The sequence below is a fragment of the Numenius arquata genome, chromosome 10 (genome assembly GCF_964106895.1).
Source record: "Numenius arquata chromosome 10, bNumArq3.hap1.1, whole genome shotgun sequence".
In the NCBI taxonomy this organism is placed as follows: Eukaryota; Metazoa; Chordata; class Aves; order Charadriiformes; family Scolopacidae; genus Numenius; species Numenius arquata.
The window spans coordinates 48,914,396-49,052,965 of NC_133585.1; the positions used below are offsets into that span (position 1 = coordinate 48,914,396).

General features: G+C 42.7%; 1 protein-coding gene across 5 annotated transcripts; it reads right to left on the bottom strand.

Moving 5' to 3' along the window:
• Positions 1 to 1,356: 1,356 nt before the first annotated feature.
• MTUS1 (microtubule associated scaffold protein 1) lies at positions 1,357 to 95,769 on the bottom strand. 5 transcript variants are annotated; one of them, XM_074155325.1, is made up of 16 exons: positions 93,522 to 95,573; positions 92,951 to 92,953; positions 91,108 to 91,303; positions 78,612 to 78,794; positions 74,263 to 74,397; positions 72,018 to 72,122; positions 70,713 to 70,757; positions 34,058 to 34,275; positions 19,685 to 19,751; positions 10,342 to 10,556; positions 9,736 to 9,841; positions 8,830 to 8,903; positions 8,629 to 8,724; positions 6,012 to 6,128; positions 4,474 to 4,571; positions 1,357 to 3,644 (listed from the first exon to the last, which is right to left on the bottom strand). In XM_074155325.1, exons 1-16 carry the CDS (start codon positions 95,571 to 95,573, stop codon positions 3,428 to 3,430), a joined length of 3,927 nt encoding a protein of 1,308 aa, XP_074011426.1. In that variant the 3' UTR covers positions 1,357 to 3,427. The 5 variants fall into 5 exon arrangements, with proteins under 5 accessions (XP_074011426.1, XP_074011427.1, XP_074011428.1 ...); XM_074155326.1 differs by lacking the exon at positions 92,951 to 92,953 and having other exon boundaries at positions 93,522 to 95,769; XM_074155327.1 differs by lacking the exon at positions 92,951 to 92,953 and having other exon boundaries at positions 78,618 to 78,794.
• Between the last annotated feature and the right edge of the window lie 42,801 nt (positions 95,770 to 138,570).

Here is a 138,570-nt window from a genome sequence, read left to right on the forward strand (position 1 = left end):
CCTAGAAGGAATTTCCTGCACGAATTCCATGATACCAGTTTACATGCAAGTGTCTTTGGTGTTTGTAATGAGAAACTTCAAGTCTTCAGTTACCATAAGGAAATGATTCACCTCAAATTCTACAGCAAATACAGTGCAACTCATAAAAAGACCTTTAGAGATAAGTACTGAAGGGAAGTGAACCATGTTATGGATAGTCTGAATGGCAACAAACTATTAGGTACAGATATAAATGTCACTAACTTCCTCTGAAACTCATCATTAGTATTGGAACTACTAGTTAAGGTTGAGTATCTGAAGACAGTCACTTGTTTAATTGCTTGACTAGCACTAGACCTTTGGCATGTGTTTTTATGGTGAGCAGGTTTCTAGCTTTTCCCGAAGGAAACTTTATGCTAAAGAAATTACCAAAAACATTGGTAAAAGTTACTGGATCAAAGCTTTTGCTAACACGAGGTATTAAGTTAAAGCTTGAAATATTAATACTGAAACAGAGAAAAATATTGAAACAGTGCTTACAGATGAACAGAATTACTAAATCCTTTCAGACAAACGGGGCAAACACTGAACAGGAATTTCTGTAGTCTGATTTCTATACACAAGGATTCTTCATTTCTTCATAAGAGCATTAAAGATTCTACATGCAAGAAGTTTAGAGGTGAGGAGTCTCCTGTATTGTGGAGGGAAACTTATTGACAAATTAATATCAGTCTTTGTATTATTTAATTTACTATACCATATTTACTTTTCCGTACTGGTAGCCTGGAAGAGCTTTCCCCTTCTCTGTTACACGCAGGAATATCCTATATTTGATCTTCAAACATTTGTATGTGCTCTTCTTGCATGTTTTACTTGAGGCAGTAACATTACAGCTAAGATAATGAAGTTCTTACCAGTGGCTGGACAAATGTTCTTATGACACGACCTGTTCAGTCGCTAAACTCTGTGGCTCGTCTCACACAAAAAAAAAGTTCCTGAATATGGTGAGCATTTTAATGCCTTTTACTGGGCATATGCACATCAGGTCCCTATTTTAAGCCAACTGTACTCAAGTATTTTATTATTGCTTAGTTCTGTAATGTTATCTCCATTCTCCTTTTTTTTTTTTTTGTTAAACAGCCAACTTGAATTGCTAATAATCACAAGCAATCCATGTGTAACTTCTGCCAACTTGAGAGTAGCAAAGGTAGAGTTAAAGTTTTTCTAAGGGTTAGCGGAACATTAATAATTTGTGCGGTGAAGCTTCACTGTTGCTGTTCTGCTGTGCTGAGCAGGTACCAAGAAATTTTAGTATTTGGAGGAAGGTTCCTCCTCTTAAAAGATCACTTGACTAATACAAGCAGGAGAAAAACCCTTCAATCAGTACAAAAAATTTATTTTTAAAGCATTCAGCTCAAATACATGTGATCAAATCTCTTTGACCATAGAAAATAAAAGTGTTTAAACATATACTTTAAGCCAAGCTTTAGCCCGCAAAGGATTTTCATAGTTAAATTTGAAACCCCTAGAAAACACATTAAGTACTGACACCACTAACAAGTGGTATGTATAGTGCCATAAAGAGGACTAAAAGAGAGCATAATGTTCCATAGAAATGGCACCCTTGACTTGTACATTGTGGAAAATTAAGTCAATTTAATGATGAAATAGTCAACCACAAGTTAAAGTATATTACAAGTTTACTTACTGCATGAGCACTGTTACCAGTCTTGTTTATGTCTGTCTTCCTCATTACTAGCCAAGATTGTTCAAGTCTTGGGCGAAATGGTTTGAAGTGGTTCTCCAGTTGAGTTCCCTAAATGCTTTCCACCCCCTTGATTCCTGTCCCCGAGCTACTGGAAAACACCGGGAAACTCAGCAGACAAAATTTCCCATAACAAGTTTCCTGTATAACTAGTTAAGAGCATTAGCTAAATAGTAGTATCACAATCGCCCTGGCAGTGGGACTGTAAACCCCAAGCTATTGTGAGCACAGATGGTGTTCTGTAACGCTAATTTGAAGTTAAACCTGTGTTTAGTAGGTACAATGTAGAGATATTAAACAGGTCTGACGGAGGGTATAGCAAGGCTAGGCGATTCTCTTGTTGAAGCTGGAGCTCAGCACACGACATTTCCAGAAACGCTGACACCCTCGGCCTCCAGTTCCAGCAGCCAGGACAATTTTCCCCCTGCTTTACACAATCTCTCATACAGGATCTTTTTGCCCAATGAACTGGCAAAACACCGATATCCTGCAGTCTCGGAGGGAAGGTATGGCAGAATTAGCAAGATTAATGCACAGCTACCACCTTCCCCCTCTTCCTCAGGTGAGTTTAGCCTGAAGAATGTTAATACAAATGCTCACGCTTAAAAAAAGGCAAGTGTCACCAGCTACACTGGAATTCACAAATTACTTAAGATTCTTCTTGAGAACTGAGTTAAGAATGCACCTAGTGACAATTACTGCATTTTTCTCTTTGGTTTTCAAATCTACATCTAGTTTATCCTCAGCAGTGGGCATGCTGCTTGGGGGAAATAAGTAGTCCTTTTCAGCAGGTAAGGTCGAGGTTCCTAAACCTGCAACTCAACTAGTAACTTCTGACCTTGAGGGATACTGTGGTTCTGACCCTGTTGACTTGAAAGCCAAAATCCACTGTATCCTGCAGAAAACATTTCCTCAAATGGCAGAGTTGTGCATGGATATTAAACCAAAAATCCACGCAAAATATGGCTGCAATTCAGGTTGTTTTTAAAATTAAATCAACGTTGCATACTCAGGACGGACGAGACACTGCTGAGTCAGCTGACAAAGCTTTCCTTGCCATTCTTTACCTGAACAGAAGGCAGAAAGATGAAGGAAACTAACCTATATAGTCCTAGTGGCAGTTTCTCCTCATTCCCAGGGGAGGGTCCTCTGCTAAAAGCACGCAGGCTGACAGCATTATCAAGGAAGTACGTGTCGATGTATAGTCTTCAGCTTTTATCCTTTATTATGTACACAGCAAAGAAGGCAGCATTTAGACACACGCATGGTGTGTTCCATCCATTCCATTCCATCCACAGCACACGCACGCACACACACAGCCTTAAAAAACAAAAAGTGTCGGTGATAAGGAACATATTATAAAGGTTGTGATCTTTATCTCTAAGCCCCTGAGCTTTTCCTTATAGTTAGGTGAAAAGGCAATGAACAAGTCTTTCCTTGCTCCGTAAGTGCTTTGTGCAACAATGTCCGTAGAGGTCATAAACAAGTCTTTCTGGGAGAAGCAACATGAGTGTCTTTTCTCCCACCTTCTCAGTCTCTTATCGCCATTTTTGCACCAAATAGTTTCCAGTTATGTTCAGTCGTCACAGTCAGCTAATATAGCTCTTGCTCCGGTGATTAAAAGTTAGGATCGGTTCTGCAGATTGCAAATGAAATGCAATCCCCGCTTTCTCTCAAGAGATGTCATCTCGGTGATCCTGCGGGACTAGAGAAGTTACCCGAATTCCGTGGGGACTGAAGAGGCACGGATGGAGAACTGGGGGACAGTTTTCTGGGGCTGCAGAGGTCGCCGTTGTGCAACTTCCACAGAAGTTCTTCATTTTCCATTGACAGGCGCTTGTTTACTTTTGACTCTTTCTCTAGCGACTCCTGTAGCACCGCTTGCTCCGTAGAAAGTTGCCTGCAAACGTGAGATTCACATCAGCACACACAGCCCAAGCTGGAGGCTACAGCACTGAACTGCATTGATAAAGAAAGGTTTGAAACTGCATAAACCCCTGCTGGGCTTATAACAATTAATTCCTTAAAAGGAGGATTTAGCATTTTCTCGTCCTTGCTGTATTTGAACTGGGAGCTTGCAGAAAGCAGGAGAAAGTCCCAATAAGAAATATTCCTAGAGACCAGAAAAAGCATCCGAAAAGCGAGACTTGTCCTACTTACAGTGGCAGATGCTTTTAAATGGCCACGCTGGAGCTCTTGGGCCTTGTTGCAGGCTCAGAAACTGCATTTCTTTTAGTTTCCTTCAGACTGGGAGAGTTTGCCCATCCATTTAAGCAACAGTGGAAGTTAGGAGAACCTCATACCCATTTTGTTCATGTTAAATATTGCTAAATAAAACACACTGGTCTTTTCACTGATCTAAACTGGGGACAAATCACTCGACTGAAGTGGTCATAAGTAAAACCAGGTTTAGCTCACAAGGCAGTAACACTTAAAGAGCCAATCTACAATAAGATGATATTTCCGAGTTGCTTTTTCTTTCCTGAAATACTGTTTTGGAGCACTGAAGAACAAACTGAGCCTTTACCCCCTTACAATCTGCTCCTGCTGCCTCTTCTACATAGGAGTGCACATTTGTAGAGATACAAGTGGGGAAGAAAGGGGCGAGTTCTTTTACGGAGTACCACAAAATCCCAGTCACTAATATTTACTCAGAATTTTCTTTCTTGTCACAGGAACACCTCCCCCTGGTTCATAAGAACACCTGAAAGTCAAGAGATATTATTTACCTTGAAAGCTCCATGTGTTTGTCCATCCGAGCTTTTAATTCTTCATTTTCTTGCTGAACCTTCTTCAGTTTATCCATTAAGATGGTGTTGTTCTCCAGCTTAGAAAGAAAGGTCACAGATTAAAATGAAACCCATACATGCAATCATCAAGATACTGACTACGCCATCAGACTTTCATAATCTGGAGTTTGCAGACCTCGTTGCGATAAGTGCAAAACCCAGAGTATTGTGAGACTGACTTGATATTGTGGCTTAATAATCCGTAATAGTCAAATAGATCCTACGTACCTTCCCCTTGCATAACGCTGGCATTTTGCCACTTGTGCCGATTAGATGCCAGCGAAGGAGGACTGGTTAAGGGACCTACTGGTTAACCAGCACGTTCTAGTAACTTCTGCCAGTGACAGGCAGCAGAAGACAGAGAAGACTGTCTAGAAATAACACGCTAGTGTGACAAACGCAAGAGCTCCCCTGCTTAAACAGCTCTCTCTGATTCCACTTCATTGCTGCAAGACGTCGCCAAAATTTAAGGAAAAACAGTGATTAAATGGTGGGATGGTCCAAGGGCTTCTACGCTGTGGCCAACGTCTGTCTGAGAAGACGAAGGTTTACTAGTAATTTACTCCTAATTGTAGACCAGGGCAACATACGCTGCTGTACGACACTGAACAACTGGCACAAATGTAGTCCTGTGTATCCAAACCTCATTCTGTACTTCCTCGTTAAAATCTTGCTTAAGCGAGTATTACAACAGCCATCAAAGGCCCCGCCCAGGATAAGGGCCCTGTCCTGCCACAAATAAGAGCACGCCATGTAATTACAAGTTCCGTCCCCAAAATTGCTTTTTCATGTGGAATTATGCAGAGATCAGGAGCAAATCCACACAGCTAAACAAGTAGCTTAAAGATAATAGCTGAAGTGATTGACCTAAGTTAATCAACTCTAGAGGAAAACAATTACTCCATCTCATATTCAAGCCCTTCTTGTTTAATTGGGATCATTTCCATGTTAATGTTTTCCTGACAGTGCAATTTGTCTTCCATAACACTCAAGTAAATGTAGCAGGTCAGGATTTTTTCTTTGGGGGGTGGAGGAGAAGAGAGGGAAGAGGAAAGGAAACACGGAAGAGGCTCCCAGATAACCCTGTACTAACTTCGCAACAGTTTATGCAAACCAGTAGCTGCCTTCAGAGGTTAAAAGGTCGTTCACAGTATCTGGTGATTCCTTCAACACCAGGCTGGATGGGGCTTTGAGCAACCTGGTCTGGCGGGAGGTGTCCCTGTCCATGGCAGGGGGTTGGAACTGGATGACCTTTAAGGTCCCTTCCAACCCAAACCGTTCCATGATTCCCCCTCCTTACGTTACAGCCCAATGCGGACAATTGTACCCACAACGTCAGCGTTTCCCATCATCATTTCATGTTTCCTTTTAAACCAAAAAAATTAATCCTTACCCATAAGACTGACCAGCCCGAGTTCATTATCAGAACAGAACTCGGACACACATTCCAAACCTGCCAGACCCCAGGGAAAACTCACCAGTTTTTCCATCTTCATTAGCTTTATATCCTGCTGATGGAGTTTCTCATTCTTGATCTCCAGCACCGCTTTCAAACTTTCCAGCTCCTGTTCCAGATACATAATATGCGGGTTTTTCTGAAAGATTTTCAACAGAGTTTGCTTAGTACCCGGAATTTCAGGAACAATTTAAGTGTTTCTTTGCTATTTAGGAAGAGCAAGAAAATAAATGCAGTAATGAAAGTTACTTGTTCTAAGTGAAATCAAATTGAACAGTTTAGAATAAATTTAAAAAAAAAAATAATCTGCTGCCACTTTCTCCTCTGCTTTTGTTTGCCCTGAGGTGTAGGTGGACAGTTGGAGTTTTCCTTAGAAGCTGTTGAGAAAACAGTGTATTCACAAACGTGAAAAACCCTTGTTGAGCCAAAGGAAGGCACTAAAGCTGTCACATCCAAACTTGTTTTGCGGGAGTGCCCAAAGCCTCCCTTTAAGGCTAGGAGTTCCAAAATTTATTTCATATTACTCATAACCCATCCCAAGAGGTAATTAGAGTAAACATCTGAAGCGTTTTCAGATGCTGGAGCAGTTCAAAAACCACCCAAAATTTAAAGCCATGAACTTGACTGTAGCTGATTTTCCCTGTTTTGAGTCTGAAGCTGTTTTTTCTGAAAAAGTTTTGGTTTTACATCCTTCTTAAAGCCCAGCAATGCAATTACACAAAATCTTGCGCTGCTGTACATCCATGACGTAGCTACCATACAGCAAGTTTGAACTTTATTTTTCCTTTTTTTTTTTTTGTTTTTTTCCAGGAGGTGGAGGGGAGAGGGGACAGGGCAGGGTGGGACCTGGTTTCCTCAGGGACGTCTTTTCCACAGTAAGGAACTGTTCAAACACCGCGGGGTACAACATATTCTCTGCATTTCAAAGGCAAAGTCACAGGCAAAAATAAGGAGAAATAAAGCAAGTCTCAGCCCATTTCCAGGTAGCCCAAGTGGAACACAAACAGAAATCAACCAATGATTAAGCCTGTTGTGTAACTAAGTTTATCTTTAAAAACAAACAAAACTTGTTTTAGCATATTTAGCAAGAATCCCGATGTACCGCGGTGAGGAGCGGCTTCGCTGCCGCACCAGAAACCCCGGTTTGTGTCCCACAGGGACAGAGCCAGTACATGTCTCAGGTAACCTCCGCATTTCACGCTCCTGCCTGCTGGTACCGACTGTGGCATTAGTGATTCTCCTTTAATTTCTACTTTTGAACAGAAGCCCACGTGAGAGCAGGGTGTGCTGTGCTGCCTCAGAGGAGGCAGCAGGCAATTTGAGCTTCATTCCCCCCTTTTGTGGCTTTACATGGAATCTGGGATCTAGCCAGAAAAGTGACCCTGAAAAGCCAAAGTGCAGCTTACAGTTTGTTCAAAATTTAATCTTTTTTTTCTTTTCCCTCCTCTGCCCCAGTGGTCTTAAAATGTCTTTATAAAGTTGAATCTGAGTCACTACATAGTAGAGCACAGAGCCAAATAAAAAGACCGAGAGGCCTAGATAAGGTTTTAGCCAAAAAGCTGGGAATATCAAGTGACGCTATCTAAACAGTACTGGAGAGTTGGAAATATGTGTCTGTGTTCAAAGGGCCAGTGGGAATTCTGATAGTGCGGAGGAATATACTGGGTCAAATCAGCATTAGAGAAGCCTCAAGCTTATGATGTCTCTTATGCTGTCAGGATCCAAAGTGCATTTGCAGCTACGTAAAGGCACTTGACTATTGCTCCTTTAAATTAAGCAACGTCTGAGCACGCCTGAGGAATACAGTTCGAGCTCCCAGTGCAGTGCACAGCACGTTCTCCTTGGTACCGTCTCTCCCAACCACAGCAACGCGCTGCGGGCGCAGATTCTTTTCGTGGCAGCTCTGTCCCGCCACAAGAATAAGCAGTAAGAGAGGAAAAAAACCACAAATTAAATTCCAGGGAAAACTAGGGCAACTTCTACTAGAAGGATCCTAAGTGAGTCTTTAAGCGTGGAATTTCTCCTTGTGGGATAAAGCAATACTCCTGGTATTCCAGTTATTTCCAGGTAAGCAGAAAGATAAGCATGCTTGTGTCTAACCCTCCCAGTGCATGAGAAACCTCTCTCAGAGGACGTTTCTAACCCAGGAGCGTCACTGATAGCAGCCTTGGGAGGAAAGGCAGGATGATTCTATGATTCTATGATATATCCGAAGGATAAATCAGCAATGAACATGCATCCATGTTTGAATAAACGCATTAAAGACTCAAGTAGGAGGGAGCTCCGTAGCAGCGAGGTGAGCCCACACTGATCATAGCGCCGTTAGAGCTTTTATCGACCCTCTAGAAGAAAGCTACGGTACAACTTCTGCGTACACAGAGGTCTTCAATTTAACTTTGGCTATAACTTGCGCCACTGGCTTAGATATTCAACGGCTTTATGGATTTGTAATGGTGAGGTTAATAAACAACATTGTAGAGATTGAGAAAATCTTCTGATAGGCGGGTCATTTACATGAAATATTAATAAGCCTGGGAGCCCTATCAGGCCTGACTGCAAACCTGTCTTATTATGCAATGAAACAAACCCAGGCTTACACCATCTGCTCATCTGCATTACTTTTGAGGATCAAGACTTACAAGATTGGCTTTTTCTTTGGCTATTTGTTTTTGCTCTTCTAACTTCAACTTCTCACTCAGAGAGTCGTTTTCATATTTCAATTCATTGATTTTTTTCTGAAATGAGAAGATACGGTGTAGTTAGGCCAAGACTTCAGTGCATGTCTCCAAACCGCCTCTGACGTTTTAGGCTGTTGCAGTGACCCCCAACCCTTAACAAACCTCCAGCAACTCCTGCTTCTCTTTGAAGGAATCTTCAAGCGACTTCCTCTCAGATTCATGGGCACTCTTGAGCTCTGCAAGAAATTATTTTTGCAGATTTTTAATACCGTGTAAGACATGAAACCTCTTTCTGAAAAGCAGCAGCAGCGCACAAAGCCAACCAATACACATACGCACAGACGCGGAGCCAATGAAACACGGAAAGAACATTTATCGTCAACTGATCCAAAGCATGTACAAGGCATCTGATTTATTGCTGCTTCAGATTTGTTGATTGCCCCCTCACATCCAGTTAGTTGGCATGTCAATTTTGAAAGCATTTGTCTACATGCAACAAATAGAAGAATTGAGCACAAGTGCCACGGCTGACAAAAGCTGGGTTTCCGAAGGGAAACACAGCAAAAATTCAAATTGTGGCTTCCAAAAACTTCCAGAAAATATTTCCTTTCCTACTTTGGAGATGCTGCGCAAAGGAGTTCACTCTGACTGCTGTGAAAGCGTCACCAGTTTTAACGATGGAAAAGTATCACTGGAAACTCGGCTGTCAGGTGGAGTCGGAGGGAGGATGGAAATCATCATCACTTAAATCAATGAGATGCAATGCCACTTACAACTGAGCGCACTCACCACCCCCTCCCTGAAAAACACCCTTTGCCCCACTCCCCTGTGAGCAGTGGGTGATATTTCTCAACGTTCCCCTTTCAGTCTGGAAAGCACACAACCCTGCTTATCCCCAATTTCAATTTTGAGGTGCTCCTTATAGGAAAAGGAAGGAATTCAGCCAACGTTTTTAAAAACAGCTGAGCACCAAGAAAAACGAAGTGGACATACTGATGAAAAAGTTTGAATATTTTCGTTTGCGACTGGCAGTAATACAGCGTGTGCAGCTGAATACAAAATACTTGCCTGAAAAAGAGGATTCATACTCCTTTTTCAGCTCCTTTACTTTTTCTGAGTGGCTGTTTTCAAGTTCCAGCTTAAAGTTTTCATGTGTGACATTTAAGTTGTCCACCTGCAATATAACAACATGATTATTTCTCCCCCTTACGTGTCAGCTTAACCCTCGTTTACAGTACCGTCCCAATGGCCTTACGCGGTACCTTGAGTACATTTTCAGTGGTCTAGGCACCACTGAACAGATGGCCACAGGAGAAGCTGCGCCACATCCAACGCTTCATAGATGCGAACGTGGCGAGCTGCAAGGCATCGTATGTGTCTGTGGCACACACGGAGCTGCTGCAGAGCAGGGTCAGTGGCCAGTGGTGGTTCTGTAAATCTTAAAACTGCCTCAAATATCCAGGGGAGCTCTAAAAGTCATTGAAGTTTGCAGAGCATGAGGAACCTCCGCCACATTTAAATACAAGCTTAACATCTGGGCAGCTTAGGGTAGTAATATTGTTATAGTGGAGTTTCACATTAACGGCATTATTAGCAAACCCCAGGATTCTCTGAAGGCTCGTTTGTAGCAGAAAGCAATTGCTAGAGAATTTTTCTACTCCAAACGTTACAAACCTGCTCCTGGAGCTGCGCTTTGTACTTTTCAGCTTCTTCAATGCAGGTACTTTGGAGTTTCTCACATTCCGCCGTGTAGAACTGTTTCAGCCTCTCCTCCAGCTCAGCTAAATCATTGCGATGCTGCTGGTGTAACTTCTGCAAAAACCCTTCATAAGCAGCCTGCAGTTCGTTCCTGTCTCTCTCCAACTTCTCACAAGCTGCAGAAGTGCTTACTGAAGGGGTCAAAAGAAAAAAAAAGAAAAAAAAAGTAATTGGTGAAATTAGTGTTCAACTTGAACCATCTTCGTTACAAGGATTAAGGACAGTGAACACTCTGCACAGCAACATGGTTATACAAAAGCAAATATAATTTATCCATGAAATAAGCACAATGTGTCCAAGGACACGTGAAAAGATCTTTGTAAAAATATCAGATTCAGTGTTTCTTACGCTGAGGATTAAGCCAGGAACCCATATAGAAAGCACAAACGTGACAGTTTGTCATGACACAGAAGAATGAATGTCTCACCGGAGACACTGGAGTGCTCCAATAAAAAAAATTAATTGGATTTGCTACTTCACCTAATTTGATCCCATTCCAGCAGCGTATTTCTCAGAGTGCTTCACTTTTTGATATATAAACCACTTAGCTAAATTTGAAAGTCTTAACATGCTGAAGACCACACTCAGCCGTGCAGCAGAGAAGCAATTCCAGCCTGACACCGACTGCCCGACGCAGAACCGCCCATCTCCCGACGTACGGCTAATTGGCATGTGCCCAAGATACTTAAATACGCAAGATAAAGAGTAGTTTCAGGCAGAAAGTGCAAAATATTACGAAAACTGAAAGAATTGCTATGTAATACTTCTTATATTAACACAGGTCAGCTAAGAAGACTGCCTAGGTTTGTCTCCTCAGATTTACAGCAGATTAAAAGGCAAAGCAGGAGTTAGTAACTGGTACCGTTGAGTCTGAAATTGAGCATTCCCAGCTCCGGCCAGACAGGCCCCAACAGGAGGGGTCATTTCCCACTGTCCATACGAGCGGAGCAAGCGCCTTCCGCAGCTCCAGCTGCACCCGGAGCCTGGGAGCAGGTGGAACGGGACCTCTCACACAGGCCTGCGGTCACTGACCTTCAGCAAAGCTGCTTCCCTACAGACTCCAGTGCTTTGGTTTAAAATACTCTTAGTCAGGTGAGCGTCTACTTAAGAGAATAATCAACTAAAAGGTTAACTTTTGGATCGTCAATCAAATACAGAAGAGTCCTGTGTACACCTTATGGCAGCTTGGCACACTGCCCAAACAGTATAAATATAAACTCGATGTAAAAGCAGGGGAAAATTTGAGGATTTTTGTACAGGAAATTCTCATCACAGCTGTGTTTGAGCCCTAAGATACACAAATTACAGTGTCTTCGGGGACGGATTCCCAGAGCAGCGCTTGGGCTGGGCTCTGGGGCGGGATCCCTCTGTGCTGCAGCTCATGGAGAGCAAGCGAGGAACTCCACGGATGATAAAAGAGAGCGCAGGTAAGGGAACTAAAGAAGTCCTGGCCCTGCTGCCATCGCTTGGGACCTGCAGCTGAACTAGAAAGTGCCAGAGAGAGCGCGGTACTGCGCGGAAATCAATCTGTGTCTACCTGAATTAGTGTTAATTAACTGAGCTTCGCCCCGCGCTAGGTCTGTGTGAAGGATCTGCTGATCGGGACAGGTTTAAGCTGAGATGTCCCAGGACCGGCAATGATGCAGCCAACAGTTTAACTAACACGTACCCCAGCATTCTCTGCAACCCAAGCAGGTTTCGCCGTTTTCTACACTTTCTATGCCGCTAGCAAGAAAGATTTTTATTTCCCTATCTTTATTCCTTCCACAGACTTCTGTAACCGCTTCCTTTGGAAAGGAAACGGAAAACTGGCATTCACACTTCTATCACATCACACTGGCGCAAAGTTATTGAATACATACGCTCGTGTTATCACGTTTTTGGGGAAGAGGAACCATCACAGGTAGGGGACATCATTTTGTAACGCAAAGACCCCGGCAACGAGGCAACGGGAGACATTACACAGCCAACGGCACGCGGAACGGATCTGAGCACCTAGAGCAGAGTAAGGGGGTACAGCTGAGAGGCAGGCAACTCCCACGCCTCATTTGAGATAACCGCAGCAAAATGCTTCAAATGATCCACTTCCTTTAGAACCAGCCATCCAATTCTTTATTTGTAAGGCCGGAGCCATTCGTTTGCCTCCGTTTAGCTGCAGGAATGTGCTGCCTGTCATTGTCTTATCTTTAAATGTCAGCACGCACGGCTTCAGATGATGCAGAACGCCGCAGAAAGGAAAAAAAGCAAATAGCAAACCACGCCTTTGTCAAAGAAAACAAGACACATCAGCTCTCGTCCAGCCAGTTTGCAGTTCAGATTTATGAGAAGACTAACGTTACAACGGCAAACACAGACTTTTTAAACTCGCACTGGCAGTTGAAGGTTGTGTTGCCTTGAAGGCAACGTCTGGCCTCTGCGAAGCTGGAGGCTGTGACGCTTCCTCGCAGGTGGCAGGCCTGACTTGAATCCCTGCCATCCAAACCGGGAGCAGAACCACCACACCACCAGCGAGCTCCCGGTATCACGGTGGTGCAAGAACCTGCGCGGGTGAAGCTTCAGCAAAAGCACTGACTGAAGAACTGTTGATTTGAAATTACGAGAAGCCCCGTAAACCAAAGTTTGGCTCCATATTCAAGATTCAAGTGACTGCAGCAGTGTCAAGTATTTTGCACAGCCCTATCCATCTCCAGAACGAATCATCTAATTTATGACTGTACACTGCCTTGTTTTAAGAAAGGGACAAGCCACGAAAAAGGCAACTAATTCCTTAATTTTGCCACTCGTCCACTGCAAGGGGCTGCTGCAGAACTCCTCACTGACCAAACCTGATGATTACTCAAGGGTTTTCTCATTGAGATGGTGCTTAATTTCCAAGAAAAATTTCTAACTGGAACATGAGCTCTTCCAGCAGCACCCACAAAACCTCTATTTTGACCCCTCATCCACTTCAGAGACACCTGAAGGTCATGCTTCAGAGTTTTAGTACACAACTCTGCGCTTCCTCTCCCTTCTTACAGTGCTTCCCTCTGCAATCCCACGCCTTCGTTATGCCACGCGCTATGAGCACAGACCTTGGGGCAAGAAAACAGCAGGAGACAAGAAGTCCAACAGCATCTGAGAGAAAAATCAAGCCATAGAGATGAAAAGATGCGCTATCATCTGTCCCTTCAGCTTGTTCAATCTCACCTGTAACACTACACAGTTTCAGGACAGAGCACACGGGATGGTGTATTTGGCCACCAGAAGCAAGATTTGCTTCTTTATTCAAATAGCAAAGCCATTAATAGTTGTCCCCCACTTGGTTGTCCCGGCCTCTCCTCCCAATCATACAACACTCTCTCTCTGGGTTATTACAACAGGGAGCAAGATTAATCTGTATTTTTAAGCTTCTTAACACCTGTTTCTAATAAACTAAGAGCTCGGTTTATTGGGCAGAACCATGACCTCTGGCTATCACAGGAAGCTTCTGGGATTTGGTAAGAGCGTATCTTCAGATCAGAAATGCTGGTTTTGACATGTAAAATTAACATCCATATGTAGTCGTTAACGATGGCCACTTGCATCTTGGGTATTTCGCTGCAAAGCTTTGTACGTGCCAAAACCGTAAAACAAATCTCTGCAGAGCAGAAGCGTGGAGAATGGGGCACGAGGCAACTCCCTGCACTACTGCCAACGGCAGGAGATCCAAACCACGTCAACAGCAGTGCCAGCCGAGGGAGAGGACCACAGAAGTTGCCTCAGCATCCCCAAGAAATCTATTTCATATTTCTCAAGTAGCCAAGAGATAAGACCTTACAATTGTGCAACATCTTCTTACAAAATTTAGTTTTTAGTTCTTCTAATTATAAAACAATTCATCATCCAATTCAGTCCTGGCTGAACTGCTTACATAAAAACAGTTTGCATTTACAGTACCCTAAAAGTCACCATAACCATAGCTCTAAGAAGATAAAACAATAGATTTTTGGTTGGTGGGTTTTTTGGTTTGTTTTTTTTTTTTGTTTGGGTTTGTTTGTTCTTTGTTTTTTGTTTTTTTTTTTTTTTTTTTTTTAATCCTGAATTAAATTGTTTTGAAACAACAATTATCTTCATAGAATTGTCCAAATCACTCCCTGGTCTAGTTATGATTTACGAAAAGCCGTCAGACTGTCTGAAATTTTGAAACAGAGGTCACTAGGACAGAAAACCAGCAGCATTTCGAGAGATGGGGGGGATGTGAAAAGGGGACAATTACCAGAAAACATCAAATATTTAGCACGGTGTTATGTCACAGCTCGTAACACTTCATTGCTCTAACTTTGTATTTCACACTGCAAGATCCACTCTGTATGTTCTGGTGATCACTAAGTCTGCTGGAGACACAAAGGCTCGTTTCCTTCTCCATGGAATTTTTTCTTTAAAAAAAACCCTGTTATCTAATAATTAATTCCTGGTTTTGGCAGATTCTCAGTATCGGAAATTCTTCCACCCAAACATGCTTTCAAGTTTATGACCAACTTGGTGGTGCTTCTGTAACGAGACTAATGGTACAGGATGTGGAGCCACATTTCATATTTTTGTTCTTGGGCAAGTTGTAACGAGGTGGGTAGACCAAAAAAGGATGCTCTGAGCTGCACTGAAGTGGGTCTGGCTGAACACCTGAATGCTTCACACGTGTATCTGCCAGGACGTAAGTTCCTGTCCTCTACTGCTGCCAACACCACAGCGTCAGCAGGCAGGCAAGCGTTCCACTCGTGGCAAGTCAGGCCCTGCCCCAAATAATTCACAGAATCATAGAATGGTTTGGGTTGGAAGGGACCTTTAAGATCATCCAGTTCCAACCCCCCTGCCATGGGGCAGGGACACCTCCCACCAGACCAGGTTGCTCAAAGCCCCGTCCAGCCTGGCCTTGAACCCCTCCAGGGATGGGGCAGCCACAGCTTCTCTGGGCAACCTGTTCCTGTGTCTCACCACCCTCACAGGAAAGAATTTCTTCCTGAGATCTAATCTAAATCTCCCCTCCTTCAGTTTAAAACCATTACCCCTCATCCTATGGCTCCACTCCCTGATCAAGAGTCCCTCCCCATCTCTCCTGTAGCCCCTTTAGGGACTGAAAGGTGCTCTAAGGTCTCCCTGGAGCCTTCTCTTCTCCAGGCTGAACAACCCCAACTCTCTCAGCCTGTCCTCATAACTGATAGAAACATCTACCTACTATTCAGTATTTTTTAAAGACCACCAACACCTGAAAACCAATTCACATTCACTCCATCTCTCCCGAAAACACAATAGTCTTTTTTTTATCCCAACCTCCGCAATATTTTAAAGGTCACTTTATTAATAAAAAAATAGCATGAAGGTATTTTGAAGAAAATATCAGCTGCAACGCAGCAAGCGGAGGGGAGAGAGAAGGGCCCAGGTTTGGCTGTGCAGGACACAGGAAGCCTCTCCATCCCACTGAAACCAGCTCAGGAGCGGGGATTTTCTGAGCCAGCCCCACGCCTGCTGGTCTGCAGCCGGGCTGAGCTGCATCACCTCCAGCGTGGCCATAAAAAGAGACTCCCAAACGATCTGGAACGAAATTAACTCGGAGGAGCAGTTTCGTACCTCTGAAGAAATATGCAGCTCTTGCAATTTCTACTTACATAATTAAACAGGAAACTAGGAATAATTTACACGCTGGCTTGCATCTTAATAAGAAGGGAAACTGGTGACAGACAGGGCAATCCCTACCTGCTCCAGGCTCCCAGAAACGAGGACTCTACATTCAAACCACGAAGTTTAGCCTTTGTGGTTGGAGATCTTAAGGAAACCCGAGTTCAGAACCTGACCGTTAATGAATTTGAACTCCTCTGGAAAAGCCCATCCCCAAACACACCATCCCCACCAATCCTGGCAGGCACTTCCAGCAGAAAGTGGTGTCTGGGACCCATCCTCTCCACACTCTGCACAGCCAGAGACAGGTTCTGGGACCTTTAACGCATATTTAAATCATAAGCTGTTTTGGTAGGAAGGGCCATAACAGAATAACCCAGCAAAACAGACGATTTGACAGCGAGGCAGCTGGTTTTTGCAAGGTAAATCAAGGAGCTCAGGATTAAACTTCAAAGCGAGAAATGGAGGAGTCCAAGCTGCACAGGCTGGGAGCTGCAGGAGACTCCACCTTCCTCTCAAAGTCACCAACACGCGGGGACCAGACCGCACCGAGCTGGGCTCACCCGGGTCCCCCTCCTGGGCTGTCCCTTCCCAGACTGCAAACCCACCGGCTAAAAGCACGGCAGCTGGGACCCCACAGAACACGTGCACGCGTCCACAGGGCCAAGGTAAGAGTCAAACTGTACTTAACTTCCCGAGCCTAGATCATACCGTGAATCAGGACTCCCAGTCCTTGCGTCAAAATAGCCTATGGAAATCTTAAGTTCAGCTATATCCATTTAGCAGCGGCAACAGAAAGCTGATTAGCAGGTGTGTATTTAAACAGATTATTTTCAGCTGAGGCTACTGTTGATTTTCTCACACCTTGTCAACAGATGAGGTCTGGCTGCTTTATTTTAATTATTTTTTTAACTTTTCTTTTAAAAAAAATAATCGTTTTAAAGCCAGGTAGAATTGCAGACCTGAGTAGTTATTAATTTCTGTGATTAAATCCCCTCCCTTTGCAGGCTGAGGAGAGCAGCACAGAGAGGCCAGAGGCGTGACGTGGGCGACACAAAGGAGCCGCGTGAAGATAAATGCTTCAGTGAAACCACGGCCTGGAAACCTCACAAAGGGGAGCGAGCCCGAGGCTGCCGTTCGGATGCTCCTGCGGAGGGAAGGGCTGACGGCCTCATCCCGCAGCACGCCGGCCACCGTCCCCTCTGACAGCTCTGAGCACTGGGGCATCACGGATCCATCAGGTTCGGTCACGTTTGAAGTTGGTTTTTCTTTTCTAGTTATCAACCTACCGAATGGCGTACTCTTGCAACGGGAGTCCCTCATATGAGCTCAGCAGGGTGTTAGTCAAAGCAGGGGGGTAACAAGTTTACGGGAAGCTCATTTAAGAGTGAGGCACTTAAGAAGACCTAAGCTTTCAACAAAACAAAACCAAACCCCCCCCAAAAAAACCCACCAAACTACCACCACAAAGTAGTAATGGGCAAAAGTGCCAGCCAGCTTTTGGTCTGCCCGTCTGAGATGAGTTTTGCCTTTCCTGAGGAGCGACAAACAGAACCTAGGTTGATAAAGGAAAAATAACATCGAAGATGCAGGCACAGGGAAGAACAGAGACTGCTTTGCTCTGACAGCAGCTCTTCTTAAGTCATTTCCACGATAAGGTAAACAAATGGGTTTGCCCACGTCACACGTATGTACATAAAAAAATAGATAAGTCTCATTTATATTATTTATAACACAACTTTCTAAGAATGCCAGAAACTCATTCCCCACTGAAACTCTAATCTTGTTGCTGTCGCTACAGGGTGACAGAAGTGCCGCTGCAGCTGATGGGGGACACAACCTTCCACCCTTCTGCTCCTTCCCCTTTCTCTGCTCCTTCTGCCACAGGCTGAGCCAGGCCCTGTGGCTTTGGCAAAACAGCACTTGGAGCCACTAGTCTTCAGCTGGCAGAGGTCCCCGGGCACAGAGCAGTGCCAGCACAGGGCAGGACAGGGGGACTGAGGAAGGACAGGCTCTCTCAAAGCCAGCCCCTACTCAGACCTGCCCAAAACAACTGCAAAACCATAACCCAGGCGCTGCATCAGGAAGAAGGTGAAAAGCGGCAGCTCCACAGATGCCAGACTGCACCACGCTCGAGAAAAGCCTCAGCTTTCCGGTACTACGCTTCCAAGAAAGAAAATGCCACATGTTTCTGTAGTGTCTTTGGTGCTCTCTCTGTCTAGTTACGCTGCGAGGCTGTCTCTGCCTGCCATACTCCCCATTCACACGTTTGCAGTTTTATGCATCGTCAAGTAAAGCTCCCAGAAAGCTGCATTCTAACATGGGATCATACAATGGTTCGGGTTGGAAGGGACCTTAAAGACCATCTAGTTCCAACCCCCCTGCTATGGGCAGGGACACCTCCCACCAGACCAGGTTGCTCAAAGCCCCATCCAGCCTGGCCTTGAACCCCTCCAGGGATGGGGCAACCACAGCTTCTCCGGGCAACCTGTTCCAGTGCCTCGCAGGAAAGAATTTCTTCCTTCTACCTAATCTAAACCTCCCCTCTTTCAGTTTAACACCGTTACTCCTCATCCTATCACTACGTGCCCTTGTAACCCCTCTCAGTCGGACGTCAGTAACAGTGACAGAGCTGTGCTCTGCTGCCTCAGCCGGGGGGACGGGGAGACCCCTCCCTCCCCACCATGCTTCCAGCTCTGAGTCGTTGCCAGGGAATGCCCGCCTTGACTAATCAGCGCTAAAAAATAAATCTGAACATTAAATGCACCACCTGCACGTAACAAGACCTACATTCACACTCCATCTTGGCTCTGACAATGCCCAGCTTCCAAAGCATGTAAAAAAAAACAATTCCAACTTTTCAATAATAAGTGACGTATCTGAAACTGCTCCACATGCTTTACTTCTGCTTTCAAAGCCTTTTTTTTTTCCTTCTTTTTTAAAGGGGCTTCATCATACGAGCAGTGTGCTTTTATGAAATGCTAGCTTCGCTTTCAAGTGCCATCATTTTCAATCCGATGACTTTTTGCACTCCACAAGACGATTCTGCTTCGAGTTCAAATAAGTTACATGAAGTTACCATTAAATGCAATTAAATCGAGCTTCAAAGTTGGCAAAACCAGCCCTTGCACATTATAGCTGTCCACTAGGATGAGTTCAAAGACTTAATCCCGTTAGCCTGATAGCTTTTCCTCCTGTTAATTTTACACTCGCTCACCTACAAGCCACTAAGGCAAAAACGCAGATTTTTGCGCAGTGTATTTTACAGGTTGATGGATTTTTGTCAGCAAGTCTCTAGGAGACAGCGTGCAAATGAATTAGGGATCAAACAGAAGTATACGTGCCCTGATAGGCGCCCTCCCATTTTTAAGAAAGTGAGTGTTTTTGGTCACCGGGCGCATGTTTTGCCAGGAGGCCCCGCTGGGCGCAGGCAGATCGATGCCAGGAATTCGGTGAAGCCGGGGTCACGCTGTCAGGGCTCCAGAGAAACGCAGTGACTAAAGCATCCGAGCAGAATCCAGCCGGGGAATTGAATGACTGCCATTACAACACCGGGGCATCTGGCCTTCTGCAGATCTGTTTTGCTGCATTTCTGTTCTCATGAAGAATACAGAAATAAAATACTTACCTAGTTCTCCTCGAAGGTTAACTAGTTCTTGAGATAACTCTTTCCGGTGTTTCAGCGCTTCCTCCCTCTGCAGAGAGAAAAACAAACAAACACACACAAACATTTGGTTACTAGTGATCCGAGCAGGGCACCTTCCAATAATTAACTTACATGTGTTCTGTAGGAAAACAAGAGGCAGAAGCAAGAAGCCAAGATATGAATCATGTAGGATAACAGTTCTGCTGTTACAAAATACACAGATGTTCTTCTGTTGTTAAGGAAGTTGTACTTTAAAACAAAGAACATTTTTTTTCCAGGATAACACTGCAATTGAAATCCTAGTTTGCAGCAATTAATTATATATTTTATGATGGGTGTAGCAACATAAGCCTCCAGAACAAATCAGCCGATAGCTGTCAAGGGCACAAAAGTGTGGTATATACATGAAAGAGGCAAGCATTAAATATTTATCTTAAGCTTACTCAAACACAAACCCGAAGACTTTGCTAAATCCTCAATCCTCCACGCAGGAAAGGCACAGCCCTGTACTAAGTTGAACACAACCCACCCCACCGCCCGCCGTTCTTAAAATTGAGAGAGAAGATGGTCCTTACACCAAGAGAACCGCAACCCATCTGTGCTCAGAAGGAGCAGAAGCGCCCACTTCCCAGCTCTGCCCAGGCGCTGGCCCCTCCGTCCCCAGCCCCGCACCCTGGGGACAGCCACGGCCGAGCCGCTCCGGGGCTCGGCGACCGTCACCTCGCACCCACGGCCACGGCACCGAGGGGACAAGGTCCAGGCTTCCCGCTGCCAAGGTGCTCCCGGCGAAAGAAATCCTAATTACCCTTGCTGCAGCACACTGAGAATAGAGGCAGAGTTTGCTGCTGGAGCAGCCCATCTTCCAGCTCCGGCGGCCCCCCCGGCGCTCATGGGTGACACGCAGGTGGTGGCAACCGCCAGCCAAGGCCGGGGTGGTCCGGTGGCGGCGGCCGAGCGGCAACGCTGGACCTTGCCTCTCCCCAGGTTATCCGACTTCCGCGCCGATGGCTCCCGACAGCGGCAGATACTGCGGCTTCTGCAATTGGCACAAGCAGCCAGCGATCGCTTAAAGCCACAGCCCTTCTTTTATCACAGGCCAGACCCAGACCTTAGACCCATCCGTCTCGCTCCCACGGCAGCCGGCACGGCCGAAGGCAGCGCTCCCCTTCTCCCCGGAAAACGGAGCTTATTTTTTAGCCAGGCGCTTGCTTTCACACTTAATTTGTTGATGCAAAAATAAGTCACGGGAGGCCTGAGCTGAATGGGAGAGACACAGATACGGCAGCTTGTGTTCCCAGCGTAGTTTTGCATCCTTTTGCTTCAGCCAGGACACAGAGAGGACAAAAAAAAAAAAAAAAAACAAAAAAACCCAAAAATACCACTTAGAATTTTTCCATTAGCTACTGCACGCCTGAGCACGGTCCATCGGTTCCCACGCTGGCAGGGCCACACCTGCACCTGGTTCTTCCCAGGGAAAACCTCACCTTTAGAGCCTGTTCTGCCTCCCCCCCCCCCCCCCCCCGATCACTAACACCAGCACTCGCTCACCGGGTCGCCTGCTTTAAGAGGTGGGGAATACTGACTGCATGCCTGCGGAACCAATAAAGCAGCAAAATGCTCCATTCTTAAGAAAAAATAAAATAGAGGGAATGAGCACCCAGAAACCAGTCGTGTATTGCGGTCTGACGCAAGACTCATCAAAATGAGTAATTTTTATGCTACGCACTCTCATCTGCTGCAAGTTACAGGGAATTATTCTGCAGCTGAAAAGGCAGGTTAGAAGAAAAGGCCAGCCCTTTCCTAGAAATATTGGTATTTTTGACCTTGGATGGGGAAAGCTGCCCCTTTTAAGCGCTACGTTTGAAGCGGTGTTACCAGTCATCGGGACACTGACACGCTGGGATTAAGTAGCCGCGTTGCAGTTTCACACTAAGCACTTAGAGGCTTTTTACGGTGAGGGTGGGCAGAGATCGAAGCCCACACCTCGTCCTCCACGGGAAATTCCCAGGAGATCAGAGCGCTCGGTTATTGAAGGACTCTCTTCCCTGCGGGGGGAGGAGATGAGTCAGCTCCCCACCACCCCCCCCACCCCAGCCCAGCACCGGTCCCCGTACGGACACAGGATGAAAACGTGATGCTGCAGCGAGTTGTGCGAGCTGCATCCCAGCGCTGAGGCACAACCGCCCAGTGGGTTTGCAGAGCCAGTTAAACGGCCAAAGCACTTTTATTTACGTGCTGCAGGATCCTGATGGGATTTTCCAAAGCTTTTCCAGTAACCTTACCCATTACTAAATTAGCAGACAAACTCAGGAGATTTTTTTTGTTGTTGGTTTGTTTGGGGTTTTGTTTTTGTTTTTGTTTTTAAATAATGTGTCCCCTCCCCTGGGTTTGCATATTTAGTCTTTATTCTAATTCTCAAAAAGTCATTTTTGAACCTGATTTCTTCCAGCCCACTCTGTCAGTAAAACATCTCAAATTCTGCCCCCTCAGCCTCCCGGCTGGCCCGCGCTGCTGACCCTTTGGAATGGCTAACATTTTTGGTCGGTGTTCCCAGAAGGCCTGCTTCATCATCCACACATTTTGCATTTGTTTTTAGCTGCAGCAATTTGAGAAAAGGGCATTTGAGATCAGAATATACTAAGGACTGACAGAGGCTAGGACTAAAAAACCAAAATAAAATAGAATAACACTGCCTTACTATTTTTTTTTTTTTTTAAATGTTTATTGCTTTCTGCTGCTCTAAAGCCCTTTTCCTTTTTACCGGTGCTGTTTAATCCCACGCCTCAACCTCCAGCTTGTCCATTCATAGTTTCACAACTCAAGAAATCCAGACAGAGGAGACTTGTATCACCACCTCCTGTTAAAGAATATATTCAGAAAAAGCCATCTATGGAGACTGCCAGCCTACAATCAGAGGAGTAAGTTGCTCGTAAGGTTAAGCGGCCACACGAAGCAGTCAGACCAACGAGCAGCTCATCGAGCCCACTTTTACCTAAGTTCTGAGAGAACCGAGGCTCCAGGTACAGCGGTCTCCCCAAGAAAACACGGAAGCTTCCAAGACCTGAAATCTAAGTGCAGTGAAATACCAAACACCGCTTGGATAAGCCAGTAAAGGCCACCTTCAGTATTGTATTTGAAGACAGGTAGGCACGTGCTTTGGGCTGGAATATCGAACAACCTTCTATTTTATGCTTCACAAGCTTCTTGTTGAAAAATCAGTATCAGATATTGAAAAAGCAGAACCAAGCGGGAACATACAGGATTGAGCAATTTTGCCAGATTTATCTGGATAAATAAACAAAGCCAGCGGAGATCATTCTCACTTGGTTGTCAAGGAGAGTATTCACACCAATTTAAAGCTGTTTCTGGCACAATATACGAGTTTATGCCAACATCACGAAGGATGACTGGGTATAACTATTTTTCTTATTTCCAAAGAATCACCTTAGGTGCACAAGAAATCCAGCTGAGCCAAAATGTTCCCCCTTACCATAAACACGGAAGCTGTAGGAAGGAACAAGAACAGAGATTGGGGATAAAAGCTTTGCCACAGGCAGTATCAGGGCGGTGCACCTCTGCTAGCGGATGCTATAAAAAAATAGCATAAAGAAGGAGACTTGGACATTTCTTGTCCTGTGAAAGATTAAAAATCCTTCCCATGTTCTGGAAATTTGACAAGCGAGTTGAGGGGGACGTGTGACCCATGGCAAGGACACTTGGGAAGGTGAGGTACCACCCCACCACAACCGGATGGAAAAAGAAGAGGTCCAAGGTAGGTCTCCAGCCAAGAGGCTGGAGAACAGCACAGTTTCAAGATGACAAAAATGACCAAGTCAGGAATGGAATAAGTGACAAAGTCTGCCATTCATGTTTGTGTTACGGGCAGTTGCACAGCCCAGTTACAGGCTTAACAGCATATTTCCGGGCAACGAGCTATTTTTTCGCTACAGCTTGAGATTCAAACAGACCAGCTTAGGATCATTTTAGATACAAATGAGGGTGAAGACTCACCAATGTCTGGAACAGTTTCCATCGCTCTGCTTTAAAAGCGGGAAGCTCAATGGAAGTCCACATTCCAGAATGCACAAAAAAGGTATTTATTCCAAGCACACAAGCAACCAACCTTCCTGGCTACATACCTATACCAAATCTTCACCTGAGAAAGACAGAAGATCCCTCCAAGAGCTCAGGTTATGAGCACTTCTCAAGCTGGAACGGGTGGGCATTCCTCAAGCATCCTACAACTCCTTCCGCAAATCCCAAATCCAGAAACATGCAGTTTTATGGCAAACTGGCAACTCTTTATCCCCTTCAGAGGATGCGCACGTAGCCGGAATAACCATTTCAGGTTTCCCAGCACAGTCCTGCTGCTGGCCAGTGAGGTGGCCCTGGTGTGGCAGCCCCATGCTCTGCCTGCGAGCCCAGGCTTCGAGAGCCACAGCAACTCTGCAAGTTTTTCCTCCATGTTAAGAGTTATAAGTCCTTCAACAGCTACTTGATGTAAAAGACAAAACCATGGCAGAAAGCAGGTTTCCAATATGCGTGTCCAAATAAGCTAACACCGCCCATCTGGTAGCAATTATCCACACATCACAGTTCACATTTTAAACAACCGCACTCCTTCTGGAAACAGAAACGCATTCTCTTTCGGAGTTGTACTGAAGAAAGAAGAATTCACAAGAACCAATACTGAAAATTTTCCATTTATATACCAAAATATGGAGGGGTTGTTTGGTTTTTTATTTCAAGCAGCTGTGTCACGCCAATGTCTATGTGATAAGCCACCGATCACAGCTGCCTAGTCCACCCCATGCAACGTACCAGCTCCTCCAGGAGCTCTGTGGCTTTTCAAACTTCTTAGCAAGCTCCCGTCATTTAGCAAAACCCTCTCACTCAATTTTGCATCCTCAGTTCATCTGTTTCCAGACCTTCCTTAAAATTGCACTCGTGTGAAGCCCTGTACCTTCTGTCCGTTATCAGGTTCCGAAGAAGCATTATGCATTGCCCAAACCAAAAACCGCAAAGCTCATTGCGAAGGAGCAGACACAACCCACTTCCAAATCCTGAAACATCCCAGGGAATTGGATTGTCGTGGGACTTCACCCATGACAAACATATAGAATCATAGACTGGTTTGGGTTGGAAGGGACCTTAAAGATCGAGGTCCAACCCCTCTGCCATTGGCAGGGACACCTCCCACCAGACCAGGTTGCTCAAAGCCCCATCCAGCCTGGCCTTGAACCCTCCAGGGATGGGGCATCCACAGCTTCTCTGAGCAACTTGTTCCAGTGTCTCACCACCCTCACAGGAAAGAATTTCTTCCCGAGATTTAATCTAAATCTCCCTTCTTTCAGTTTAAAGAGGTTCCCCCTTGTTCTGTCACTACACTCCCTGATAAAGAGTCCCTCCCCACCACCTCCTGCTGAGGACCACAGTGACCACACTGGACCGTTCCCCTCTTAATGCTGGGATGTGACCTGGTCCCTGCCCAGAGGAGGTGGAGCAAGGCCGAGAAGATGCTGGTACCAGACACTCGGACAGGCAGCAACTCTACCGGTCACAGGCAGAACGGGCTGGTGGAAATGTCTCCGAGCTGGAAAGCTATACATCAGCCTTCTAGATTTATCAGCACCACACTTTGATAACAAGTCATTCCAAGAGTCAAAACTTATAAGAGGAGAACACTAAGCGTTAAATATAAAAACATTACGATGCTTTTTTAAAAAGCATTTTATTAGACCTGACTAAATAAAACGTGTTCAGAGCACATAAAACAGAAATTCATCAGCGCAGCAAAGAACGGAAGCACTTAAATGTGTTTTACTGTCATACACAGGGCCAAATTAATTTTATTCTGGGAAAGGAAAGCCTGATTTTTGAAAGCCATTTGCTGTCAAACCACACGCACTTACTCCTAAGAATCAAACTTAGAGAGAAATACTGAGCACCTTAAAAACATAATAATAAATTATCGTTATTTGCAACTACTTCTATAACAAGTGTGCTTAGACCTTACAGGAGATGAACTTAGTTTGTATGGACGAATAGGGCATAATTTAAATGCTTTTTCATACTGGTACAGTCTCAGTTGTCAACAGATTTCAATATAGGATGAGTCTTTCTCATCCGAGGAGATATTCCTCTTATGGAAAAAGCATTAGAAATTGGAGCCTACTCCCTCCCTGTGCCGCACCAGCCATGAGAAGATGAGCATCACCACTGCCTGCGATGTAGAAACTGAGTCACATCTCTGCACTAACTCCAGTCACTCCTGTGTCACCAGCTCCAGCCTGGAGGTAGTTACGAAGGGGTAACAAAAAGGCCATTCACATCCACTTTGCAGTATGCCATTTGCTTTATGTTGGTCCTTATACTACAGTATTTCTGCCAGTCCCTGGTTCCTCCTTTGCTGACAACACCCAATCCTCCAAATAAATTTTCTAATTCAGCAATCTTCTAAATTAGCGATTTTAGAAATTAATTCTTTTTTTAAGCTCACCTGTCCCTCACCCCCACAAAAAACCCTTGAAATGTTATTTCTTTCACATCACTCAGATGCACAAGCCAGCTAAAGAAATAAGCCAAGGAAGTGGCACAACAAACCGGATTTACACCCTCTGCTCCATGTTTATTTTTGCAAGGAGCAGGAGACTATTACTGCAATAAAGTGAAAATGTCACCTCAAATCAATATACAGGACAATGACTACTTCCGAATTAGTCTTGGCCTTGTTAGTGTTATGCATTGCCTTCTTACCAAATGAAATAAAGCAATCAGTTTTCACCTTGACTTATTACTTCAAGCAGAATTCAATTAAGCCTCAGAATACACCACTTAACGTGATTAGCTGACACAGACTCGCTGTAACTTCTCATATTCTACTTCTCCCATTTGCCAGGTATGTTCATGGACAATCACATGTTTATTCCCTGACGTTTAGTGAGTGAATCAGGACAGCAGAGAACCAGCCGGACAGGATTCCTATGAGTCACTATCTATTTAACACGGATCGTACACTTGCGGGCTCTTTATGCTGTAACGAGCTTTACACGGGATCTCAGGCTCACCCGGGATCTTCGTTTTCCCATCTAGAAGCGATGCCCACCTTCGTGCAGTAGCTTCACAAAGTTAGGTCCAGACGCAGTAACACAGGCTATTGAACTTCACTTCTCTGTAACAGCCTGTTTTCTATTACCCAGGTTTTCTGAACTTCACTGGTCACACAGAATGACTCCTTCCTTCCCTGTAAAAATTCCCATCTCATAAAAAATAAGTCTACCCTACCTAAACACACACTTATTTCTCAGATTTTCTAAAGTTTTTGTCCCAGTTCATTTCACCTGAGCATGATACGGTCTCCATCAGGTACCACACAGCTTGGACAAGTTATAGTGCCACAACTTAAGTTCTCACGTCTATAAAATGATAATTATCTCTATAAAAGTTCATTGAAATGTTAGAATATGAGATCCTATGCTTGAGCACAATATTACAGTATTTTCTTTACATCATTGCATTTTTAAGGCTGATTAGAATTTAATCTGAAAAGGCAGCACAAAAGAGAGAAACAAAGCACAAAGATGTTTATCTCTTTCTTCCACTAACTGCTCCCTTTAATTTTGATTTTGTAATAGATACATCTACTGTGCTACTGTCATTAATTTGGCATCTTCTTTGGGGGGGGAGGTGGCGGGGGGAGAAGAAGAAATAACAAGGTAGTCATAAGAATTTCACTGAATTTCACTGAGTTTTTAGAGTTGGAAGGGACCATAAAGATCATCCAGTCCAACTCCCCTGCCGAAGCAGGATTGCCCAGAGCATGTCAGAGCATGTTACTCAGGACTGCAGCCAGGCGGGTCTTGAAAATCTCCAAAGAAGGGGACTCCACAACCTCCCTGGGCACCCTGTTCCAGGGCTCTGTCACCCTCACCGGAAAGAAGTTTCTTCTCATATTTGAGTGGAACCTCCCATGTTCCAGCTTGTGCCCGTTGCCCCTCGTCCTCTCTCTGGCAACCACTGAAAAGAGTCTGGCTCCCTCCTCCTTCAACCCACCCTTCAGATACTTATAAGCATTGATAAGGTCTCCCCTCAGCCTTCTCTTCTCCAGGCTAAAGAGTCCCAGCTCTCTCAGCCTGTCTTCATAAGGGAGATGCTCCAATCCTTGAATCATCCTCGTTGCCCTTCGCTGGACTCTTTCCAGTAGTTCCCTATCCCTCTTGAATTGGGGAGCCCAGAACTGGATGCAGTATTCCAGTTGTGGCCTCACCAGTGCAGAGTAGAGGGGGAGAATGACTTCCCTCGACCTACTGGCCACACTCTTCCCTATGCAGCCCAGGATTCCATTGGCCCTCATGGCCACAAGAGCACACTGCTTGCTCATTGTCATTTTGCTGTCTACCAGGACCCCCAGATCTTTCTCTTCAGAACTTGACTCCAGCAGGTCCACACCTAACCTGTAGTGGTGCCTAACATTCTTCTTCCCCAGGTGCAGGACCCTACACTTTTCCCTGTTGAACCTCATGAGGTTCTTCCTTGCCCAGCTCTCCAGCCTGTCCAGGTCTCGCTGGATGGCAGCACGGCCCTCCGGGGTTTCAGCCACCCCTCCCAGTTTGGTATCATCAGCAAACTTAGATTTGCTTCCTCAGATCAGCTTCCTCATGGAAAGCAACAGTGGTTGCCTGAAACACCAAGTCTCTTTCAGCCAAAGGTGTCTTCTCTCAAGATCCCTTTTGCTAGGGCTGGTCTCCCGACTCCCTCCAGCTGTAACCCATTCTGAATACCCAGACGTACCCAATAAATTGCTTAACTGAGGCATCTTTCCAAAGAGTTATTTCCACCAGAACCTAGTTTCACAGTAATTAATGGATTAAAATCTTTCTCTGGGTGTTCGAGCTCACAAATCTTCAACCTGTTGCCAAAAAGATTCTTGTCCAACAGCAACCGCGTGTTACTGGGACCTGGAGAATCACTGAAGCTTCCCTGCTTTCCAACAGCTACCTGTCAGGTACGACTGCTAGAGCCCAGGTTTGCTTTACTCGGGGGTGCTACTGTGTTATTACTCAACTACTCTCCTTTATGATCAGAAACTATTCAATTCCTCAAATTCCAGACACTATTCTTTTGTCTTCTGTTCTGATTTTTTTTTTTTAAATCTAAACCACAAAAATTATCTAAATTAAATATCCTTGTTCTATTTTGTAAGAAGAATATGTCTGTATTTTGGGAAGCCAGATTTAAAGAGCTGAATTACACTTTGGATGAAAATCCTAATGAGAACCGGCCAAGTTTGATGTTAGGTTCTAGAAAATCAAAACTATAAATTTAACTCAAAAGATAGCTTCTCTAAAGAATAGGCTGCCAATATATTTTGGATATATATGTCAAAAATATGACCCTTACCAAACTCTTCCTTTTACTATGAATGATTTTGGGTTTGGTGATGCTATGTGTAGTTCTGCTCCTTAAGCTAGACGTGCACTTCTCATTTGATAAAACATTTTCTGCTGAACTTCCACAAAGGCCAGGACAAATTTTTCTGATCCATGTGTCCGTGTATTCCAAGATGGAACATTTAAAGTGCTAAGAAGTTTCCAAGAAAACTAGTATCTCGACCCTTACAGTCATTTGCATGTCAGGAAATGCCAGTTATAGCAGCTCATATACTAATGGTTATTTTCTATTTCCACCTAGAAATACCGAAGCCTGTTTCAGCCACAGAATTTCTAGCACGTTACGTTGCTTCCCCTGTCACATGCACAATTAGTGGTACCCACATATTGTCGAGGCTCTATAGACTCTCAAATGGCATTTCCCCCCTGTGAAGGGAACTTCTTGAAGGTGTCACCACAGCCATGCCCAAATAAAAGTTTGAACTGTAAATCCCAGTCTTCCCGTAACCGTGCCGAGAGAAGCACAGCAGTGGAATTTAGCTTCTGTTCATCCCTGTAGCACCCTGTGCCACAGACACAAATCTGAAGCTCGTTTCTACAGCAGAATCTGTAGAGAGCTCTCAAAACACTTAGATTTACTTATTAAACTAGAAGAACAGAAATGAGTGTTTATAGGTAAACATTTTAACATCTAAAGTTTTTTTTAAACAGCCTGAATGTGGCAATTTCTGCATTAAAATGAGAGGATGAAAACGTAACATTTGTCAATTCACACTTTCCAGTCCCAAAGCTGATCAAGTCACTCTGACAATACATTGCCTTTTCACTCAAAAGCTAGTTCTCCCCTAAACAGTCAAAACCAGATTTAAAGCCAAGCTGGTACCGTGCTGCTCAGAGAAACGCCCTCCACCCCCAACACGCAAGAGTTTATACTTGGCAGCGAGTTAGAGGCCCAACCTCCCCAGCTCACGCCGGAGTCCCCACGGCCTCAGCCTCCTCAGCTGGTGATCTACTTTTGCAGGACATCATAAAAGCAACCAAAGTTTGGGATTTTTCTTTGGGATCTCCTACCCGCAGCTGTGGACCTCTCGGGCACACGTTCCCACCCCACCCCAGCACCGGTGGTTCTTCACTCCCAACCCTTCCCACAGCGCGGGACGTACCCATAACACTGTGGGTATGGACAGACCTATAAAACTAGACCCATAATCATGTTGTTTTTTTCGTTTTCCTTCCTGACTGGATGCCTGAACTGGCTCCTCAAGGCCAGGCGAGCACCAGCCTGGGCAGACAGGAGGGCAGGGCCGCAGGAGTGGCAGCCACGGCCTGACTTACCGCAGACATGGATAAACCACGTATTAAAAGCCTCTGTGAATGCCTCTGTTACAGAAGGGACGAGAAATAAATTCAAAATTTGACACGCGAAATGAATACCAAGGGAAGTGAAAAGACCAACTCAAATGCAGCGGTGTGAATTTCAGAGGTTAGTGCAGTAAAAGGTTAACGGAAGATGGCTTTCCTTGGCACTTCACGCACTTATTGTCACAGGCTGATTTCACCGTTTCCTCTGTACTGCCACTTGTCCTTTCTCCTTTCAACTTAAAAACAGGAAAATAGTTATGAAGTCACTGGAACTACCAGGGGAGCAGGGGTAGGGCAGTAGTCTAGAAAGACTAAACTTGCTTTTGTGATTAGCCCACAGTCTGACCCGAGTTTCTAGCACCGCTGGTGCACACACAGCTGTCTGACAACAGGAAAACTCAGTACAGCGGGGTGTTCTCGCCAGCCTCACCGTTCACTGCCATCAAGCATTGTGGATCATAGAAGTTGAGTTAGAGTTGGGAGGGAACTTGATCATCTAGTTCCATCCCGCCTGCCGTAGGCAGGGACACTTCCCACCAGACCAGGTTGCTCAAAGCCCCATCCAGCCTGGCCTTGAACACCTCCAGGGATGGGGCAGCCACAGCTTCTCTGGGCAACCTGTTCCTGGATGCCAAGAGGGTTTCCATCTGGCATTAATCCAGCGCAACAGTTGCTCCCACCAGGTAGAAATTGGCTTCCTAGGATTTTTAAATTCAGAAAACTCTTGGTAAAGGCAGTTACAAGCACAGAAATTCCCTGTACGAACCCCGACAGCTCAAGCGTGAAGGTATTATCAGAGCCAGATATTAATATTGACAGCTCCGAGATAACGCTCGCAACAAACAGGTTTGAGCTCAGGCAAGAGTTTTGCGAGAGATTCCTGCCAGGCTAGAAACAGCACAGCAGCATTGCTCAATCTCCTTTAACCCTTCCACCGCAGCCTCTCGACTCCACGCCACGTGGGCCCGCTGCGTTTCGGACAGAAGTCATCGCCAGCGAGCCCTGGTCTCGTTCTCGGCTCTCCCATTTCAAACCAGCTCGCAAGAAGCAACTTTAAGCATTTGTGCAGATATGCACTGGGACCTCTCGAGGGAAAAAAGATAAGATAAAAACATTTAAAAAGGGAAAGCAAACCAAAAGCAACCCAACAGCTGAATCACCTCCCAGTAACTCCAGCTTTGCCAGACTGCAGGAGAGGCTGGGGCTGGGCTCCAAGCGACCCAAGGGCTCGCTCCAGTTCTTGGTCTCCATTTGGCCTGGCAGCTTGTCCTCAACCCCATCTCACCATCGTGTTGGCTCTGCCCACACATTAGGACAGTTCACATCGCTGATGGGGCAGAGAAATGCCCTCTCTCCAGCTGGGTGAGCTTTCTGGTAGCTGGAAGCTGAACCAGCCTCCTGTGGAGAGACCATCACCAGGACCTTCCTCTCGTTACAGCAAGCTGTTCCATCAGCTTACGCTGCATCGTGTCACTTCACACTCGCTCTGCTGTGAGGAATGGAAGCTTTGTTCTTCATGTCATCAGCTAAGCACTATTTATCTTATTATTATTTTTTAATTAGAAAAGCTGAAGCTGCTTTCAGTTGACTCTGTAGTAGTTAAGCCCCTGCCTTTTGAGCTAAAGCCTAACTTCAAGTTTCTCCCCAAGATGACCCAAAGAGTTTGAAAACTAAGTCAAAGGGGTCCCCAAGAGACACTTCAGAAAAATAAACCTATGGCCAGTTGAGATTAAAGTTAGCTATAACAGACTCCATACCTCACCAGAATGTAAAAAACCCCAAACCAAAGAACAAAACCAAAACAAACCACAAAACCAAAACAACTCCTCACAGTGTTCCCTAAACCACAGAAATCCTATAGGATGTTTCCCCCAGCAAACTACCAGGATCTGAGTGTTCCTCACACCACCATGGTCCTTCTCACCCCTATGGTAACTACACAAGAACTCTTCAGCAAGTGTTGTATTATCCTGGGAAAGGACAGAACAACCTCAATACCTATAACTGTTACGAAACTACGTCAATATGCCATATTTAGCCCAAGTATCACGTGCTTAGAGTTAACTCTCCAAGATTACCAATTTTATACAATTTGATTGAAATAAAATTTCTTTTTTCTTCCCATCTACAAAAGAATAGTGAAGAAGAAGAAGGAGCAAAATTCCTAGTGTCTTCCATGCAGTTCTCTTCCCTCTAACACCTTTTTTTTTTTAATAACTATTTCCATTATTCTAAAAACAAAACAAGCAAAAAAAAAATCATATTTAGACTAAACGACCTGTAACACAGCCTGGAAGAAGCAAATAGGTATAAAAGGCTTCTCATTAAATATGACGTTGATAAAGTATTCCTGAATTTTAAAAAGTTGCAATACAAAACATTTGAGAGAAGCATCTTGGCCAAGACAATTATAAAAGTTACCAAAAAATCAAGGTGCTTATTATACAGTAATTAGAAGATTGCACAGAAGTTTAGCAGTAAGAATTTCACATATAAATTTCACAATTTCACACTAGATGACAGGCATTCAGAAATCCCGTATCAAATTGCTTTGAAGATCTCAAAGCAGTTCCTTAGCAGAGAAAGGTGTTCCAATCAAGAGTTTAAAAAACCCCAACCAAAGCAAACCCACAAAACTGGCTCAGAGCCACTGCTCTTACGGAGATGAGCCAGGCTTGGACTTAAATGCAGTATTTTTAGATGAAATGAGAGTGAGCAGATATTATCCCACAAGAAGAGAACATTACGTTTCTGGCAGCACACCGAGACACCTCAGTGCTTTTTTTGTATACCGGACTATAAAATCACCGCATACCAGAACAGCTGAAATATGTTCCAAGATTGGTATCAATTTTGAGTTATAAATGCAAGAGAAACTGCTATTAAAGACTGCATCAACACTTGCAGCGTAAGTCCAAAACTGTTATAATCTCCTCGACTTCAGATTTTTCTTCTCTCCGATGTTTTCAAAGCAGCCCCAAAGTTTCTAGTGTAATATCAAACTGATTAGGTCATCACATATGTCAAATGGACCAGGAAAGACAAGCGTTAAAAGACACCGGGTTAATTCCACTCTAAATTCCAGATGGATTTCTAAATATATTTTTAAATGAAATGTTGCTAATTTTAAGTCACCACCAATAATGCAGGATTCAATAAATACAACCGTTACAACTCATACTTTATTCTGAATAGCTCAAAACCGTATCTACCCCCTCTATACTCTTCTGTCCAATGTCAGATAACAAGGCAAGGTCGCACAGATTATCTGTTGGAACTAATCTTTCCTACAAGGGCAGAGCTTGAAGTATATACTTGGAAAACTACTCAACCCTGAAGGGCCCTTTGACTACAAACGTTTAAAAACTTCTCTTCTAAAAAGGATGGGAAGCTGCAAAGAGGCCGTAAAACTCAGTATCAGGGTTTTTAGTTGTTCCCATCCAACTGATGCCCGGAGCAGGTTTGCTGCTACCTCCCCAGGAAACCAGATATCATCGTAACGGAAACACAGATGTTATGTACCAGTATATTAATATTTCAAGAAGCCCTTGCTGAGAAGATTTCAACAAATTGAAGTCAAAATTGATCAGCTGTGAGTTTTTACCTCGGACTGCAGGTGCTGGATCACAACCGTTAACGCTTCGAACTTCTGGTTACTGCACGTCAGGAACTTCTTCAGCTGCAGGATGATTCCACTTTGGGCCTCACATTTTGTTTTGTACTGTGTCAGCTCGGCCGGTTTTGTGCCAGGCGAATGTGCGTCTGTCAGGGCTTGGGCCTGAATGCACGAGCTCTTGGGACTCCGCTGCTTGCCCTTGTCAACTGAAAGAACAAGAACAACAATTAATCAACGTGCACTTTGAAGTCTTTAAAAGACAGATGCAAAAGAAAGTAGTTAAACATCCTTATAAACGCTTCCTGAAACACTAACTAGGAGAAAGTTCTTTCAGTAGCTCTGCAGAGAAGACCCTCTCCTCTGCCAGGAGGAGCATTTCGCACTTCATCCTCACCTTCGTGTCTTCTGTGGCTTACTTTCCAGCATACTCTTCACACCATGCTTTAAATAAACATTTTCATAACATGCAAGATGTCTCTTATCCTACCTGGTAACTAATTTCTAACATAAGAGTTGTTATCCAGTTTGCAACATGGATTTCATATTTCCTGCGCTCTAAAGCAGCGCTGAACACAAACCCATTTTCCCCGTGTTTACTTGGTCTTTTCCTTCCTTTCGAAACTTTCATTGCAAACCCCCCCCCTCTCTGCAGCTCAGATTTCAGCTTTATAAACTAGAGGTCTTGCAGCATTTCTAAGTGTCAGCAATTTCAGTCACAAGGATGAGACTTATAAAAAAAAAAATGCTCCAAAATTTAATATATTTCCACTGTTCACGGTCCAAGAATTACATCGTTGATTTAATATTCCCAGTTATGTTGCAACCTCAGTCCCTTCACAGTACACAATCACCTCCTGTCAGAGGAAACCACGTTACGCATCCGCAGCGCTTGACTCGTAAATGCCGCGGAGGTTACGGGCGTCTCCGCTGCCTTCGGAGTGGAAAAGGAGCCCCAGCAGATAGGGCCAGTCTTCCCCGTTTGATCCCACGGGGAGCGAGCAAACGCTTTTGCAATAAAAGGGCTGGTGCGATACACAAACATCCCGTGGCAATTTAATGAAGACATCGGAGCGGATTGCTTTGTACAGTTTCAACTTAACAAGATTTCTTCAAGATAAAGCAAAAAAAAAAAAAATAAAAAAATCAAACCTGAGAGGTGAGATTTGGAGAAAAGTAGGAACATACAATAAAATGCAGGGGATTAAACTAACCAACTAGAAGCAGCTGCTTATGAAGCAGCTCAGAAGTAGCTTTCTGAAGCCCAACCACCTGGTTTGCAGGTTATCAAGTGATTCTGGAATAGTCCCAGAGGTGTCAAGTTCAATCACACAACTGGGGACAGTATTAATAACAAGCTTTGACTCTCAGGTAGTGTTACTCTGACTGACACATCAGCTATTGCGGTAACACATCAGTCTTTCACAGCCTTCGCTTGTTTCCAAAGCATTTAAAAACAACTTCCCTGTTCAAAATACCCATGTCTTCTGTGCCTCTCTGACTGACCCAGGTACAAAGTGCCTCCCGAGCCTAATAATTTTCCAAATAAATCCTCTCTAAGCAAGATTTTTCTGTCATCCCTCACAGTTAAGAGAGCTGTCAGCGTAGCACGTTGAGATGCTCCTGTGTTCTAGGAGATGTCAGTACACTGCTGCTCAGAGATGCTGACTGTTCAAGGGTATATTTTTAATTAGAAACATACTGTCTTGCAGTTTAATAGTGGAGCTATTAAAAGCTATATGAACATGATAAGCCAAATCAAAATACAAACCTGTAAGGGAAAAAAGATCAAGCTTGGCTGCCAGTTCCAGTTCGCTTATTTTTACCACCGTTTTAACTAATGTGACCACTTCTTTTCTCACAGTGCGGACACAATGATGCCCTTTGAGTAGACCTCTCTAAACGAATGACAGTTCACATTTTGAGAGCAACCATGTCAGATTCCAGCAGACTTGCTTAGGAAAATACTGGTTACTTTCTGAAGCTCCTTCAAAAATCACAAGAGATGATAATCGGGGAAGAGAGGGGAAGAAAAAAGAGCAGGGACTGGGGAATAAACACATACAGTCAGTCCTTCCCTGCCCTCCTGGCTCACATACTCCTGCTCTCTCACATATTCCACCTCCCTTCCTGAATGCTCCACTTACAATAAATAGAGAACTAGAGCACTCTTCTCGATTTAAGGCCACTGGGTAAAGTCACTGATACAGATGCTAATGTCATCATTTAATTAACTATATGAAATGACTTCTACCTCCACTTGCAGGACCCTGAGAGAGCTGCGTTAAATCTGAACAAATGTTTGCAGGAAAGTTTTATTCTGGAAAAAAAAATTACATCACATACTGTTACCTAATGATACCTAATGAAGTTATTTCATTTAAATACAGTGACGGAGCAGCTAACCACAAATGACACAACATTCCAGGTACCCACTGTTTCCAGAGCTCAGCCAGCCTGACACCATTGCTTTTATCGTGGCACCCAAAATACCACATCTTTTCCTAGAAGCTCATTCAAACATCCAACCGACCCAACACTGGATACTACACTGAAACAAGCTGAACAAAACCCACGCACTGGAGAAATTCAGTGACATTCCTGTTGGCAATTTTAGCACAGGTCTCCGATATCCACAGCCACTTCAAATGTTGAAAAGCATTTCTCTGCTAGCGTGAACCCTCCGTGGCACGAGCTGCCTCTACAGATTAACACCAGTGACACTCCGGTGCTTATTTATGGCCTACGTACCTCTGGGCAATGACAGATTGTTTCCAGATTTGTACAGCGGGCAGGCTGCGACGGCAAAACAAAAGCCATGCTTTCATTAAAACAAGAGCATCATGAGTCTAATTACTGATGGGCTCTACGTTGAAGAGAGTATTGGTTACCAGCCCAAGTCCTCCTCACTTTGGCTTTTTTACTTGCACCCCCCACAGTCATGGCTTGTAAAGCAGAACAATTCCCACCCTTCAGTTCTGGACTCTTCTCCAACAGGCTCAAAACCACCGTACCCAATCTACTTGAAATGCTCAGTTTCTCAAGACTAGAAATCAGATTCTCAAGTACCACGCGTAGCGCAGTAGCCAGACAGACACACCATCATCTAAAGTCCTATCCTTCTTCAGAGCAATAAAAAATTAAAAATAAATTAGCAGTGATTTGGCAAAGACTAAGCCTTTTGATCGCTGAATCATTCACAGAAGATTCGATATTCTTGGTGGCAAAACCAATACCCCATGACCTTGGAAACGCTCCAAAAATCCTCCCACTCCCTCTACAGTCACTACACACGTGACAGCAGCCAACTCCAGTTCTTTGGGGAGAACACTGGACCCATCCCAGGCTTTTCCGTAAAACAAACTGTTTCCCATAAATCACTTCTCTAGTTAACGGAGAGTTAATAGGCGTTCAAAAGCAAGAACTACACAACTTTCTGTACAGCAGGGCGTGTTCCATAAAGTTATGTTTAAGTGCTGGGGTATTGCCCAGTACTTGACATTGTACTTGGCCGGATATCTCAGAACTTGCTGGTGCCACTGGTTTGCTGAACCTCTCTATCTTGTGCACTGCTGCAGGATTACCAGATGAATCATCTATCACCCGCTTTTTGCCTTGCAGAGCCAAATCAAAGCCTTCCTTTGCTTGTCATGTACAAGGAAGGTCTGTGTAGGAACGTCTATGCTAGCGAGAAATTAATTTTCTTTAAGCAAGAGATTCAATTCCTAAGAAATATTACATTTCTTAAAAGCATTCCAAATAGCTTAAACAAATTACTTGACAAGTGCAAGTAGGAACAACCTCACTTCTCTCCCCACACCTTTGCAGTCACCATTCTCTTACCCCTAAGCACCTTCTTTTCACATTCCTCATCCAAACTGTTAGCTTCCACAGGTCTCTCAAAACCCGTGTGTGTCTTGTGTAAGCATTTTTCAAAGAAAAAGCCTTGCTCAACATTTTCTCTTGTAGGAAGATGCAGGCTGGTAAAAACTCTCTGCCTCTCCTCCATTTTCTGGAAAGCCTTGTCTACACACGTTAAATTGGTGCTCACTTCTTTGATCAGCAAGACCAGATCGGCCTGAGTATTTAATCGAGCTTCCATTTCTTCTCTTACTCGCTGGATTTCCTCAAGCACAGTCCTTATATCCAAGTGACTGGACTTCACCTCCTCTTTGAGATCTTCTTTCACCTGCTGCTGGCTCCTCTGCAGCGCTAACACTGTTCTGATTTCCTTCTGAGATGTTTCCACGTCATGCTTTAGCTCCTTCTGTCCAGCCTGCATGGCCTCCTGGCTGGCTTTGAGTTCTGCCAACAGAGCAGCGAGGCACTCCATCCCGATCCCACGGGAGTCACAGCACCTCTTCCTGCGTCACAGCTTCCAAGCTGTCAGGGACATTTGTCAGGTGGGTAAGAGTCTCATACGAGGCAAGGCGAAGGCACTAAATAAAATTCTTCAATAAGCAGGCCTGGAGAGCCAGAGCTCCTTCTCAGGGCTCAACCAGAGCACTAATCAGTTTAACTGGCAGATTATGCCACACCTGAATTCTTTAAAATCTTTTGCTGACATCACTGTAGGTGGGACGTCACCACGAAAGCCACTCCCAGCAGTCACTTGATCTGTGCATCAATCAAAGAATGCCTGGGCATCAGGAACCGGGTTTGTTGCGAGGCAGCCAAAGGCTCTGCGGGAACACGGTGGCCCTTCCTGCCTTTCCAACACGCAGAGGCTCAGAAGGAGCCCCAGTTGCCTGCAGGAGCTGAAAGCCAAACACTTCAACAGCGCCTCGTTATTCAACGAGGTGATTACGCACCTGTCCTTCTGCTAATGTTTGCAGCCAGGGCTCAGGAGTACACAGGGGTGAGCACCTTGGACGTTGGCCTGCTCCCACTGAGTGCCCTCTCCTCATTCCCACGGTGAGCAATGCTCTGCTCGCAGTCTTTGGACAAACCCAGATCCTGAGGAAGCCCTTCTAGTCCACAAACAACAAGCAGTTACCAGAGCAATACGGGAAAACTGACTAATCAGCTATTTTTGGCAGGTTAAGGAGGCTAAACCTTTTATTGTCCAAGTCCGAGTGTGAACTTTTCTCCATAAAAGCTGAGGCTTCTTACTTTTTTAAGCACAGAACTCACCATAGATCTCGGCTCCATGTAGAAACAGGTAGATTAATGACACCAGGCTGTTAGCTGTTGTGTTACACAGCTATTTAATTACCCAGTCAACGGACACAGTTTGGAAAAAGCAACCAACACAATGTAGATCTTCGTCTGCAGAAGGCGCCAGCCTCTGCCTTCAAAGAGGTGAGCTGGCATTCAGCACAACACCCGGCATATTCAGAGCGGGACTCGGAGCAGCGCACAACCTGGAGCTCAGGAGAGCTTTGGCACCACACCTTTGGTCCTGTCACAGCTCCAGGATGGTTGTGGAGACAGTGATGATCCCACAGTAACCTCAGAGCGGAGGACCTGTGCTACCCAGCCAAACCCACAGTAATCCCCGTCAGCACCGTTTTGGGCTGGACGTGTTACAGAGAGTGCCAACAGTCCATGCATGCACAGGCGCAGGATTTCCATCTCACCACAGTGCTACTGGCCAGAGAACCAATCTGGGGAGTCCTGCTTGCAATGAAATTTTACTGCTCGCTTTCCAGTTCACCTCCTACACTAGTCCAGGCATACTCGCGGGACCAGGAAGGTATCAGAGACACGTCCTCCTCACAGAGCACCTCACGGTTTGCAGGCATCCCCCGACTGTCCTGCTGTCGCAGTGGTACCACAGCCACTGGTGGACACAACGATGATGATGGAGCTTTTTTCCAAGACACTGTATCACCTCCCAGACAGTCAGACATGGGCTTTCTGATGGAACTTCCCCAGCACAGCTACAGGCCCCAGGTGCAGTTTCTTCCCCCATTTCTAGCTGGACAGCTATCCTGAGAGCTCCTGAGCATTATTAGTCACATACAGTCACCACTAAGGACCAGCACATGAAACAGGCTGCAGAAGCACAATGCGAAGTTTGAATCAGAGTAATACCTTTGACAAAAAAAATGTAGGTAGGTGAAGAAAGCCAGGTATGAGCAACCACAGTATTGCTGCATCCCTAGAGCAACACCGGCAGTAATTCAGCTCACTGTGACACAGCATTCCAACCTTCACCACGCCTTAGTGCTTCCCAAAAATCCCACGAACGGAGATGAAGGAGTTGCAAAGACCTTGTCAGATATTTCCTGGCAGCAAATGAGAATCCAGCAGAATTGATTTCCACTGGTTCAGGTATGATACAGGTAGAGAATAGGTCTCTCTGTCAGAGGGAGGGTATTCTCCAGGCTCATCCATGTAACCACCCAAGATCTAACTCTCCCTGACAGCCCAAAGGCTGCAGGCTCCTTTCTACATGTGTGCGCACCCAATCCCAAGTGCTCTCTGCTATAATACACCGCAGAAAAAAGCTCTCCTTGAAAATCAGTCTCTTGCTCTATATGGAAACATTCATTCCATCCATAATGCAGTCGATGTGTTTGAGTGAGGAATGTACCAAACTTAGAGGTCTGATCACTAAGAACTCTGGGGATTTCTAAAGATCGCCTTCTTCACACAGCTTCCAGGCAGGTTGCTTTTCTCCACTCTTTTTTGATGATGCTCTTCAAAAACTTATCTAAAATTCAATGCACAAGTAGATACTACAAAGCAAACCGAAATCTACAGAGGTTGCTGGTACTTTGAATTTTACAACCTCTCTGAGAAAAGCACCACGCATAGTTGTGAAGTCAACACAAACACACTAGACAACAGTAACAGCTATCATTTACAGTGTTAGGTAATACAGCGCAACTGAAATATTAAACAAAAGAGTTTACACAAAGCTTACAGTGAACCATGCAAAAAAATCCACTACTTTGACCTTCAGGGTGGTTTCACGTTCTGTACAGCTGACCAGTTTGTACAACTAGGATTGGGGTGAGACTTAAAACAGCAACCAGATATTTTCACTTCCCAAACGTGAAAGAGGAAGCATCTAGTCGCCTCTATATACTGACTTTTCCCTTTTTCAAGAAGTCTGGTTTACACCTAATTATAATTGGTAACTGAGTGCACTCCCCCACTGCAAAAAAGACACCCAAACCCAAAAACAAAAATCCCACCCTTGGACTTCTTGGCATTAGGCTGGCAAAGAGTTTGAGAACTAACGAGAAAGACCAAATTAAAAAACGAAAAAAGGGAGTAAGGACTAGAGAGGGCTACAGAAAGAGTACTTGCTACATGTAATAGGAGGGAACACTTGGACAAGAATATATCCTTGAAAACTGGGTATATATCCATATTTATATACATTTACAACCAAAATACTGAAATACAGGTAAGGAAATGCTGCCAACACATCCCAGAGCACACACTGAACTGGGTTACGGAAAGCATTACAAAACGTGTCTCCTGTACAATATTAACATCCACGAAGCACTTCTAGCTAACTGTGTTCAGTGGAGTTTTGAGCTGGATCAAATTTCTCCAAATACGCTGACAAACACTAAAGTAAACTTGAAGGTCCACCTGTTTTTATTATTTCTGAAGAACGCAGACCTACACTGCTGACCTCCACTCTAGATGCTTTATCTTTTCCTCCTGTGAGCGAGCTACTCCCACCGGCGCAGTACTGCATAACCCACGGATCTCATTCCAGGGCTTTTCCCTTCAAGGAGCTATCAAATCTCAGTCTCACATCTGAACCAGCCCATCAACTTCACCTTTTATATTTATCTTTACACAGCTAGTTCTGAAGCTTCAAAAAAAAATAAATCTCTACAATTCTCCCTCTACCTAACCCCCCGCCGCAATGCGTACAAGCTATTCGAGCAATGCAACAGAAAAGACCGATCAACCATTTCATCTCACGGCTTTGATTTTAAAGTTTGCCTTGTGACAAGCTACGGCACTTCAGGAAGGAGACTTGAGAACTTCCATACAAATAAGGAAGCCACTGGGTTGAATCTGCAGCAGTACATTCATTATCTTTGAGAGGACCTGGAAATCTGGCTAGCTGTAAATTACCACCCTAAATTCTTTCAAAACTCCTGCTCTGGGCTATGAACCCAGGAAGCAGTTTCAGGCAAATATACAGGGAAAGCAGTCACAAAACTAAATTAACGGTGTCTACGGAGGCCCTTACAGGCTATACTTGGATGGAAGCCTTCCAACCCCCCCAGCCGCTCCACAGCTTGGTCAACCGTAATTTTCACCTGCATCCAGCTTCACATCCCGCTGTGACTCTCGGAGTACAGGCTGGTGACTGTACAAACACAGACTCCTGAAGAAGTGATGTTCTGATCCTACCCTCTGCCCCAGGCCTGTCTGTATAAGCCGGCAAAGACAGCCCCAACTTGCCCAACACACATCAAGCACATCAGTCATAAGCCAGTTCCAGTCCATAGGAAAGTGACTTCATTTTTCAGAATTGTGCCTGAATAATTTGCCCAACTGAAATGCCAAAGAAGACTCCATACCTCAGAAACTCTTCTAGCTATACTTATTCAGATGGTCTTGCCTCAAGAAGCTGGGGGAAGAGAAACAGCACTTCTCATCTTGCATCTCCTCCCTACATCAACACAGCCTGAAGCCCAAGACAACAACTAAATGCTCCAGATACTAGAGCGGAACCACAGCTCTCCCATCCCTTTACTCTCAGAATAGTCTGGGTTGGAAGGGACCTTGAAAGGTCAGCTAGTCCAACCCCCCTGCAATGAGCAGGGACATCTTCAACCAGATCAGGTTGCTCAAAGCCCCGTCCAACCTGACCTTGAATGTTTCCAGGGATAGGGCATCTACCACCTCTCTGGGCAACCTGGGCCAGTGTCTCACCACCCTCAGTGTAAAACACTTCTTCCTTACATCTAGTCTAAATCTTCCCTCTTTTAGTTTAAAGCCATTACCCCTTATCCTATTGCAACAGGCCCTGCTAAAAAGTTTGTCCCCATCTTTCTCATGAGCCCCCTTTAGGTACTGGAAGGGGCTATAAGGTCTCCCTGGAGCCTTCTCTTCTCCAGGCTGAACCACCCCAACTCTCTCATTCTGTCCTCACAGCAGAGGTGCTCCAGCCCTCTGAGCATCTCCATGGCCCTCCTCCAACAGGTCCGTATCACCTTCTTGAGTTTCCCTTCTTTAGGGTCAGCCACTAGCCCATGTTCAGGAACATCAGCTTATTTTAGCTGTCATCAAATTCTTTTCAACTTGTCCTGAACAAAAGAATCAGTAACCATCACAGAGGCTTTTAAAAGGGTTGCAGGAACTAAACAAAATTTTAACTGCAGGCAGGTAAAGCCTGACCTAGATGCTTAAACTGACTCAGCAGGATTAAAACACACACAGCAGAAATCCCTCTGCCTCTCTTTGCGGGGGTACAAAAGTTTTTCAGCATATTTTCCCTTAAATGCTGGTACAGCCTGGAGGGGGAGTACAGAACCATCACACATTATTCCAGGCACTCAGTCTGAAGTACTGCTTCAGGAGTCCGTGTCTGTCCTCTCACGCCAACTCATCCATTGACTTCCAGTACTATAGCACTGACTTCTAGCCTCAGTACAGCTTTCTAAACCCATCCCTTTTCACTCCTCGCTTCCAGCCATGGAAATGGATATTCCCTTTATGCACTCGGCAGCGAAAAGGAAAGGGTCATCTCCGATGTATTTACGTCCTTCAAAGAGCTCTCTGCCTGTTTAATGTTTTAATCGCATGCTTAGCACACACGTATCTCACAGCACTGGCCACACGGGGTTTCACGCTGCAGGAGCGAGTCTCTTCTGAAGCAGAACCTATTAGCGTGTCAAACGCTTCCCCGTCCGTTACAACCCTGGCTATTAGGTAACAAACCAAGTGCTTACGGACCACACCAGAGTCCTGCAGCCTAAAGCTGTTCCCTAGAAACCATAATATACCACATGCAGCTCTTCATTAGCTTCCTGCTTGTTGACACAACAAACGGACCATGAACCAGGGGCACCGTTTCGTTACAGCGTACTTTACACAGAAACAGGGGTGGCAAGAGGAAACCCGTAAATACAGGCGACTGAGAAGAAACCAAGAGATGGCAAAGCAAGACCAGTTTTCCAACAGCACACCTTCCTAAGCGAGTTTTTGCACGATCTCCACAAAAGGTTCAGCGCCCTCAAGCAGTCCTGAACTACTTCTGCACAAGGGTCCTTCTGAAGGCAGATAGAATTGCAGAGTGGTTGGAGTTGGAAAGGACCTTAAAAGATCATCCAGTTCCAACCCCCTGCCATAGGCAGGGACACCTCCAACTAGACCAGGTTGCTCAAAGCCCCATCCAGCCTGGCCTTGAACACCTCCAGGGATGCCATTTGACTTCTTGCCAGTTAATCTGACACATACTTCATACTCTGCTAGGCCCTGAAGTGATAACCTGCAGTGCGTAGCAATCCCTCTGCCCTGCAGTGTGATGGTCTGGACCTCTTCTGTTGGGTTATAAGCATGCCCCTGCCATCTTCTCATCAGGGAGAGAACTCTCCCTGCAATCAGGAGCCGTTGGAGGCAGCCATGGATCCAAGGCTAGCAAAATACCAACACTGCAAGTGTGACATCACACCAAGGCTCCGAGATAAGCCTCAGCACATCATCTTTCCAGTTCCTACCCCAAAGACTTACCCACACGGCAGCCTTTGAACTGGCTTCCCTGTGTGTATAAGCCTATTAAAATTAACCATCCATTAAGCCCTCAGTATTTCTCAACCAAAAAAATGCTTTCATCCAAGTGATGAACACATCTGTCTTTCTTCCCCTAAAATGCCACCTGTCCTTTGGAATATGGCTCTCCACCTTGTACAACTGTTTTAGATCGTCAAATACACTACTGATTGCTGGGAACACAGTGCTAGAGGAAACGTTAATGACAATCATCTTTGTTTGCCAGTAATTGAGTATGATCAGTTACTGTACTGATTAAGCATACAGAATTCTCCATGTTGCATTAGCCTTACTCACTTTTCCGGAGATTGTAATTTATGTTTTAAAACCTACGTTAACCTTATACTGAGGTATAGCTTTGCAAGGAGCTATATTATGATCCAATGCATCTTAAAAAAAAAACATTACCTTCCCAATTGCTGGTGACTTCCAAAACAAAAGCCTGAAGACAAGCATTAGGTCAACTCACTTCACCGCTGCAACCGCCCGATCAACCAGCCTGTCCGTTTTTTAAAGAGCAGGTTTTGAAGGCAAGTCCAGTGATCAAGACTCTTGCACTGTGCCCTATGCTGTCTTAGTGTTACATGTTTCTTTCTCATTTCACCAGTAGCTGTTTCTTTTCCAGTCTTGACGATGTCAAAAGTTAGTATCGGGTGAGATGTTAAATTTTGCCACGCATTTTGTCAAGCCCAGTAGCCCTGCACTGATAAAGTCAGTGATGACGGCAGGAAAGAATTTAAAAACCACTTCAGAACAGCAACGTCCAAATTTTCTAACAGCTTGGAAGATTGAAAGGGATAATCTTTACAAGTCACATTTTACAAAGGATTTAAAGGAGTCCCAGACTGGAACATTAAGTGTGTAATTAATGCATCAGACAGATGTCTGCCTGTTAAATGCACAGTACGCGTGGAAGCCTGACTAATACTCTGAAATCTCAGCATTGTGCCCATGACACTTTTTACCTTATGTACCATAGGCACGTCTCGCAGAGACACCAGTTGAGTTTTGAATGCTTAATATACAGAGTGATTTTGTCTTAATATTGCATTCACAATATATATTTTGTCAAGTTTACTGGAACTATAACATCTAGACTTGAATTAGGTTTTCATCTAGCCAATACACATCAAACATGAGTATGAGCCACACATCAGCTACGAATAAAAATATTAGTAAGTCCACCACATATTCAGAACTGCCTGCAAACTAAATCAATTTGAAATGTTATGCAATTTACAGAAGACAACTCTAACATGCACCACCCAGACTCCCAGTGGACCAGGGTGGTTCTGGTTATTTTCTAAATAGCTAAGAGCAATATTGATGCTTGATTTCTGAACTAGGACAAAGCCTGACACGCGCTAGTTCACCACACAGTGCTACGTATCACCCTCTGAGGGAAAAGAAAAGGAGGGGGAAGATGGTAGAACTAGTTTATTGTACTAATAGTGCAAACAAGCCTACAGCACGGATGTTTGGATACGAAAGGGACTGGCTGTATGTACACCAATGAAATAACTCTTAATCCACCTCAGAAAAAAACCAAGACACTGCAGCGAGTCATCCATTTTTAAGGACAAAGATGACAACAGGATGGAGAACAATTGCATGAGGATGTGCTACAGTGTGCTGATGCCTTGGCCAGCAGGGACTGAGTTAAAGTCTGTGAACTATATCTCAATCTATTAGCCGTGTCTTAGGCATTTGACCTTTGCTACCTCAGTTCCTCCTACACGCCACGGGCAACTTTAAATCCTGGAATTCCTGAGCTTTTCAAGGAGAAAAAAAAATGCTATATTGGAAGCTAGCAATTATGTTTACATAAGGGGTTTATATTTAAAGTAAGTTTGTAGTTCACTTATTGCTCTGAGTAGGCAGAGAGACATCTGAAGCAGGTCCTCTGTTCCCCCGCATACCTTCTTATAGTTCCAGCTGTGCCTTGTCATCCCCAAAAGGCACAGCTGCCCAGAGAACCAGGCACAGAGCCATGTTGAAGACCGATGTCCCTCACTCCTCTCTGCTCCTGTTTCCACCTCCTGCACATGAAGTTGCTCCTTACTGTCTGGTGCCCTCTACTGCTTTATCACAAGTACAGGACATGGCACGTTTTTGCACTTTGTTCATTCTGCAGCCTCTGTCTACAAAGTCAGGACTCAGAGTCAACCGGGACAGGGAATCCCACTGTGGTTAGTTCATACCATCTATAAGCCCTTCCCAGATCCCATTAATTGCTTCCCTGGTGCAAATCCTGATCCTTTCTTCTTACCTCCACATGCTTAATTTTTTGCATCATAATTTTATTCTAGACCTATGTATCAAACTTGCCTCCAACATCCCTAGGCTTTAACAGCTAATGGTAGAAAGAACTCCAAAGAAATCTAAACAGGATTCTTGTAGCATATAGAATTAAGATTTTAAGTTTGAAAGTCACTTTTTGCTTATAGACTATGGAGGTCCATTTTGTTGCAAAAAAACCCCTCGCAACCCAACCCAGAACTAATTTGGAACTCTAACTGAATCGCTCAGCTTCATTTCATCAATTGTGCCTGCCCCTAGTTCAATGTAGGAATTCATCCTTCACAACCAACACACGGTTAGTTAACTGCCGGTATATTTACTAGCTCAGCTTAATGTGAGGTTCAAGAATCTGGTATTTCTATTTATTTATTTTTTTAACTACTCAAAGTAGTTTTTCAGAGTAAGAGCCTATTTACATAGGCTCAGTAACTTGCAAGGAACCATAATCTTTCCTTGAAAACAACTGTTCAAGAGACAAGTAAAAGACATTTTGACCACAAGACCAGCACATTAATATGCGACATCATTTCTTGCACAGTATCTGCAGCCACCTTGGACGGAGAGGACAGAGTGGCTTTTCGTTTGAACTCAGAAGCTATTTATTCAATCACACTAGTTTGAGCTGATGTTATATGACTGCAACAAATGCCACTGGACTTAAGCGTGGCGCTGAAATGCTGCCCAAAGGATATTATGGAAGAAAAAGCAGGGCAGGCAGTGGGAATTTAAAGAGCCTCGGTTATATTTTGTATTATTGCCTTCGTGCCGAAACTGTTTCTGAATGTATCCAGCTAGAGCTTCTTGTGTTAATGAAACCCTTCATCTGTTTGAAGACAAAAATCTAGATTAGACTCAAATTCACCGATGTTGCTCTTTAAAGAGTAAGGTGATAGCACTTCTAAGCGTGTAGGAAGCACTATAATCAGTGCAAAGTTATTCATAACAACCATACTTTATCTACCAAAAGATCACAAGAAAATTCAATTCTAACATTTTCCTCATAAAATAGATGACCGTAGTTTGCAATTTCAAGTTACAAAATAAATAGCTAACATCCAAATTCTCCTTTTGGTACATACAGATTCACCTTTTAGAGAAGTCAAAAATTTCTGACTATAAAATAAAGTATAAAACAATTCAGAGACCAAGGTAGGAGATGAATTTTGCCCATGGCTTTAAAAAAAAAAAAAAATTCAGTGATGATATAGGTATGATTAAACTTACAGGTTGGAAACAAACTGAGAAAAATAAAGTTTACAGTAACTGATTTCACAAATCCCTCCAAGAATCAGTCCTAGAGCTTTTAGGGCCTATGTAGAAAACACTAATGTAGCATTTTCAACAGTGTTCATTATGGTATCACCCAGTGACCTTATTTTAATCAATATCTCAATTTATTTTAATTACAGCCCAAAATGGCATCCCAACAGGCTGCTCCTCCCCAGCTACACTGACTCCATTTGACAAGTTCCAAATCAGGCGTTTTCCCATAACTAAAAAATAACCAAGCACTTACTCTGTGAAAAGTATTAATCTGTACCATCATTTCCACACAGAGGCATACATTTACCCTATTTGCAGAGGACTACCCTGGCACGTCCAGAAGATCACGTAAGGGAAGTTCCATTAAACTTTTTCTATATCTAACTAGAGGATTATCTATTTCTACAACTGTTTCATAGCTCGATTAAGACTCCGAGTTACTCTAGATCAGCACTGTTTTTCCTGAGGTGCTAGAAATGGTATTTGCACATATTCACCTCCTCTAGGAGGTTAGTCCATGTAGTGCAAGTTATTTTTATTTTTTTATATATATATCTTACTACTCCAATTTACAGTTCAAGCACCTGTGCTATTCATCCTCTTAATTACACATATCAACACAGTTAACACAAAGTACAGTCTCTGCAGAATGAAAGAATATTTAAGCAGCCACCAAAATTAGAGGTAAGCTCACAACTTTAGAAAAGTGTATTTTAGGAGGCAGCAGCACCACCACGTTTTAAGGAATATCAGCACAGTTGAACATGTGTCTAAAATAAACCCCAAAATGGTACTTTAAAGCTACCCTAGCTGTGCAACACAATTTGCTGGCAAATGGAATAAAACAGCATCATAACAGAACCACTTCAGCTGCTGCTGGTTAAAATCATCCACGTGAACTCAATCTTCCGTGCCTTGGTGCAAGTGGAAGACAGAAAATACGGCATCTCGAGTGCCCCATACCAGGTCTAAGTGCTGCTGGAACATCCCCATGTCATAGTTAAGGACCTATTTGTGTATTTCCTGTTATGTTAAAGTTTTCCTGTTATTAAGCAGCGAAGATGTCTCCCCGGAGACATGCCTAGAACATTGCACACCATTGTTTGAGGAACAGCCTGAGCACAACCCAACAGAGTCCCCATGGAAACCTCTTGCCAAGCTGAGAACAAAACAGAGGACAGGGCAGCACCCAGCGCTTTTATTAGCCACAAGATGTGTGTCCCCACCCTTTGAGAGGAGCACAGTCCTTCCGCTTCTTGCTGATTGCCCCTCGAAGTCAAGGGACTTCTCTCCCCAGTGACTCCTGACCAAACTGTGCAACTAGAGATCGCGTTGGCAAAGGCTGCCCAACGGGTACCAGGGCTCCCCTCACGCAGGGATCGCTTGCCGTGGCTGCGCTGGAGTCCAAGTGGCTGCTGTGGAGGAAGTTTAAACATTCATGGCATCTTTCTTTGCACTTAATGTTCCCCTGGGTCTCTTCTGCTTAAGCTAACAAGCAGCTATGAAGATGGAAGACTCATTTTTTGCCTAATTGGGTGGTGGGCAGAGAGGGAAAGACGACTGCAGAAACTTTCTTGAGGAGCCTCAGGTAACTGCAGGGGGATACCCATAACTTCCCACAAAGACCAAAACCCACAGCCGAGGTTAATCTTTATGAAAGATCTGTAACTACAAACACCTCTACTTGTGCCACTAAAATGCAGCAAGAAAAGAAATTTAACTTCACGTTACACATGCATCTCCTCTCCCCTGACCCTAACTCCTAGCTGAGAGGTCCTTCCCGAGACACAGGAATACAGGTTTAATAGGGTTACGCTATTCATTTCATATTAGGACTTTTTTTTAAGTGGCAACATGTCTCAATTTGCTAAGTGAGTTAAGCAAGTAGTAGATTGTACAGAAATATGTGTGGAAATAAGTGAACCTTGATTTTATATTGGTTATACAACAAGTGGCCCGTGCTTATGGCTAAGAAAGGCAAAGTTTTCTTGCCATCTGTTTTATTTGGAGTAGAATAATTTGCAACTGACTTTTTAAGTTCACTCATTCTTCTGCTGGAAGCATTTCCAATATTCCTGTTTTACTACTTCAAATCTTTGAAAAAGCTCAGCAGAAAGTCTATTTCTGTTGTAAGTATAAACATAACATTTTAAATAATTTATGTGTTTCTGACAGTAGTGATATTCACACACAGATAAAAATTAAAGGCCACCAAAATATCTTAAGTCTAAAAACAGTATTAAACAAGTCGTTAATGAGTAATTATTTGTAACACTTTCCCAACTTTCCTAAAAAAGGATTGCTAGTTCTCTTTAAGAAAAGGATGAGCTTTCACGAAAAGAATTTCACCACAGATGTTCCCGGCTGCACCGTTTCCTGCCTAACTAGAAGAATTTCCGTAACATCACATACAAACTGTTTACATGAGCATCTTGAAGAACCACCTTTACTTGCTATCAAATGTATAAGCAACATATTACCATGACAAGTAGCAGCAAAATTAAACTTAACCAGGAGCTGAACACAGGACTCAGGGTTATTAACACCCTTGCTACAACCACTAGAGATCAGTAAAGATGATACCAATGGAAGGTTCATAAATAGCAACCACGAAGAAACATCTCAGCCAGATACAAGCCAGGTTATTTAAGGTGGGTTATTTATACACTTCAGTATGTGGACAGCTAAATTGAGGGTTTTTTTAAAAAAGAAGATTTAAAGATGTAAATTATACTGCTGATGCATTCATTTTTGTATTTTATTTTTAATACTCCATGACCAAGAAACAGTAAGAGGGAAGAGCACTGTTGGTGGACATGGTTGGAAAGGTGCTGGTGACAGCACTAACTGTAATATAAATCCTTAATTAGTAATTCCACAGCACTAGTTTACCATATTATCATGGTAAAAATAATTGCTTAACCTCCTCTTAAAATAAGATTTAATTCAATTCAATCTTTCTGACACCACCACTACTCCATTGGACCACAGACAGCAGAAACATCTAGAGAAGAACAACTGGAGGCACAGGTGGACTCAGCCAGCTTGACCAACGCAGCCTTCACTGGATTTTGTTCTGGGGGAAGACAAGCCAAAACAGATGGCATCTGTTTGCAAATAATTCTACAAATAAATTAGCTTCTGGTATGATACTTGGTGAAACAGTTCAGCCGTTTGAAACACCCGCGCATTTCCTAGAGGCATCAAATTATCAGCTTTGGACCTAGGCTCTTCCTATGCATCGTGCCACTCCGGGATTAGAATGTTTTAAATAACAGAAACAGTGGAGACACTGCTTCATTATGTGACAGTAAATTAACAGCCAGTCTATAAACAGAAATTGTCATCTCTTGCCATTGATTGCAATGAGAGTGGTAAGTGTGGTTCCAATCTACTCAGTGCCGCCTCCACAGTACTTCACATATAATTATATTTAATTAATTGAAGATGCAAGAAACTTTTTCTGCCTTCCACCCCCCTCCTATATCAAAGTTTTCTGTGCCAACAAAGAAAGCAGAGTAACACAGAACAGTCGGCCAACTGGCTGCAAATACTCAAGACGTTGCATTCTAGCATGGAAATTTCATGGTATCATTTTCCTCAAAAAAGCTATTGCTTTATGACTTCGAAAGTTCAAATTAAAAGGACTGAATAGGTAGCGATGCTTTATTTAGTGATGCTATATAACTCTGCAAGCCATTTCTACTATGGAAACAGATTCATTTGCACAAGCTGCAAAACTGGTAGAGGCAGCTTTTAAAAGTTTAAGTCCAGTTTTACCGCACTGGAAATCCCCTGAAGTAATTTAAAAGTTATTCAGGTTTTTAAGTGTAATTGTAGCTGCCTGTCACTTCCAAACCCCAACCTACTTCACAGCAATAGAAGCTGCAGCCAGGCCCTGTCCACCTATGAGACACATCAAGTGGGAACAAATGCACACTTAGAATATGAAACGATCTTAGCAGAGATAATTTTCTAGGTCTTTTATGTTTACTCTTCAATTAACTATTATTCTATGAAGTTGAGCTTGAAGAAGCAATTCTACTTATTTCATGTTGACAAATACGTGAGGCATCCTTCACATGTAATTAATCCCTTTAAGTGAAGGGGTAACAAAATCCAACATCACTCACTACAGTGGAGCCAGAGAGCAGAAGCTGCCACGCATCTGCTCTTCACAGCAATCCAGTGCTTCTTTCTCCAAAGGTGGTTTTTTTTTTGAGCAAAGCTCATTTACATTCACTTCCATGCACGCTTTAAGCGTTAACATCACATATAAGTTTGTTTTGGTTTTTTTTTTTTACTTTGATGTGGCTTTTGTTGGTTTGTGATTTTTTTTGGTAGGGTTTTGGTGGGGGTTTTTTTGGGGGTTTTTTTTTGTTTGTTTGTTTGTTTTTAGTAGCTCCTTTCTGCTATCCAGGCTTCCTTTGAAGAGACCTATAGCTATCTTCAGTTTATAACGGTCATAAACGCATCAGTTGGATGAGACTTGTATAGAACACAACCTATACTTACAAACTCCAAACACAGTGCCCTAGCACCTGAAAATAAGAACCTCCATTTAGCCATCACCTCAATGCCTACTGAAGCTCTGACCTACGAAGAATGAAATCAAGCACATCAGGCAGGTCATTTAGTAGCCAGTCTTGAATAGTTTAAGTCAGGAGCAAAGAGTCTCATTGACTTCAACAGGAACATGATTAAATCCCAAAATCCCTCATAACAAATGGTTTCCAGCTACTCAACTTTAGCTCAGAATAGATGAAGCTGGCTCTACTTCTGAACTATATTTTTCCTTGGTAGGTGACACAAATATTCAACACACTCATCTTGTATCAAACCTCTCCAGCAGACTTTTAGATTTAGAATACTTTGCAGGGTTGAGTGTGTTGGGTATCTTTCTACAGTTCTATATTAAACTGCAGTGTCAGACATTAATCAGTACTTCAGTTATTCTTCGGGGGGGGGAGGCACGTGAACAGTTCACCAACTCGGGACACTTGAGGCTTTCAGAATCCTCCTTTAAGAACACTGCTTTGCGATGCGCAGAAGTAATTTCTTGGTTCCCAACGTGATCCGAAGCAGGATTTAGGGAAGAAATCACATTGGAAAAGGATGTCATCTGCTCAAATAAACAGGTCTGTGATGTTTGCTCGTTGCTACCAAGGCAAACAGGACGTTTTTAAAATTGATATTGCTGAAGGTTGACATCGGCTACTGTTTGGCCTCCGAGACACCTCTTATTCCCAAGGTGGTAAGAGAGTAACTAGGTTTAGCAAGCAATGGAAGTCACCAGAGAGATAAGAGCACTAAGTACAGCTTGCTATGGGGAAGAAGAGGAAGAGGAAGAGCAGCAAAAAGGTCTGGATGAAAACATTTTGAGGCACAACAGTTTACCACAAAAGCAGCAATACAGTGCAGCATATAATCCTTGAAAAACTCTGAACAAAGGCACAAGAGCTTTGACCTCCATTTGCAAAACTAGTTCCTCGGATAGAAGTTTATCTTCGTGCAAGAGACAACATAAGTAACTCAAAATGACTATTTTGAATCATTCATACAAGAATGTCTTTCCCTGGCATTTTATACAGAATCAGAGAGAGATGATGATTTACTCTGTCACACCACTGATGCATGAAGAGCCCAAGAGCACTTTAGTCGCTCTTTGGTAAAAATCCTTAACGGTTTGATAAAAGAAGCAAATGTTATAGTTCGTCACTGAAAGACACTAGTTCATATTTAACTCATATCTCTCATGTTTATGCAGTTCTGAAGCACTGAGATTTTTGTTGCAGTTACTTGCTACAAATAAGTTTTATAAGCCACAGGATGGGTAAATAAAGCGTTTCCTGAAGCATTTTAGTGGTTTTGTTTTGCTGAATAGGACACATTATATACAGCTAACGGTGCAGGTGTGCTATACTTCCAGTAGCTGAGAAAAAAATGCCACTTCGATGTCTGCCTGCACTTAAAGGGAGAAGAAAATTCTGGATATGATGATCTTGAAGCAGTGTAGAGCACACAGCCATGGAAGTCAGACACAAGGCAACAAGCTAAAAAGCGCTTCAAATTTTACAGCAAGTTTCCTCTGGATTTACTCCATTCCTAGAAAAAAAATTCCCATTTTATTTGGTTTTCCCTGAATGGGCTGCTTGCTTATGCCGCAAGATATTTTAACTACTCCAGTTACTTTGACACCTCCACACAGACAAGAAGTAAGCAATGCAAACACACTCCAGCCCAAGGATCCATTTCACTATAAATGGAATGACTAATCCAGACTAACTTAACACCAGTGGAAACAACTGTATGTTTCCATGCAGTACTGGAGTCATACTACGTACTGTGAGGAAACCATAGCAGGCTGCTGCAAAATATCCTCAAGCCAGAATGAAAACCCAAGAAGGAGTTCCATCTTCTTCCTCCCAGTAGTGCTCCATCCTAACTTCCCCAAATAACCACACCACAGACTGGCAGCCAGGAGGTGGTAACGGAAGAATCCAGCTTGGCCCACGCTCTATGCTACTTTAAAACTCTACATTTCAACAATTGCCGTCGGTACCTCAAGGATGCTCTACAGTGGTACAAGGCAGTCGGTCTATGCTGTTACGAAAAGGAGCAAAGGATGAAATCCATGATAACGCTTATTAGAAGTGAATCTACACCAAAACTGGAACTGAATGGTCCTTGCATAACACTCATACATATTCACATTCCTGCGGGGACCCTGAAATTCCTTTTTTCACTTGCTCCCTCCTTTATTTGCTGATACGATCCCTAGTATATTCTATTTCTCACTGCTTATGTGACCTTGGAAAGAAGCCACATGTCATTTTAATCCAATTAAACCACTACAAGGAAAGATACTCATACTGGCACTGCAAAAACAAATATGGCTCCTCCCAGCACGTAACAAAAAAAGAACCTTTTATGCTTGTGATATACATTGTCACAGCCTGATCTACTGTTCCTGAATTTTATGAACCTGAAATAATCACTAATAAGCTTCAATGCATTCTACTGTTTCTAAAACCACCGTATATCTATACATACTTGCGCTCTCCACTATAGAGTATGACCTGGTTTTCAGATGCCCTACTTCTTTTGGTATATTCAAGCTCTAGCAAAACACTGGTCAGCTTTCTGCTAACACACCGGCTTCCTACAAGACACAGGGACAGAAAAGCAGAAGGAGGAGACCAGGGAAAAACCTCTCTGAGCTTCCCGAGCCATACCATCAGCCTGTACGTGCTGCACATGGAGAAAACACACAGAAGGTCCATTCAGCGCTTCCGATTTAGTGAGGTGCTGCTTAACTGGAACAGGGGGCTTAGCAATCTATTTTACATGCTGTATTTAACAGAGGCATCCCGCAGGCAGGTTTTGCTTCCACATCCACTCAAACGAAGTAAAACCACAAATGGATTCACATCGCTGTAAAATTCCTGTGACACCATGCAGCACTAACATTTATTTTTATTTTCCAAATTATATACATTTCAGTAAATGAACTTTTGGCAGATTGACCGTTATCTCCCCCCCCTTCTCTTTTACAATTTTTGTCCCCGGAATATGTGCTGTGTGGAAATTTCACACTCTAGCAACATCAGGGATGTATGTATATGCACTGAGACTCCCTTACATAAGAACTTTTAGCATCAAGGTATTTTAATCCCAGCTTAAAGCCCTGCAAGCAAGCTGTGAAAAGAAGCCTATATTACGTTTGAAGAGTCAGCCTGTATTATGTTTGTAACTGAATTTATCATCCAGGAGGGACTCAGAAACCGGATTTACTTTGCCAGGGATAAGTAATGACAAGGCGAATGGTTTAAGCTGCTGTGTGAAATGCCAGGACAGGAAGGAAAGCCGACGGGTAGAACTGAACTCCAAAAAAATATAAAAGCAAAGAGGGCGGTGTTCAAGAGAGAAAGGAAATCCCTGAGAGGAAGAGCTTCTGCAAAACTAGTTTTGTGTAGCTGCTTGCTCCTCCCTGACTAAAATGCAAGAAAATTACAAGTAGTGCAGTGGAGAAAAAAACTTATGTAATATGCAGGCTGCCATCATTTGCTCTCTCTGTCATGTATCTTAGTCAAAACAAACAAACGAACAACAAACAACTGCCACTCTCCACCAAAATGACACATTTATGCCCTGGAACAAAGCTCCGCTTCCATAACCTTGTTCCCATTCCAAGTACCGGCTTTATTTGCTTTACCTGCCACCAAAGATGAAAATCAGGTCAGATGCAGCTGAGAATTTTGTGGTGGTTTTTTTGCTTGTTTGTTTTCTTTGTTGTTTTGGGATTTATAGGTTTTGAGGGGTTTTTTTTGGGGGTGGGCACTGGTGGTTTTTTTTTTTTTTTTAAACACAGACTTGTCTTGAATGTCTCTAAAACTTCATACTTTTAAGGTTTGGATTGACGTAAGTAAGCTTAAAAGTTTGCTTGTCCTACTTGCAAATAAGATGTATTTAGCATGACACGTACGATAACAGATACCTACATCTAAGTATTCAAATATTTTTCATTAGAAAGCCACATTGTGACAGCCTGTATTCATTCCACTACCCTCCCCGTTTTGCACACATACCCCCCTCCCTCCATCAAGGTATAGAAAAGACGTTGCCCCCAGCAGATAAAAATTTAAATGATGAGATAAATATTTAATAGTGCAGACTTCCCGATGCTATTTTTGGATCCGTGGGAGGAAAGAGCAAATTCCAATTTGCATTTCATAAACAGAACTAACCATCTTCCAAACGAACGGCTCAGCCCGGGTGCACGCACACACACAGACCCAGAATAGGAAAGTACTTTCCTCCGAAGTCAGACTTCTGTATGAAATTCAAAAACTTTCATGCCCAGCACGGTTTTTATCTGCTAAAAAACAAGCTGCTGTAGAAGTAAACAAGATAGTCCCTTCAAATGCATGCTCTAATCGTCATATTAAAAAGCCCACAAACCTGTATGAAATATAACAGTGCTTTTCTTGTAGCCAGAAGGGAGACGGATGTTTCGGAGCAACCCCTTTGCTGTCAGCCGTACCCGCATGTTGGATAAGGAAAATTTCGGGGACCATAACATGTCTTCAGCGCAATTGGAAAACAAACAAGCAAGAAACAGCCTCCATGTACTGTCACATACTATGTTTTTAAAAAAATCGCTCCTGGCAGAAATAAAGCGATTCTTGCTAAAGAAAACAGGCTTGAAGAAATAATCAAGTCTCCATTCCTTCGCTCTTATTCCTTATGCACAGACAAGCAGAAAAAAAAAATAATAAAACATTCAGTAAAAGCAGATATCCACGGCGTAAATGCTGCTGGCAGCTTCTCCTCACCAGATGTTGTGGAAACAAAGCTTGTCCTCAGAATAAAACCGACTTAGTGATTCGGAAAACCAACAGCCTCTGAATTGCATCACAGTGTTGATGCCTAATCTGCTACGGGACTCCGTGGGGCTGGGAGCTGGAAAAGGAGAAAAGGGAGGAGGAGGATGAGGAGGGAGGAGGAAGAGGAGGAGGAAGTGGGTGGTCTCCCCAGCTGAATATATCATCCAGCAATGTCACAGACCATGTAATTGTTCTTTGGAGACTGTTAGGGAGATTATTTTAATATTTCTGGAGGCATATTTCAGCTCTCCTTTCCAAGAATCCTTTCAAGGTGCATTTTTTTTAAACAGTTTCTTTCAATTGACGTGAATTTATCAAAACAGATATATCAGCTAACATTTTCTCCCAGCGTTTCTTTTGGCATTAAATATTATGTCAACATTTATAGTCTTAACAAACCCACAAACTCGTCTATTCTCTAAGAACAATTCAGTGTTTGAGATCTGCTGCAGGGAAATAGTATTTAGCTTGGCAGCTCAACACTGCAGATGCTTCCATTTATCAGAAGAGGAGCAAGGCATCAATTCCACATTAAAACAGATCTCTGCCAGCTGGGTTTTGAAGGCACACAAACATTATAGCAAACAAGCAGTGTTGCAGGAGTTCCCTCAAAATAGATGCTGTCTCCATATTTAATTAGCCCTCTTAAAAAAAAAATATTTTTTTTTTCTCTTACTATTTAATGAGCTCAAAAGTTTTGCTTATAACTTCGTCCCTTTCAGTTGCCACTAGCAAAAAATAAAATGAAAAATAAGAGTTAGAAACTAGAAAATAGAGGAGTAACTGTCTTACAGAGATCAGAAAATGTCACATTTTTCACCTACAACCATGACTATAAATAGCATGCTGCCAAGGCACTACAGACTGGCACTGGCCCCCTTTCTGTGTAAAGGCCAACATTTCACTATTTTGCCTCCATCAGTAGCTGCCTTGTCAGGCAGCCAAAGGAGCAGGGACCACCCAAGGATCCCACATCCAGGAGACAAGGCAATAACATGCCTTCTTTCGGGGCGCTTGAAGAGCTGCCCTCCACAGCTTTTTTTTTTTTTTATCCCTCTGACAGGTTTTCTAGTTCCAGAAACCATTAACCCAAGTTGTTCTGAAGTGGGTATAACCCAAAGCAAACAATGTCACTGACAGGTCTCATCCCTGTGGTTCCTCACCAGTTATCTCCTTACCATAAATCTATTATATTTTAATAGCATGTCCCACTCAAGTCACATAAGCAGCAGAGGATTTAAAATGTTATTTACCACATCAGCTAGAACTAAAAATAGCATTTTGCTGCTTTATCCTGGGCTCCGGGCATTTCTAACGTCACACGGGCCAGCGCAGTGACAATAAAGCAGCTCATTTTAAGTAGAGCAAAAGAGCCGCAGCCCAGCATCGTGACCGTCAGACCCATCCAACCAACCTCCCGCGGGAGAATCCTGCTGAATGTTTTATGATCGGGTACCAAACATATTTATTCCCCAGCTCAGTGACGTACCACCAACTCTGAAGTACTATAATACATCTTCAAAACCATTCAAAATAAGTACAAAGAGAATAAATTAGCTTTTTTTTTTTTTTGGTTGGTTCCTTGGGCAGCCTCTGCACACAGCAGGGCATGCATGTCATTACTGCTATAAAATCCTCATCTATTCCTTCTAGTCTGAAGAGCTTTGGCACTAGCAGTGTGCATTCACCTATCTTCCCAACTGCCTGCAGATCCAGGCCCTTTCCTAATCCAACACCGTCATCAAAGACATCACCTCCTTTCTGCACTGGAAGATTATTATGCTTGGAAACCATGCTCAGCAGAAAGCCAGAAGGCTTGTTATCATAGAATCGTAGAATTGTCTAGGTTGGGAGGGACCTTTAAGATCATCTAGTCCAACCATCAGTCTAACTCTGATAAAAAAACATCGCGAAACCATGTCTCCAAGCTGTATGTCAACCCGTCTCTTAAATACCTCCAGGGATGGTGCCTCAACCACTTCCCTGGGCAGCACATTCCAAGGCTTAATAACCCTTTCAGCGTAAAATTTTTTCCTAATATACAATCTGAACCTCCCCTGGTGCAACTTGAGGCCATTTCCAAGAGGAAATCACCAAGTCCTATCACCTGTGACTTGGGAGAAGAGACCAGCCCCTGCCTCTCTACACCCTCCTTTCAGGTAGCTGTAGAGAGCGAGAAGGTCTCCCCTCAGCCTCCTTTTCTCCAGGCTGAACAACCCCAGCTCCTTCAGCTTCTCCTCACCAGACTTGTGCTCCAGACCCCTCACCAGCTTCGTTGCCCTTCTCTGGACCCGCTCCAGCGCCTCAATGTCTTTTTTGTGGTAAGGGGCCTAAAACCAGACACAGTACTCGAGGTGGGGCCTTATGGCACATTACAGTAACCTTGCGTATTCAGCCTCTCTTCAAATATTAGATCAGTATTGTCAAATTCTCTCTTACCGAAGGAATCTTCAGACTTTGACCAGGCCTACAGCCAGCCTTCAAACATCACTCAACACCAGCCGTATCAGGTTGTACCCTTCTGCCAGGACACCCTCAGGAACCTCCTTTTGATCTCCTCCTGCTCTCCTTGGCTCCCCAAGGGGGGAAGTGTATGTTCTCTCACCATCCCAATTCGCTGCTCACAAAGATGGAAACCACCCAATCATATAAAAAAAACCAAAACAACAAAAAACAAAACAAAAAAAAAACAAAACACCAAAAACCCCACGCCCAAAAACCAACCCACTGCTTCTCCCCATCCATACAATGGTGCCTGGGAGACAGGTGAAGAACTTCTCATCAGCCTGTAAAACCGGAGAGGCTGAAGTGCCCCACTGAAACCCTAACTTCCTTCCTAGGAACAGGAGCTAAAACAAAGAATCTCCAGAGGGCAAAGCGCGATGTAACAAACCACTCTGGAGACTGAGGAAGGAATGAATCATCAGGCAAAATTTAAGCAGATGAAAGCTCTATAGGGACATAAAAGCCCTTGTAGCAGAGGCCAAAACTCCTCTTACAGAGATACACAAACAGTATTTCCACTGCCTCTTCTTTCCCACCCTGAATCTGAGTGGAAATAGGCCGTGAAGAAACAGATATATTGTAGTATCAATTTTTCAAGAAAACTTCCAATTTGAGGAATATGCCTTTTTAGCTTCTGGGGTTGGAGTCCCACTAACCACACAAAGCTAAAAAAAAAAAAAAAAAAGTCTGCTTTATGCAGAAGTAGGACCTGACAACACCAATAAAAAGCAAGAGAGACGTGTCAATCCCATCTAGCACCCAGCACTCAGCTCTGACAGCAGCCAACGTGAAGAGTATGGCTGCCCATCCGTACACAAACGGCTCCCAGGAGACATTTAACTCATGGAGAGGTTCCTCCAATGCAGTGCTGCCAGAGCTCTGCGTCACACCACGGTACGGTCCACCACGGAGGTGGCTATGTGTCCACCAGCTCTGTGTCCACCAGTGTTCTTCCCTTGGCTCAGGAAAACAGCTCCTCCAGGTCTGGGGCTGTTCTCCTACGATCATCTCGTGCCTGATGCCGGCAGGGTACAAGCCAGGACGTAATCCATGGGATCCCAACACAGAACGCCAGGAACTTGCACTGTCTACATTTCACACATAACATGAGGATCACAGAGGTCTTTTTCTAACTTGACATTGGATAAGGGCGGTGGAAAATAACTCAAGAAAACAGCAGAATAAAATAGGAAGTGATATACAGCCCAGAGAGAGGACAAAAGGACTAACAGATTTTATTTACTAGCACCTTACTGCTGGCTTCCCGCCAACCCCAAGGGCAAAATGGGTGATCGACATGGACAAAGGGCCTCTATCCTGTCATGACCACGCAATTCAGTCCGGGTTGGTTAAGTGCATCAATGTCTGATGACACAATCAGATTGATGGTGTGGCTAGACCTATTTTAACCCCAACAGATTTAGCACATCTGCCGCTCCCTGGGAACGTCAGACACGTGACAAGAAAGGAGCAAAGGGCACTGGCATCAGCAGGCTCCTCAGCTCAGCCTCATGAGGCCACATTTGCAGTATCTGTATGTGATTCTACTGTCCCTGTCCTTCTTTCCACATCCAATAATCACTAAGAAAGCCATTGGTGTACAGTAAGTGTCCCGTGGCAAAGAGGTTAAATCAGAGGCTAGATCTTTAGATCTGAGGTCCATGTAGAGGACAACTGGCTCTGTGTCATAAGACAGCATGGACCATGAGGAGCAGATGGATTTTACTGGCATGCTTTCCTTCAGGAAGGACTGAGAGGTGACTGCTTATGCAAGGAGAGATGAGAAGAGCCAAAGGGTCATCTGTGTCCTCATTTTTATTTCTGGAAAATGACTGCCCCTCTCCACTTCCCGGTGCCCACCTTGCTGGAGCCACTGCTCCGGTGTGAAAGACCAACCTTCCTGCAGGCAACGATACCCGCTGCCATGCCAAATGCAGCTTCAGGACTCATTTTAAACTCCAATCCTCACCTGAAGAAAAAAAGCAAACTTCTTCCTGCCTCAGAGCAGGACTTAAATTCCTAAATAATTTAGGTTTCTTCTAGTACACAGCAGCTTTTAATCATTATAAATTCAGCAGGCTGTCAAACAGAACGTGATGCTGCAGCGGATTCCCAGGCAAACAGCTACAGGAATCGGGCTGATCTGTGCCTCTCACACAACAGTGGTGGCATTACAGTGTCTGCACTCTTTCAGAATTGAGAACGGCTGCAAAACACTGCAAGAATCATTTCATTTTTAACTTCTGACTTAAAGGAGCAGCAAGTTATTTTCCATGTGCAGGACTATCCCTTCCAAAAGGGCATTTTTGTTAGACTGCCTCAGTCAAAATCCTACAGCGCTTTGAAACAATAACTGCTACTCTACAACAGTGAACAATGTCATGAACGTTAGGATAACATGCCTTAAAATACGAAGCTAGCTAGCCAAACGCATCAGTAAAACCAGCTACCTCTGTGCTAGGGACTTCTGCTGCTCAGCAACACGTCTACATGCAAGCTCAGGCCTCAAGGAACAGAGAAAAAAAATAGCAGTTTTAATTAATAGATCTGTAAGCTGTGACCTTAAGTGTTTATTCTCATGATACTGATTTATATGGACTGTGCAACTGTTCTTCATCTATGTGGCCTCACAACACCACCTAGACAGCCTCTGCTGAAAAGCAACATTGCAAATAAGGACAATGTAGGCAAGTATATGAGCTGAGACATGGCAGCAGTTTATCAGGAGATCCCACAGCAAATTAAGGACAACTCAAAACGTGCATTTCATTTATCTCCATGGGCTTTGTATGTTCCTCATAGCCCCAGAGGTACAAACAAAAAATGCAGATGTACATTCAGTTTACAAGCTGTTTAACCATCTCTGACACAAGGTCCATGAGTTTCAGGTCTCTGGGACAGTTCCAAGGTCTTTCAAGTATTATGTCAACTTATCTTTCTAAGAGGGGTCAATGACAACAATATGGGCAGCTACTGTATCTGCTGAAGATGTCTTAAGAAATGAGGAAAGGACTTAAAGAAATCAAGAAGGAAAAAGAATATTTCAAACTAACATAAAAAATTGTAAGAGTATCAAGAGTCAGCTTTGGGATACCTCCTACACCTTAGCTCAAACTTAAGGAAGAAATTCAGTACAACGACACCCAACTCTTCAGTGTTTAGTGCAAACACATAAAACAACGTGCACAATCTAAGGAACTCCAGAGAGTCAAAGGGAAAAAAACCCACAAGTCTGAGAACACAAGAAGAAATCCATACCTAGGTTTAACTGGAGAGGGAAGGGACAAGGAGATAGCAGAGAAAGAACCAAGTTCTAGGATGGCAGTTCCAGGAAGGTGATATAATTCAGCACTGCACATGGCAACTCTGTCAGGAATAACAAAATGAAAACGGTTTGTACTGGTACGTGACCCTGATGGTCAGTCAAAGCTCTAAAGTCTCCTAACAAAATGAAATTTATTGTCCTCTTAATTACTGAAAAAATTACTGAGAATTTAGATGTTTTAATATTAATTCACATGGAACAGTAATAAAAGCACCATCTCTCGCTAATCCTAACAATGAGGTCTAGAATTTAAAGCCTTTAGGACAGACTTCCATGCTAGAAAAGCCTTGAACTCCAGCTCTCAACACTGGGAAGTTTTCTTTAAGCATCCCTTTGAGCCGACACAATCTGTGGACCACCTTTTCAGCTGCCCCCTCTACTCATGCAGGGGCTGGACTACTCGATATTTAGGCAAGCATGAGGAAACCGCAGCTCTGTGTTCTTTGCTTGTGTGGCTTGTTATTGTGAAACATCAAAATAAATACCATGGAAGAGAACTACAGACATTCCTCCCAACATCAGAATAAACACCACAGAAGTGAACTACAAACATTCCCTCCGTAGAAAGTCTGCATACTTCTGTGAAGCATGACTGTGCAGAGCTGGAGAGCAAGTTTCTCACAGAAGTTTGGAATTAAATAATAATAAACATCTCTGAAATATCTAACTTACAATCCAGAACACAGGTCCTTCCTTAAAAGCGTTAATAGAATAAACAGACCTTGCAGTGTGAAAACCACTTGGGTTATGCTACAAAAGGCCTTAATGAATGATGCTCCGTCACTATAGGAAAACTGATAGGACTCACATCAAATCCTCATTGCTGAGGTTGTAATAATAATCCCAGCATTTCCAGTCCACTGATTTGAGAAATTCCCAGGAGAATATCACCATCTGAACAGAGCTGGCCCATAAGTTACTCGTGTTTCCGAAGTCATTGTTTTTTGTAAAGATAACTGTCAGAGGCACAGGGAGCAGTACTGATTTTCAGCATGGAACAAGAAAAAGTGTTAATTTTCAGAAGACCAAGTTTGGGAAGAACACCAGGAACATGCATGCAAATACACTGATATAGTTACTTGACAGCTGAAGGACCAATTTGGAAGATATTAAGACTGTGTTGTCATATGTCTCAGTTTTTTGCATCCTATTCTCTACTGCAACAAACATACTACCTCAGAAAAACACCAAGTATTTATAAATATCCCAAAACATTCAAAACAGATGACTTCAGAGTTTAGGGTGGCATTCTCTGAACCTCAGCCCCAGCCATTTCACTGTGAAGACTTCTGGAGAATAGTAGTTCTGACCCAAGGAATTAAATCCTTAGATCCAGCTCTCATACTATACTTTATTTAGTAACACTGGAAAAGTCCGGCCAAGAAAGTAACAACTACTGAGTTTACAGATATTCCCTCAAGTCTTTAAGATAAAAATCATTATGAACACATTTAATAAGAAACTCAAATTCATACAGATTTAGATTAATTCTACATTTATTTAGAGGTAGCATAACAAAATCCTGCTGGTTTATAGTCTGTTCACATTAATAGTTACACCACTTAAGCAGCTTTGCTGCCTGTTCATAAGAACATTCTCTGTTAGCCTGAAGGCATTCTAAAGCTTGATCACATGAGACAATTAAGTCATTCAAATAGTCCTCATAGTTCACATGGATGAAAAACCGTCTAAAAAAAGACTATAGCTGGCTTTATATCACAGCTAGAAAGGCAACAAAATAGTCCAGTGCACAGTACCAATATCTGAAAAATAAGCATGAGCTTGATCTTTTTTGTTCTTTTTCAAGGGACAAAGGAAAAAATTAACTTATGCTATTCAACTCCTGGAAGTTCCAATCTGTACAATATTAACTATTTTCATTCAACATATAATGAATGTAATCTTATTTCTTCTTCATCCCACAGAGTTTATGAACAGTTAAAGTTTTTCTGCAGGATTTTCAGCCTTTCCTTTTGGAGAGAGGTGTCAAGGAAGAAAGACTAACCCAACTTATTTACAAGAGCTGAAGCTCTTCACTCAAGAGCCGGAGAATTCAGCCTCAACATACCTATATTCAAAGTCATGATCAGAACCAGTCAGAGATGCTACTTCTGCAACATGGAAGACCTGGACCAAAACCTTCCCTCCTTCAACAAATACTTAAAAAACTGGATTTTTCTATGCCTGGAATGCTTTAAGCACAGTACAAACTACTAGCTGTTAAAAAGGAGAGTCTTCCTCCTGGTTCTAACTTCACTGCAGTTAGTTTATTCCAGCACAGAACAGGAAAGAGCTTTAAACCGTTTAAGATATTTACCCATCAAACTGTTTCCTGTATGATTCTCAAGGGAACTTATTTCCCATGAGCTGCAGGGCACAGTATTAGAAGATGCCAAAAGAAAAGCAGAGTTGGTTCAACAACCGGAGAAGTTTTACTTCATGGAAAATTTCCACATATTACCATAGAAAGTTGGGGGGGGGGGTTTAATGGATACATGAAACTTAAAATTACTATTTAGACAATACTGAAATACAGTTTGTTTGGAAATTGCCACATAGAGAGTACGTGTTGCAGAGCTCCATCAGAATTGTTGGGGGGGGGGAGGTTGGGGGATTTTGTTTCTTTTTTTAACAACAGTTTAAGACTTCTGGAACATTTTTTTTAATATGCATGGACATTCTTCCGAACTGAAGGAAATTAATTTTGCACTTAACCTTGTATCTGCAAAGTTGGGTACTCAAGAGAAACAATATGTGTCTATATTCTCTTAATAACAATCTTAATGATGACGTTTATGTTATACAGCAAGAAAAGTGTATTAGAAGTGAATTCTAAGATAAAGCCATCAAAAGAGAAAGCCCAGAGTGCTGAGATAGAAGCAGTCTGCTCTGTTGTCTGCATGTTGCCAGCACCATGATCTATGCTAGTCCAAAAGGACTCTTTCCTGCCTTGTTTTTAACTCAGGAGAGTTGCCCAATCCTACCTGCTCTATGACCAACCATCTGAGTACTGACGTTCACATATGCATGAGGGTCTTCTCAAGTCTCCACACAAGAACACTGCTTGCACAGTTTCTTCTACAACTTGCAAAAAGCTTCTGCAAACAACCAGAACATCACCACCCCACCCCCCCCAAAAAAAAACACCAAAACCCTTTTGAGCAGATATGAAAGGAGGAACAGAACTAATAAGCCACTTGACCATATGTTCCTCATCATCAGGATAACTTGCCATACCATGCTGAAGACTACTGATGGCCAACCAGATGAAAGAATTCACTGAAGACCTGAGATTTGACACTCATAATGATATTCATCAGCTCTCAAATTATAATCTTCCCAATTTTAAAAGAAATTTACACATTTTCGTTACAGATTTTACAACATCAATGATTTTTTGTTGTTAAAAAGGACAAGCACAGAGAGATGTACATTAATCTCTTGTTTTCCAGACTTTGAAAGTGCAAGTATTTTGAGGGTAACCTATTCCACCAGTGAATCTACAACATAAGAAGAGATGTTTCTGCTCTGTTTCCCCTGATTTTCAACAGTGATGAATGAGGGTGTGAAAGAAAGGTACCTGAACCTTAAAGTATTCCTCAAAAAACTTTTGTTTGAACCAGAGTATTGTGTTAGTAAAAGCATTCTATCCCAACGTAAGAGTTTGAGTGAGAAGCCAGCATCCACCTTTAACAACTGTTCCAAGAGAGCTTCATGGACTGTTACAATTATACCTTATTTCTCCGTTTGAGCTTGATCAGCACTACTGCTCCCTTTTGCAATAAGCCACCTGACTGAAGTTATTCCTTTCCCCAGCGTTACATTTTTCTCACAGATGATTAAAACAAGCAGACTTCTAACCTCTTTAAAAGGCTAAGACAACAGAAAACCATCTGTCATGATGGAGCATGTGCTGGTTTTAGATGAAGCTTCTTTGATTTTTATGGCTTCTACAGCCGTTAGTAACTGACTCCACTATGTAAGCTCCATCATAGAACCAAGAGAGATGACGTAAATCATGTTAGTCTTGTTTGATAGGACTTTATGGGTATAACCAGCAGTTACCCTAGCTTTCCTGACAGCACTGTTGTGTCACAAGCTTAAGTGTAACTGGTTATCCATAATACACCATACGTCCCTTTCAGGGTCGCTGAACAACAGGATAAAGGTTTCCGATAAATATTTGCATCCTTTATTCCCAAAATAATATCTGTACCTTTGGAAGTGCCAAAAAGGATATTGGTTTTTGCTTGGCTTACGTAGCACCAGGGATTATTGTATTGTAACTTGTCCTTAACCTTCAGTCAATAATGGAGACACGAGACGTGAATTACCCACCGCACATACACCCTGCACTTTAACAGCCTGCACAGGTATTAGAAGTAGGTCACTGTTTCTACAGGGAGGGCTGGAGAAACAAGGGAAAGAGCACTAAATTTACACATTTTTAAAGGCAGTTTTGCACCCAATTCAAAAATTCCAGGGTCAACCTTTTTAGTCATCTTTACATTAAGACATTGCAGTAAGTGCACAAGTACACTCTTCCTTTCAGTTAGCAAGTTAAGAAGTGTAATAAAACATATTATGCCCAAGAAGGTAATTTTGCCTAAACAGTAAAGCCAGTGCTAAAGCAATATGCCACAGAACTTGCAGAAATTGTTTGATCCACTGGAATATCACCCATGAAAAAAACCCATAGAATTCACACAAAGGAGTCTTATGAATGTTTTAACAGGAGGGAGGAATGAACACCTGCAAATACACAAGTCTCTCCAGTTTTACAGGCACACTAACAGCATGTTGTGTCTGGCTTGGCATCACGGCTGTAAATGAATGGAAAATGAATAAAAAGCACAAGCAGTCAGAGAACAGAGATCATATCCTAGAAATGCCTGCTATTTTTCCATCCTTGAATTAATGCTAAAAGCAACATTAACAACTCACCGAGACACTTAATACATTACTATGGTAATCAATTTATTACCAGAGTCCTGCCTCGAGAAACTAGTCCTGACTCTTCAGACAGAGCACACGGGCAATAAATAGAAGTGGAATTGAAACTCCTCACGGAACGAGGCTAAAAGCTGTAGAGTTAACTATGGCACTGAAATAAAAGAACAGAAGCTTCAGCTAGCTAAAAATCACTAGAACAAAGCTTCACTATAGTATCAAGGCCACTAAAGGGAAAAAAAAAATAGCGGGCTCCATTCTGCATGGTACCAGCTGGCATTATTTCAGTTGATTTCAGAAAAGATCATTTGTCTTTTCTTAAAATGTAAGACATTGTACTGCAGAACATCCAAGCAGCTACACAATATTTTTATTCTGTTGTAAGAACTATCTGCAACTATGAAGATGGGAAAAAAATAAATTACTGCATCAGAAAGCTTTGCATGCGTAAATGGAAAATTATACTAATGCTCTGGACACGTTTGAAATGTATTAACTTGAAAGTCTAATATGTCATCCAGTTTTGGAATCTTTGGCACGGAAAACAGTTCAGGTACGAACGCTGAAATAGAGCTATTCAACTGGTGAAAGCAGGATGCTAAAGAGCATTTGCTAAAGAATCACTAAATATTACAGCCAGTTTGGAGTTTGTAGCCATGTTTTTATGGCATAATACATAATACTTCAAGGCTACGTGGCTACATTCTTTATTAGGTTGGAAAAGATGAATCACAAGAAAAGTTATATTAAGCTAGTAAAAAAAGGGGAGGGAGCGCTAATTACTTTTCTTCATGGAAAATACAGAGAAAGTGCCATGCTAAATTTAGGGAAAAAGCCTTAAAATATAACTTGATATCATAAGCAAGTGGAAGAGGAATTTAATTTTCTGTTTCCAGTCCAGAAATGGACTTTGTTCCTTATCATGAATTTCCTCAACTGAGGTAATCAAGACATTATGTTGCTAGCTTTATCACCCTGTATGCTCCTATATAAAGGACCACATGTGAGGTCATGAAACTCAGCGTCAGGCTATACCTAAACTGAACCGGTAGTTTGGCAAATTATCAATAAAAGCAACAAACAGATAAGAACTTGATGCAGAGTCTTCTGCTTGCTGTACGACAGAACCCCTGACTTCTAACAGGGGATATTGAGCAAGGTACTTGGTCACAATTAATATGCAGACATTTGACAGCCAAGAGAGTAAAAGGCAAGCATTTGACTCACATTATGACTACAGTGAATTAAAACCATACTGCCACAGCACCAGAGTTACAGGTCAGAAACGACTGACCCAGTAATTCCAGACTCAAATTTATAACATCTGCTTGGCTGCAGCACCTCTTTCAGAACGACATCTGCTATTCACTCAGGGGACATGGGGCTTTCCAGTGATCTTCAGTATCTTTTAAAAAGGGCTTTTCAATGAGCTATTAATTACAAGCAGCTTTTAATTCAGCAAATACACACTCTGGTGCTGGAGAAACTAATTTAGACTGCCAACTCTCTTGAAAAGACCTGGAAATTGCTGCAAGTAGAAACATCCTCTGAAGACTTTTCTGTCTCCTGGCACATAGAAACTAGCACCAGGTGTCCTGACCGGCATAAACACTAAAAACAAACCCAATATGAAGTCCTTAAAACTCTGCCAGATTTTGGAACGCCATCTGCCACTTAATCAGCTGTCATTCCTCCCCTTGCCGTACAAGCAGACATACACATCAACACGCTCAGATAATTCCAACTTCTTATTCAAGTGACACAGAGACAGCTGACACCGAAAGGGGACCTACCACGAACCTTCCAGAAAAACCTGTTATTCTGCATGAGTCTTCTACTTATTTTTTTTTTTTAAAGCCACAACACATGAGCTTTAATCATTACTTACCTCGCTGTGACTAAATAACAAAAACTATATCCAAGTTTCTTCTTCTTTTTTTTTTTTTTTTGTCACAGTAAAAACCTCCTTTGGCTTTGCTGGAAACAGAGAATGACCAATAGCACAGGCTGCATTCTAAGAGCTGGGGAGCCAGAAGGCAGTAAGTAGGAAAAAACCCCAAGACTTTTCTCCATATCCCTTGAAACTGGAATCAGTGATGGTTACAGAATTATCTGTTGCAAAACTATTCTTACAAGAAAAAAAACCAAAATACTATCATAATGTGTAAAGTTAAATTTAAGTTGAACACACAAAATGTAAAAATGCATTCTGAAAACTCACCAGAACCCAAAGATAGGCTTTGGCATCCATTTCTTCCAGGAGTGCCTACGATGTTCAGAAAAAGAAGAAAAAAAAGAAGAATTACACTTCAAGCCAGTAAGGGGCAGCAGGGGTGCCTTTTTATAGATTCTTTCTATATAAGCTCCTCAAACTTCACAACTTCATTTTCTTTCTTGTGATGGCTGATGGCACAGCCAGCTAACTCTCAGCCAGTGAGAGTTAGAATTATAAGGTTAAACTATTTGGAAAATTCATGATGAATTCTTAATAAGCCAAACTTTTTTTTTTTAATTACAATTATCATACTTCATTTAAGCCAGGTCTCTCTGTTCTAGTTTACTCAGTCATAGAGGACCACAGACAATAAAACCCAATCATCTATACTGGCATCATAGTAATTTTTTTCCACCTATATACCTCCTTTTATACAAATAACTGGAGTGTAAGTTAAAAGCACCCTCAAATGTGCTAGCAATTAAGTTAGATATAAATGAAAGTATTGAGAAGGTTTACCTACCCTAATTTTTTTTAGATTCATGTGAAAACTCACCTAAGAACCTCATTATTTTGAAGTATATTAATTAAATGAAAGCACTCTCTTGGACTGCTAAGCGTAAGTACAAAAGTCATGTAGAGAACTTTATAAAAGGTCTGTTGACAACACCTATCAGCTTTCTTCAGGCTTCACAAATAGCATGTGATCCAGTGGCAGGTCTTTCGATAGGAAACAATTTGCTTGTACCGTTACTGTACTTGTGTCCCTCACAGCCGTGCAAATGGAACTTCGCTCCCAAAGGGAAAATTTTGTCTTACAGAGCTTGCCTGAGGATTCTATTCTATTGATTCACTCTGGTAAAAATTAACTAATTTCAATTAAAAGTTAAAGATAAAACAAATATCTGAAATAGAAACGCGAAGTGGAGTAAATATCCTCAACGGCCAAAGCTGGTCAGCACACTCTCACAAGAATCTTGCTTAATTTAAACATAAGCCTGGGAAAGTTAGTCTGAGTTGTGTCTTGCAAGCATACCATCTTATAAGCAGGTGACAGAACATCATTTCACAGACAGTATCAAGTATTCTGAGTCCTTGTGGGACACAAGTTTCAAGCAGATAGTGAATGCTCCGATTTTTCCCCCCCAGATAAATACATAAGGAACACTTCGCAGCGCCAGTCTCCGATACTATGAACTACAAGGAAAAAGAGCAGACTGACCACCTCAATTACTTTGAAGTCATTAAGCACAGCTGCTCTCTTTCTCGAGACAGAGAAATTCAAGAATTTAAGTGAAAAATTGACTTTACCCAACAGCTGATTTCCTCTGGCCTCATTGACTCTCCTTGCCGAGTGCAGTGGCCCGCATGACTTTGGTATGCACTGGTTCAGTGAAGCAGACTTGGCCTTGGCTCCTAGAAGTAGAAGCTTAAATTAGTTTTTAAGGCACAACTTCGGCAGCAATTAAAGACACGCCTAACGTTACATATCTACAGTTAAGCATAAGACAAACAAATCTACTCAAACACAAGAAGAGACACCTAGAAAATTTAAGCTATATTTGAAGATAACTTTGCTTTACCAGAACTCTCACTGGAAGAAATAAAAGATAGTTTTAATAAAGCAGAAGAAAACCTCTATAAGGATTTCACTTTCACACTAAGATCGAATTACTTAAGTCTCAAAATGGCAGCAAACACAGCTATGGAAACACTGGCTGGAAGGGACCTCTGGAGACCAGCTGTCCAGCCTCCCCTCAGAGCAGGGCCACCACCAAGGCAAGATCAGTTGACCGTGCCTCTGTCTAGCCAAGCCTCACAAGCCTCCAGGAAGGGAGGCTCTATGGCCCTGCTGGGCAACACTCCATCTCCCACTCAACAATTCACAACCATTTCCTATTGCCACACCATCTGAGAAGACTTTGGCACCATCACCTTCATAGCTGTGTTTTTCAAGTTACTGCAAACTGTTACTAATTTCCCCTCACTCTCCTTTTTGCCTGACTACACAAGCTCAACTCCCTCAACCTCTCCTCACGGGTCACGTGGTCAGAGACCATGACCATCTTTTCTAAGTCTCCAGTTGACCTTTCCAGTTTCAAAACAACCCTCTTGAACTGGGAAGGCCCCAGAACATAACAGAGTAGTCTGAGTAACACTGAGCCAAGGAGGAATATCAGCTTCTTCTGGCCACACGGCTCCCGCAGACACCAAGGCACACTTCTAGCGCCCAGGTCACTGAAGATGTTGAGCAACGCATATCTGAATTTCACTGAATTTCACTGAATTTTTAGAGTTGGAAGGGACCATAAAGATCATCTAGTCCAACTCCCCTGCCGAAGCAGGATTGCCCAGAGCATGTCACATGCATAGCTGTGTCACATGTGATGGACCCCAAAAGAAAGCATCAGCTTGTCAAACAGACATATAATTTGTGTTTGTTTCAAAGTGATTTACAGTTTGTGGCAAGTTCTGTTTCTTTTCACTGTTTACCATTTTAAAGCGTGTCATTATAGCATGACACTTGGCAAGCATCTCTTCTATTTATTCTCAATTATGTCAGATACCAGCTTATAACTTACTTAAGCCTAAAGCAGGAGCATAGTATTTAGTTAGGTTTATCCAATTACAATAACCAGTTCACCACAAAGATGGTCAGAAGCAAGCTGATTATAACTAGGATTTAGGAGAGAGACACAGCAAGCTTATTTATCCGCTCCCATCATGTCTTTAATTGTGGCCAGAGAATGACTTGTCAACTGCTGTTTGTGGCTTGAGTGGAGAAACCCTGTCAGTCGATCGAGTGGTCCTGCCTCAGAGACTAAGAGGAACCAGAACAGTGCTTAATACAAAGCCAGAAATTACATTGAAATTAATGTTTCCTTTAACACCAGATGATGAAGCACAATCATCTTATCCCCATTAAAAATTAGAGCAAACCTCTGCTTCCACTTCTGCCAGTAAGAAGAGTATCAAGAAAAAGCAGCATGAATAAAGACATAAGCTGTTTCTGGGACTCTTCCCTTGGAAAGACGGGACAATGTCATTCATCTACGAAAGGATATACTTCAGCTAGTAATACCTTATTCAAAAAAGTATTCCCATCCCCCAAGATCCTTTCTGTCCTGAAAGGGGTGATAATGCAAAGTCTGCATGAGGACAAGGACAACTAGGATAAATTCAGGGTAAGTCTACCCTGCAGATCACCAGCAGCCACAGAGTCTGTGCCTGAGCTTTATGACAAAAAAGAACCCATTAAAACGACATAAACACCTGCCATGTAGCAAAGTGGATTTAATTCTTGTGCCAAGTAAACCTTAGCCATATCAGAGCACAGACCTCCTCCTCATTTGCCTGAAATATCCCAGTCAATTATGACAATATAAAGGACATCTAGCCTTCTTATGAAATCTTACAGAACTTGGAGCACCACTGATACGATTTTACTTCCTTGGGCTATTTTCCATGACCACTGCTTAATAAACACTGCTTCAGGAGGCAGGTACGGTTCCATAACAGTAATAACTATAGTTTATCTACAAACAAACTTATATACCTTTTGGAGTTGACTTCAACGAGTGTATTCTAGGTCTCGGTCCTGCTTTCACAGGGGCAGATCCCAGAGTACCATTCTGGCAGGCTGGTTTCAAAGGCCATTCTCCATTCTTGATGATGACCGTGGCATTTGCAGCTGCAACACAGAACGACAAAGAATTTGCTCTAGGCAGTATCTAGTTTGGGGAAAATTAAATCCTAAAACAAGCCTGTTTTACCCAAGGCTAAAGTCAGGAGAAACAAGTGGGAATAAAAATATTATGACCACCTCTGATATCTTCAGTACCACCTCTGCACCCTTCCATCCTCCCTGTGGGACACTAAACATATGTGAGCCCAACTGCATTCACCAGCTACCAAACAAGTTTTAAGGCTCCTGTAGTCTCCGTTCATAACAGCGACCTCCTCAGTAACAGCAGACCTCGGAAGACATCCAACCTCCCCAAAGAGAGAGATGAAGTCATACAGCAAAATACTCCCTGCGAAAAGGGGCAGACAGACCCAAATTGGGAGAGGCAGGACAATAAGCAATTTTATCTCGCGTCTAAATCAGGTTTCCAACTGATTTAAGGCAGGGCAGTTGCTACAGAAGACCTTTTGTTCCATTTCAAAAGAACTTGAAAGAACTTATTTGGCTTATTGTCACAATGGAAATTTTTCCTTGGAAAAAAAGGAAAACTGAAATTTCAGGAAAGCATTGTTTTACTTTTCCAGAAAAAATAGGAAAATAATTCTAAAGTAAGTATAGATTGATTACATGTTGGTTCAGCTACTAAAAAATTATGTATACTGACACATTAAAGAATAAGAAATTGACATTGCATTTACCAGAGACAAGCAAAAACTAAGTCACACTGGAATAGTTTGTCACACTGTTGCTTTTTTCTCTCTAGTCATTTAAAGCAAAAAAAAAAGGGGGGTTCATATAATATCAAGTTTGTCTCAGATTACCTTTAAAAAAAAAATCAGCCTCGTTAAAACACTAATGTGAATTACATATCTAATATTGTTCACCAAAAGACAAAACATATAGTCTTGAGACTAATTTAGTGTCTTTAAACGCAATAACATAAGCCGTAAATTAACTGCTTAAAAAAAAGATGCTTTTTGGCCCCTAATCAATACATTTTCAACAACAGAAAGAGGGACAGAACTGCTTTCTCTTTTAGAACCACATGCAACTAAAGTCCTCTTTTTTAAAAACCTGGAGCCTCTCTAAAGGCACAAAAGCTAAATATTTGCAAAAAAAAAAATCTATACATGAGGAACAACTTGCATAACTCATCAATAACATGATTAGGCTGCAGGAATCTGACCCTGATCAGCATCAGATGATTCCAATCAATTTTAGTAAAGCAAGAGGCCTGACGCAGTCCTTGAATTTTTCCATAAATCACTAAATTAAGGATTTTTGCTCAGCGTTCACTGTACACAGCTATCAAGTGCCTACAAACTGCTGAGTGACCTTCTTCTAAATCAGGAGCGTGCCACAGAAGAAATAGTTTGGGTAAGTGAGCACACTTCTGCCGTGGGACTGGTCAGAGCACTGTTTCTTCCCATTAGAAGCTGTGGAGTCAGGTAACTGGGCTGCGTGCAGAAAAAAAAAAGGCAAGTTTGCCAAGTTTGGTCAATATACAATTCAAAGATGGTTATTCATAGAATTAGGAACAGGTACTGCAATCTTGACCAAAGACGGACAGGTATGAAGCGATCTCACCCCAGCTAAGAACTAAAGGGTTTAACAACTCAACTCATTAAAAGAATTTTAGTGAAGTATCGACTGAAGGAAAAGGCAGCTCCAAGCCAATTGCCCGGCTCAGCTTTCTAACTTCTGAAACACTATTTCCATTGTATGCAATTATTCTAATGCAATTCAAATTTGGATTCTTGCTTTTAACCTCAGAGTTTAAACACTTCAGTATGTTCAAATGATATATTTTCAGTTCAGCACTGAAATGAAGATTACTGTTAAAAAAATCAATTTTTCAATGCTCAAGCTGACAGCTTGCATCCAAAACATGATTTTAACAACAACATTTCAAACTTCATTATTTCCAAACTGTGTAGTAAGTCTTTTTAGAGAAAAGAATCATAAAATTTAAGTGCTCATCACACAAACCCTCCCCTAATGCTGCCACAGGCAATTAATTACCAGTCCAAGGATACCCCATAACAAAGGGCTGAGCTGACACAGTGGGAGAAACGCTCTTTTGTAATTTTTTTTTTCCCTCCCCTAACACAAGGCAAACTCCTTAAGCAAAACAAGCCAAGTGACTTCGTCCGTTTAATACTGTTGACAGGACCACAATAGCTCGTCATGAATTTTATAACATTCACAGCGGAAGCCTCCCATCCTGATCTCTGTGTGTCCCACCAATCTAAAAAAACATTTTAGGTTTCCAAGGATGGATTTTTTCCTGACGTTATTGTATAGTAGACTTTATGAAAGAAAAACAAACAAGAACAGCACTGTACTTAAAACATTAGAGTACAAAGTAGATTCATTAGTTCTTTCCAATTTGATATGAAGTCATTAAAACTTCACTACACTAACAAGTGAATCATATGTAACCTCATTTCATTATACTCACAAGACCTGACCATCAGACTTAAATCACTCTCATCAAGTATAACAATTTAACTAAAGAAAAATCATCTCACGGCAAAGTCAGCAAATCAGAACATTGCATACATCTACCAACCTCCACAGAACAAAATACACGCTTAAAAAAAAAAAAAGAAATAATAAAGGAATACAACCTACTTCTTTTCCCAGTAAACGTGGCTAACAAAGGAACAATACAAAAGCTGTAGGATCCCACTACCAGCAGTGTCAGTAAGGTAATATCGTAGTGGCTTCCTGAGTCAGTCGGTGGTGTTAGTGTAGAATTGATGAAAATAATAGGAGAAAAATTCGTTTCTGTGCAACTGCGGAGTCCTCCTGGTATAGTCATTTAAAAAGGATCAAAGCAGGCTGAAAGCCAAAGATACTGCAGCCATATTCAACCTCTCATATTGCTCCCGCTTGCTCTTCGTGAATCGGAGTGGAAAAAAATTGTTAAGCTTCAAGGCAGTGGACAAAACAGATTAAACCAGCTAGCAAATCAGGCTAAATAAGGAGTCATCTGTTTGGATACTTAATCTGAATACACTTCTTTGTTATGAAGCGATGACCCTTTCCTTTGTTACATGAGGGAGTATAATGAAGAGAGGACAAAGCTGCTTAGGAATTCCAGATACATCCTAAACCTGAACAGCAAAAGTCAACATGGCTGTCACGGTAACAGAACCGACCCGGCTACCCAGGAAGAGACACTGCATATTTTATTGCACGTACTCTTATTCCTTTGAGGAATATATTAGGTCTTAGGTTTGGTTTGTTTTTTTTTTTTTAATGAAGGCACTACAGAGAAGAAAAAAGAGCAAGAGAAAATTTAGTTGTATATGAATGCATGCATATGCGCATACATAAACTACAAACGTATGTTAAATCACAGTTCTCTTTTCCCGTCCATTGAAGGCAGCTTTAAATGACATCTGGCACAAAGGAAAGGCCTCTGCCCAGTCTCCAAGATGTAACAAATGACGGGATGGTAACAGAATATTTGAATATCCTCATTTGAATAGGTATAGCTGGGAACACTGATACGTCTGACAGTCACTCGTGTGTTACTTCCTTCATATTTTTGCCACTAGAACTCCCACAACTGCTGGTACAGACCCTTTTGTAGAGCTTCAAATCAAAGCTAGTTCTGCAATGGTTCTCCCTAGTTTAATCAAGGTGGATTTGGTTCAAGTTAAAGACAGTTTTGGTTAAAGTTAGCTTACACGTTACAGAGGTCTACCCGTGTAAAGTTTAACTTCCTAAAAGCAGTTTCACTTACCTGCTTTTGGTCTCATCTACACATTTTGCCTTAAAATTCTGAAAACATATATAATCTAGTTCAAAAAGAGCAGCTTGTATCAAAAACCTGTAATGTCCTGGTCCAAATATTATGACACATTATCCGTTCACATCTTTCAGACATTTCTTATTAGATTATAAGTAAACAAAAGGAAACTTTTGCTCAAGAAGACCCACTGGTTTTGTGATGTTTCAGGATGGAAGAGGAGCTGTACCGAAACCTCTACTCATCAAACCACAATCCAAGGCTTAAAGCTCGTTCAGGTGGCATGTCTCAAGAAGGTAAGTTGTAAGTTAAGAGGCAAAAAGCCCTAGAACTAATACTAAGTTGTACAATGAGAATTAACACGGGCCTTTGTCAGACAGGACTCCCTCCAAGGGGAATTTTCCAACAAGCAGTCGATGCTGGCTGTCAGCTAAAACCCGTAACCCTGGCGGGTACTTACAATTACTGCTGAGAAGACTTCGCTCGCTCTGGGTGCTGCTGACCGACGAGATGCTAGGGGTCCTCTCAAGCCCTAATCTTTTGACAGGCACTTCGGATTTGCCGAGCGATTTACCGGAGCTAGCCCAGGAGGCTGGAAAATTTTTCACGGAGGCTTGCTTCTCTCTTGGCAAACATCCTGTACCTGTCAATTGAGGGGGGGGGGGGGGGGGAAGGGAGGGAGAGAGAAGAATAAAGGAGTTGGAAATAAGCTTAAACAATTGCTTCTTCTACGTATGTGCCTACAAGTAAAAAGATTTACACATTAAAAATACATATAAAAGGCCTCACATTAACATGGTAAAAAATGCTGTAAGTGCAGAAAACCAGTTCCAAGGTTTTAAAGGATCCTGTTTTACTGCATATTGACCTCTGGAACAAGTCACGGGTGTTACAGACTGAGCTTCAAGGAAGACATCTGCACGCACAAAAGGTCTTTCACGTATTCTTCCACCTCTGTATTACAGTTAGCTGGACTGGCAATCCCATAAAAATTATAACCTCCGGCTCAAAGCCAATCCAAGAAAGATTATTTTGTTTATTCCCCCCAAAACCAGAAAAACAGCCCCCCCCAATTTTCACTCTAAAAGATAATATCCTTTCAAGGACAAACACAGCATGAGAATATCAAATTGTGTTGTTCTCAGATAATATACCAAAAATTGACTAGTTCTGCAGAACTAGTTAAACAGCACTTCCCAGAACCAAGTTCTCAATGGCCAACTGGTACAGACACATTTTTGCATTAATTGCTGTTTTCATTTGAGCTTGTTGAATACAAATGCCCAACAGCTAAGTTATTCAAATAGGAAGAGCATCCATACAGGGGACAGGTGTGCCACCTTCAGACCAGAGTTTACTCTTGCACTACTAACAAAGCAACTACATTGTCTGCGAGAAAATTTGACATTAAATTAAGCTTTTAGTTTATTTCTGAAAAGTGTGCACCCAGAGGAAAACTACAACGGCACAGAGGAAGTTGTGTACACACAGACTTGTCTGGCTAGCACTGGGTTGACTCCCATCAGCTCTGAATCAAGATCTTTACGCTACAGAATAACTACGGAAAAGAGGCTTTCGATTTTGTAAAAACAAAACAAACCCAAAAAACCCAACCAAACAAAAAAAGGATTTCCATATGTCTCTTCTAAATATTTTTTATTTATTGTAATGAAAGATATTTTGCAATATATCTTAACTTCTGAAGTCATTGTCATTTTCAAGTCTGACAGACATAGTTTATCTTACTTGAAAAGAGACGACTCCAGTGTTTTAGATTTGACTTAGAACAATCAAGTTTCTATTTAAAGGGAATACTCTTCCCTTTATTCTTGTTACCATAAACCACATTCCAATTTTGCTTAAGCTATGTAAGAGACTATTGAAATATGACAAAATTAGCTAGTAATTTCACTTTATTCAACATCGGCTTTGCTGCTGGATCTCCACTCTTAAACACCAATGACCAAGAAACCATCAATTTTCACTAAGACCAAGAAAGCATGCCATTAAGGGGACTACATTAAGATTTAGGTAAGACAGACATTTAAGCTCAATGTCTGCTTTTCAACAGTAGGTGGTGTGACAGGATTAGATAACTTGTCTCAAAATATCCCACTTCAAGTATGCAAAACCAGGAACAGCACTAGTAAAGGAAGGTACCTCCAAGCTATTTCCCTCAGTTCAGATCAACTCAGTAACAAGAGAGAAACCCTACATGCAACATATATTAAACACACATTAGGATACTAGAAAATACGGGTCACGGAATATGTTTGATATCACTTTGATGACAGATCTCTCTTCAGAGGCGCAGAACTGTGATTCTGTCTATGGCTCTACTATAGGCTGGTATTAAATCTCCAAGACAAAAATTATCAGTCATATTTTAGAATAATTGGCAAGTTACTGCAATGGACACTCGGATATCTCTAACTCGCTAAAGAGCATCCACAGCCTTCGTTGTGCTATGAGAAACACCATAAACCACAAGCTCACACTTACTGAAAACACTTCTAAAACAAAGCACTCCAGACCATATATTTGAAATTGTTTGTGTGTTTGGGAAAAAAAAAGAAAAAAAAAATTCTATGACATCTAAACTTCATACAACAAGCCTGACAGCTTTCTAAAACCTTCCACGTTGTTTTCTAAAAGCTCGTTTCATTAATAGATCAACATACCAGAACAGTAATTAATCCAGACTAGTCAAAAACTCCTTTTCTAAACAGCCTCTCAGCAAGACAAGGTGCAAAAACCAAACCAATCCACGCCCCCCAAAACAAACAAATAAACAAAAAGGGGCTGCTGTGCAAACACTGCATGTGAAGTTTGTATGACTAAGTTAAAGGTTTATATTTCAACAGGCAGCCAGAGGAACAAACGCCGCTTATCAGCTGCATTTTATTGTTTAAAGATGAGGGCAGCACTCTTGGGTGCTGCTGTGCTGGACTCGTTCATCCAGTTCAAGAGGTACAGGAACGAAATCCTGTTTTCTTCGCAGTGATTTTCCCTTAAGAGGGATCAAGGTGAGCGTGTGAAAAAGCTGGGTCTCTTCTCGTACAGTGGGTTCCCTATAGATGATTTCCAGCAGTGCCCAAAACCAGCTGTGAACTCAAACCCACTCAGGGCAGAGAGCAAGCTCTAGGATGTCCAGGTTCAGAAGCACAGCAAACAAATGACTTTTGCTCTTTCCTTAGTTCTTTCACTGCTCGGTGCTTTCCTATAAGGCTCCCATTAAAATAATTACTCAAGCACTTAAAAGCTTTTTTTTTTTTTTTCAAAAGCCCAGCTCAAGGGAGAATTTCTTTTAAGCCATGACACAAGATCATGAAGCAACTACTCTAGGTGTTACTTCAACTAACAACCATGGTTTTATAAAGTATTTTTATAACTACCATTCCCTAAGAAAGGAGTAGCACAGTATTAAATGCAAAGGTTTGGAAGACAGAAGCAGGAAGATATGGTATATAAATAGCAGTACTGGAAATAAACACGAAAGCAGGATATTTAGTGAACCATTATTATAAAGACAACAAGCAATAGCGTCAAAGTAACCAGCTTTCATCAGTTATTTAATCTAGTCACTGAAGTGGAATACTAGAAATATCACATTCCTCTACAGTGAAGTAATGACTTGGCAATTCTTTAGAAAAAAGTCTCTATGCAACAACGACGTTACTTCAAGTATGTTAAAGTATCTCTTGTATTGGAATGGAAATAAGCAAGGAAGAAACCTCATTTTTCAAGAAGCTCTGAAGTCAGATTTCATATCCTTACACAAATAATCATCCTCTTGTATGAATCTCTCATAGTGTTTTTTGTTAGGAATAAATTAAGTCTTCCTTTAAATAGCTCCGGAGCCTCAAAAATTCAAATTGAGAGAATAAACATACGTTAGCAGTGGTGAACTTGGGACTTGGTTGACACCAGGCAGACTGTAAAGCTGAATACGTATTCACCAGATCTGAGATTCAAAGTCCACCGTTTCAAACCGGATCGACACATTTCACATCTAGAACTGAGCACAGAGCAAAGGGGCATTCACCCAGCTGTACAACACCTGGAAATGAATGGTTGGAAGCCTTTCCCAAAGAGAAACTTAGGGCAGACTAAGGGCAAAAGAAGTCTTTGGAAGGATGTTTTTGTTGTTGCTGGTTTTGTTTAACCCTAAAGCTAACAGCAACAGTCGGTTTGACCTTTCATTGCCTTATCTCTTGAATATGTTGAATTCTGGATTTTTGCCTTATGCTTTTCTCATTTTTCCTGCAAGTTTAAAAATCCAGAAGGCTCTCTTTTAGAACTGCTAAACTTCTTAGCTTTTAAAAAAAGTAATTTTATGTATGATGAAAAAACCCAGTCTAAGCCTACACTACAAGGTCTTTCTAAAGCAAGGGGAGTAAACCTTCAAGAAAACATGCTCTTTTTTGGCAGCTATTGAAAGGAACAAGTGAAGTATGGAAAAACAAACTGGACTTTGGTATTGTTTCCAGCAGACTGATCTTAGCATACTTGTGTTTATGGTTGCTATTAAGAGCACTGTAAAGCAGTAGCAATAGTAACAGGTTTCTGATGGCTGCAAGCTCCCCAGGTTGCCTGATTAGCCATTCAGCAATATTAGCTATACTTTATTATGATATATATATATATACACACACACGTGTGTTCCTTCAAGGGACAAAGAGTGGTTACAGCACATTTCATAATTCTACTTAAGATCTACAGATAATCTCTTTCTAGTTATCTCTCCCTTTTAAAGTCTCAAATTACTACCAAATTTATCAAGAAAAAGCAGGACACGCTATATTGCTAATATAACAATGCTGCTAAGCATGAACATGGACAAAGACAGGGAATGTTACATTACCACTGGGTCTTGAAATATTTACACAATTTATTTGTTTAGGGGATAACAGCTGATCGGAGAACAGTTTAGGCAACAGTTAAGGCAAGCCCCAACTCCCCGCATGATGCGGAGTTCCACAGTATTATTCCCATTCACCTACAATCCTTAGGAAACTGCTCCTCTTTGGCACAGGTACCAAGGAACCAACAGCCAGTTACTGCCAAAAACATAACCGGGTTGCCAGCAGCCATGTGGGTAGGTATTTGAGCGTCCTCCTCTTGCAGCTCAATATTCTCAGACTAAAACTGGAAAATTGATCTCCAGTGCTACAGAGCATTGTATTAGCTGTTACCAACCACCAAACCAACCCTTTTCATTCTCCAAACGCTCCCACTGTCGGAATAGTAATTGGAGTGTTTTCAATTAGAGGGAGAGAATAACATTCATGTACCTCTGCTGTTAAATTTCACTTTTTTCCCCTTCCTATTTGGCCCAGTTATGGAATTTGGCAGACTTCCTCCCAGTTAACCCTTCCACGATCAGAGAAACTCCTCCCTTCTCAGTCTTCCCCCTCAGGCTCAACTCCTTGCCCGATCCCTCCAGCACCTAGAAATAGCCCTTCTCCTCTCCAGCCTCCAATTCAAACTCACACCTACTTTCCCTCCTCCAGTACTATTTGCCATCATGCTGCCTGCTGGATTCACTCAAATTTAGTTTTTCCCTTTTATAGGCTGAACTAGAGCAGCCCCAGGAGAGACTACGTCCATGCAGTCACCCTGTGATCTCCTATGACCCCAGGCAGAGCCAGTCTCTGGATGGCAGGTAGTTCTATCCCAGCGTCCCAGGGCAGTTACACAGTAGTGGCTAAGCTTGTCCACTCCAGCATTGCCAGGAGACTATTGTGAGCTGTTTGCATCCTGAATTAAACAAACCCCAACCACTAGCTTTGACCCAGCTATTGGAAAGTTCTGTTGGGTTCGGAGTATTGGGCGAAAGGAAAAGTCAAATCAATGTATGACAAGGAAAGCTGAGGCAAGAGAAAACCACCAACCATGTCCAAATATGCTTTTCATTATTGTCCAGCTCTTCATACCACACACTTCATGTTATGCACTGGGATTTTTTTCATAGAATCATAGAAAGGTTAGAGTTGGAAGAGACCTTAAAGATCATCCAGTTCCAACCCCCCTGCCATGGGCAGGGACGCCTCCCACTAGAGCAGGTTGCTCAAAGCCCCATCCAGCCTGGCCTTGAACCCCTCCAGGGATGGGACAATGATAGTTGTAGCTTTTACACCCACGTTATCTATAAATATTTTAAGTTTTCTGTTGCAGGAGTTTGTGCATTCCTTGCATGAAGAAGGAACCTCACTGTTAAGGTAAAAACAATTCTCTTCATGAAGAAGATTACTATTTCTCTCCTCCTTTACCTCCATGCCGGGAGAATTCAGAACTAACCAGTACAGGTGAAGAGTTACTGAAGACACACCAGCATGTCCTTGCAAGTAAATGACTAGGTACTGAGAAATTCCCCTGCAGGGAACCGGTGCACACCTCACTCCTATAGGAGAACGTTCTTATGCATTCATCCACGTTTCTGACAGCATTGATAGGTGGGCTCTTAGTATCAGCTTCTGCAAGTAAGATCTCGTTTCTTGCTACAGGTATAACACATTGAAACCCTGATGTGGCTACTCACAAGTCACCTCTAAACGGTCTGGGGACATACATGAAAACTTAATTCCTTCATTATGGTCACTGATGGCACCAGAAACAAAGCTGACAGGATGAAATGCTCCCTTCTGGAAACTGGAAGTCAACAGAATACTGGAAATACCATAAACTTTGGAATAAAGATAATTTAAATTCATCTTCCTTGCCATCCCCCTGCTTCTTCTACTACCCCAAAAATCTAGTAAGGCTACACCTAAGGCTACCAAAGCAGAGATAAATCAGTGTGCTTTGAAATCTTTCATTGTAACAGATCTCATTACCTCACAAACAAAAGCCTTCTGCTTTTACTGGTTTCTCACAGTCCATTTGACTTATAAAACTAAACAGGAAATAATTTATTCCAAATGGGTGTTTTCACGCTGAACCCTATGGACAGCTTGCAAAACACAAGTAGTATATATCCCATGGTGAGAGCTCCTTGTTAATGAAGTGTAACAGAAGAAAATAGTTTAAGCAAGTTTTTCTGTTAGCGTTACGTAGCCAAAGCTAAAACCGAATCGATTACGCTGAATTCAGATTGCATCATTTTATGGCTCCTTTCTGACTTCAAAAATGTGAATTGACCGCTCTGTACCTGAATGACCAACACCTGGGGCAGAGGCTTTGAGGTCAATGCTTGGCACGAGGATCTACGTGCTGCTCCGGGCAGCTTCCAGCAAGCCATTCCTGCTGAGGATGGCCAGGAAGCAAGGGCAAAGTGGAGCGGAAACGTTACTACAGAAGTCCAACTTAAGCAACTGGAAGTTTCAAGAGGCAGAAGGGATGACCTGCGAGGTTCTTCCTAAGCCCTCACAACTAACGCTGCTTCCTGAGCTCTCACCATCAGCTGGACAAAAGTCCTTTCAGATACATTAGGTACATCATTCCTTGCTTTATACTGCAAATTAAGAGAGAACTAGTTATGAGAAACAGCCATTATCCAGTGGAGCTTTCTGGGTAGAAGATGACTAAAGAGGGATGACAGACAAGCTTTATGTCATACTACACACATACCTTATGCTCCACGCAGACCCACGTATGGGTTTCCTCCTTCCAACACCTCTGAAGGTGAATATGAGAGTTTTAAGTTCACTTTTAACACAATATTTAATTACTGTAATGAAGCACTACATGTGTATTAAAGAAAGGGAAAAGGGGACCCAGTAATCTGTACTCAGGGACAAATATTTTAAGGACAAACAGTAACTTATCCAACGTTATTATATAAGGAACCCGCTTTCAGGATCCATGAAAAAGCTGGCTGCTCTGCAAAAGAAAAAACTAAAGAGCATAAAAAGAGTGGTTGAAACTAAATTTTAAGCCTTATTCATAGATTTCCATGTATTTCAGATTTGTTCATGAGAAAGTATATGGAAACCCTTACAAGCAACTCTCCAGTCCAGCATTTCCTGACAGTTTCAGGCCAGAAAACCTGGAAGTTACCTTTGCCTTTTAAAATATTTTGTTTCCTCTTGGCAGCAGGTCAATCCAACTTTAAAGAGTCAGATGGTAGATGGCAGGAATGATACAAGCTGAGAAGTGATTTGCAGTAACCATGTTTGGTTTAGCTCCTGCAGTGTCAGAACATAGATTCGAGATTTTGGGAACACTTACTAACACTAAATTGGTTTGGTTGTGCTTCACTAGTGTTGTAAAAGGCTCTACCAAAAAAATCCTGAATTACCAAGTTTGTATACATCTCCAGCTGTATGAAAATCCATTGAAACCATTTGGTTTCAATTTTCCATCTGAAAAGCCTTTCTTTGTGCAATAAATAGCAACAACACTCAATAATGAACACAATGTTAATCTATTACAGCCTGGTTTTAAATGTATAGTTTAGAGAAGCTTCCAAAGTTAAGTGTAAGATCAAGCCAAAATGCAACAGGAGGAATTTAGCAATGATGAACTAACAAGCAGATCAGTGTTTCAAAGTCTCACTAAACCTTTTGTGGTCTAATACAACTTAAAAATATTTCCCACAGCATATGGGGCATTATTTTTCCCATGCTTCAGTTAGTCACACACCACCGGGAAAGTCCTTCAGAGTGATCAACTTTTCATAAGGAAAAGGTCTCACTTGTCCAAAACCTTCTTCAAGGAAACACAGAATTCAGACCGTTGAGTTTCCCTGTACCCAAGCTTTCACCTCTGTAGTTAAATGCTATGAAAATGCTAGCAAGCGGAAGAGGGAGTACCACTGGACTAGACTCATGGGAAAGATAAGTAAAGCACAGGGCTTTACTTGGTTATCAGTGATTTAGATCAGAGACAAAATGGTACCTAAAAAGTTAGAAATAACTGTCAGAAGGCTAGAGACATTTTGGTTACAAAGATGATTTATGTGGTTTACAGTAATTTCTGGAAGTCTTTAAGAGTAAGTGGAGGAATAATATTTTTGTTATTTTCATATCCCCAAATAGTTTCAATTACGCATAAGGCTTGACGGAGCTCTCATAGCTAAGACATCAACAACAATGTGAAGCTTCATACAGTGGGGAATAATTTAAAGCAATGGTACTATTTTAAGGCAGAAGTGTAGATGAAGTATTAGCTTATAAGAAATCTTAACTTGCAGCTAAAGCTCCATTCATTTACATACTTATAGGTAGGCTGTAGTCAGCACTAAAAAAAAAAACCCACAAACCCAGTAGTGGCAGGCATTTAAATTTTTAGACTGAAAGTAAACCATTTGTATCCCTATTTTACACTGTTCAAACACAAATCAAGCAATTTCCTGCGGCTCAAACTGTCACAGTGCTTCCATCCAACTGCATGGGTGGTAGCATGCGGTTGCTGGGGTAGGCTGACAGAAGAAGAACTAGGAGTGATGTTCCACGGGACCGCCAAATTCTCCTTGGCTTCTCCAATGCTGAGAGAGGGAGAAAGACACGACTCTTCCCAAACCATAATACCTCAACCATTATCAGGCTATTACCCCTCCACAGTGGTTATGTACACCCAATTAGAAGGTTGTGCGCATTTGCTGGCAACGAAAACAACAGTTGCTTTCATTTCTGGACTGGTTCAAAGTCCAGATTACAAAATTTACACACGCCTTCCACTAACAACCGGGTAACTCAAACGCTTCATTCCGAGCCTTGAATTCTAATAAGCGTTTTCACTAATAGCAATCCAACCTAGCAAAAGGCAGACTGCCTACCATCCGGTACTACAGAAACCTGCGCACACCACCATGGAAAAATTAGCTGTAGAGAATTAAGATTTTTGTTTGAGAATGAGTCTGGCATTGCAGCTCATTCTATTTTACAGAGGAATGGAGACAAATAGTTACAGAAATAATTTTGAGGCATCTAGCTTGCAACTGTGACCTGATTTCTCAATTTGCTGCAGAAATGGGGCTTTGCCATTTTACAAACCACTTCGGTACACTGAATCAAGTTGGGCTCACCTTTTAAAGAACCAATTTCTAATTCAGCAAAAACTCCGAGTTCCAGCCAAGATACACCAATACTAGGAACAGCAGACAGTAGCCATTTTGAAATAAACGAAAAAGTTACTTCTAGTTTAATGTGCTCTACAAATAACCTCACAAAAATGTAATACTTGAGACAGGAGTTTTCCTCCCCTTTTGCTGTCTTCTATTGGGAGAGGATCAGGGAATTTCCTTAGAAGATACGCTTCCCGTTGGGTTAGTATACTACCACTGAAAATTTACAGTTTACAAGTGAAAAAAAACCAACCCAAAATCTCAACTCCTGCCAAGTTGCAAGGATCTTATAATCGGTGTTTTATATAGGGCATTTTTTTTTTTTCTTGGTTGTTGGGGAGTTTCCTGCTTCCCACTCGAGACGACAGTGCATGATACAATTCACTGCTCGCAAACTCTGGATTATTCTGGGAATAATACATATACTAATACATTTTGGACAGAAGGACTGCTTCTCTCCCTCAACATACACATGCGAGAGACGATATAGAGCTAATACCACCACTTCTCCATTTAATGGACTCACTACACTGATTTGTCTTCCTGCGCAACGACCCAAATACAACCAGGAACTGATTAAGAATTAGCTGCATTTATGTTAGTATTTGAGGAAGCAACAAGGTCGTTAGGATTTGGACATTTTTAAGACTTGGCTTGACAAATGCCTGAACAACCTAGTCCGAATTCAGTGCTGACCCAATTACAGGCAAAGGGGGGATGGACTAGGTGACCTCCAGAAGTCCTTTCCATCCTGGATTTAGCTCGTCTGTAGTCTGGAAAAATCCTGACAGCAACCAACTGTACAGCTACTGAGTTACTTATCTGCGCTGCTGGAATTATATCAAGGCACAAGTTTAATACCAAAGTGTTCAAATGACTTAACTGAAAGATATAGTTATTCCCTACAGGGAGCTTTTAGCTAAAACAGGTAACTGGGGTTTGCTTTAGAAGCTGCCACGTGGCCACAGTAAGCGTACACAGAGTTTTACTTCAGAAAACTTCAAAAACAGATAGGGTAAGCAGCAGTGGACGGGGTTTTACTTGAAAAGTGTGGTCACATAACACAGCAGGGCTTTGGTAGCAACACCAAGTAACTCCTACCTTTCCCCACCCTTGCTTCTCCCACCATGCACTCCCATCCTCCGATTCGCATCAGTACTGTGTTTACCTGGGAGCAAGGAATCATATTTAAGAACTCCCTCGGCAAGGGATGGGATAATTAACCTGATATAGTTTAATGCATCAAATCCTACTTCGTAGCACCAAAACACTGCATAAACAAAATGAAGGAGAAGATGTAAGATGGTTCAGTGGTGGTTTTGGCAGCCTTCGGTTGATGGCTGGGCTCAATGATCTTAAAGGTCCCTTCCAACCTACACAATTCTGTAGCACAGAATTCCTGTGCTACAGCACAATGATGTGCTGGGAACAGTAGGCATAGGCAGGGGGCCTGGGGAAAGGGCATGAAAATAAATTCTTCTCATGGGCAACATGATAGTTCCGCTCCATCAGAGCGCAGCACAACTTTGAAACACTGAGGTGCTCCTTCATACTTTTACGTTAAGCAGTCTTTTTCCAATAGGAAAAATTGGAAAGGTGTTCTACTGACTACTGTAATTTCAACAAGTTAAGGAGTGACAGCTTCAGCTAAAGAAACTTGAAGAGTAAAGGCTTTTATTTTCAAAAGCAAATGACTTCTGCTTCTGAAAGTGCATCTGATTTTTTTTTTTGAAGGGAAGAAGTTAGTCCTATAACTAGGACTTACTAATAAATGCTTATATTTATTTCTAGTGATGGTGTCATAAATCTACTCTGGATTAATAACCTAAGGGACAAATATACATCTATATCTCTATGCATCTCAGATCTTCTAAGACCATAATTACAGATAGGAAAGCTCTAAATTGGTATTTAGAGAGGCAATGAGTCTTCCAAGAAATTGGTGGCTTACAGGTAGGTACCTCGTCCACTGAGCAAGTCCCTCACATTAGTAGGGATCAAGTCAGAGAATAGCCTATATCCACTTTGAGGGACTCATCCCATGAAGGGCTACAGATGCAGATTTTATCACGCTTCACCACCCGTATATAATTAGGAGGAGTATTTTGGACTGTTTTATAATCTTAGATCGAGTGGGTTAAAAAAAAAAAAACAAAACAGGTTTTACTGGGTATAGCTGGGTGTGCACACTTTCCAAATTACAGTGTATTGTAGTGTAGTCATTTATAGCCAGGCTACCTTTGCAATTAGCTATATTGCCACACTTGGTTAAAAAAAAAAAGCATATAACCTACAAGAACATTTCTTAATTTCTACAGTACAATTACAGAATGTAGTTTCCAGTCACCAGATTTGAACAGCAGCCTACAGACCAGTTTTGAGATCCCTGTGCCTCCTCCCCCCCAATATTAATCACTCTGATCTTAATTAGCAGCTCAAGCAGTAGTCTCTCCTTCAATTATGTTATCCCCTTTCTGGAAACTATAGGGCTGTACCAAAATTAGGTTGAAGAAAATATGCTATGTCCTGAAATAAGGGCCCATTCCCACTGGGACAGCATACAGTTGCTTTATTGTAAATGCTTTGTACCCAGGCTCTGTATTTTCTCCTCTTCACTTGTACATCCTTCGAGTAATTTCAGTTGTAATTCCGCAAAGTACTGTTATATAATCAAACTATAAATAATATTTACATATTGTTTCTTCCAATAGCACCATACCCTCCTGAACACATTCCTTATGAGATAAGATTTTACAACCATGGGGCATGACTTGCCCTTTTGTTTCCTCCCTCCTGTATTAGCAATTTGCTGTTTAGATAGAATCATATTTGGTACCAAAAATACAGCTCTGTACCATTCTAAAAGTTCTGTCAGAAAGTACATTAAATATTATATCTTAAAATTAAGAAACTAGTTCAGTGGTAGCATTCCAGTGAAAAATTCTCTTACCAGAGCTTGATGACAGAAGAGCTCCTTTGTGAGAAGGTGCTTTAATTGTGCTGATAGTTTTATTTTCACATCCTTTCTTCAAGGACACCACAGATGGCACCATTTTAACCTTGGGAGTTGATACACCTTGTAGTGTGACCGGGTCTTTCTTCAGTATGTTCTTCCCTTGTGTCGTCCCATCTTTCACAGAAGGCATCTGTTTTAAAAAAAAAAAATAAAAAATATCCAACACAAAAAAAAAAAAGAAACAACCCACCACCACAAAAACCCCACACCATCACTGTGAGAAACCCAGGATCTGTAATGAAATACTGACCACACAGGGTCAGTGTGGTCAGTGGTCCCCTGACCACGCAGGGGACATGCTTAGCTGTTGGCTGCCACATAGTCCCCATCTCCAGTTCAGAACCTCAAGAATCATCTTCTGAATGGCCCTCAGCAACACAATACCAGTGATTAGCTTCAAACTAATAGGAATGACGAACACACTGAAGAGGTTACAGGGATCATTTTAACATCAGAGTTTCTTCCTCTTCCTCCCCAAACTCTAATTAAGCTGTTCAATTACATGACTGCGCCTAATCTCAAGATGAATTCTCTACCAACCCTTCCAATATGTTTCCTGGTCTAGGTCTTACGTTACTACATAGAAATGGGTTAAAGTTTTGCACATTCAGGTGCCATAGATAAAACAAATTCAGGAGCTGACCCCAGCAGAGGTCTTAAATAACTGGTTTATATGTAGCATTCATCTATCTTTCATGAAGAGTTCTTGCTCCGGTTTAGAGAGACGCTAATCTACAACCTCTCATGCTTTAGAGTTAAGGCTATAAAGGTAAACTCATAGAAAAGCATATGAAGAGCTGTGTGTTCTTGTGACTCAAGCTAATATGCAGCAATTTGGTCATATTCCACTTTTGACTCCAACCCTCATCTTCATTTTCAGAAGTTAATCCGTACTTTTCAGCAGATCACTTATTAAGTTTAGTCCAGCTGATTGGTCTACTGCACGTTTTATGGAAATTGCTCTACAGATTACCCAGGTACCAGCAGAACAATTAATATCACAAAGGTTTCCATCTTGGTGACAGAGTGAATTAAAAGCCTTCTCGCCAACCCTCAGCATCAAAAGCGAAGCAGAATCCAAACTCTGAAAGAACTTAGAATTAAGACAGACCACCCTTGCTTTCATGTTAATATAGGTTTTCAAGTTAAAATATTTATTATAATAAATAAATATATTTATTTATTCTGTAATGTTTCAAAAAATGGACAGCTGCTTCTATTTTACCTGAAGTAGCTTCCTCCATATACTGAGCTTTACTAACGTTTTTCTAGCAAATCAGGAAAACCTGACAAAAATTCGGACAACACCAGTTTTACTGATAACAGCTGCTGCCCCCATTTCACCAATTCCACACAAGCTGTTGAACCCACCAGCGAGCAGCAGGAGGGACTCCACAGAGCATCAGGTCTCCAACCCTACATCCTTACCTCAAATCTTGGTCGACCCAACCCCGAAGCTCTTCTCCTTCTTTCCCACCGTTCCTGTTCTTTTAAACCTTCCTTCAGAGCGTTTGAAAGCAGCACGTTTCTCCTGACAGGCAGCCGACTCGTCCAAAAAACATTTCCCAACCAACCAGCGCACGCATCCCTCCCGGCCAGGAAGTTTGCACCTTCCAGCTGGCTGACAGCCCAAAACCAGGTATATGCCCTCTGCATGAGAAATATTTCCTGGCTACTCTTCGCTATTCTAATAAGTCCTACTTCAAATAAACGAACTCCCAAAATATTCAAAGCAGACAGTTAAATTGAGATGTTAAAAATAAAGCGCTTGACCGACTTGCTGGTCTTCTGGTTTTGCGTGACAATATTATTGTTAAAATTTTTCTGCAAGTAAATTTTAAAAGTGTAAATTAGTTCTAAAGCGTTCTTTTCTGAAAGAAAAAAAAACCTGAAAACAGCAATTTATCTCTATTATCTATTTAAAGTTACAGCACAGCTAGAAATATCTTGATAAAAGCACATATTAAAAGCTATAATTAGAAAAACCTCACCAAGTTATGCTAAGCAATTTTAGCAGTTTGACTAAGTTAAGGCTTGTTTGCTTTTATTAGAAGCCTTACCAACTGCATTATCTTAAAAAGACTTTACCAAAAATAAATTTTATACCCTGGAATAAGATGAAGGCTGAAGACGCTGAATGAGGGCAAATGCAACCAGTTTGTAAAACAGTATTTCTTTGCTCCCTTTATTAGGGGGAGAAATCAACACTTCAGAAATCAACATCACAGTTCCATTTGCAGACCCCAAGCCCATTCCACTGTTCCCATTCAGCCCTGTGCGATGCAGAATTCCCTTCTTCCAAATGTACAAAACGTGTGATTAGGCCATGTAAAGAAAAAAAAGCTTACCAAAGGAACCGAGTGCAGGTCAGACGTCTCCTCTGCCACCTCTTTCAACGCAGCCGCTTCCAGAAGAATTCCCGCGTTGCTGCTTTCCTCTTTCTCATCTCCGTTGGGGTAGATGTTTTGAGCACAGGGCTGCGTTAAAGAGCTTGAACTTTCCGTTTTGTCGTTCAGCATCACTGTCGAAGTCTCCGCGCACGTAGGAAGGGCAGCAGGGACTGAAGAGCATGCCGAAGGGGTAGAGCTCGCTTTGCCAACGTCTTCCGGATTCTGCTTGAGCGCAGGTGTCTTTGAAGCCTTGTGGGAAGCGTTTCTGGGATGTGTTGTGGCATGTACAACTTGGCTAGCAAAGAGGTGTTTGTTAAGATGTAGCTTATGGGCTTTATTCGCAGGCAATTCCGCTTTAGTATCTTTAGCTAAATCTATTTTCTTTTTCAGCACTTTTACAGAGGGGGACAACTGCCTCGGGGAAGCAACCAGTGAAGGTGAGGAGGCAGCCGATAGTCGGGGGGACTGAGGATACTGTTTTAATCCCGTGCTGTCCCTTGACTGTAGCACAGGCCTAGACACAACCTTTGGCTTAACGTTTTTGAAATTAGGTTTGGGAAAACTAACAATCTCCGATTTCTTTGCTTTGGTTATTGTTGACACAACAGGAGACCTGCCCACTGGTTTTCCTGCAGTTTGACCCGAACTAGCTTTAAGCAAAGGCCTTCTATTATGTCCTTCTACAAACGCCTTGTTTGGTCTTAGGTTAGGAGAATTGTCTCCAAGTTCTGCCAAAGTTGAAACAGAAAAAGTTGTATTTCTCGAACGTTCTTTAGGGGTTGAAGTACATAGAGCAGAATCGCTTTTGTCAGCCATAGGACTGAAGACCACAAAAGTTGCTTCACACTTGAGGTCAGGCAGAGCAGTCCTCTTTTTTTGTAGGCTGCAAGCCATGAAAGTGGCGTTGTGCATATCCTGACGAGCAGCACCTCCAGAGGCGCTCTGGTCTTTGGTTAAGGGTTCACTGGTTTTCTCCGATACTTGTTCTCCATCTATTTTATCTACTGGGAGAAGCCAAGCATTATTTACAGGACTATCCACGCACGTTTCAGCATTGGAATTCCCAGTGTCACGATGGTCAGTGGTATCCTGCAAGGATTTCACTTGGTCATCTTTGTTAACACTAATGCATGGAGATAATGCATCTCGCCTACAAGGATCTATGAATTCAGCAGCTAGTTTTACACACTGTGCTTCTGTTTCGTGTGATTCTTTATCAGTCTCGTTAGTGTTTTTTAGATAGTGTTCGACACCTGCAGAGGCAGGACAATATACTTCAAGTTCGGAACAGGCATCTGGGCTTTCTGAAGCCACTACTGTAGAGGAGAAATGAGGTGCTCCTTCTGAGCTGGTTCTATCAAATTTCTCTCTCAGACATACTTCAGAAGAGATTAGAGTTTCCCTCAGAGGCGTGTCAGCATTTTGATCAGTTCCCAGAGTTTCACTGATAACGTAAGTAACATCCAATGTGCTCAGATGGCATCGTGCCCTGTCCTTTATCAGGGACTGCGCGTTCTGCTCTGAAGCGGGAAGAGGTAATACATACTGAGAGTCAGCCTGGCTGTAAGGCACCGATTGTTCCATACTCTGATTTTGCATTTTTGCTGTAAAAACGTTACCTTTCTGTAAGTTTGTTGCTTCTTTCAAGTCACAGTTCAAAGGATATGCACAATTCTCTTCGGTCACAGAAGACTTGCATGCAGCATCTCCATCTCCCAGTGGAGCTCCTGCGCAGTTGCATGTACCAGGTGTCTTCTGCAGATGAAGTGCTTCCATACATTGCTGTTTTAAAAGAACACTTCTAAAGTCACTCTTATTTTCAAAAACAGTATCATCTTCGTGCTCGGTCACTATACTTTGGTCAGTTGAATTACCACATATCTTGGTGGCACAGTTCTCTGAGGAAGGCGTAGCCCTGTCACATGCGCAGTTATTTCCATTTTCATCCCTTATAAGCAAGGAAGACTTCAAGCCATTCTTTGCTTTGTCATCTGACTTCTCAACATTCATTTTGAAGGCTAAATTTTAAGCAATTTTCATTTTATATTTATTTAAAATCACAGAGAATGCAGACTCTGAACTTTGCAGAAAAAAAAAAAAAACAAAAAAAAACCAGCTTTTCCCTGGAACGTGTCAACTGTCCTGAAAGATATTTAAAAAGTAGTTCTTTGTTTTCATGTTTCCCAAGAGGATTCAAAAGTTCTGGAATTAAAAAGAAATTAGAAACAGTCAGCCAAACAAGGATTTTTAGACAGTAACCATTCTTAAACTATTATTCTTTGAATTAAGTGCAGCCATTTTGACCAACCGCCTCAAGGAAATTAGGTTTTTGCAATGATGCCATCCGTGCATCTTTACCTTCACAAGCCATTTCCACTGCCCTGACTGCCAGGCGACTTTCGAACCCTTTGGTCAGCTGCAATCCAGTGTATCTTTAGGGTTGCATTCTCAGAGACTTGGCTTTCTGAGCTTCCACACAAGCAAAAGAACAACCCAAAACATTTGGCTCCTCAACAGGAAAAACATATCTGAGGGATTACATGACAGAACGAACCATCATTTATCCCTCTTCCAAAAGCAGGTACCCAACAAAAGGGCATGGTTCCTCACACAGCATGTAGTCAAGCCATGAAGTGTCTTACTGCCAGAAGCTTACACAGGCTCAAAGGCAAGTGAGTAAGAGCCACCTAAGAAAAACCAGTCCAAAACTGCATACCAAACTGACTCAAGAAGCTCTCAGTCACAAGCTGCAAGCAGCTAGGAGAACCCTAGGGAAAAAAAAAAATAATAATAAAAAAATAATCACTACACACTCATCCCATTCTTACACTCTTCACTCAGCATTTAGCCCTGATTACTGCTGGAGATGGGACACAGCACTACTTGGACCTTCAGCCTGACTGTGTCTGGTCACGCGTATGCTCTTATGTACAAGTTTGCACGAAAACAGGAAATCAAGAGATCTAAATCGTAACAGCGATGAAATGCTACTGTGTAAGCTCAGGTCTCCAACAGACACCGGAGCAGCAATACAGCAGTGACACTAAGAATCCCAGTGAAGAAAAACTTCAGTGCTCATCCCTTGATGCACATAGCAAAGAGCTTCTCAAATGACATTTGACATATGCTGGGAAGAAAGCAGCAGAACACGGATATCGGGGTTGAGTACATAGGATGGACAGAATAATGCATATTAATATGAGAACTGTATTGAAGTCTGAAATGATTTGACTGTGAATTAACCACCATGAGTAGCGGAGTCCCTACACAGACTAAAAATCCAGAGCTAACAGAAAAAGAGAGAATATTTGATCTGCACTATCAACCATCTCAACTAAGGTGAAAATAGTGGTTGCAATACGAGACAGGTGAAGGAGGCAACAAGATAAGAAAACATAACAATAATGGGAGATTTCTGCTATCTCAATGTCGATTAGGCACCTTGAAGAATAACTCCCCGATCATAGTTTTGTACAGGAATCAGTGACTGCTTCGGGAAACAAGTCTGCTGTAACAACAGGGACAACTCTTGATTTGTTCTCTGACACAGAAATTTAAATCCTCACAGAAACCATATAAATCATTTTGGAAACCACAGCAGGGGAAAGAAAACAAACCCTTATCAACAAATACTTTGGCAAGTATAAAGCCAGCACATTAAGAAGTGAAAGATTAATTAGTAAATGCAAGAATGCATCATTCAAAAAGCTGACATTTTTCCTCAAACCTTATTTTCTTCAGCTGAAAACACAGCTTGAATAACTACATTCAAAATAAATACTTTTTCATTCCAATGAAAAGTATACATCTTTCCAGACAGGCTGCAGGGCCCGTAAACAGTTTTGAGTACAGAAACAACACTCAAATTAAGACTGTTCTAGAACTGCAGGAATTTGTGTGGTCACTATGGACCCGACACAGAGTGGCTTCTGGTCCACAGCCTTGTCCTTACACGGGACTTTAAACATCTGTCTCAGTCTGAGGGTGAAACGACCATGGAACATGGAAACAAGAAGCTACCTAGATCAGACAGCACCCTCCTCTGTTCCCCCGTTCTCCCTCAAGATGAATTCATAAGCTTTGAGTAGCTTACAATCTCCTGATTCCTTAAGACTGGTCTAGATCCTTTGTCTACCCAGTATTACTCAATCCCTACAGACGCATGAACAATTTTATTACCCTCATTTCCATCCTCCGTTAGCAAACCTAAGGCAGATTCAAGAGTTCTTCCAAAAAAGCTGTCCCTGAAGGCAGGACAAGAACCTGTCCTGAATAATTTTCCAGTGATTTAAGTCAGTCACAGAATCAACTGCTGAAAAGTAATCGCACACTTTGCTTTCACTGTTGTTTTGGCACATCAAAACTAGTTTCTACTTGTCTGGAGGCTAGCCCATAACACAGCTCGCTCACCTAGTCATGCAACAAGAAGTTAAGATTTCATTTTGATTGATTCAGCGTTAGCTCAGATCCAACCAGCAACCTTGCCTCTTTCGAGAGCTTTCTCACTGCAGAAAACAGGGAACTCCAATGTGCCAAGACTAAGCAAGACTGAGATCCCAAGAATTTAAAGAATGACATGTGTGCTTACAGTATTGTATAGCAAATAATGCCAAAATTTGAAACAACACAGGCAGTTAAGTAAACCTTGATCCAATTGATGCTGAAGAAGCTCAAAGAAAAATAAAAGTAGATTTGAGACTGAGTAGAGAAACGAGGAAGTACATTAAAGTTGCATATATGAATGTGTACCCGTACATATAGAAGTCGGCTCACTCAGTGCTCTGACTTTCACACAACCAGAGAATATACAGAAACAAACCACTGATCCAACTATTTTTAAAGCATTTTCACTTTAATAATCAATACTTCCATAAGCAACTAAACCAGCTTCAAATACAGCTTCATATCCACATTTAGAGTCCCAGAAATGTCTTGCATAAGAAGTGAAGCATTTTTAAGGATTAACTACAGTCTATAGAAATCTGTAACCTTGATGAACGTTAGTCCTCAAAAAACTGACATTCTGTAACTCTGCAGGTACTAATATGTTCATCAAGCTTCCTGGTGATGACAAATTCTTTAGATTTGAGATCTGCCATAGGAGGCTCAATGAAAAATTAGCCTCGGCCAGCATCTCCTCCATAGCAGTGGTCAGTAACAGACGCACAGACACAACAGTTGCCCTTCCCAAGAACATTCCTTCCCAAAAATATACTGTTCCCGGCAACTAATGACTTGAGGAGTTCTCTAAACTAAATACTACTGATAAACTCGCTTTGAGTTTGTCTTACATCAAGAAGGATTATGCATGCCTGGTCTCCACATCACGCAACAATGCTGGGCAAGAGAGTTCAGCTGGTTTGTGCCTTCAGTAAAGCCCATTTTGCCAAATTTCAGGTGCATATTTCAAGTGCTTACGTGTTGCAAAAAACGTCTTAGTTATCCGAGTTCTCGGCTTTCCCCTTTCTCAACAGATATAAGAGCTTTGGGTAATAGAAGCATCACTTTGGATAAAAAAAAAAAAAAGGGAAAGGAGCTTGGCAAGCAGATTCTCCTGAAAGGAGAAGAGATCAGCTGCTGGAAGCCCCAGATCCAGGAGAAACACACTACAACAGGCAGAACTGGGCTCTGAGCAAGGTCTTGTCACCTCTACAAACCTACCTGTGCTGTAACAGGGCAGAGGGACAGTGACTTCGTCAGTGCTGGGTAAACGAGAATCAAAACCGTAACAATTGCAATAGAGAATTCAAGCTACAAGTTCACAAGTTACTACAAGAATGCAAGTCAGTTTGTGTTAGTGTCACAGCAAAGACAGGAGCAATTTACACTTCCCCTGGTACTCCACCTGGAACTGGGTTCTTTCACCCACCAGCTATGTTTGTACAGCCTGTATGAAGCAGGATGGGGGGGATCAGTCCCAAAAGGAGAGGGTGTGCCCAGACGCGCAGGCAGCCTGGAAGTGCTCTCATCAACAGAACGTGCTTTGATACCACTCAAAACGCACCATCAGCATCTATATTTCAGCAAAAAAACATATTATAGTCACGATTACCACAGTCACTGAAGTCAGAAACCACGTAAAGCATTTCACATGCCACTACAACCAGTTTACCTGACCGTGTTCTGGAACACAACACAACCACGCCAGTCTGGCTTTTTCAGCACATACACCTGAAGGCAGAGATGGGAGCATGCAGGAGGGAGTCTGCAGCGACCAGGCATCCCTCCCAACATGCTCCATCCAGTGTTGCTCACACGTGTTCCACCAGAAAGCACTGGTAAAACATACAATTTCAGGTAATGTGCGTTTGTGCAGAATGGCAATTTCAGAGCTCCCTGTGTAGCCCCAGTAATGTCACATCCTGATGTGAACTAGGCTGTTGCCAAGCTAATTCAAACTATTAGAAGAGAGGATGAGTTAAGCTCCTACGACAATTTCACCCAAACATTTACAACATTACAAGCACAACATATTCCTACAAGAGAATTACAGGAAGGGCTCATATGCTAATTGCTTAAGAACACACAGCGTAAACACAACACCTTCACAGTGCCAGCAGGGATGATGATAAATTACCCATCCCCACAGGGTAGCTAAGGGACACTCACATGCTTTACTCAAAGCCATTTTAAAAATTAGAATCAATGTGAGTCAGTTGCTATGGTAAGCAGAAATAAAGTTGGGTTTGTAAGCAATCACACCGGCACGTTTGACTGAAGGAGCAGCATCACTTTCACAGGCACGAACCATCAGGTTTTCCTTTCTACTTGGCTATTTAGGGAAGTTGTGGATGCCCCATCCCTGGAAGTGTTTAAGGCCAGGCTGGATGGGGCTTTGAGCAACCTGCTCTAGTGGAGGTGTCCCTGCCCATGGCAGGGGGGTTGGAACTCGATGATCTTTAAGGTCCCTTCCAACCTGAACCATTCTATGATTCTATGATCTGCCACCTCGCTTCACGACTGAAGCATCAGCATAACATACAAGGGGTAGTAAGCAGGGAGCATGGATATTAAGCAGTTGAATCTTGGCACTAGGGTACGGCAGAAGTGGAAAGGCAGTTGAGCATACAGCTGCAGAAATGAGACATCCTGAAGTTGTGTGAGAGGTGCTGACTTCCCGTAAGACATTCAAACCATGACACAGTACCACCAGACTGCTCATGCGAACAGGTCCATCTATCCTAGAAGCTTCCTCCTACCAGTGACTAAACGGGTGTCTAACGGAGACAGCAAAGCTAGCGCTTTCCCCAAACTCACGGCCTCCAGCGAGTCAGTCCTCAGAGCCCTGGTTCAAGGGAAAGCTTCACCTGCTTTCGGACCTTTCTTTTCCTTGCCCATAGTCATTGCCTTCCTAAGATGAAGGGGCCTTGTCTATTTAATTGTTCATAACCTCTGTCCATCCTTGGCCTGTCTTTAAGGATGGTAGGTTGCTGCCTCTATCTTCAAGTTCAGACTATTGTTTGGAAGCACATAATACACTCAGACATTCCACCAGATTTATCTAGTGTGTTGATAATACACTTTTTCTTCCTTTAATAATTGCCAACTTTTGATTTTTATTGTAAGGTTAAGTTCCGGGAGAACTCTGTATTCAGAGAAGAAAGACTGGTCCAGCGAGTTTTCCTAAAATCCATCTTTCACTTAGATAACCAAGATACTTGGAAACAGTTTCTAGAAAGGACATCTTGTATTTTGGGGATTTGGAAGTGCAATGCCCTAGACCAGGAAGTTCCGCAAATCCACGTGGCTTTCCCCCACACTCTGTTTTACAGCAACCGGCAAGATGAAACCGAGGGGAGTAACGGAGATAAGCACACACAAGCCGGTGACAAACACTAGCTATTCCGAGGGCGTAAGCAAGCAAGTGTACTTTATTATTTGAGATTAAGTTCATGACCAAACAAAACCAAAGCCTCCTATTTGAACACGTAAGTGAGAATACCGACAAGCCTCTTGTTTGATATTCCAGCGCTCTCTGATGACTTAATCAGGTTCTCATTCATCGCTTCATTAAGACAGCGGAGAGTGGCACAGACTACTCACGGGGTTTTCAAAGTACAGCGCAGTACACAACTGCACACGTGGGCAGTTATACACTCAGTTATCGTTCATTTATCCATTGCCATCATTAACAAAGGCTGTATATGGTTTTCCGTAAGATCAATATTCACTGTTACTCTTTAGGAACTTGCAAGAATGACATGAAGTCATTGCTTCTTGGTTCAATTAGGCATCAACTTTTCAGAAAGATGCTTTGGGGTTTGGTTTGGGGTTTTTTTGCTATTTTATCACAACTAAATTGTTTAGCAGAAGCCTATGTTCTTGCACAAGGAAGGATAAACTTTCAGGTCACGATGAAGGTAGGGAGCTGGAACTTGAAAAAAAAAAAAAAAACCGAAACAATAACAATAGTACATTTATTACAGCACTTCCTTGGAAGATCAAGGTTCAAGCCCTTCTTTTTGAAAGGCCTGATTGAGTAGCTAAGCACAAACAAGACTGAGACTGTCAGTGCCCTATGTTCAACAATCCTAATCAGTGTTCAAGTCCTTTGACCAGATAGGGGTTACAAATACTGCTCACTTTCTGTTTCCTGGAATTCAGCTAAACTGATTTTCTCCACTGCTACCACTTAAAGGGTACATTTATACATTTTGATATCTTCAAGTTACGAAACAGCAAGCCAGGATTATTCACAGGAATTTTCCCTCCGAGATTGAAATATTATCTGTGTAGGAAGAAAGGTGGTAATAGATTACCAAGAACAAAAGTGCTTTGTGAATTCATGCTAGGTCTACCCAGACACTCACATACAGCAAGTTAAGTGAAACTGTAAAGTTGAGCAAACAAGGTTTGTGCTCTTCAAGAATATCCTCACATTTCCAAGGCTTTCATGAAACAGCAAGTACAAAACCAGCAGAAATACTCTGCAGAAGTAGCCTTGTGCAAAGGTGGTGGCTAAAATACTAGTCATAACACTGGAAAAAACCCAAAAAAGTTCTTGTTTCCTAACGATGAGCCACAACTTAGTCATTTGTTTGGCAAGTCCGAGCAGAGATGGCTTCAGCCGTTACCACTGAAATAACTCCCACATTAAATACTTGCTTTTACAATCAAGTTTTAATGCCAAGCAAGTATACCACAGCGTGCTAGGCAGCATCCACTGAGATTGCTTAAGGTTATGTGCCGACTTGAAGCTTTTCACGTTCTTGAACTATTTTACAAAGCATCCGTGTCCCCAGCTCCAGCGTGAGGGCCACACAACGTGTCGCTGCCACTATCAGCATTCTGGCCCGTACAGTGGCTGTGCCGACGGGACACAGAGAGACCTGTCTGCTCCCGCGCGTTGCACGTCCTTCCAGATCTTCACCTAAAACCGAGAAGCTGTTCAGCAACTGGCTATATTTAACACTGCCACAAACTATGAACTAGTTTGCAGAGGGCTTGGAGTACTCTCAACATAACCTGTAGTGAAGCAAGATACAGCAAATACAGCAGTATTATTTAGCTCTAGTGGATTATTCTGTGTAACAAATCTATAACCCGATTAATTTCTCTGAAGAAGCAGATCAACCCGGTCTCTAATGACTGAAAAAGCAGCACCTTTGCCATGATATCCTTTTGCAGTACAAACTGAAGAATTAATCAAGATGCTTAGGATTTCTCACATTAACCACAAGTTTAATCAGCTTGCAGTTTTTGTGGACTCAAAGATGCTTGCTATGCAGAAGTGGTCGTTCGTTCAGAAAAAACTACAGCCAGCCAAGAACACTTTCCACTTACTCTACAGGAAATTCTACCACTGAGTTCGGACTGCACTTTTGCACAGCAACATGGCAAAATTTAATTCTGAATATGCTGTACTTGCCAATTAGACAGCTGTTACCGCACTTTATTAAAAAAAATATTTAAGGCTACTGATTATATATAGTGAACAAAAGCTAATAAAACTGCAATAAAATGGTTACGGGAAACAATATTTTGGTAGCCAAATAAGAAACTGCTTCAACCCAATAATTACAAGTCCTAAAGGTACAGTGGTTCTTGAGGATTTTCAGTAAGTACTGCTGAAAAGTAGTTTGAATTCTATCAACTCTAACAGTTTCACCAATATTTCACCTGCAGCTTTGCACAACCAGCATCTGGGGCAACCATGCAATTCATAACCATCGCTCCAAATGTTGCAGTCTCAGAAGAAGAGAAAAAAGCAAAAAACAAACCCCACACATTGTTTTTATATTCAAAAAAATGTTATGTTCCCTACAAAGGAAACTGTTTCTCACAGTGAGATCAGTCCCGCTACAAGAGTTTATTTTTATACTTTATTCTTTTTACGTTTTTTGTTTGTTTGCTTTTGGTCCCAGAAGACACAAGCCTCTGAATCCAAGAGGGACTAGCCCTGCAAAGCTCAACACAGCGCTGCACCTCTGCCACGGGCAAACGACAAGAACGATGCCGCCACAGTTTTGCGGAGCTGTTCAGAGAAAATAGCTTGATTTCTGCAACACTGCCAGGCATCAGGCTGCAGTCAGTGCCCTCTGGAAAGCACGAGCTCCCCGTGCCGCTTGACACGGCTGCCGACAGGCTGAAATTCCTGGGTGAAGGACTGGAGAGAAAGGGGAACTGGGCACACGTTGCTTGAAAGGCTGCCAGGGCAAGGTTACTGGTCTCGCCCCGGGTGATCTGGAAGGGATCCAGACGCGGAGGCGGCCGCCTGGCTCCCCACAGATCCCCCTCGGCTCTGGGGAAGGGGCTCCACTCCAGCCCTGAGCAGCAGCACCGCTCCCACATGAGGTTCTTGCCCCACGGGGCAACAGTGGGACTCAAAACTCATGTACAGAAATCATCCCATCACTCCCTCTGAGATCCCGCAGGAATGCACTAGTCTAAAGATAAAGAATTATAATTTTTTCCCTAAGTTTCAAGCGGTGCAAATCCATTATTTTAATATTTTTCCTGCAGTCAAGCTGCTTAAACACCAAATCCAAACACTGGTTATTACAGCCTACCGTTTGTTTTACAGCATAAGCCAAACCTCTACCCCAAAGCTTTAACCAGAGAGCTGAGAAGTGTTTTAACTTCAAATGCCATCCTCTCAAAGGGTTCTCCCCATTCAGCTGTTTAGCTGACTTCACAGCTTCCCCAAGAGTAAAGCGTGTGTGTGTATATATATATACACACGCTATATCTATTTTTATATATATATATATATGTATATATATCACCAGATCATTGCAGACACCCTGGAACTACCGTTATACGGGAACACTAGCTTTGATTTCCACTCAGGACTGACCAAAAATCGATGCCATGGATAGTGACAGAAGCGTCACACACGCGGTACCGCATCCATACCTGACGTTCCCAAGCGAGTTTCAGCTCCTGCCACAGCCTCCCCTCGAGATGAGAGATGCTCACAACCAGAGGACATGGCACGCACCGGCCAAGGACTGTCCCTGTGCTACAGAGTGAAAAAGCAGCACCCTGGTTTTACAATAAACTAGATCACAACCCTTGAATAACTGACAGCCTAACAGGAGACACATAATTAACAGGCAAGAACTGCTTTCCTCTTCCTTTGGCTTGTTTTTGAAAGCCTCAGCTCAGTCTTTTTTTGCAAGGACTGATCACACATTAACTTTTAAGGGCACAGCCCCCTCGGTCAGATGATTCACCCATACACATGGATTGGTTCTCTGGAGTCTCTAGGAATTGGTGCCATGTCTAAACGACCCAGTTCGCACTACAGCTCACCTCACATTTAACCCTTTAGGCTTCGACTTCATAGGCTTTGTAAGCCTGATGGAGGGAAAACCTGAACTGCATACAAGCAGTGACAGCAGCATAGTGATTTAAAGGACATTGCTCGGACCTGGTAGACCTAAAGCAGTCATTCTACAACCAGACACCCAGTTTGTTAGCAGCAACCTACAAAATACTATTTTCCTGGGCTAAAACACATTTAAGACACACAAATCCACAGCAGAAAATCATTGGGAGAACACAAGGATAAAGGGGCTTTCCAAAAAGTGTTAGTGGAAAAAAAAAAAAAAAATCACTTCAACTTCTATAGATTCTGCATAGGAACAGGCAATACAAAGATTCGAGTTAAATGTTGCCTTTATAGACTTATAGTCAAAACTGCAATCCTCCCCTGCTCAAAACTGCAGAGATCACCAGGACACACAGCATCACTACGCACAAGCTTCTCCCAAGCTGTGCTTTCCAGGCTGATCCTCCAAGGACATAATACACATCCATCATTGAAAGGGCAACAGAGACCACGTTATTTCTGGATTTATGTTGGTCACCAGACCTTCATTATTTAATTCTGCTAAGCACCGACACCACATGGCAGCTGCCGGGTCAAAACACTGACTTAACAGCACGGAAAGCCATGAAACTCTCATCCGTATCAGAAGAGAGTCAGAAACACTAGCGTTTCACACAGCAAGTATTTCACCACTCTGCAACGCGGGAGGAAAACTCCTACACAGGGCTGAGACAAATAAGTGTACTCAAGTAACTTTAGGTAGTGGATGTTAGTTTGGGACACAGATAAGCAACTCTGCCTCCTGTGCTTCAGCTTAAAGAGGTAAGAAAATAACTCTAACATTGGGACACGCATTTGCGTTGCACATAAAATTAAGTGGGGTTTTTTTGCAGGAATGAGGAAGAAATGCTGTTGAAGGAAATCCAAAAAAAGATGTTGCGTAGGTACCCAATAAAAGTGAATTAGTACCTAATAAAACTGAACTTGCACAACCAAATACCGTCCTGAGAAGGGTGAACAACTTTTTTTTCCAAAGCAAACTCTGTAAATTTAAATTTGCATAACAGAATTATTTCATTTATCAGCATCAAGTTCACCGAAGCATGTTAACAATGCTTCGCTTTCTAGATTTCAATCTAGAAATCCACCAATTCACAGTGCATAAACAAGGAACGTCATGTCCTGCTCGATCAGGGCTCTGAATGCACAGTTTGTTGATACAAGGTCTCTGGTAAATGAAATTCCAGAATGCTGGAGTAGCCTGAACTGAGAAGGGTTGCCTAGGCAGGGGGAGGGAAAAAAAACCCCAACAAAACAGAAAAACCCCAAACCACAGCACACACCCAGTGCTGAGTAATCCGAGAAAATGAACAGGGGGAAAAGTCATGAAGCTTCTCCTGCTAGGAAAAGACACAGCCCTAACTGCTGAACGCCGAGGAAAAAAAGTTGAGCTGAGCAGACCTTTCAGGAAGAATTCACAAGAGATCTCCATCTCCCAGATCTCTCATTTCCATTAGTTTTAGAGAGAATTTATTAGTTGGAGTGCTCTCTCCCTCCTTCAGCAGGTACTGGGGGATGTTCCTGGAAGAGGAAACTGTTTATACCTTGATGTTTTCCCTTCAAGTCCACCACCGGGGTTCTGTTTTCTCTAAGCCAAGTCAAACATACCAGAGGCGTTTTCACAACTCGTTTGGATAGTATACTGCTCACAAATGTCAACTGCAAGCAATTAGTGCTGCGTTAGGAACTTTCTCCAGAGGAAATTGCCTCACAAGAAGCAGGGGTGGAAGGGATTGGCACCTGGAAACCACTTGCTTCAGCCGTCTGAAAAGTCCATCTACGGCTAAGCCTTCAGGGCTGCAGAAGAGTATTTGGTGGTTAGACTTAAAATTGTTTAACTGTTTTCTGAAAAAAAAATATAGGGGAACAGCAGTCCGTTAAAATAGATCTAGGAATACACTGGGTGTAATAAGCTTCCTTGGGCTGGATTTCTTGCCTCTACAAAGATGTTCAAAACCAAAAGTCAGAAGGGGGGACAGTCCCCATGGACTGGGACAACACTCATGCAGAAGGCCGAGGTTCAATTTACCTATAAGTACCAAGTGCTCCAATTAGCTCTGCTCTTCCACCTGATAGAGCAACTGGTGGCTGGGGCACTTTATTTTTGACCACTGGTAAGGGTCTTTAAAAAAAAATAAATCTGGAGGTGGTCTCTGATTTTTCTTAAAGGAGAAAGGAGAAAAATGTGTATTCTGAAGTGATCACATGACAGGTAAACAGCTTCTACTGAGGCACACATACTGGTCTAAAAATTAAATTGTGTGACAATCAAGCCTTCTACATCAATAAGTTGTTAGACTCAGTCTTTTTGACCATTTTTTTCCTAAATCACTGTATTACAGAGAACAGCAGATGTGAAAGGTAGCAGAAGTAACCATTTTCATAATAGTAAACCATACTAAAGTCTCCTGAATTGTTTCATGCAATCTTCCTCTCCCCACCCAAGGCAGAAGCAAGAACAACTGCCTCCTCAACCTCCCAGTTTCTAAAGGCTTTAAGTCTTACCAGTTTAGCACCCACCTCTGTCTTAGTAGTTGTGCAGAAACTGGTTTGTTTTTCTTCCCATCACATCCCTGGATTCCAAGTTTGCATATGAGGATTGAGAATTTGGGGGTTTCGATTGTTCCCATCCACATTTCAAATTAAAAGTTGGCAACTAACAAATTTAAGTGCTACGGATAACCTATACGCATTCCTAAAAATTACTTTATGCATACAAACCAGTAATGCCATGTATTACAAGGAGACTGTGATTTCACATACCAGGTAGAAATACAAACCAAACCCAAGCCAAGCACATGCTATAGCAGCGAAGCAGCATTTGGGATACTACATGAGAAGGCTTTTTATCTCCAATATATTCGACAGACTTCATTGGAAGAGCCTTACACCTTGAAATAAAGTGGCACTCACACACCGACATGCTGGAGAGCATGTTTTGGTTTAAGCAGAGTAATCTTTACTAACACAGGAACCACTGCAGCCATCAGTGCCTTCTCCTGCTCAACTCCGATCGTGGTACACCAGCTTAGCAGCCAAATTTCTCTATCCTGTCACATTAAAGGATGGTTCAGTTATTTTGTACTGAATGGACTGGACACAAGATACAGCACTATCCTACTGCACTTACTTCAACAAGCCTGCTCACCATTAGCTTCCACTTGCAGAAATAAAATGGAATAAACCTCAGTATTCACATTTATTTATACACTAGGTACCTGGATGTTTGGCTCATAAGACCACACAATGGAAAAATACATTTTAAAAGCTATTTGACAAAGCAATCGCAAGTCTTATCGTAGCCACAGATTGAGTGCAATTAACACATGGGAGCTCAGTTAGGATAGCTTGATGAATCAGATGCCTATCTCTACCTAATTCTTTGATATAAAGTGGAACTCATTTACATTCTACAAGGAGAAAAATACCAGTTCTAATATAGAACTATGAAACACTAGTTCTTTAAATAACACAGAATATATTTATTAAGATCCCTTTTAGGTTAAGCATTCAACATAAATATATATGCAAATCAAAAGTTAGATAGTGAATAATTCAGGTTCCAAACCAACCACAGGAGAATTCCTTTCATTCTGAATCAAACAATGCAATAATAAAGTCAAAATCAGGCTGTAGTAACTGAAATCAGAGCACCAGTAACCACGAGCATCAACACCTCGCTGAACAAGAGTCCACGTTTGTGTATACCCACCCCATGGCATGGACAGATTCATCTTGCACATACCCAGAAGGTCAATACATTCAAAATACTCAGTATGGAAGGGGAAACCAAATACCAACTTAGAGAACATTCCTGTGGTCTCACCACCAGACCTCACTGAAATTGAGGCTGCCAAGTTTCATATATCTCATGTTACGTGAGCCACAAGAGCTTGACAGCCCTGTCATGCCATCCCACCTCTCTGCCGAGATGCACAGAGCCAGCTGAGGTCCAGGGAAGCTGACAGCCCTCCAGCACAAGGGGAACCACCTCAGCAGCTTCTAACAGCTCAAGAGATGTAACTGCAGCAGTCACAGCTGCTCACTCAAACAGCAACAACTACAAGGATTATATCATCACCAGGCTCAGGGGGACATCCCAAAACCAGACCCTCCTGACTGCAGGCCACCACACATTTTCTGCACAACAAGAGTAATTGTATCATAGAATGGTTTGGGTTGGAAGGGACCTTTAAGATCATCCAGTTCCAGCCCCCTGCCATGGGCAGGGACACCTCCCACCAGACCAGGTTGCTCAAAGCCCCATCCAGCCTGGCCTTGAACACCTCCAGGGATGGGGCAGCCACAGCTTCTCTGGGCAACCTGTTCCAGTGTCTCACCACCCTCACAGTCAAGAATTTCTTCCTAACATCTAATCTAAATCTCCCCTCTTTCAGTTTAAAACCATTACCCTTCATTCTATAGCTCCACTCCCTGATCAAGAGTCCCTCCCCATCTCTCCTGTCCACCCCAACAATTTCACATGGCTTTAAAAAGCTATGGATACCTGGAAAAAAGAACATTAGAAGAAAAATTAAGATCCCTCCTGAAAAAGGTTGCCTGAATAGGAGTCCCCACCTAGAGCAGAACAGCAGAGATGACTTTTAGATTACTGACTAGGGAAAAAAAACACAGTGAGTGAGAGTCACGAGACCATTTTCTGCTTAATATATACCATATTCAGAAAGAAACAAGATGTCAGTGCCGTCACGCTTATTTAGAAAGAATATATACAAAGAAATACCAGTCACGAGCTCCTTGCCAGGACAGAAGGTGCTTGCAGACTCTCAGGTATTGAGTGGCAACGGCGATTTCCTGCACAGACCAGAACTCCGCAGCTGCACTGATGCAAACACAAATCACCTGTTCTCAGCAGCTAAAGCCTCATCGGTAAAGCAGAGAACCAGCTGAAAGTCAGGAAGCCTCAGCGGAGACACAGGATGACACATTTGCTTTTCAGGCACCTGAATACATTGTCAGCACCAACCTGGTCTAAGGTAGGGTGACCCGGAATGGGACAAGGCATGCAAGGATCATACAATTGCTTTTTTATCCCCCATGGATGAAAGCCCTTTCCTGGACAGCAATCGGTACTATGTGGTCACCTAGATCCCAGGCTCCCTCAGGTCACAGCGACCACGCTCCTTCACTCCACCTGTGGAGGAAAGGACCAGTTTTGGAGAGCAATGAGAACCAGCACATTAAGTCAGCCGTGACAACAGATTCCCCTTTTCAGTTTGAAAAACGTCTCTGTGCTCGCACACAGACAGGGGCGTAGGTCAGAGCCCACAGCAGCTTCAGAGGTCCCCTTTTATTAAATGTTTAAGCAGATTAAGCTTAACACACTTTTCCAGACCTTCTGGTGTGAGACATCAGCCCACTGTGCTGCGGGCTGACCCTGTCTGGCTGTGCAGGACATCTGACACCGGCCACAGCTTCCACTCGGAATATTTCAGTTTATTCAACACTATTCCTCACGTGTACACGCTTCCTCGCATGCACTTTTCACCTTTCAGTGGTAATAAAGACATTTTATTAAGAAAAGTCTTAGGCTTTTTGGAGAAGTATTGTCACCAGTCCTACTCTACGGTAACAGACAGACACAGGTGAAGATAGAAGGGATGGAAATGCAGGCATGAAACTAAAACCAATTCCTCCCTTCCTCCTCTGCCATTTCAGGGTTAGAATGGGAGAGATTAAAAATAGATACTATTCTTAAAAGGTTGTTAGATGACCCAAGAAATATTATCATAAATTCAGGATACTGCCATTGCACTACAGTCCTTCAAAAGCTACTTCTGGGGTTTCTTTAGAAATACTTACTGCTCTTATCTAACAGAGCCCCATACGCAGGTCTGACTGCCCGCATCCAGCCTTTCCTCCCGCATCTCTGGTTCAGGAGGAGAGATTAAAATCACAGCAGAGCTAAAAAGCTAAGTTGAAGCCACAGCTACCTGTTTGCTTGACCCAAACCTCCCCTGAATCACCAGGGAGAATGGTACCAAGAGGGAACCAGCCCTCTATCACCTGAAAGGTGAGCTTTTAGAAGTCACTGATTTGCCTGTCCCTGATGTTGGGCTCTATCCTTGAGCACTGGATGCTTGTTTGTAGGTTAGTTAACCCTGCCTACAAGTTCAGCTCTAGTAAGACAGAGGATTTATTACAATTTAATAATAAATCCAATGCTTACCTTTGTTGGTTTAAATATATTTTGCTGTATTACATTAATTCCCTTTTTTTTTTTTTCCCCCTCTTTAGGTATAAGTCTTCACCCCTCCCATAAGGGGAAACACATTAGGTTTCCTCTACCACCTTTAAAAGTTTTATTGATCTTTCCTTCTATTTAGAAATCAAACACCGGCAGCTCCTGTTTTAGTACCTTAGCTTAGCTAAAGATAGCAACAGATGAAAAAGCAATGCCTTAGAGCATGCAAAGATCAATGATCAAAGATCACCTCAAATCCTGAGAACACCAAAAAAGCCACTAAGTGGAAGCCTTTTATCATCCCCAACCCTGCATTTTAAGAACTGCAACTTGATTGTTCTTCCCAAACTTTAATAGAAAATGGCATATTATGCTAGCTTTGCCAACACAGCAACCAGCCTTCCAGGAAATAATGTGTCAGCAACATATGGAAACTACTTGCAGGGTTTCTTTTGGCATTTCTCTCCCAGCCTGGCATGTTTTTAGCATTAATTGTGGAAGCCACTAATACTTCTGTTTTAGCTGTTAAATTTAAACTACCAGGGAACATTAAATAAATGACAGTACGTGGTTATGGTTTGACAGAAGCCACCAAACCCCCCTCACAAAGATTACCAGCTTCTGTGTAATTTTTGCAACTAAAAGGTTTACTTTGGACTACATGTAGGCACACAGCTTCAGAAAGTACAAGTAATCTTATTATTCTCCAAGTAGCAAAGAATAAACTGTAAGAGCCACATAGAAGAGTATGATTCTGTATTTCTAGAATAAAAAAACTTCAAGTAATGCGTTTGGAAAGTTATTTGGAATATAGTAGCATCTCACGCTAGGACATGAGGGAAAGAAAGACACGCCACAAACTACTCACCCTGGTCAAAGCACAAGCCTTTGAAAAGAGACGAGTTGAGGCTGAGTTAGATTAGTCATCAAAAGCTCTCCTCAATCAGTAGAGCAATCAGTAAGATTAAGGGGAAAAGAAAAAAAAAGAAAACAAAACAAAAACATAGAAGCCAGACCGTACAGAGTCCTCTCATGAGATTTCAGCTTTCAACTTTTTTCAGTTCAGCCACGCAGCAATAAAAGGCTCAGGCTGAAGAATTTTCCTTAGACTCTCTGCCAGCGCTGCATCACAAGCTCCCTGTGTGCTCGCAACACGTCCCAAGAGCAGGTTCGACAAGGACTTCACAGATTTAACAGATGATACTTGCAAAGAGGAATTTTCTGTAACGCTTCAGACCTTATTTACAGTGAGGGACACGAGCTCTGTTCAACAAAGTAAGCAACTGGTTCACCTGGCCAGGTCTGGAGCGAGAGGAGGATGGACTTCTTCAATTCCCCTGCTACTGAGGGACTCGTAAGACTTAAAAACCACAAACTGCTATTTTCATAAAGCTGTGGGCTACCACAACTCTGATATAGAGCCAGGCTACAAAACTTCCTCCACAGCAGCTACAGTGGCCAGGAGTTTTTGCCCGGTGTCCCCCATGCTGTCGGCTCCCCAAGAAGTGGGATGGGATGCTCAGAGCGCATGGGACAGGGAAATATTGCACCCACGCTCCAAATTGCAAAGAGAAGCGCCCGTGGACACGTTTCCCCCCTTCCCCATCCTTCTCCCCTGCGTCACAAATTACAACAAACAGCTGGCCGAGAAGACAATTTTATATTAAAAAGTCTGCAGAGCAGCTTGGAGAAATTAGATCTTAGCCTACTTTCAGATAGCCTGAGGAAAGAACAGTTGTTTGGAAAAAGTCGTATTGCAACACGTCAAGCAATTATTCATTTTTGCCCTACAGAACTAACAGTTCTCCCTCACCTGTAAGTGACATAAACCACAGTCTCTTGGCTCCTGCCTGCTACAGGCAAGGAAAGATGAATATGGCGCTTCCAAAAAACCTCAACTAGAGACTTTCCTGTACTCAGTTAATTTAACCACATCATAGATTTACCCTAGAAGTGTATAATTTGCTGTTACCCTTATTTACTGTAGCCTTCTCAATTAATTCAGCGTTGTAAGAAAAGTAAAAGGAAAAATAAAAAGCAAGTTGGGATACAGTAGCTATGTAAAACAGCATTAAGGTTACTTTCACCCTCTGCAAGTATTTCTTTCCTCAGGGAATAAAATAATTGCAATAAATATAAACACATACATTTTAACAAAGTCAATTTAAATGTGAAATTGTAACAGCTGTATTAAACTCCACTGTAACGTATTCATCATTCAAATTAAGACATTTGAGTGGCATGTGCTCACTGACAATGTTTTTAAACACAGACAAACCACTGGCTTTGGGTATACAAACTTAGAGGTGAAGAGTTAAATATTTCAGAATAATTTCTCTTTCTGAACAAGAAAGAGAACTTACTCTCCATTCATTTAACTTACTCAGTTCAATGACTGGGTTTTCAAGCGGTAAGAAATGAAAACAACTTGAAGTCCCTTGAAAGGTCACAAAATTATAGAAATTTTAAAAAGCAACCTCTAATATTTCTGAAAAAAAGGGAGTTAGGAACCTAAGGTATAAAGTGCCCAATGTGCATCCTATTGGTGATAAACACATATTACAAGAAACTATGCACATCTTCAATTATAAATGGGAATTGATAATGCACCATCCTTAAAAGGAGGCATAGAATATAAACTAACTCTTTGTCCTATAGAGAAATACATGAAAACTGTTACACTACCAAGACATCCTTTAGCAACAAGTATAAATGAATGAAATGCTTGCTTTCAGAACAGGAAAGACCTCTTTAAGCCGTCCTACATTCCCAGGCCACAATCTCTATCAAGGAGCTTTGTAGCATTAAAGTGCTTCAAGGTGTCAAACTAGCTGATTCGGCAAATCCAAGTCTCCCTCTGTTCTTTAAAGAGCCTTGTAGAAGTTACCTGGATGGCAACAGGCTTCAAATTCCGCCTAACACACAGCATACTACAGCTCCACTGAGCTACCAGTGGAAGACACCAACACTGGAAGGGCCAAGACTTTGGCTTGCCATCAAGATCCCATCCCAGTGCCTCAAATACTGGCTCCCAGTTCATCATGTTTACCGTCAGAACAATACACTGCACCAGAACTTAACAGAAAAATGGAGCACTGAGCACCCACAGAATAGGAGTAGCCTCCAAAATAAACACATCACCAGCCAAAGGTTGCCCATCCATGTCATCCCTCCCCTGCTGTGCTGAGCCTGCCATCACCTTGCCATTAACCGACCTTCCTGGGTCACTGCTGGAAGTCGTTACGGCTTGGTCACGACATTAAGGATTTCTGAAAAGCTGCTCTTTAAGGTACCCACCCAACTCAACACTGAGCTGTGGGCAGATGTTTCTCCTTAATTACTGGCCACTTTGCTTGTGAGTGTCTCCCTCGCAGAGATTAATGTGCTTTCACTCTGCTTAAATGCTGCTCATACACCTCCAGAACACCAGAGATCCAAAATTATTTTCTGTTTGACCCATCCATTCATATTTCGTTAACTGACTAAACATGCGTGTTTCTTGGACAGCTTTCTCAAATTGTATACCCACCCTTTTGACCGCTGGAGTCTTTTCCCTTGGCTAAAGATGCTGGAGGGGGCTGCCGGAGCAGGCGGACAACTCGTGGCAGCACCGGGCAGAGATCACCGCAAGCTTTTCAGAGTTGAGCTGACAGTCTGAACACACCATTGTCTTTCACCCAACTTAACACGCAAAGGTTAGGAGAGAGCCTTTTTCTTCAGAACTAGGATTTAAAAATTTCATCTTAAAAGGAAGGTGTAGTAAAGCTCCTACTAAGAGTTTTCTAGCTGAGGTATTTACTGTCATATTTCTTGGATGAAACACAGATTATCATTTTATTATCCATCTGTAAAGCACTTGAAAGTAAACTCTGATTTCTTTAGTTTGATCTTCCCTGTTCCTCTCAGCCACCAGGAGATGACATGAAGGAAGAGGCTGGTCAACCAAGAGCATGTCTGTCTTACCATCCTGGAATGGCAAGTGAAACAGCTAATGAAGTAGAAATCGATTTAATTTATAATGAAATCCCCAGATACATTAAATTATCATAAATTTTTGTCTCCAACTGTTGACACAGATGATAGAAAACAGTAAGGAGTTGTGCACTTGCAGCCCAGAAAGGCAACCGCATCCTGGGCTGCATCAAAAGCAGTGTGGCCAGCAGGGTGAGGGAGGTGATTGTATCCCTCTACTCTGGTGAGATCCCACCTGGAGTCTTGTGTATGGCTCTGGAGCCCTCAGCACAGGAAGGACATGGACCTGATGGAATGAGTCCAGAGGAGGCCACAAAGATGCTCAGAGGGCGGGAGCCCCTCTGCTATGAGGACAGGCTGAGAGAGTTGGGGTTGTTCAGCCTGGAGAAGAGAAGGCTCCAGGGAGACCTTAGAGCCCCTTCCAGTCCCTAAAGGGGCTACAGGAGAGATGGGGAGGGACTCCTGATCAGGGAGTGGAGTGATAGGACGAGGGGTAACGGATTTAAACTGAAAGAGGGGAGATTTAGATTAGATATTAGGAAGAAATTCTTGACTGTGAGGGTGGTGAGACGCTGGCCCAGGTTGCCCAGAGAAGCTGTGGATGCCCCATGCCTGGAGGTGTTCAAGACCAGGCTGGATGGGGCTTTGAGCAACCTGGTCTAGTGGGAGGTGTCCCTGCCCATGGCAGGGGGGTTGGAACTGGATGATCTTAAAGGTCCCTTCCAACCCAGCCCGTTTTCTATAGTTCTATGATACTAGTTTTAGAGCTGTAGCACTTGCGCTGCCCACAGGAGGATGCTTTTTGGCACTGTGCACGGTTCATAACCATTTACTGAGGCACCACCCCCTTAGGCCACATAAATCCCATGATAATATGTGATGTATTAATTTTGTGCTGGCCATTTGCAGTATCGTTCCTTCCTTTAGGTCATGCAAACATGAGCTCAAGCAATTAACTGTAACACTGGCCCACAGCATTTCACTTCTGTGCTGAAATACAAATACCACACAACTTAATGAGAGTTAAAACAAAATACTGGTTTGTCCAGGAAGTTGTTATAGCTTCAAATATTTATTTCATAGGCTTATTTCATTTATCTCGTGAAAGTTAGGGGATTTATAATTATTTTCTTGAAGAGTTCTTAAGCGTGAGATTTCACATCCACACATGTTGAAAAATTCACATACTTGTTTAACTTGCACATGAGATCTGTGCAACAAAGCCAGATGAGGAAAGAAAATTGTAACCTCCCTCTGCTTGGCCAGGCTTATCTCAGCACACCTCGTACGCCGCTTCGTTCCCTCAGCTACAGAGGCCATCCAGGCACCAGCACAGTGTGGCTCTGACCTGGCCACTAACAGAAAACACTTAGGATACTTGGCAGAAAACCTGGGTTTGCATCATCTGGCACGAGAGGCGGGAAGCGTTCCCCCGAGAGGGATGCTTTTAGCAGAGTTCTTGGTAAATTTAAGGTCAGAATTAGACCAGATTAGAGAGATGCAGTCCCAGGGTCAAAGGTCCTACCTCTCTTCCAGATACAGGCAACACAGTTCTCTGGATTAAGGTAAAGAGAACGAGACTTACAAAGAATGCCAGCACAATTACTCTTGGCTTTCTTCTATAATTTTTCCCTTTTCAAGTCATAAGCACCAAGATTCCCAAATTAAGTTTGAGCTTTACGCTCATCAATCCTTTGCTTAACCCTTGCATTCCAACCCAAACTAATTTATCCAGATTTAACAAGTTACCCAGTTTTCAACAAGTCTCAAATTCCTTCATGCAGGTCGGTATCTTTTAGGATTATTTTTTTACCGGAGCCTCCACTAGCTTGTTTATACTGGACTTTGACCCACAGATAAGTGCTCCCATTTAACGTAAAAAGTTCTATAAAAAGTTCTAACACCATCTGTAAAAATTCCCTTCCCCTCAGCTAAATAGGAAAATGCTATCAATAGCCCTCCTTTAGGATACCTTTGTATCCTAAATTGTAATTTGTAGCCTTAAATTACCATCTTTGAAGTTACCAGATCACTGCACTATTGAGTAATTCTTATTTTTTTTGGCTACCCAGGGAACTGTTTGAGTCTCAGGGCTAAGCACATGCCGTTCTACTTAAATGGCAGCGGGCCAAACCCGTTTAAATATTTAAACATTAACCTCAAAGTCACTGGTTTGTAGAAAGGCAGCCGTTAGTCCAGAGAGATCGAACTTGTTCTCCGGGATGTATCGTTGAGTACAAAGGCCATTTTGCCACTTTCTGAAAGTGATTTCTGGAAGAGCTGAAGAGCATGGAAAAATTCCTGGAGTATTCATAATGGCTTCAATGACAGACTTCTTTTCTTTGCAAGTATGGACACACAACACATTATGTGACATTTTCCCCATCTGGCACCATAGATTCATCTTTTGTGTTTAAAAATATTACTGTTTTGCATTAGGAAAGTAAAAAGTTTTAAAGACTTTATAGGCAAGTTTTCCTTTGGTTATTTCACATTAAAACCCAGCTACCAAACAGTAGTAACCAGTATTCTGCACTGACAGACAGAAGTCAAAATAAAGCAAACTTTAAAAATTTAGGTAACAATGAAAAAAAAAAAACACAAAAAAAATGTGCAAGGGCATAAAAGAAAAAAACCCCGAACACCAAAACCACAACCCCGAGCTCATATCTACATTTACAAAACAAATTCTAGACAACTAAAATGCTGAATGAACAAGCACAGGGTTGTGCTGCACTTTCTCCTCTTAATAGGTTGTATGATTGCACAGTTATTCAGTGTTATTTAGAGGCAGAAAAGAAGTTGAATTTGCCGTTTCAGATTTCTCCGAGATTGTGCTTCTCTCAAACAAAACCCATAAAACAAACCACACACACCGAAAGGCCATTAACATGTAACAGATTCAAGGATCTGCACCTTTGTGCACCGTTAAAACTGTTCACTCACAACTAAATAAGAAATGGGATGAATATTGCATTTTTAAATCTTTTTTTGAGGGGGAAGAGAGAGAAGATCAGCCGAAGAGGTGCAGGGAAGGAACCAGCACACAGCTTTTCCAACTGTTTCGTAAGCCACCTTCTGCTACCTGGAGGCCACGACTAGTCCTGGAGATTGAGAAACACACTTCTCTACAGCATCTGGCTGTATTTACATTTGACGAGCATAAAACTAGTTTTATATGAAGCCATTGGTTGACAAAACCCAACAGCCATCAAGAAGACATTGCAACTGAATTTTTTTTTCCTAGAAACCTTTTTTTCCCCACAATTTCTAGGCTGCCCCTCTACAGGAAGCTGGCATTCACTGTGCGTTTATAAATAAATAAGCAGTTTGTAACCGTAGCTTTACTCTGACACCAGTCAGATATAAACAAGTTCTAAATATAACTTATGTGGATACTATGGAATGACCTCTACAGAACCAGACTTCTTTTATCAATGATATGCATCCCATTTCAGATTACAGAACAGAAAAGCTGATCCCAAAGTCCCCCACCCAGCTTCCATACGGTCTTCAAGAAGAAACCTAAACATCTGGAAACATCTGAAAGCCTGTGATGGAATGACCTTGCAGAAGAAAAGCCTTCCCACTTACTTTGTACTGAAAATAGCCCATTGTGGGGGAAAACCCCCCACCACACAGGCATACTATATTTAGATGACAACTTACCTACAGGGTACCCCACACAAGAGTCAGGGCTGGAGGTGTGCCCACATGCCAAGCCTTCTGCTAGATGGGCTGCTCTAACTGCTGTTCATTACCTTTGCTCTCCTCAAACAGTTTTGGGGTACGTTACGGCTGCTCCTCTCAAGGCTCCACAGCACTTACTTGTCTAAAAATGCAATTTTACACATGTGTGTTTTACAGCAGACATCACTGCCCGGTGCTTGAAACATCCAGCCAAGAGGCTGCAGGACAAGCGGGGAAGCCACTACCAAATACAATACAACCACCAGAAAAAAAAAAAAAAGCACACTCAGTACTCTTCTTGCTAAAGTAATGGCTAAAGCTGCAATACCTCTTTCAGTAGAGGCAGTTTCTAGCAAGATTTCAGAAGGTCTAATGATACTGCCTCCTCATTTAGGAAACTGAAGACAGCTGCTACTCAACTATCACCTTGCAGTTAAGCTATTAAATGAACCACCAGCTCAAGCTGGCTGAAGTTTGGAACCAGATTTACTAACATCTGAAGAGTTGATATGTGGCACTATTAGAACAGAGAATCACAAATAAATACTAGTTATGCCAAATACAACCCTTATGAAAGCTATGTGAGACCTTCTGAGAAATCTGTGACACTAAAGACTTGCTTTATGGTATTTGACCTTGGAACCCCTTTGCTGAGCAGCAGGACACTGTATTACAAGAAATCCATGGCACAGAAACCTAAATAAGTTCAGGGCAAGGAAAGAAAGGTAGTGATGAGTCCTAACCACACACAGAAACTGCTCTGATATCTTGATCTGTGTGTTTGCGTAATAAGGTAGAAGCAAACTCTTACCACAAGCAGTGTACATAATAAAGGGGATGACCAAGAGCCTTTATGGTCTCCTGAGAAAACTGTTGGGCTCACGAGGTTTGTACTACTTGGTATTAGAACATCAAGAAGCTACAAAGGATGAAGAAACCTTGGGTGAAGCCGTGCTCTGCACAACTCCAAATGAGTATCGGAATCAGCTATTCATCAGATGAGCTGGTGCAGAGCAAGAACATTTATTCTGCACCTACAGACTGAAGCACGCTAAAATAAGTGAGCTTCCTGACCTCTTGGCAAAAGCCTCTGCCATCCTTCTAAGCAGATCCTGAGAGTGCAAACACCTGAAGGAATCCAGCTGCTCCAGGCCATCAACCCCACGCTGATTGCAGAACCAGCCATTATTATCTCCTGGCATCAAGGCTCTGGCTGATTATGTTGCTATAGTAGGAGACAACACCCAGACACTTCAGTTTCATAATACTCAGCTCTAACAATTCCTGAACAGGTCCTGTGAACTGTTTACGAGCATGAAACAAAGCAGAGGAACCAGAGATGTGCTACAGGGGACATCTGTAGCTTTGAGACACTTCTGTACCGAGCCACAATTTAGGACAGAACCAGATCAAAACACCTGTGAGGAGTTCCTTGCAAGCTTTCCCTAAATGAAAAGGAAAAACTCCAGCAACCCACCTGTAGATACAAACTTGACAAAACATCTGATTACCTGCAACTGAACATGAAGTAAAGTGACCCTCACTGCACCCAAAAAAGTCCATGACAAGTACTCTTATTAGGTCAGGGAAGAGAACTTCTCAGAAAGGCCATGCTGGCAGCAAATTCATTAAGTTGAGCCACGTGTTAGGTGGTAACACGTCGCTCTATGAACTCTGAATCATACCAGCAGCTTCTCTTCCAGTACTTTAATACTGTTGATGGCAGCTGCTAGTAATAGACACCTGAAAAGGATGAGATTTCACAGACAACAAAAACAGTCCATGCTCCACGCTGCATGAAAGATAAAGTGCACTAAGTCTGGCTTATATCACTAAATAAGGAGTAAATCAAATATACAAACCAGTGTTCTCTTTAGTGGAAATCTGCAGAACAGCTTAGTTCCTGCAAACTTACACCTGAGAAGATAGGGACACCGTAGAGGCTGCCCAGCTACAAATATCTGGTAAAGAACATACCTGAAACAGGGAGTTGTCCAGATGGTGTTTCTTGATGCTAGCAGTAAGTTCCTACAGACATCTCCTAGATATCTACAATGCAATAAAACTATCAAGTCAGCACTAAAGGTGTCTTGCAGAGGCGAAACTGGCAGACAAGCCATGCAATTAGGTGGAATATTGCAGTCAATAGGCTTCCAAAGATTAGATAATAGTCAAGCAGGGAGTAAAGGTTTGAAGATCACTGACGACTGGGAAGAAACCAATAACCAGCGCACAAACCAGATGAAAGGGTGCTGCAACAGACGGAGCTGGCTTGCGGTGCCAAGAACCACTAGGCCAGTACACCCAGAAGTGGCCTGCACCAAACTGCCATAAACAAGCGGCATCAAAGGCGAGGTTCCCACTGTCGTGCAATCCTCTTCTGATGGACTCGGTGGAGACAGCATCAGTGGGAACCTCTTCACATGCTTAGACAGTCAGCATCAACAAAGAGTCCGCAGGACCGTCAAGAGTTTCAGCTATGAGTCAGAAATGATCGTGTACACACAAGACTGAATGACTGATGTCCAAAAGGTGGAAAGGAGTAGTTGATAGGATGAGGGGTAATGGTTTTAAACTGAAAGAGGGGAGATTTAGATCTTGACTGTGAGGGTGGTGAGACACGGGCCTAGGTTGCCCAGAAAAGTTGTGGCTGCCCCATCCCTGGAGGTGTTCAAGGCCAGGCTGGATGGGGCTTTGAGCAACCTGCTCTAGTGGGAGGTGTCCCTGACCATGGCAGGGGGGGTGGAACTGGATGATCTTTAAGGTCCCTTCCAACCCAAACCATTCTATGATTCTATAAATACAAGCATTCCCTTTCCCCTCTTTCTTCTCCCCAAAACAATAACCAGGAGGAAAGGGGAGAAATTAAAAAAAAAAAAAAAAAGAGCCATACAGTAATGGTTTGAATACCAGCACGTCTGCAAAACTGAAAGCTGCCAAGCTTCTCAGAGGGAATCATGAAGTCCTTATTGAAAGATGGACAAAGCACCAGCTGGTTTCAACCAACTTATCTACAAAAAAAAAAAAAACACAACCAAAGAACACCAAAACCACGACCAAAAACCTGTAGCAAACAGTGGTAACTTGGCATTGTTAGGTTAACGGTTGGACTTGATGATCTTAAAGGTCTCTTCCAACCAAAATGATTCTATGACTCTAAACTGCACCGAGCCTTACACCAGGAACTGTACGTGGCATTGAAGACAACAGGGGAGGCTGCGTCAAGCACACCAAACACAGTTGTCTAATCTCTGCAAGAAATCTTCTAACGAGGCAGATTAGATCTCTGCCCTGAATAACAGTACGAGAGGATAATTTCAGTGCTAATTTCTTAGACCAGCTGACCAAGCTCACCATTCCAGTCCCGTGTTGTGCGGAATGCGTACTCCCGGGAACGAAGATAGAAGATCATTAACCAAAGTTTGTTTTTACAGTCTACAAAGTGGAAACGTTAATACTGCATACACCTTGCTGCAAGAATTAGTTGTCCAAACAACCTATTATTTCACATGAGTTTTGGTTTTGTTTGAGCTTTAGCGTGTTTAATTGCCAGCTCCTCCACCAACACAAGTCAGCTTTCAGACGGATCTGGGCCAACAAGTCAAGATGGAAGAGTTCATTTTTGACTGCATTTAATGATTCCATTTTATAGACTGATTTAATTGATAGAAGAGGACTCACTAGAAGCTATGTTTTCTAGAAAGTGTGACTTCTGGTTTTACTAACCCCAAAGAGCACAAACAGAATCAGTGCAAATCAGTAGAAGGTTTAACAAGCGTTTAAATAAAGCCTAGCAATGATGATGTCAGGAAAGTCCATGCTCTGTGACAGGTAAAACTCCATCAAAAGAGGAGTTTGATCGCCAAGTGACATCATTGCAGATGACATGATACTCCAAACCACACTGCCTTTGGCAGAGAGGAGAGTTAGAAGTCTTTCAAACCAAATACCAAGTTAATCTTTGATTTTTCTCAAAAGAACAACACAGAAATTCAAGAACATGACAGTGTCCTGATATTGTTAAAGAAAGTTTTATGTCAATTCATAATTTAAATGGTGAATTAATGTTTTAATGTTGATATAAATAATCCTAACATTGAGACACATACTGCATATTGCTTTTGTTTATGGACAAACATCTATCAAAATGAATACGTACCCCAGTTACTTCCAAACGTTCATGGTGAATGAGTTTGCCCTGAGCTATCTTTTTAATGCAGCAATTTAAAGGCCAAGACAGACACGAGAAACTACCGGTATGGAATACTGCAGCTACAGAGAAGTGACAATGAGTAACACAGAATTCAAGACATCAAAATTAATAAAATAAGCGCAAGTAAAACAAAACAAAAAACACCAAAAAATCCACACCACCAAAAACCACACACAAACCCCCAAACAAACCCAAAGTGAAAAGCATGTCCAATTTCAGCAATTTCTAATCAAACAGTCCTTTATATTTCTCTAAAACTGGACACTCAGTTTACAAGTAACAACCAGCTGTGTATGCAGCTTTTGGTCCACAGACTGGAAGCCACATTGACCACCACAGGTTAGCAGAGCTCCAGAAACTGCAGATGAAGCTTGCACAGACAGACTTCCAAGTTTACATATTGTCTATATACCACTTTTCTGCAGGATAATTATTTATCAAGCTATTTTTACTTATGCCCACAATGCAGCCCTCCAATTTCTCACCATTTAAACATATACCACTAAAAAAATTTCAGGTTTCCTGCTAATTTGTCCCAGAAAACTCAGAGATTCCCCCCCCCCCCAGCAATTCTAAGGATATTGACAGATCGCAGCTTCAACTGTTCAACTGGACGAAAGGAAAGGCGGGTCAAAGGGGGGGAGAGGGGGGGCAACTCAACTCAAAGGGAGCATATGAGAATTTCCCACGGCAGGAGCCAGCACTGAAAGAGCTGCACAGCATCTACAGGCAGAACTACCATCTTCTTGCAACTTGGAGCTGCAATAAAGAGCTAGGGCCCCGCAGAGCAACAGGACGGATCATCTGATGGGTGTAATTTTAGAGACAAGGGGCACCAACAGCTTGTTTTAAACTAATTCCCTTGAAAAACTCTTTGGGTTTCATCTGAAAGAGTGCAGTACCAAAAACCGGGTACAATTGCCAACTGACTTCAATAACATCCCCTGCCTTTAATCCTCATCAGCCATCCCAGTTCAAGTTCTTTCTCTCCTTGAGCAAAGTTATTTGCAAGAATATCCAAAACAAGTTTACACAACCTCCATCCACAGAGATTTTCAAGGCTCAGCTGGATCCTGCCATGGCTGACCAGATCTAGCAGGGGCAACAGTCCTACTTCAATCTGGAGGGTGGAAAAAGTGACCTCCAAAGGTACCTCCCAGCCAATCTCTGATTCTGTAAATTAAAGAACTTTTTTTTTTTTTTTAAAAAAAAAAACAAACCAACAAAAAAACCCCAAAAACCAAAACCAACAAAAAAAAAAACCCACAAAAAATGCACACTCCTAGAAACTATTCTGCAATCAAATCTTGGCTTCACTTTTAAAGTCACATCACTGGCATTTCAACTATCTCTAGTAATCACAATAAATGAAATATTTCACTACCACCAAAGCATTTGGATCAGAGATTAAGAGCAAGCTCCTCAAACTTTGTCCAAGAACTGATGACTGTTATAGGGAAGGCACTAACAGGACACGTGCTATGCGTAAGCCAGCGTCAGTGGCATCTTCCATTTATACCTTCAGTTTAGAAGTGGTCTCACATCATGGTCTTGAAATACTACAACTATCTTACCTTTAGCTTTCTCAAAAAAGAGTAATTCCATTTGACTCACTGGAGCATAAAGGTAAAACGCCAAGTAAAATTAAAAAAAAAGGTACATCATGTACCTTTGTACTTATGGTACCTATTTTGTACCTATGTACCTATGGTACCTATGTACCATACCATCATATGGTATAGGGGAGAACTTTGTAGAGTAGGGTAGATGGTTGGACTCGATGATCCCAAGGGTCTCTTCCAACCTAGACGATTCTATGATTCTATGATCATGTTTATTGTGATAATGGGCACAAAAACCACAGCTGATGGACAAGTTCACAGCTTTTTGTTTCACAGCAGTTTATTTACCAGCCCATACTCTTTACCACAACTTTATCAGACCGCCCATTGGCATCCACATCCTCAGTTCCCAAACCCTCCTGGAATAATGGTGCAGCAAAATCCTCCTCTTTTCTAAATTCTTCAGACAAGATTATTCAGTCTGCTGCAATTCAACACTAGGCACATGACCAGTCAGTACCTGTCTCCAACAGCCTCAGCTACAACCCCAGCAGGAGATGACAGAGGCAAAACAGAGGTCTGTTATTCTCCCAGCACCAAATACACACACTCACCCAACAGTATAATCCCACTCGTTCAGGAGCACGACAACTAAAAACATTTCCTTTTTGGCCAGTTGTGTAGATTTACAGCCGATCTCACAAAGGGAAAAGGAGCACCATTCCACAGGTCACTCCATCCGGGCCTCACATAGCGCCAGCTGATGCCATCAAACCAAACTAACAAGTCCAGGACACACCACATGGACCTCAGACATTGCCAGGAGATCAGGGAATAGAGTTACTTAACACAGCTACAAACGTATTTTTCACAGTAATGAAAATTCCTCCTTCAATAACCCTCTTCTTGCTTGAAGAAGGCCTGTCCACCTTCTTCACTGACACAAATGGGGCAAACACAGCAGGGAAAATTGCTCTGGGAGCAAGGTTTTCTTGTTTCTTCCTGTTAGAGACAGCGTACAGAGTATACAGTAAAAGGTATTGGAGTCATTGGGAATACCAGCCATTAGAACAAAGAGCTACACCACCCACATTCAGATTGTTTTACCACCCCCCCCCACCCCCCCCAAGAGTTTGCTGTACGGCTGCCGACCACCATTTCTCTAAGCAGAAGGACAACCACCACACGCACGTTCAGCGGGGTCTGCAGTAGGAACCAGCCCATCAAAACCCAACGCGGGTTCGAGTATCTCAACTCCCAGTGCTTTGAGTGCACTGATTTCGTTTCCCTGCAGAATTCCCAAACACTCTGTCCTGGACATGTACTATTGCATGGTAATGTGTATCCACATTTATATTAAATGCAAAAATGATCTAGTGTCCATTTTTTACATAACATGTTTAAGACGGCAAAAGGAAAACAGAATTGTGAAATCTCTAAATATTTGAAGATTGCCGAGAGCAGACTGGCAACTCAGTATGTAGATTTCAGTAAACTGGAAGAGCTAAAATAAATTTTATAATAAAGTCAAACAAGATGAGAGACCTAGGAGAACCATCCAACGAGGAATGACGACAGAGACCGGGGAGTTGATACAAGAGGGCGATGTGCAGATGGCATCACAGCCGTCCATAACAGCAGCTTCGGTTCTTCCTGACACAAAGCCTAAACAGAACACTAAGAGAAGCAGTTTGAGGCCAGCAACTTAAGCTGAAAAGTGCCAGAATCATCAAGGATTAATACAATTCATCCAATTTCAGGAAGGAAAAGTCAGCGAAATAAAACTGGAGTTAATAGAAGGTGCTACAAATAGGGGCAAAAAAGAACTTTCCACTGAACAGTAGGATTTTTAAGTCCTGACATAACTTTTTGGTACTGGAAAAAGCCCACTAATGTAGAAAAGTAAGGCTCCTAATTAGTATTATTTTGTCACTTAGAGGACAAAGAAAATTATCAAATAGCACCGATTTCTCTTCAAGTAATAAAGTATACCTATGCATAGCCCATGTGCTTTGTGAAATAGTCTCAGTGACACCAGAGAAAACAGGAAAGTAGAAAACAACTCTTCACACGGCTCTAACAGAGCAACTGCTGAGTCTAAAAACTCCTTCATGCACGAATTAGGAAAACAGTCCACAGTGCAAGTACTCCCTCAAAAAGAACTAGGCTGTTACCATTCTCACTTTAGTGTTTGCTTAAAAGCAAGGGCACAACAGGCAGTTAAACTTCATAAACACTGAAGAAGTACTAACTCCTCTTACTCTTTCCATAAGAAATCAAGTAAAGCAGAACAAAGAGCATTAACCCTGTCCAGCTTTAACTCCAGTCCGAGCATTCCACAAACTCGCCAGGTAATCCTCTGAATTTATGGGATAAAGGCAACTTTAGAAGGGCTCGATTCTCTCAATTAAACGGTAACTCAGGATATACTATGGAATTGAACGCCGAGAACAAAATTGCCTAAACAGAGAGAGGGACAAGCAATCGCTGGAGCATCTTCTGCTGGATCATACCACCGTTGCTCACAGAGGTACCTCTCAACATCACAGTCCTAACACAGCAGTGGCACACTTTAGCATCTTATATGAATATGTAGCATATCACATTTATGCATATATAATGTATACAGTTATACATGTATAAAATGCACATATACGTATAAAAACATATGTATGTTTTTATTTTTATATATATAAAAATCAGTCCTACGCTATCAGCTGGTTAATCTGCATTCCACAGTTTCTATTACAAGTCTAAGTAATTATCTTGCTAGATTGCTGAGATCATTAGCTACTTGACGTGTTAGCTCAATACTAAGTCCTACAATTAAAACAACAAAAAAGCCTCCTGATAGTTCACGTTTTTCATAACAATCCACCTCTGTGCAAGAATCGTGGCTCTTATTAAAAAAAGAAACCCACTGCTTCCATACGTGATTGCAGACAAAAGTCTGAAACCACAAAATGCAAGAGTTGGAAACAGGAGCCCCAAATGCATTTAAAGTGTCATTACGCTGTCAATTCTCGACTCTGTCAAGGCCTTTACACTGCATTTTTGCGGACTTAGTCTTACAGCTGAAATCAATACCTCAGAAGTGACCGCGTAGAACACATGAGAACCAGGAGCAGTTCTGCATCCAACAGTAAGGCTCGCTGTTTACTCAATCTAAATGGCTCAAAAAGATACCATTAAACACAGTTTTAAGGTGCCAGCTACTAGAAGTTTAACATTTCTTCAAATATTTTCAAGTTACGGAATCTTTACATGTTTACCCTGGATGAAAAATGATGCTAGGTAAAGTTTTACCATCAGAGTTACCAGATTATTCTCTCTATTTCAGCCACAGCTCCAAGGCCGCCTGATCTCAGCCAGAAACCAGAACTCTGCAAGAGTTTAAAAGTGACTACGCGAATTTTAAACACAGCCCTGTTACCACCTCTACAATTAAGTGCCATAAAAAAAAAAAAAAAAACAAAACACCAAAACCACAAACAACAGAGCTCAAAAAGCAACCCATTGCTCACCCCCCGCGATAATTAGCACTCGGAGAACTAAGCTAGCCCCGGCGGCTGGCAGGGAGTCACACGAGCCAGCCGCTACAAGGAAAGCACGGCCGCCGTTCCGCAGGAGCACGGCGCGCGTCACGAGGAATAAACAAGTGTTAATACCTGTATTATTTAGTAATCCAGACAGCGAGCTCCAGCTTATTGGTCACCACCACCCACCCCAAAAAATCTCAGTGATACACATCAAGCAGGTTAAAGCTTTTCTGCGCCCACAAAAATAAGTTATATGAACAGCTTACCTCTCCACGCTTTAGAGACGTTTTACTGGGTACTGAGTTCATTTCAAAAAAAGGAAGAAAATTATTAACTATGGGTTGTCTGCTCAACAGCATATCACCTGATTTGTTAGACTTAATATAACCAATATTTTACATTATCGCTCCTTTTAGACTGTTACCAGCCTTATAATGGATAGGCAGTGACCAATAAGGATTTATTTTACCCACCTAAGTGAAAGTCATGTACCTGCCACCACATCTTTCAGATAATCCCCCCCAGTGTGGGGCATAACCAGCTGTACTGACATTAAACAAACCAACCAACCCACCGAGCACGGCCGTCGTCCTGGTGGCAGGCTGTAAAAGAGCCCTGTTTGAAGCAAGAACCCTTGCCCAGAGAAGCTGTGGATGCCCCATCCCTGGAGGTGTCCAAGACCAGGCTGGACGGGGCTTTGAGCAACCTGGTCTGGTGGGAGGTGTCCCTGCCCATGGCAGGGGGGTTGGAACTGGATGATCTTTAAGATCCCTTCCAACCCAAACCATTCTGTGATATCCCTAACGAGATGGGGATGCTCAGTCTTCAGCTTTGATCAGAAACTAGAATAATGGAGAGGGAAAGAGGGGCTTGGGCTGTTTTGAGGGGTGGGTTTTTTTTTGCTTTGCTTTATTTTAAACATCCCCCTCTTGCCTCGGCACAATGGTATCAAGTTTAAGCTCAGTGTCCTTCCCAAGCGCCGTCCCTCCTCTCCTCGCCAACCTTGCGGGGTATAAATAGCAGCGAGCGGAGGAGCGAGTAAGTGTTAAAGATATTCTTTAAAAAAAAAAAAAAAAAAAAATAATAAAACATGCCAGGAGTGTGGGTGCTCTGGCTGCAGGACGGCAGCCGGTCCGGCTGCGCCAGCTTTATCGCATTTTAAGCGTTTCAAACACGGTGTCACTATTCGATGAGCTTCAAAGAAACGTCCGCAACGTACAATTTCCATATATTTGAATATTAAAAACAACCTGAACTCACAACTGACCTCCCGCCCGAGGCTCGGCCCCCCTCCCCCGCCTCCTCCTTTCCCCCTCAGCCCAGGGGAGCGGACCCAGCTCCGGCTGCCCCCGTCACACCGCGGTTAATCACCAAAAAAACAAACAAAAAAAAAATATAAAGAAAAAGAGTTTAAAAACCCAGCAAGAGAAGGAGGGAGCGTTGGCCGCCTCCGGGCCGCCGCGCTCACCCCCGGCTCCGGGCAGAGCAGGGCAGACCCGGGCCCCGCTCCGCGCCCCGTTATCCGGCCGCGCACCGCCCCGGGATGACCAAAAACTAATACTTTTTTTTTTTTAAAAAAAAAAAAAAAAAAAAAAAAGCTAAAGTCGCCGGTACTCACGCGCCGCCCCTCAGTTTTCGCCGCCGGAGCGAACTGCCCCGAACCGCCGCCTCGCGCCGCGCCCGCCCCGCGGCCCCCTCCGCCCCCGCGGAGGCCCCGGCCCGCCCCTACCGCGGCTCCTGCCCGGCCGCACCTGCCCCGCCGCCGGCCCCGCGCCCCGCTCCGCTCCTCTCACCTGGCGCCGGGCCGCGGGGGCCGGGCCGCCCCTGGGCGGTGCTTTTGTCGGCGGGGGCCGCGGCCCGCCCCGGCGGGGCGGTGAGGGAGGCGCAGGTAGGAGGAGGCGGCGGGGAGTGGGGGGAAGCGGGTCGGCGGTTAAAAATACCGGGCGGGATGAGAAGATGGAGCCTCCCCGGGGGGTTTGTTGGGGGCGCAGCGGGGTCCGGTGAGGGCCTTCCCGGTAGCCCCGGCCGGGGCAGGTGGTCATGGGCAACCTCGCAGGCCCGGATGGGCCGCCTGCCCCCGGCTCCCCGCTGCGGCCCTCCCGGAGGAGGGAGGGTGGATAAGGCCCGGCGTCCTGGGTTTGAGCGGTGGTGGCTTGGACAAGGCAGGGTTCTCTCCGGGACCGGGGCTCTCGGTGGGGGAGGAACGTCTCCCAACAGTCTCCTTGGCCCCAGAGGTTTGGAACTATGGCACGTCTTCAGCTGGGAAATCTTTTACGCATCTTTACAAAGTCCCCCAAAAGTAAGTTTTGGCTGTGTGCTGCCCAAGGAGGAGAAGCTTCCCGATGGCAGCGAGGTTGGAGAGCCCTACCCGGCGTGTGGGGTGCACGAGGACACGGCAGCCATTGGCCTTGCCACAAGCCGATCACAGAATGGTAGGGGTTGGAAGGGACCTCTGGAGATCATCTAGTCCCACCCACTGCCAAAGCAGGGTCACCTGGAGCAGGCTGGACAGGAACACATCCAGGTGGGTTTTGAATGTCTCCAGAGAAGGAGACTCCACGCCCTGTCTGGGCAGCCTGTTCCAGGGCTTTGCCACCCTCAAAGTAAAGAAGTTTTTCCTCATTTTCAGATGGAATTTCTTGCTTTCCAGTTTGTGTCCGTTGCCCCTTGTCCTGTCACCAGGCACCACTGAGAAGAGTCTGGCCCCATCCTCTTGACACTCACCCTTTAGATATTGATAAGCATTGATGAGATCCCCCCTCACTCTTCTCCAGGTTAAACAGACCCAGATCTCTCAGCCTTTCCTCATCAGTGAGGTGCTCCAGTCCTTTCATCGTCTTTGTAGCCCTCCGCTGGACTCTCTGCAGCAGTTCCCTGTCCTTCTTGAACTGGGGAGCCCAGAACTGGACCCAGTGCTCCAGATATGGCCTCACCAGGGCAGAACAGAGGAGGAGGATGACCTCCCTCGACGTGCTGGCCATGCTCTTTTTAATGCACCCCAGGATGCCATTGGCCTTCTTGGCCACAAGGGCTGATGTAGTAGTCGTTCCAGGACAGATTTGGTGACTCCAAAGGAAATGCTTTCTTGACATCAAGCTAGTTCCCTGACCCTCCCCTCCGCTACTATATACAGTTGGTGGCTATTTATATACGCGAAGAATATGATTCAGAATTAAACATGCCAGGAAGACACTGAATCTTTCAACCTAATAATTAAAAAAAGGAATAGAGCATGATTGCTTTGTTTCATCACCACATGAAAGAGAACTGTTTATTTTTATTGTGGTTAGCTGAGTAGTAACAAACAAAATATTTTATTCCCATCCATGAGAAGCGATCTTGCCCATCTTTATGGGCTTCACCCAAAACGTGCCAGAGTCGGTAGTAGTATGCGTGGGCTTTCTGTTAGCATGAAGATGATGAGGGGACTGGAACATCTCTCTTATGAGGAAAGGCTGAGGGACTTGGGTTTTTCTAGTCTGGAGAAGAGAAGGCTGAGGGGGGGATCTGATCAACACCTATAAATACCCAAAGGGTGGGTGTCAAGAGGATGGGGCCGGTCTTTTTTCAGTGGTGCCCAGTGACAGGACAAGAGGTAACGGGCACAAACTCGAACATAGGAAGTTCCATCTAAACATGAGGAGGAGCTTCTTCACTTTGAGGGTGGCAGAGCCCTGGAACAGGCTGCCCAGAGAGGTGGTGGAGTCTCGGTCTCTGGAGACATTCAAAACCTGTCTGGACATGTTCCTGTGCAACCTGTTCTAGGTGGACCTGCTTTGGCAGGGGGGTTGGACTAGATGATCTCCAGAGGTCCCTTCCAACCCCGTATCATTCTGTGATTCTGTGACTGCGGAATCTAGCGAGCCAGATGAGAGCAAGAGCGCTTTCAGGCTACAAGACTGCTACATTGTAGAAGACCTGGCCACCCCCAGAGAGAATCATGCCCATCTTTAGTGAGAGTCTATAGGGTGCTCCAGACCTCTGAAGGCAAACCCCACAGCTGAGACACCCTGGCAGGAGCCCGCTGCTGCAGCCAGACATGTGGAGCGAGGGACACGGTGAGATTTTTGTGGTGTCATTAGGTTACTGCTGATGTGAAACCGAGTGATGGATGGTTTGCACAGCCAGCCTTCCAGCGAAGTTCACGGGCAGGGCTCCAGCTGTATGTATCGAGGCTAATCTCAATTACAACTTAAAAATGCCTCGGCCTTTGTCGCTCTGGGGACGGTCTGGAAAGTATCGACTGATCGCTACAGCTGAAAGCTCGTCACGTTGATCTTCATCCCACCAAAGATCACAGTTCATTCAGCGTTCCCTGCAGCCATTCCACCCCGGCGGCTCTCTCGTTTTTCCTGGGTTTGTTGTTTGTCTAGGCCTTTCGTACAGCAGTAATCAAGGGGGGAAAAAAAAAAAAAAAATCAATTTAAAAACCAGAGACTTGGCTTCTTTTAAAATGAGATAATAGTGAGGGAATGCAGGAACAGTTGGACTGGTCTTCCTTTAAAATCCTCCCTCCTGGGCAGATGGTTTCAGGTTGATGGTGATAGCTGAAATCACTGCATGGCGGGAAATTCTTGTCAAATCTCACCGAGGAGGATTTCAAAGTGGCCAAATGTGAGAACCTGACACTACGAACCCCTCCTGGACCAACAATCGGACCAGGACCAAGGACTCTCAGTGCAAGGAAGGAGAAGGAACTAGAGAAGCCACAGAGGTCTGTATAATTTACCTTTTTATAACATCATTTGCTCTCGGAAATCCTTTTCCTGAGATTCTAATCAAATGCTCTTGGAAAACAGTTGTTCTGATCCAAACCTGGTGAGAGCCCTTTCTCTTGCTAAGTGGCCATGAATGACTTTTTGTTTCTCCGACTTTTCTTTCCTCATCGGCTTTTCTGGTCCGTGCATTTTGAGTTTCATAAACGTAGGAGGAAGACTGCGATATCACATCACTTAACGCTGAAAAAGGGGGGAAGGAAAAGAGAAAGAAGAGGGAAGAAAGGCCAAAAAAAAAAAAAATTATATGAGGAAGAGAAATGGAAGACAAAGGATGAGGAGGGGGAAGGTAGCCGAGACCACGAAGAGGAATAAAGCATGGGAAACAATTGGAAAGACCAGAGGAAGGAGTGAATATCACAATAGCTGGGAAAGGGAAAAAATGGGGAAACAGACAGTTTTTTATATTCTTTCCTCATGTCTTGTCAACCAGAGTTAGTCAGGAGTAGGCTCCACAAAGGCCTCTGAAGGGGCTGGAAAGAAAAACTACCCCGAGATGGGTGTATGTCTGTCTTTAATAATAGATATGATTGCAGCAGGTGTAAATAATTTGACATAGTACCAGGTAACCTGAGTATCAATAGCAGGAAAAATGCAGCAGCACAGGATGGCCAAGTCTGTGTCCTCTTGGTATCCAGGGTAATGGAGGGGTTTGAATAGGTTATTAGGGAACTCTCTAGGTTTCTGCTCCTGACTCTTAGTGGTTGCTCGTGTGCTTTAATATTATATGGTAGTCGGCTGGAAAAGCAGTCTTGTAACAGGGATTGAAATTCAAATTTCCCCCGCTCCCAGCTAGTTACCTTAATTGTTGCGTTCAAAGTGATGCCTTGCTTCCCTGGCCCAATGAATGGGGATTATTTTGTTCAGAATAACAGCCTCTCAGCAGGCACAATGAAAGGCATTCCTCCCAGTTAGCCTCTGGCCTGGTGAGGCAGGGAATCTCCTGGGAAGTGCCAGGTAAGGATTCAGCATTGTCCTCAGGACTCTCCAGGTCTGAGTTCTACCTGTTTAGCTGCTGAGAGGACCTCTCCTTCCTCCTGTCATGCTGTTGAAAGACGCCAAAGTCTTAAGTGCAGACCTTCCAGCATAACTCAAGAATTAAACGCTTTAGATGCCAAGAAGGTTTTAGTTACAGTGTTAGTGATCGGCAACTCAGGTGCTTCTCACGCTGGCTGTTAGAGATTCTGGTCCAAGGTACCCATGCTTCTGGTGTGGTGGGGCACCTGGCCCAGAGTTGGAGGCTCCTGGCTAGGAAACCGGTGCCAGAACTTATAGAATCACAGAATCGCCTGGGTTGGAAGGGACCTTTCAGATCATCTAGTCCAACCGTCAACCTAACACTGACAAAAACTATCACTAAATCATAACTTGAGGGTTAGAGCTTTTCCTGCTGCAACAGCTTTACCTGTGGTGGATTTATAGTCTGTGATAAGTCTTATCTTGGCTGTATTTGGGGAAACAACCATGCTGCAGATTTGTTCGTGATACACAGCAGTGTGTTCACGGGGAATTCTCAGCATTGGAAGGCTGACTCCTGTCAGATAAAATTCCAGCAGGCCAGAGGTTAATGTACTCTGTTGTGATTTTTTCTTTTTTTTTTTTTTTTTTTTTTTTGAGGTGGGGAGAGGGCCAGTGGAGACATGTAATATCTGTCAATAACTGCGTTTAATTTCTTTGGCAAGTGGTAAGTACTGCTCCCCTTTGTTTGCTTACACAGACAACATTTAAAGTACTGCACAATATAGAGCAAATCTTTCTGGAGGCCAGCACCAATTTTGGCTAAGAAAAGTATAGCACCGCAGTTGAAAGTCTTCGTTACCTTCTGAGGCTCAATTACTAATGAGTATTCTTTAATTTTTGTTACCACACACTTGACATTCATATGACTTCCTTTCTGCCCAAGGCCTATTCGAATAAAATTGCATACTTCCTGCTTTGACAACATACTGATGATGTATGCGAGAGAAAATCATTAGGAGTTGTCCTGCTGAAAATGTTGGAAATGTCTTTGGATGGTAATTTGGGCTCAATCCTGTAATTTTACTGGTGAATTTCCTGTAATGGCTACAAGTAAAATCATTCTAAGAATCCTTGGTATTTCTCCTCCATGGTTTGCAGAAGAATCGGACAGACTGTGGGTATCCCCCCCCAAAAGAATTGGTGAACAGATCACAGATCTCTGGGTGAAATTAATCCCTGAAGGAAGTTTTTTTTCCATATGCTTTTCACTGAAACAAGGTTCAATCCTCTATTTATAAGTAGTGCTGGTGGAGAACTGGAAAATACTCTTAATGCTTTAACCATTAGACTAATTATAGTTCACTTGATTCCCTAATGTAATAAAACTCTTCCTTTTGTGGGCCATTATCTGTTAGATAAACTCCTGCATTGTATATGTTATTAATTATTTATTCCTTCCATTATTCTTAAATGTACATTGAAGAATTGGCTTGTGGTTTTTAGCACAATTCATAAGAAAAACTGTTCAATAATTTGTGGATGCATTTTCCTATGGCAAATAAAGTAATAAGGAAAACATTGTTTCATCTTCTATGGAGTTATCAGTTTAACTGTTTTATTCTTATTATTCTTATTAGTATTTCAAGAAATCTAGATAGGAGGTGGTTTTTTTTTCCTTCCTGATATTAGTGACTGAGAATTTGAATATTATTCTCCTGGATTATTTCAATTACTTTTCAGTTTTTTTCTAGCTAGGAAAAAATGGACTAATTTTTCCCCCTTTTACTTCTTTAGTGTCATTCAACGAGCTTACACAGCCATATGCAGAATGACAACTTCACTGTTCTGTACCTACAGTTGTTACCCCGTGGTATTTTCCACATGTGCTGTTTCCTAAGCAAACATACCTTCACATAAGCAGCTTTATGCAAAAATACCAAATATGGCTGTTTGTCTATTCTTAGAGGGGAAAAAAGGAGATTGTACAGTGAACATGATGGCCCAGCAGAGCTATCTTCAAAACAATATTTTCAATCCATGTGAGTACAATTGAGAATTTAATTGCCTTTGTTGAGGCGATGGGGAAGGGGTATTGCAGCAATGGAGATGGCTAAACCTCGGAAAAGTGTACGGCTGGGAGGGTGGCTGCTTGGAAAGGTTAAATCACAGATCATGTGAAGAAGATGTTTGAGAGAGTCATATATTGCCACAACGTGAAGATTTCCAGTCAAGCCTGCCCACCTCCTAAGAGAATAGCAGTGTTCTCTGTAGGTGTCAAGAAATGACTGAACAGAAGGAAAAATTAGAATCCTGTTTTTCAGTCACTGGAACTGGTGTTTAAATAACCAAAGGGCACTAACTTGATGACTGACTTGGTGAGAGTTGAGAGAGAGAAGAAGAGACCTGTAAAAAAAGTGCCTGGAGATGCTGGCTGGATCTCTTTGGAGGTAGGACTATCTGATGTGATAAAGAGACGATGGCTGACGACAAATTTCTGTGGCACCCCATAGGAAATTTGTGGACAAATTGGAGGAGCTCTCCAAACAAGATGCTGGCAGATGAGTCCGAGAAGCTGGAGAAGGAGTGGGAGATACTCTAGCTATTAGAGACAGTGAACAGGGAATGGAGACTTTAAGTCTTGAGTAGAGGATGAAAAGCAGCCAGCACCCCACATTCTTACTTTTTTCTAGTGCTGATTGTTTCTTTGCTTCTTTCTCTTCTTTTCTTAAAGGAAAACACCTTTTCTTCTAAAAGTTCTCCTTAAGACCTTTCTGTTCAAGGAACCATCTGTGGGAAAGAAATGAAGGTGAAGATAAAATTCCAAGAAGATGCTTCAGAAAGTGTTTCAGAAACAAGTGCTGCTGAGCCTTTAAGGGCTATGCCTCTGCAGCAGCTCCCAGATATGCTTGCCTTCAGCTATATAAGCAGTGGTTAACCAGGACACAGGGCTCTGCAGAAGAATTATTGGCACTAAGACATTATTTAAGGGAAACTAATACAAGGGAAAGGTTACACAACCGGTTTCTTTTCCTACTTTTCAGTGGTTTCATCACTGACTTGCTAATGTTTTAGCGAGCTCGACTTAATGTTTTGAAGAAATAAAATTCTGCTGAAGCAAAACCAATTCCATTCTTATCTGTAGCAGGTCAGCTGTTTAAATGGTGCTGAATATTATTTGCTTCTGTGATTAAGGAACAAATAAATCACGTAGCTATTGCAGCATCTCCCCGACGCGAGGCTGGGATGTGAGATTAAGTTAGTGGGGTTTGGCAAGTATCATTTGCGCGGTGGTAAATGCGGGCATGGGGATGAGCAGGCTCTTAGCCAGCAGCAAGTACAGGGTGATGAGACTTGTTGTGACAGGAGAGGAGGCTAAGCTAACTCGCACACGGTTTGCCTATAGCAAATGCAAAGTAATACGTGCTGACAGTTTCTGCAGAGCAGCTGATGCATAGTAAGTTGTTAATAGATGCTAAATTAGTACTTCTGGGCTCACAAGACAATGAAATGCAGTGGACCACACTGCTCTTTGCTTAGACCCTGATCTATCAGTAATGGGATTTTTCTGGTCTTTCTGTAGTTCCAGAGCTCTATGTATGTGAGTGTGTATTGCATTAGACACACAGCGCCTTATTACTGCAAGTCATGCCAACGTCAAAATGGCTGAAATAGTTCCATTTAGAAGTAGGTATGGTATATGCAACCAGAGAAATAGGAGTAATTGCAGTACAGATAGCAGGTACCAAACTGAGACTTGCACCAGCAAAATAGAGAGGAAAACTCACAACCGGTTCCGTGTGGCAACAAGATGTCCCCATCTGAGCCTTACTGAGAAAGGATGGAAGAGAATGACGCCGTGAGGAGGCTGTGTTGCAGCAGCCTCTGCTCAAAAGGCAACTGCTAAAGGTGAAAGGTCAGATAACCAGAGAATGAAAACCTGTCCTCTTCTCTTTCCCCATCTTCTCCAACACAGACAGATGAATTCCAACATTAATGAAGGGACAGCATGTGCATTTGATTTGGTGGCTGAAACTGAATGCTCCTCTGTATGCATGAAAGGTTACTGAATGGACAATAAGAGACTGAGGGGAAAACAAGTAAAGAAAACACAGAACAATCCTTTTCTGCATCTCATCTTAAAGAAATGGTATGCGTCCAATGGGAGCAAGAAAATGAGTGGAAATTTAGGATTTTTTCCCTCCTGGGTGGTAACACAAGCTAAAGGGAAAAAGGTGAGAAAAGACATATGTAATTCAGA

Excerpts from the sequence above, each read along its gene's own strand:
- MTUS1 (XM_074155325.1), bottom strand. The coding sequence starts at position 95,573 with ATGAATGTTGAGAAGTCAGATGACAAAGCAAAGAATGGCTTGAAGTCT. Across the intron at positions 78,795-91,107 it reads TCTTCTGTCATCAAGCTCTG|GTACAGGATGTTTGCCAAGA; the intron begins GTAAGAGAATTT and ends CTCAATTGACAG. Across the intron at positions 10,557-19,684 it reads TAACCTTCGAGGAGAACTAG|TAAGCACTTCTGCAGCTTGT; the intron begins GTAAGTATTTTA and ends TGACCCCTTCAG.